This window comes from Terrapene carolina, unplaced genomic scaffold (assembly GCF_002925995.2).
Source record: "Terrapene carolina triunguis isolate 2854851 unplaced genomic scaffold, T_m_triunguis-2.0 Scaffold130, whole genome shotgun sequence".
Classification (NCBI taxonomy): domain Eukaryota; kingdom Metazoa; phylum Chordata; order Testudines; family Emydidae; genus Terrapene; species Terrapene triunguis.
Window position 1 is genome coordinate 14,923,441 of NW_020664481.1, and position 144,179 is coordinate 15,067,619.

Here is a 144,179-nt window from a genome sequence, read left to right on the forward strand (position 1 = left end):
GGGGTGCAGTGTCAGTAGATAGGATAGGGGTGCAGTGTTGAGCGGCTGGCGTGCAGGGGTGCAGTGCCAGTAGATGGGATGGGGTGCAGTGTCGAGCGGCTGGCGTGCAGGGGTGCAGTGTTGAGCGGCTGGCGTGCAGGGGTGCAGCGCTAGTAGCTCAGCTGGAGGAGGTGCAGACGGGGTGCAGCGCCCAGCGGAGGGGGCCTGAGCCCGGCTGGTGTGAGTGGCAGGCGGCGAGCCGGCACGTTACCTGCGTGCTGGAAGCCCGGCCCAGCCCCCCACCCGACGCTGTCAGACCGCGGAGAGGCCGAGCCGAGGCGCTGCTGGGAAGCCGATCCCACTCCGCTCCTCCCCGGCTGCGCCCAGCCGCCGCGGCCATGACCGATAACATCCCCCTGCAGCCAGTCAGGCAGAAGAAGCGGATGGACAGCAAGCACCGGAGCGGGTGAGCGCGGGGTCCGCAGCGGGCGCTCCCCTCCGGTCCCGCGGCTGCCGCCCTTCCCCAAACCCCCTCCCCATGCCCGGCTTCGCGTTCCCCGGTGCCCGGCTGGCTGGGCTGCTGCCCCGCGGCTGCAGGGGGCTGCGCCCCTCTTGGGCCCTGCCCTGTGCCTGGGGGCTGATGTGTCCGGCTGGGCTCCGGCTGATGCTGGGCAGCCAGCCCCGCCCTGGAACCGGTTCCCTGGTCCGCTCTCGGGGGAAGGGAGGGAGCGATCGGTGGGGATTGCTCTTCTCCTTCTCCTCCCTGGGCTGGGGAGAGGAGCCCGGCTGAGGAGTCCCGGCAGCGCAGGGGACCCCGGCTCTCTCGCCATGTGGCTGGCTGGGGCGCAGGGGGCCCGGCTCGCCTTTGTTTGTTCCAGCAGGGCCCTGCCCCCGCTCAGCAGCACAACCCGCCCAGGAAAGGAGACACAGCGGGTCTGGCGTTAGGGGATCCCCTCTCCTTTGGGAAGGGGAGGTCGTACTGGGGAAAGCGCCCTTCTCGGGAGGGGACCTAGGAGGGTCGCTGGTCTTGCAGGAGCCCCCGGGGAGGCTGAGAGCTGGTGTTGGAAGGGTGGCATTACTAAGGGACAAATCTAGGTCTCCTCTCTCGCCCGGGGCTGCCTGGCCACGGTCCTGTAAGGCGGCGGCCGCCGCAGCAGCCTTCCGGCAGGTTGTTCCTGACGCCATTGTCGGTGGCACACCCAGCGCTGCGATCCCAGCCCTGCAAAACTGCAAGAAAAGGCAGGATCCTGCCACGGCAACATTTTGTTACGCTAAAATCATAGGCCCTCGTGCAGGCGGAGAGCCCTGCTGGCTTCAAAACCCCCTGCCATCTCTCCCTGTGACAGCAGGACCTGTGGCGAAATAAAACAATAGAGACCTCTTGGAGGCTCCTATATTGACAAGCTTGAGGAATGAGCCTCAGATGAAGTCACTCGGCACTCCTATTACTGCTGTTATGAAGAGATCAACACACCCAGTTTTTCTTTCTTAAACAAATTTCAACAAAGAAATAGCCTGACAGCTCTAAGCCTTAGTGATCAGGAACAAACTGGCAATGGCCAGATTTTCAGATGTATTGACTCCCTCAATGGGAGTTCAGTTCCTCTGAAAATCAGCCCATATGTTTCAATGGCACTCAGGCACCATGGTGATTGGGATGGCTATGAAAACCTTGGCTGGATGGCTTGTCAATAGATTATCCTGTGGCGGGGGCATGCGTGTGGCAAGCCATTTGAATACAGATTTTCATTTAATGTATTTATCATTTAACATTAACATTTGATCAGGATCGTTGTGTTGCTTAGCTCAGTGTTGGCAGATTGCAGGTTGTTGCTTCGCTGAGTGGGGTTTTATGAATGACAATACGCTTGTTTTCAGGAACAGAAATATATTTATAACTATAACAAAGGATTATATCTCCTCACAAATGTTACCATTTTAATTATATTGGTATAGCTAAAGCAGTACAATCCCTGATGATGTATTGATTATATTGATATAAAGGTGGTTTATACTGGTATAGTTATTCCCATGCAGGTAAGGGAATAAGCTGTACCAGTGCTTTATACCAATGTAACTGTGCCCACACTAGGGGTTGTACTGGTATAACTATTTCAGTTAAAAAAATCACAGCCCTAACTGACAACAATATACCAGTACAAAATGTGTGTCTAGATTAGGAATCCAAGCTTGCTGACTGGAAAGTAATGTTGTATTATGATGACAAATTGTGATCCAATGACAAATTAATCTTTTTTAAAAAAAAATATGGTATACAATTGTAGCAAATAGACCAAAATCTCAAAAGAAATAATGATTGTGTTGGAACAAATAAGGAAGAGTACATGTCAATTACCATCTTGTTATATTTTTGGTTAGTAATTGTGATTTGGATTCTTTGTAGGTTGCTCAACAACTTCAGCTAAAATGTTCTGTTGATGGATAAGGTTTCTGTTGTGTAGCTGATAGTATGTTGATGTAATAATGTGAAGTTGGCCTGGACACTGAGGACTAGACTGTGGAACATGTAGTAATCTGTTATGACAGTTCCTGGGTTGGCCACTGCTTAAAGTTCAGTTATGAGATAAAGGATCAGCTATATGAGGGGCTTAAGATATTCCTCAATGCTCCTTAGCTGATTTGCTTTCTTAGAGGTCTCCATGATCTCCATAGGTCTCTCTTGGGCATTCTGTTGTGGTGTGCCTTGTTAGCAGACGCTGACAGCAATTACCCTGATGTAACCTAAGCACTAGCCCTCTGTCACTGGCTAGGGAGCTCTAACTTGGAGGCAATATTGTCTGTGCTAGCAAGAACTGTTGACAGCTTGCAATCTTATGATGCTGCATTGATTGTAGTGGTTTGAGATTCTGTGACTTTTGTTTTTCTTTATACAAGTCCTGATCTCTCTTTTTTTAAAGACAGTCATACTCCAGAGAAGTGACTTATTTACAATGATTTTCAGTCTTGTCTTTTGTCAAACAGCCTGTGACATAAATCAGTTATTTAATCAATATACTGGGTGCATTGTCAAAGTACCTAAGCAAAGCAAAGAGGCCTCCTTCCCCCCTCCCCAAAAATATTATAAGTCTAAAGAGAGACTAACCAGTCAGACAGTATCAGTCATCCATCTCAAGCCCCTGGCACAAAAGGATCCATTTCCAACTAGTTAGAGGGGAACAGGGAGAAAATGGTAGCAGGTGCAGAATGGAGTCCTGGCCCATGACTGGGTGTTCTATGTAGTACTGCAGTACAAATAATAATTAATAATAATATACAGCCCCCCAAAAAAGATATCCAGGGTTTTAATTGCTGCTTAGATTGTAAGAGACTCTTTGCAGCATTCATTATCTGTGTGTATAGTGCCTAGCACAATGAGGTCCACGTCTCTGATTGGAGTCTCTATGTGCTACTGTAATATAAATAAATAATAATAATTGACCAAAGGTCCCTTCTGACCTTAAAGTTTCTGACCCTAATTTAACAGTAGACCTCTCAAACTGAATGTAACTGCTGGGATGGCACATAAGGCCAGAGGAGATTGTTCATATACTCAGAGACCTAAATGAATGACTTCATATACTAATACAAAGAGCTAGAACTGTTTGAAATACTTGCAGCCAGTGTAGGGCAAGTCCATGTTACTGATCTTCCTCCTCCTAACAAGGCAACAGCCATGGTCCATTTCAGTTTCAGCCTCCAGATTCATTTCAAGGGGGAAAGAATGAGGAACTCATTACAGTACCGTTACTGAGATGGGACAAAGGAAAGGATGGTTCTGGTCCATGTCAAGAAGAAACAGGTGTTTTAATAAGTTGGTAATGGTACCGGTAGTAGCCATTCTTGGCCATAGCCATAACATTGACCCCCATGTGTGCAGTCAAGGGTGACTTCTGAATTCTGCAGTTGTATTGCTTGAATAATGGATATGTTTTTCACAATTTTCTTGTCACTGTGGTCTGGTCTTGACTGAGTTATACAGTTATCTCACCCAAATAAAAATGCCAATTTAGCCATGACATCCTGATAACCACTCTCTGTAGTCTATAATCCGTCAGTTCTAAAAGAGACATGGTATTGAGTAATCTCAAAATGTTGATGGTGTCACAGCCCATACTTTTGTAGGGACTTCTGGGGGTTATGTATCCTGAGACAAAAAGCTGTGGTTTGCTTTCTTGTTATGGACAGTACCCAAATGTGCCAAGCATATCAAAGAACATATGCAAAGACCTGATCTGTACCCTGAGCACCTTCTAATCTAAAGTCCCGTTCCTACTATGTAGATCATGCAGGAAGACTGCTGTGCCTACGTAGAGACTATGTAGAGGCAGAGACTGTTTTTTTGTTCTGCATTTGTACAGCACCTAGCACAGTGGGATCCTGCTCCATGACTCTGGCTCCTAGGTGATGTGGTAATGAAAGTAATAAATAATAATCGATGTGATGCAGCAAGTGAGGAAAACCAAAGAATAATTGGAAATGGGATGAGGAAGGACAAGGATTCCAGTAATAAGTCACCTGGTTTCTCTGTTATGATATTGAGCTACATCTTAATGGTTCCATTAAAGTGGTAAATTAGCTCACTTGTAATCAACAGGGAGGGATTGGAGTGAATAGATGAACAAATGATTTTTGGCCCCTATCCTGCATCTGACGGTGTGGGCAAACCTCTGCATCTGTGTAGAGCTGCGTTGATTTCAAAGGGGCTACAAACATGTACGGTGTTTCTCTCATGCGAAGTCAAGTGTAGGATCGGCGCCTTTATTTAACTAGTGCCTGCCTTCTCTGAGGCACTTGGCCTGCCGCACAGCCAATTACAATGCAATAGACTTTAAAACAATAAAAACATTCTAAATAATGTGGATCAGTTTAAAAAGTCAGGAGAATCTAATGGCAAAGTGGTGGTATCCTCTGAAAAGTGCTCCCCAAAATGTTTCCATGGGTATCTCTCAATGACCTCTGTATAAATTTTAATCAGTTGACAATGGATTTTTTTTGTATGGCTATTACTGCAAACTTAGCCTGATTATCTGCAAATCAAGATGTTGTCTTTCTGCCTCTTGCCACCAGTAATAAAGTTTTGGTAACCAGAATTTAGGCCCCTGACAGACCCTCCCAAGCACAGAGGTCCACTTGTGTGGAGCCTCTCTTACTTCATCAGTGCTTTGTGGGTCTGAACTGCATATTTCTAACTGCAGGATCCAGGGCCGGCTCCAGGCACCAGCACAGCAAGCAGGTGCTTGGGGTGGCCAACGCAAAGGGGCGGCACGTACGGGTCTTCGGCGGCGGGTCCCTCGGTCCCTCTCGGAGGGAAGGACTTGCCACTGAAGAATGAAGAGCTGGTAGAGAAGGTAGAGCTGCTGCTGAAGTGCCGCCGATTGCGGCTTTTTTATTTTTACTTTTTTTTCCGCCGCTTGGGGTGGCAAAAACACTGGAGCCGGCCCTGGCAGGATCCGAACTATAGATAACAGTTCTGCTGATTGTGCATGTGGCAGGGTAGAACCCAGCTCACTGTTCTATAGCTGTACTGACTCTGCGATCCTAAAAAACACTTAGTCCAGGGCCCAGTTCTGCTATTGGGTATGCATGAATTGGATGCCTGTACTGACAGAGCCTATCTGAAATTGGATCCACATGGATCCTTTTGCAGGATAAAAGGGCCTCAGTCAACAGAGACAGTAGATACAACTCAAAGTTGCAAATGATATCAACAAGTTGAATGAGATTTTTACATAACTTTTCTGACCCTTTGAAATCATAACTGTTGTGATAAAGTATGGATGTTGTAGAAACCTATAACTTGGGTTAATGCTGTTAGTAAGTTTTTCACCCAAACAGTAAGTGCTTGATTTGAATATAGAACAACTTGTTTTCATACTCTGTGAAAGTTTTCGTTTTAATGTTTTTGTATCTTATTTAAAAAAGGAAGTAATTGAAAAATTCAGTAAAAATTTTATTTTAGAGTAAAGTGCTTTTAGCTAAAGGACTATATACGTCAGTGACTGCTACTCTGATACTGCAGGTGTTTATCAGGATTAGTAGTAGAATAGAGTATAAAGTAGAAAATATAATATAATTTAAATAACAGTAGTAGCTAATGGCAATATTTTTAGTTCCATTTGAAAAAAGTAGAAATATCTTGAGTGTTTCTAACTTTAGCCGTTGATGATTCATTTATGTAGAAAGACTCTTCAAATGTTGATTGTGTTACTCTTACGTAGAATAATACTTAGATTATTGAGTTTTGAAATGTGTTAACTAATCCTAACTACATCTCCACATGATAGGGGTAGTGTAATAGGTCGGTACCCATTCAAAAAGTGTCCGGTCTTTTCTTGGTTTTAAAAAAGCAATTTGAATGTATTAATGGTTTCATAGGAATAGTAAAATATTTTCCAACATCCTCGTCCACTATTGCCATTCCCTTTCCTCCCCCAGAAAACAACAACAACAACAAAAAAACATCTAAACCAAACAAAAACCTGTCCCAAGGAAAAGAAATCCGTTGGTCTTCCAGGTAAACTTGCATCTCCCTCCTACACAATCAAGTTCTTAAAGCTTTATTTCCCTAACACGAATCCTGTTTTAAAAAAATGAACATGCATTGGTTGATTAAGCAAGCAATTTGAGGTTTGGCATTTAGGGTCTGTGTACAGTTCTTTAAGGAAAACAAATGACTTATGCTGGAAAAAGTTGAAAACTTCACCTTTAAGGGGTGACTTATTGATTGACTTCTCAATAACCTACAAGGAAAAGTCAAGAGCAAACTTTCAATAATATGACAGATTGTTCCTGGTTCCAATTGATCAGCGTCATCAAATGCATTTTTGAGAGGTTAAGATCCTTCCGTTTCCAAAGGGGAAGAAAGAAAACACTAAAGAGGCTTCCTGTAGTTTTTCTATGTTGATCTCCTCGCTAACAGCTTTCCACACTTTCTTTCACTTAAGCAGTTATCCTGTGATTTGTCTAAATTTTATTGTTAACTCTTGAAGACGCGGACCTAGCCTTGATCTGCTAAAACACCAACTGCTGTTACAACAATTCATTAATAATTATTGTGCCTAGCAAAAGACTAGCCCGTATATGCGAGTGCAGGATGTTAAAGCAGAAATCATGAGCTTTAGAATTCTATCTTCAGTGAACAAAATATAAGATTTCAGTGAGGACTTGAAAGAATGTTAAATGTAGTTGGATATCTTCCTAAGAAGTTAAATATTTGCCTCTAGGAATGGCCACACAAGTCTATACCACAGAAATATCTGCTTTCCTACTATAAGTTCCATTACAAATTTATCAAATGGGTGGACATACTGCACCTGCATAAGTGATGTGTGGAGATGAACTGTTGCCATTCAGCATTCCTGGAGACATTTAGTTTGGTTTGTAGGTTTCTGCTCTCTGCCCAGTCAACAAAATTGTCCAGATTGCTTTGTTGTTTTGTGGGACAACAGGAAAAAACAAGGTCAGGGAAGTGGATAGGTGTTAAATTCCAGCTGTGGTGGTTTGACTATAAGCTTTCATAACAAAAAGCTCTTTAAGGGATCGTCTTGAACATACAAGTGATAAAGGTCAAAGTTTGTATTCCTGGCATCGTTAGCTATATTTTAAAACCTATCTGTGGAAATACACTGGCACATGCTTTCTTTGTTTAGCTTTACATTTTCTGGAGAAGGCTGGATGTAATGTGATTCTGAAACTTGCTGACTGACTTTTCCGGTTAGTCCATTAAACCATCAACTGCAACCTGTGGATTTGTATTATTGCCAACTGGAGGTAACATGTCTGTTTTTTGTTTTGTTTTTTTTACTGCATTCTTTAAATTGGATAAAAAGTCTTTGTTACAGAACTGCATAGGTCAGATTCTGCCTTTTTTATTATAAGGTTCTATAGATAGTATGAAAGTACAAACAACATATAAATAGATATCCAGGACTATGTGTGATCACTTAAAAATGCCCTCAAATAGAAAAGAAAACATAATAGGGAATCTCTTGTAAATTCCCAGCAAATGTGTTGGAAATCAAATGTGTTGTAAGTAGCGATAGTTCTTCTTTACTTGGACAATATTATATGTATCACTTTCAGAATCCAGATAAGCAAGAAGTCTTTCTTCTAGAGTTTAAATACATGTTGAACTTTCTTTCCCCCATATCTAACGAAGTTGTGGGATCTTTGGTTGGCTAGGAGTTGCAGAAATTGCAAATGAATTATTAAAAGTTAACATAATTAACTGTTATTCAATACTTGTATTTGTAGTGAAGTACTGTTCTAATAGCAACACTCCTGTTTGTGGTGGGGATATTATGTGAGATGATAGACTTGTTTACAAAAGGTGCTCTCACTTTCAGTTTAGCACCTATAGTGAAATCATGGTCCATTACCCTCTTTTCCTTTGGTAGTGCTGACAGTGGTCTGCTTCTTAAGTTTTAGTCTGGCCCTGATCCAGCAAAGCACTCAAGCCCGAGCTTAACTTTAAGCACTTGAGTTGCCATATTGAAATATATGAGAGAATTCACATGCTTAAATGATTTGCTGGATCAGGATCTTGAGCTTTAACTATGGTCAAATCTGTCTTGTTACTAAAATCTTGTTAGGTGTTCTATATACTCAGTAATTTATAAGTTCATAGAAATTTGAAGAACCTAAGCGCTGTTTAAAATGTGTATATTTATCTCAACACAGAGCACTTCCTTTTATAAAAACATTCAAGCCACTGTTTTATATTAGCGTCATTCATGTGTTATTTTCTGTTCTATTTCTGAAGAAATGTATCAGTGATTCTGTTTATACTTTTAAAGTTTTAGAAGTTAGTTTTGGATCATTTAAAATAATCTTTGGAACATATTGGTGGATTATAGTAACCCAAGAACATTAGAAGATCCATGTTAAAATATTTGGTCCCCCTTTTAGCCCTATCTCCTCATGTAACTATAAAGATATGTAGCTCTTTATTTCTTTCAGTAGAATCACCAAAAGAGGCTCAATCTGAAAGATAAGCAAAAGTAACTTTGGTTTCAAATATATGATAAGCGGGAATCTATCTGTAATTGTGAAGCAGGTTGTGGAGATAAACTGAGCATTGTAAATGCATGTTCCTTTTGGTAAAGCCTCTATTTTAGAACTTCACACTGAAGGTCATTTGAAATACAGCAGTTAAAATGAGTAAATCTGGCTAACTTTGAGTCTCTTTCCTCTCTCATTGAGATTTGAGAAAACAATCCTCCCATTCCTAAGAATGAACAAATATATTTCCCTTTTGACACCTCTCTGAGCACCAACATTTCATTAATTTATTTCTTAAATAGCACTAGTATAGTTTAAAGGAAAAACATTGACTTAAATCACAGCACTGTCTGAATTTTTTTTCTAAGTCTACAAGCAACACCTATAATCATGATTGAAAGGAATTAGATTTAAAAACATCTATTTTTTTAAATTTAATTTGTAAACTTGACTACACTTTTTGTGAGGTCAGTTTAATTGTTTGCCTTGTATAGTCAATTTCCCATAGTTTTTTGTCTGTCTGTCTGTCTTCAGTCAGTGGGGAGAGAAAAAGGAGGAGTGGAAGACAGAGTAATCTTTAAAAAAACAAGAAACTGTGGGCTGGTCTACACCCAGCCGCTAGTTCGGCGGCTGGGGATCGAAGTTCTGGGTTCGTCTTATCGCGTCTGGTCTGGATGCGATAAGTCGAACCAGGAAGTGCTCGCCGTCGACTGCGGTACTCCAGCTCGGCGAGAGGAGTACCGCGGAGTCGACGGGGAGCCTGCCTGCCGCTTGTGGACTGCGTCTGAACCGCGGTAAGTTCGAACTAAGGTATGTCGACTTCAGCTACGTTATTCACGTAGCTGAAGTTGCGTACCTTAGTTCGAATTAGGGGGTTAGTGTAGACCAAGCCTGTGATTGTAAAACTGCAAAAATTGGCAGGGAGATTCAGATGCAAGAGTTGTACCGGAAACTACTTTTAACTCTCTTTAGAAATTGGATAGATTTTGAATTATTATGAATCACGTTTATTATGGTGATACCTAAAGACCAGTCAAAAATGTGCTAGGCATTGTACAAACACAGAGTAACACACAGTGTCACTTTCTAAAAGTAATCAAATGTAAATGACCTGGGTGAAAGCCCATATTAAAAATCAGAGACTGTCATAGATACTTGAAGGGTAAAAGATGTTCTAGATTATTTTATTTCAATAAGTTGAGATATCTGTTCATTGCTTTAATCATTCAAGTTACTAACATTTCCAGCTGTATTTATTTCTATTAAATTTTCCAGAATTCTCATACATTTTCCTCTAGTAAATGAACAAATAGTTTGCAGTGAGCAGCAGATGCTAACTGGTGAGGCTGTGATAAAGCTGACCTGTGTATTGTTATAGGCTGAAAAACGTGATGAACCCATAATTTAGACGCAATGTGTTTTTTACAGAAATGTGACAAAGCTGTAGGGAATCAGTGCTGGGATCCAGTGTTTTAGCTGATGGCATTTCACTCTTCTTCTCTACCAAAACTACTATTCTGTAATCATAACTACCAGTAATTCTGTAGAGAGAAGCCATAGGTCTTTCACCTTTAGGAGCAGTAGTAGTGTACTCTGCAGTACTGTGTAGTATGAGACAAGATTTTTGTTTGATTCCATGCTTTCTCAGTATGGAGGTTTTTGCAAAACTTAATAGATAGAGAGATCATTTTTATTATATATTTTTCTTTTGAGATTGTAAGCTCTTTGGGGTAGGGACTACCACTTACTGTACGTTTGTACAGCACCTAGCACAATGGGGCTGTGATCTAATTGATGCCCGTAGGCTATACCACAACACACACAAATTATCTTTCCGATGCTTCACTTACTGCTTTTTAGCGAAATGTAATCACATCAGAATAGTGATCTGATTATGTGGGAAATAGTTTTGCACTGGTCTAAAAAGAGTGAGAAAATGCCTCTTATAAAAGTTTAATCCATTTAGATGTCCATGAAATACTTTGAGTTAGACTACCTTTTCCTTGCTAACTTCTGTAAACCAACTGGATTTTCAAGCTTTTTGGATTCTGAAGGAGTTTTCTTAACAGATAAGATTTTTTTTTCTGTGTTTATTTGCAGATGGGGGTGGAATGCATGAAAGGTGATACTTTTGTATAAAACCACCTTTGTAGCAGTGAATGGTGTGCTCTATTCACCATGCTGTTTCCTGTTCTGCAATACGTATAGAGAGAGTTTACCTGCGGAAAGCATTGAATACTTCCTTAAATGGAAATTTACTTGCTTTATTTCTGATCAGAGATACAGTTACCCAAATTGTTTGAGCAGATGACTGTTATAATTTAAGGCAGACATCTTGACATTGTTATCTAATGTAGTGAGTCGGATATGCATTTCTATCTGATCTCCAAGGCTTTCTGTTGTAAGCTTGCATCTGATATGAGGCTGTATTTCAAATGTCAATGAAATCTAATACAGATCCTTTTGCCATAAAAAGGGGGGAAAAGATTAGCTCTTATTTCAAGCAGTGACAGGAGGAAACTTGAGGAAAAACAACCTTTGCTGACTTGGAAGGCTACAGCATTGCCATTTTGAAAAAGACAGACTGTTTCTGAGTATGTCCTTTTGTAAGGACAAAGGAGAGTGGGAAATTTCTGTATCTTCAAGCAGATACAGAAATACACACGTGAGGAGAGATTAAAAAGACTGGGACTGCTCAGTTTAGAAAAGAGACGAGTAAGGTGGGTATGATAGAAGTCTGTAAAATTATGAATGTTGTGGTGAAGGTGAATAGGGAAGTGTTGTTTACCCCTTCACATAACACATGAACCAGGGGTCACCCAATGAAATGAATATGCAGTAGCTTTAAAACAAACATAAGGAAGTATTTCTTCACACAGCGCACAGTCAACCTGTGGAACTCATTGCTGTGGAATGTCGTGAAGGCCAAAAGTATAACTGGGCTTCAAAAAAGAATTCGATAAGTTCATAGTGGATAGGTCCTTCAATGACTATTAGCCAATATGGTCAGGGACGCAACCCCATGCTTTGGGTGTCTCTAAACTTCCAACTGCCAGAAGCTGGGACTGAACGACAGGGGATGGACCACTCAATTATTGCCCTCTTTTGTTAATTCCCTCTGAAGCATCTGGTGCTGGCCACAGTTGAAAGACAGGATACTGGGATCGATGGACCATTGGTCTGACCCAGTAAGGCCGTTTTTATGTTCATCTGTTTGTTCTCCTATTCCTCCATTTCTCCTGTGTATTAGGGGCTTTTGTATTTCTTTCTGATACATTTGGGACCAGATTTTTTGCTAGCTATAATAACTGGGATCAAAGCAGTATAATGCACATCAAGTTGTGTCAGGAGAAGTGCCAAATGGTTGTAACTGACTTGTGGATAATAGAATGAGGATTGCTGTGTTGCATTGGATGTTTTAATGACACTGCTGATCCAAACTGAGCTGGCCTTGGGATAGGGTGCAGCCTGCCTTGTACTGATGGGACATGCAATGGATCATTCCTATTATAGGTTTAAAAAGATGTAATAATTATTTGCAGGGGAGGAGATTGGGAGAGCAAATTCTTCAGGATGAGTATGGAATTCCAAATGACCACCAAATCAGCAGGAGAGCGACAGAATTGTTCTGTGTTCATTATGGAGCTGGAGACAGAAGGAACTGTACAAGTTTAGAGCCTGGTCAGGAACCATATGCAAAAGGTGCATAGATTTAATTGAACATAAACACTGCAGGCTCCGGTGTTTAAGCCATTGCTTTTTCTTAGCAGAATGTGGGTAACCCTCCCATTATGGATGGGATTCACTTTAGTAATTCAGCAAATATGTGTCCTAGGGTGTGGCAATAGAAAGATTGGTGCATGCTGCTCAATGATGTCACACCTATTGATTGTGACACAGTGACAAAGTACAAACTGATATTGTTCACATTCTTTGGGAGTGAGGTGGAGTTTTATACAAATATGGATGTCAACTGCCTGAAACCATTTTTGGGCAATAGATAGTGAAATTTGTTTTCTGAAATGACAGCTGCAATAGCAGACATTGACCTGTGCTGCCGGCACCGTGCCTGTACAGGAGCTTTTTGTGAGGATTGTAAACAGGACAGAGAGGCCGAATTCCACCTCCTGTGTAAACTGTAGGGTGTGGCAGCTACCAGTTGTTCAGAATAACAAGTCCAGTCTACAAATAGCCATGAAAGAGGGAGGTCCTGAGCAGTTTCAGCTATCCATGTGGAAGAAAACTCACTCAATTCTGCCAACTCTAAAGATTTAAATATCATGTTAGGCTCCCAGAATCATGAGTGCCTGAAAATCAGGAGGGTTTTAGAAGGAATGATTTGGGGGTTCTTTTTATTTGCCTTCAGGTTTCTGAGTCTTCATTTTCTGTCTTTAGTCTGCCACCAGCAGGGCTAAAAGAAAGAAAAAAAAAGAAAGCTGAGATTCTCATGTAATCTGACCTCTTGGGAATCTTTGTGGCTTTAAGAAAAACATCAAATATCAGGAGAGTTGGTGACACTGATTTCTTTCAAAAGCCAAGAATATAGATTTCTGGGAGTTGATGTCCTAACATACTTTGGAGGAAATTTAACTTGTGTACAATATAAATCTGAAAGATGACATGCATTCCCTTTTCTGATTCTGGCAAATGTATCTCTTTAGAATTCGTTGATTTCAGCTACAGCAAGATCAAGCCTTGGTCTTTTTATTATTCATGATAGGGCCAAAATTGCAGATACTCATGTTTTGCAAGTAGGTGATATAGAAACATCCCCATATACTGTAGCATGGCTAGTATTTTATAGTCCATACTTCAAATACATCTACATTACAGTAGGGGGTATCCTATAGTCACAGTGTCAGTTTTACCCACGTTACGCTGAAATTTGTGGCTTTCAGGATTTCCCTCTGTGGCTTCTACTGAAGGACAGGGGAGATGTCACATAGCCTTAATGTTAGCCCCAGAAAAGGGAGAAGAGTAGATTAATGGACTACAGCTGGAAATGTTTATTTCTTGTTTATTTTAGCTAAAATTTAAAGTTGGTGATGGGAGGAGCATAGATGCGGACTCTTTGAGTGTTCCAGGGCTGGAGCACCCACAGGGCAAAAATGGTGGGTGCTGAGCACCCACCGTCAGCCCCCTTCCCTCCCCTCCCCTCCCAGCGCCTCACGCCCACTGTGATCAGCTGTTCCGTGGTGTGCAGGAGGCACTGGGGGGGGGGGGGGGGGAGAGGAGAAGAGCGAGGCCGGGGGCACTCAGGGGAGGGGGTAGGAAGAGGCAGGGCAGATGTGGAAAGAAGCAGGTGGGGGCTTGGGGGAAGGGGTGGAGTGGGGACCAGGTCTGGGACAGAGCCGTGGGTTGAGCACACACACCCCTCCCCCAGGGCAAATTAGAAAGTCGGTGCCACTGAGGAGGAGAGTGTCTTCCATGGCACAAAGAATGCCATCTGGGTAGAAAATCAAAACATGACGGGCTTCCAATTTTGATGGTTTTTTTGTGACTGTTTTGGAGGAAATAAAAATATGAATATGCCATGCATTTGTTTTTTGCCAAATACTGTGTTGTGACAGACATTAAAGGGACAAATAGAATTCATATTTGTTTGAATATTTTGTACCTTCTATTGTTAAAAGTATCAGCTAAGGTTCCTATCACTTAAAGAGGTTGCAGGGAAGTGAAAAAGTCTGCATCTTTTTTCAGTTTGCTTTGGGCATTTAACAACATCTTGGGTATTTACCTTTCTACTGCTTCCCAGCCATAGTCAGTTCACTTCCCCTTTTGTTCATGTGGATCTTCACACAGCACCCGTGAAGTTAAACAATGAAAAGCAACAACTCTTTTAGCAAAATACAGTCAGGGCAGTTTTGTGCCACTCAGGCCTAGATCCTGCAATTGGAGCAATGCAGAGAGAGTTCCTGCTACCGCATGTTTCCTTAGTTCCAGAAACTTGTTTTGACAGAAGAGGACAAAACCAAACCAGAATCCTTCTTTGCTATGCGAGTTCCTTATATCTAAGGCTGCACCAGCCTGTGATCTTTTCATGGTAATATGAGACTCCAGTCAGGGAATGATAGCAGAAAATGAATCTCAAATTAGAATTTCTCAGATGTTTCCAATCTAATCTTGGAAAAGATGAGCTAACTCAATGTGTGGACTTGGGCGAGTCAAGTTATCTCTCAATGTTTGTTTCCTCACGTCTAAAAAGGGAATAATAACGCATTACCCACCTACCCTTCAGGAATGTCAATGAGGGTTAACTAGTTAATGTCTATGCAGTGCTTTAAACATATAAAACACCATACAAATGCTGCATATCATTAACAGTAATATGATTTATATAGGGCCTTATCCATAGCCCAGGGAAATCTTTTCATTAATGGGCTTTGGCTCAGGCCTATAGTGCCTCAAGTCTGTTAGTCTATAAGGTGCCACAGGACTCTTTGTTGCTTTTTACAGACCCAGACTAACACGGCTACCCCTCTGATACTCAAGTGTGCTAAATACTTTGCAGACCAATAAAGAGTCCAGGGCTCAGCCCCAAGGAGCTTACAATCTAAATTGACAGTGAACAGATAGAAGATGGCAAGTGATTTGAACAAGCAGCGATGCTCAGTATGCATCTGTAGTTTTTATATGGGTTTATTTAGCACTTTGCTGGGGGATGATATGGGGGAGAGTCTGTGTTTAATAAGCTTTGTGGAAGAAATGGGAGTTGTTTTGTTAAGTGAGGGCAGGGGACGTAGGCTGGATCACGGAGGGGGATAAAATGGAGACTTCTTCTTAACTTAAATATGTCCTTCCAATAGGTGTTGTGAGTGTATGAGATGCTGCGGAAGAAGAGACCCAAGGCCTCGTACGGTTTGGCTTGGCCATCCAGAAAAAAGAGACCAGAGATACCCTCGCAATGTGATCAACAATCAGAAATACAACTTTTTTACATTTCTTCCTGGGGTATGTATGCCCATTAAACTTCACGTCTTTGTACCCCTAACACCTTCCTCATTTTCAGTGATTTTTACAACATAGTGAATGCTGAACCTTAAGTCAGAGGAAAGAGCTAATATTCTGATCCTATAAAGTGGTTAGGAATATGCTTCATACACCTTGCCTAAACTCAGGGCTGTAACCAGAGCAGGGCAGCAGCCCAGGGTGCAAAGCTGTCAGGGCAGAAAAATGGGGTGGGGGGAGAGAGGGAAATGATAGGGGACACAAATATGCTTGCTCACCCCTGGCACTAAAATACCTAGTCACAGCACTGCCTAAACGTCACTTTTTGTTGAACATAAAATTAACTAATAGTTTGTATGGTTGTAGAATAGATGCCGTACAAATCTCACATTGCTGTCTCTATGGGTGAAATTCACTCTTCCCAAAGCTTATGGGATTTAAGGGAGGGGATGAATGGAATCTACCCCTGTCATGTGGATGGATTTCATTGCAGCCCTTATGTTAATGCTTTTGAAGCTCATGGGCTGGAATGGCAGTCAGAACACCTCTATACTGTTACATGGGGTTCTTGGTCCACTGAATCACGCAGGCCCACCTAGTCAGTCAGTTCTATGACAGCCTATTCAGGGTTTCTTTCCAAAATTCACAGGCAGAGAAGACATGCTCTGGTGACGGTCAGCAACCTTTCAGAAGTGGCGTGCCGAGTCTTCATTTATTCATTTTAATTTAAAGTTTTGCGTGCCAGTAATACATTTTAACGTTTTTAGAAGGTCTCTTTCTATAAGTCTATAATATATAACTAAACTATTGTTGTATGTAAAGTAAATAAGGTTCTTAAAATGTTTAAGAAGCTTCATTTAAAATTAAATTAAAATGCAGAGCCCTCCAGACCGGTGGCCAGGACCCGGGCAGTGTGAGTGCTACTGAAAATCAGCTCATGTGCTGCCTTTGTGCTTGGGCATATGGATTTTGGCAAACGGCTCATAGCAAGTGCTCCTTTGAATATTCGATACTGGTTTGCGTGATTAGGCACCTAAGTCACCTGGTATGTTTTCTGTTCTCTGATTGGATGATCTCACCTCTATAAATAAGAGGATTACCTGACAAAATCACTGAGGCGCTGACTCTATTGAGGCTATTCTGCAGAGGGAGCACTTTATTTAGGGAGAGACACATGGCAGGTGAGAAGCTGATTGGGGCAATTTTTGGACATCCCCTTGTTGCCCACCTGTTGGCTGTAGTTTGCTGTGGTACATTCTTCCTTGTTGGCTGGCACTGCTTCTTGCTGGCTCCAATTTCTCCCTGACAATGGCAACAGGGCAGATGGCCCTCCTGCTTATCAGCATCTCTTTTGTGTTGCATCCACAGGTTGCCCTCTGGCCACAGAGCCATCATGATGCATGGCCAGACCACGTATGCCCTTTGCTTTCAGCTCACATTGTCATAGTCTGTCATCAGTTTAAAAGCAAAACCACTCCTTAATGAAAGAGAGTTCTGACTGGTGGTGGTTCAGTATGCAAGGGACAGTGGAGCTATTCTCACAACCAGTTCAAGTTGAAACTGCATTTGTTTTAAATATATATTTAGAATATTTTTTATGGCAAAACATAATGTTGGTTAGACATCCCCTATTTACAGTTGCTGTCACTTTTCTGAGTGGTATTTGTCAAAAGTTTAAAGGTAAAATCATATGTATGTATTAAAGACTAACTACTGCAGAATCTGTTCTATAGCACAGCTACATTTGTGTGCATGTTGTTATATTCACTAAGATGACCTCTTGGAAATTATTTCCAGCACTACTTTGCTATCATTATTTAGGATTTAGACATTACAGGAGCTAGCAGAAATGAATGTCTCTTATCAGTAGTTCAATATGCATAACTCTGAGATGGCCATTAACCTCTCCCCTTCTCCCTTTTTTTGTAGGTGCTGTTTAACCAGTTCAAATACTTTTTTAATCTTTACTTCTTACTTCTGGCCTGCTCTCAATTTGTCCCTGAAATGAGGCTTGGTGCACTTTACACGTATTGGGTTCCCTTGGTAGGTAATCTACGGTTTGTTTATTCAAGAAAGTTTCAGTGTTTGAATACAAAATGTCCTTTGTTGTCTTATCTCTCCGATCTAAGTAATTCTGTGTCTCACATGATTTTTTGGCAGCTTATTTTTAGGAAGTCTGCTCTCTAAATGTTCTGAGTGTAGATGCTTGTTCTCATTTTTAAATTAATTTCATAAAGGTTGGACATTAAGGCATGATAGCATCCGCTACCTATACCCTCTTCATCTGAGTTAATAGGGGCATAATTCTTTGCCTCTTACACAACTGCCACTAGGCATACCCACCACTGGGGCAACTGGCCCACTTCTACACTCAGAAAAAGTGAGAGAATAAATGGCGAGCAAAGTAAACATCTTCCTGGCTCCTGAGAGTATTGATCACAGTTGCTAAGTTATTAGAAAGTTAAAGGTGAAGATGGAGGGTCTGCGTCAGAGCATTTTGCTTTGGCAAAGCATTCCAGAAGAGGGCTGCAAATCAGCAGGATTTCAGAAAAGCTTGTCAGGTGAAGCAAAGGACCAAAGGGCAGTTTTCAAAAGTGACCTTAATGAATGACCGTATGTGCAATGAAGGCAAATCATGCAGTCCCGCCAAACAGTTTGACTTAGAGCCTTTGGATGGGTCAACAGGCTGATTTTAAAATAACATGTTTTAGTTTCTTAAAATATATATTTTTACATTTTATTTATTCATATTTGCTCAGAGCATAGATACTTCTCCTGAAACCTCTGCACCCCCGATACACACACATACTGATTTGTTGTTTTCCAACCATATATTTCCCCTGAGGTTGGAAGAAGTCAGAAAGCCAAGTTCACTACAGTCTTTGGGAAGAGATGCTAGCTACCTATTTGAGATGGGTTCTCCCGTCTCTCGTTAAAGTTCTTAGGCAGATCTCTAGAGTAAATTGGTGCATCCACAAGGGCGCCATGTGGCTTTATTTCAATCTCAAATCTGCAGGAAGAGTTGAATAACTTCCTTATTACAAAAACAACAAGGAGTCTGGTGGCACCTTAAAAACTAACAGATTTATTTGGGCATAAGCTTTCGTGGGTTAAAAAAAAAAAAAAAGTGAGGTTTTTACCCACGAAAGCTTATGCCCAAATAAATCTGTTAGTCTTTAAGGTGCCATCAGACTCCTTGTTGTTTTTGTAGATACAGACTAACACGGCTATCCCCTGTTCCTTATTACAGAGTTCTCAAATGTTTTCTATCTAGCTCTTTTCTGCCTGCCCCTTACCTCTTGCTGTGCATGTGAGCCAAGCTCCCTTTCTGTGGCAGCTGCTCAAAGAAACCTTGCCATGCTTCTTTTTCCAGTGGAAGTCAGGGTTGTAAGGTGTCAGGAGATGACTTTTTTAACATTTAGGTCCCTGTTTTCAGAAACATGTGCATTTGCTTGTATATGTACATATGCATGCCTGGGTAGTCATCACAGATATGCATATCAGATCTCCAGTAAGATGTGCATGTAATTCTAAAACTCTGGACGTTGGGTTTTATAGCTGACTTCCTTGACGCCATTGACTGTAGAAAGAACGAGGAGTACTTGTAGCACCTTAGAGACTAACAAATTTATTTAAGCATAAGCTTTCGTGGGCTAAAACCCACTTCATCAGATGCATGCAGTGGAAAATATAGTAGGAAGATATATATATACACAGAGAACATGAAAAAATGGGTGTTGCCATACCAACTATAACGAGAGTAATCAATTAAGGTGGGCTATTATCAGCAGGAGAAAAAAAAACCTTTTGTAGTGATAATCAGGATGGCTCATTTCCAACAGTTGACAAGAAGGTGTGAGTAACAGTAGGGGGAAAAATTTAGCATGGGGAAATAGTTTTTACTTTGTGTAATGACTCATCAACTCCCAGTCTTTATTCAAGCCTAATTTAATGGTGTCCAGTTTGCAAATTAATTCCAATTCTGCAGTTTCTCATTGGAGTCTGTTTCTGAAGTTTTTTTGTTGGAGTATTGTGACTTTGAGGTCTGTAATTGAGTGACCAGGGAGGTTGAAGTGTTCTCTGACTGGTTTTTGAATTATAATTCTTGACATCTGGGGCAATAGAAATAAGTGTTTAGGAGCAGACCAGATAAAAGGGGATGGTGATTTAAAAAAAATAAGGACACAACACTGATTTTTTGGGAGGGCGGGGGGTATGGGGGAAGAGTTAAAAAGGCACAATAAGGAGTGATTGAATGGGATGATAAGATAATTTAAACTACGTGGCCAATGCACTTAGGAATGCACTGCACAAGCCAATTGAAGCTACAACAACCACTTAAAAATCTATGCACCTCTATACTTTTTTCCCTTCCACTTCCAGTAAGCAGCCTCCTAGGGGTTTACATCCCTCTCTTGCACATGAGGTCAGCTGGAAGTTAATCACCAAGAAATATCGTATGTTTTCTGCATAGTATTTAAGTACGTTAACAGTTCAGCTTTGATAAACAAATGGCAGAAAACACTTGCATCAAACCTGTGCTGCCATCTGTCTTCACTCAGCAGGGCTGCAAATGAACTGTAGTTATCTGGATCTTCCAACAGGTTTTAGAAATCCTTGGGTATAACTTGTTGCTTTCAATATAGGAAGCAAAAAGATATTTAAAATAATCACAGATCCACAATGATTTTAAAGATGACACTTTTAGGCTGCTCTTTGGAAATCAGTGGTGGTAAAATTCCTGCGGTATTGATGGTAAAACATTCTCCCCATTTTCAACTGAATTGGGAAAAATGATTTCCATTAAATTTACCTCAATCTGATCATCCTGTTTGCAAAAGCAAACTGATACCCCAGAAGTAAAGAATATCATGAAGTTGCTACTAAAACTCTGCTGGTAGTCAGCCCTTTGTCTGGTTGAATTCGTGTTTTGGCATATGCTTCTGACAAAGTTATTGTATTTGTCCTGTTTAGGAAAAGTGAGTGTGTCACAAACTAATTTGAACAAGCCCCACATTACCCCCCCATCCCCCAACAGTGTGCTTTTTTTTTTTTTTTTTTTTTTTTTTTTTTTTTTTTTTTTTTTTTTTGTAGAATCCTATAAGCAATTGTGATTTGTCTAGGCCAGATGAGCAATTAGGATTCAGCATATGAGCTGCCAGAGAGTAGTATAAGAAAGGTCTTTGTTCATTACTGACTGCTGATACAAGTGTTCGGTATAGAATGACACACATGATGGCATAGTGAGGCAGCACATGTGGGAATATTTTTGGATGATTATTTGAAATTCAGATACCCAAACTCTTTAGATTACGGATCCGCAAAGCAAGCTAAAAATAATCAACACAGATTGTTTCTTTCCTTTTTATCTGAAAGCACCTAGGAGTTTCTGAAATCATTAAGTGACAGAGAAGCCTTCAGTCTTTTTTTTGCTTGTCAGTTACCCAACTGACAAATCTTTGAGTGGCCCAAAGTGAAATGCACTGACCCTAGCCCTTTTGGAATGAATTGCTTCTATCAAAAGATCATCTTGTATATTATTGACTTCCTGGCTTCTGTAATATGAATCTGTTCTATGCCATGTTTACATTATTAAAGCAATTCCAAGCCTTAAGGACATATTCTCTCTTGATGTAAGAATATAATTTCTGTTAATGTTAATGGGCATTATGTATGGAAGGTAACGAGACTCTATCTCAGTAGTTTGTATATTTGACCAACTCTCTTCTCTCCACAGCAAAGCTGGTAGGATTATTTTTTTTGTCAAAACGTTTGTGTTTTTTTTGTGAAAAATGGCTTTTATTTTCATGATGGCCAAAAATATATTGGGAACATTTCAATGGTGGTCACACAATGGAGACTCAAATTTTTCAGTATATTGGGGTTTTGTCAAAGAAAAGTAGAAGTTTATGCAGGAAATTTTGAAAACTTAAAAAAAAATTCTTATAAAAATTAGCATTTTTTGACCAGTTCTTCTCTATTGTACAGGCAGAAAGTTGTCATTAACATTAATTGGCACTGCGTACAATTTGTGGAATTATTAGGATTATTATTATCTATTATTAGAATAGGTACCAAAGTGTATTCTTTGCTAAATACTCAAGTGTCCTTGAAAAGAGGGCGGCGGGCTTGATATTTTAAATCATGTTTATCTTAATTAAGCCTCCTGCAGTCTAATAAACAGGAACGTTTTCAGGCTGAAACTTTCAAAGGAGCTTGAGTTAGGTCCTTTTGAAAATGCCCCCTTTCAATAATGCAAATACATGCAATACCTTCTGCATTTCAAAGCTAATGTCAAATTTTTCCTCCTAATGTATCCTGTGGTTGTGCACTGATACATATGAACTGTAGTTAAGACACTGCATAATTTTATTACAGTGTTGTATGTTTTAGGTGAGACTGTGTGCACAAAAACCAAACCTATAAGAATATCTGAGTTTAATTGTAGAAAATGCTCTCCTTCAGTTTCAGTAAACCAAAGACAGTTTCTTGTTGGGGGGGGAGGAGCGGGGGGAAGTACACGTGAAAAGGTTAATTATTGTCAGTGTCAGGTAGTAATATTGGCAGCACTGTATGCCCAAGGTTTTCCAAAGTGATCAGTAATTTTTGGGTGCCTGACTTGAGGTGTCTTAAAGAGGCCTGATTTTCAAAGGGTGGGTGCTCAGCATTTTCTGAAAATCAAGTCCCTTGAAAGGTATCTTAAGTTAGGCACCCAAAAATTCATTAACCACATTGGAAATTCTTATCCCATTTGTTTCTTTTCTCATCAGACCCTTTCCTGCATTATTTATAAATCTGTCTTTGGTTTTGTCTTTTATTGCATGTTTCAACTGTCATGCTTTTAAACAATTAAAAAAAAAATGGAATTTGATTGGATACCTAACAGATGCATTTGTTGACAAGATCCCTGCTGCCTGATTACAAGATTCTGTAATATGAATTTTCACATGGAGTGTAAAGCGCTCGCAGCTCTGTTAATTGACATGCCAGTTTTAGCAGTGTAGTGAATCAGAGCTGAATAATGTCTAGTATAAAATGAGTTTGTGATACTAGCCCAGAGAGGGAGTTGCTTTGTCTGAGCGCTGCTTATTTTTGGAGTTTGGTAATACTAAAAGTATGATGTGCATGTTCTCCATGCTGTAAGAAACTGAAATTGTTCCTCACGTCTACAGAAGAGAATGATCTAGGCCCCAATCTTGCCAGTGCTTTAATACTGTGAATAGTCACATTAATTTTGAGGCACTACTCAGGGTAATAAAGTTAGGCACGTGTATGTTTGTAGGATCAAATTAGATGAACTATCTTGGATGGTCTTGTGCTTAAGGCACAAGACAAGGTCTCGGGAGATCTGGCAATGCAGTGGGTTTCCTGTGTGATCTGGGGCAAGCCACAGCGGCCCAGACCCTTCAACGTATTTAGGCATCTAACTCCCTTTGATTTCATTGGGGGTTAGCCCATATTTACGCTACAGTGGCATGACTACAGCACTGCAGCTGTTCCTCTGTAGAGCCGTAGTATAGATGCTTCCTACATCAACAGAAAGGGTTTTTCCATCAATGTAGGTAATCCATCTCTCCAAAAGGCAGTAACTAGATCAATGGAAGGATTCTTCCATCAATCTGGCTGTGTCTGCAGTGGGGGTTAGGTCAACCTAACTACGTCATGCAGGGTGAGAAATTTTTCAAAGCCCTGAGTGACGTAACTAGGTTGACCTAAGTTAGATGTAGACCAGGTTATGCACCTGAATACCTGCCGGGAGCCGGGCTTAAGTTCTCTCTGCCTCAGTTCCCATCTGTAAAATGGAAATAAAACTTCCCTACCTTACAAGGGCATTGCGAGGGTAAATTGTTTGTGATGTGCCTGGCAAGCAGCACAGAAAGCCTGTATATAAAACGATATTTAAAAAATATGAGTCTATTGTTATTTTGCTATCAGGGTTCTGTATAACACTCATCGTAATAATTAAGCAATAAGAAGTCAGGAAAACAAGATGAAAACATTGAATATAGGCATGGGCATTGGTCAGTATCGTGCATTACACAGATCTGAGACAGATGATGTTTTCTGGCCTCTTATCCATTTAGTTTTTTTCTCCCCCCTTTAGGGTTTTGTGCTTGCAGTTACCATCATTCGCGAGGCAGTGGAGGAGATCAGATGTTACACACGCGACAAGGAAGTAAACTCCCAGATCTACAGCAAGCTCACAGCAAGAGGTCAGCTCTTTGGCTCCAGCTCTCTGCCTCTGCCCCACTGTATCCTGTAGCAGACTGCTGGAATAGCAGGAGTTGCAACTCAGTCAAACGTTGCTGACAGTCAGAGAAGCAGAGTTCAAGCAGGGCGGGAGGGTTACAGGCATGCAGGCACGTGGCTTAATGTCCACTTTGTTGCTTTTAGCACTAGAGAGTCATCTGCAGGTCTCGGTAGACTTGCAGATACTTTCTTGCATAACTACAATTGAAGCTGCCAGTTATTGAACGTTCCCCTAGGAAATAAATCTAGAGCAAATGTGAATGGGCAAGTTATTTCAAGTAACTCCGGGACACGTTGTATGCAGAGTGGTCAGAATCTCAGTATTCTATTTATAGGGTGTGTGAGGCTGTGTTTGGTGCTGTGCAGGCTGAATGGAAAGATGTAGTTTCTTTCCATAAATTTAAAATTTAAATTACACACAGACACACCAGTCCAGGCAAACATTGGATGTAGGTTGAACTTTCGCAGATCAGGCTCTTGAAAACTGATAGGCCTAAATCACAGCCCGTTGTAAAACCTGTGCCCTGACCTTCTTTGTGGTACCATGGCATGTTGGAGAAAATGGAACCTGGAACTGAATCACCTTGGAGTTTGCTTTTGCAAAATGAAAGCAAAGTATCCTTGTCCCTCCTCTACTATAGATCCTTTAGTTGCCTGATTATCAGTGAATGGCCTCATAGGAGCAGTGTTCTTTAAAGGAAGGGAAGTCCCTCAGTGGCCAAGGAGAGGAAGGGAGATCCAAGTGCAGGAAGTAGATTGTAGATGGAATGAAGGCAAAACTAGGCCTTTGGTAGCTATCATGTGGGGGTTCAAAATTGTATTGTATTCACATGAGTAGTCATGCATGAGTCTTTCAATAATACTTTTGCTTTCCAGGTACACTTCCTTGCTGGTCACTTGTGTGGAAGGAAATAATGTGCTCTGCTGTGTGCAGTGAAAGATTTTCACAAACCAATATCTAATACGGTTGCTGAAGTAAATATAACCCAGATACAAAATACACAACTAGCGCATAACCATTAATAACTAAAGAAAGAAAGAAAACTGGAGATTATTGGTGGCAGTTATTTACTTAAACGTTCTAATAACCTTGTCTTGGCTTAAAAAACTTTCCAGACACCAGCTAGTCAAAGGTAGATGCAACAGATGAGGGTGGGAGGGGCTTGGTTCAGCATGGTCCAGGGGCAGTTAGAAGGACACAGTGTAACTAGTTAAGATAATTTACATACACATCCATTATTACCCCAATGCTTTATGCATGCACTTGACTATGACATGAAAATTCACCTTACGTGTTACCTTAGCTGTGACTCTACTATACATACTTAGGAACTCTTTCAACATATGCATCACTAATTATATTCTTCTTCTAACTATGTCAAGTATATAATTAGTGACCTAAGTGCTGAAGGAGTTCATAAGTGTATATGTCAGCGTTAAGGTGACTAACACATAAGGTGACTTTTCAGATGTTAATATTATCTTTAAACCAGATGGGTGAGAAGGGGTAATAAAATGTATGTAAGCTATTTCATTATTTCCAGTTGGGTTTTTTTTTTTATGCTTACATTTTTTTAATGGCAATAATGTCATTACTTATTTTGCGGAAGAGTTAAGCAGCCTGAACTCTAATTTTTGTGTGTGTGTTTGTGATCATATGAAAGAAATGGAGCCCTGAAAGCATAACGCAGGCTGGGGTAGAAAATACTTGGCACCAAGCTCCTTGGAGATTGTGTAGAGAAAAGTATGGTGTCATGCTCTCCTCTCTGAAGTGTGTAGGAGGAGTAGAAGAACTCTGCTCTTGCCTATCTTAGGATATGTCATCTGGGTATGTGCCAAATTCCAGTTTCTACCTGGCTCTACTGGGCACGCACTTCCATAATCCTGCTGCCACCACCTGCCCCTCTTTGCCAAAAAGCTCACATCTTAGTGTGTTACACGCCAGTGCTTTGTTGTGCAAAATATTACATGTTGACATTCAACTAATATTTTTCATGTGGTTTTCACGACAGCAACAGAAATATTAAGCAGGGATATTGCTAATAACTTTTTGTGTGTTTTTAATATATTTTGTTTAGCTGCCCCTCCCTTGAACTCTGAGTAGTTCAGACTCTTAAGTCATTTATAAGCCAAAAATAAAATAGACACTAGATCAAAACTGTTAATAGGGTCATTTCCAGACAGTTAAACTATAGGATAGATTCACTTCAGACTTGCTCAAAAATTTATTCTGTACCCTAAGTATTAGTGGTGTGATTTTTGATTCAGATCATTATATATATTATGCCTAACAAAGAAGTGCAAATCCCACTTCAACTGAAGAATAATAGTTTTAACCATGGCATAGCTAGCAGTGCTGCCCAATGATGACAGGAGCATTTTTTTTTTTTTTTTAATGAGAGTAGCTTTAAGTAGCTTCTTTTCTGGGGCTCAGTCCTCTTCGATATAAAATATGCAGCCTCTCAATTTTAAGGTGCAGTGATCTGAGCATGTATGTAAAACAAGCTGCATGTGTGATTCATGCTATGAACATTTTGCAATTTTGAGAACAAGCCTTCTTTTGCATGTAATTGCTTAAGATTATGCATACTTCACAAGCCAGGAACTGTGAGGCTGCTGTGGAATAAGCCATTGCAGTTGCTGAATATTAAATCCCCTTTTAATAACATGTTCTCACTACAACATTTAAAATGCTTGGCAACCAGCAAAAGTCCCATCAAAGAGCGGTTTACTACATCTATTTAAAGGTATAAAAGAGTTGCCTTCTGTGTTCTATTCATTGATCTATAAGGGGCCTGACCTTTTCTTAGTTCTTTTCATATTGCAATTACGTTTCCCATGAATGATTTTCCCTCCCTTCCTCCTTAACTTCGCTAATTCTTGAAAGAAACTGAGTGGGATGGGCAGCTGGACACTAGCATATAATACAAGCCATTTCATTAATTTTTTAAAATATATTTGGTAAGGTAACAATAATACAGTAGCCCAGGCAGTTTCATGATGCTCTCTTTCAATATTCTGTTCTATTTATTGTAAGGCTCAAATGTTCAGTGGGCACATTAGTAGTGATTATCTCAACTTTAAAATAAGTATTTGCATGACAATTTTTGGGAAAGAGTTAAACCATTTCACACAGTAGGAATGGAAGCGAGCAACTTTCAGGGGCTTAATTGTCAGCCACCAGTGACCTCAGACGATCAGGCCCCAGGTGTATGAAAGTCACCAGTAGCATAGTAATAGAGTCTTATTACCATTAATTTTAATTAATTAATTTTGGGTTAATTTACCAAAACTCCAGATACTTAGATTGTAAGCTGTTTGGTGCAAGGATTGTTTTTTGGATATGTTTCTACAGCAGCTAGCACGATAGGGCGTGGCCAATGACTGGGACTTCAAGGTACATACAAATAACAAGAGGGTAACACATTGACAAGGGCAGTCGAGGAGACAGTACCAGTGACTTAAAGGCTTTTAAAAGGTTGGCGTGTGTTTTTTTTTTAATTCAGGACAATTTCACCCCTATAGATGGCCATCAGCATGAGAGAGGGAGAATAAGGAGTGAAACTCAACACAGCTATACTTGAGGAATAACTGTGGCAGAACTAATTTCTCATGATAATTTCCTGATGAATATTCTTATCTCTGCTGTTGAATGTCTCTACATTGCTACAAAATCTAGAACTCGTGTAGTTTTTCTCTCTTCTCCCCGCTGCCCCGTGGGCACAAATCTAGACAGCTTAGTCAGAGTTAAGCATGAACATTAACACGTGAGACATTAAAGCGGCAGAGCTGTACCGATGCCGCTGCACCGTTGTAAGATCTCTCGTGTAGCTGCTCTCTGCTGATGGGAGAGAGCTCTCCTGTCGATGTAATTGAACCAATGAGCAATGGTAGCTATGTCAGCGACAGAATCTCTTCTCCCTGACTTAGCGCTGTGCACAATATCACTTATGCAGGCGAAACTTGTGTTGCTCAGGGGTGTGTTTTGTTTTTGTTTTTGTTTTTTTTCCCCTTCAGACCCACTGAGCGACATAAGTGGTAGTGGAGACATGTCCTTCGTCAGTGAGACTTAAGCACATGCTTATGTGCTTTCCTGAATAGGGATGGATTTGAAAAGAGGCTTAGGTGCTTCCCTGAATTAGCATCATCTTGTCGTCTTCTGTGCATCTTTCTCCTGCTTTGAATTCTGCCAGTTCCTTCTCTGCAGAGATCTGGGTTTTCTGTTCACTTGAACAGTCTCTTTTTCGTGCACTTCCAAACACAACTTATTTCACCGATCAAATATAAAGAGCTCACCAGCAAGCCCTACTGCAACACCTTTGGCAGTTTGCAATTATTTGCAGTTTTGCTCCGGTTCACCAATTTTCTAATGCATCCTTTTGGATAACCTCTTTAAGATTCAATAAGCTGCTTTCTTGAGAGCGAAAAAGGGAGAATCCTCTTTGGATCACTTCTTATTTGGAATATAGTAGCCACACTCCAGTACGGGTATAATAATAATAAATTAATAATTTCCTTACTCTAGAGGGCTGTATCCTTTATTCTGCATAAGAGAGCAATTATTACTGAGCCTATTTTGCCTTTTTTTAATGGGTTGCTGTTGTTACCTCTTTGATCCCTTCAATATTTTAGTTAAAAATCAGCAAACTTCTAGAAAGTTTAAGCGTCAGTAGTGTTTTACAGGACAGTTGTTTGGGTTGTAATGGACAACAATCACATTTCAATCCCTTATTACAAACCTACAGGACCACTTTTGTTATCAAATCTGCAGGCAGGGTTTTTGCTTGATAGAGAGCTAGGTCTTTGCTTACAATTACAGGATTGTTCTGGTTTCCTCTCACTTTTTTCCCTTCCCTTCCCTGGGCAACAGAGCATAATAGAGGAACTACACAAATAGTAAGAAATGTGAAAAGAACTCCTACCGAGGGGGTGCTCCTTAAGATACAGATCACTGGCATTTACCAGCCATATAAAAACAATATTTTCCCAACCCCTCTCTGCCATGCTCCACAGTTTATATAGTGTTAGGCTGTAGAAGCCAAAAGCTTAATGGAATGGATAAAAGAAAAAAGCTATTTCTGATTCTAGGGTGCATTTGACTTGTTTTCATGAACATTTGGCTTCAACTTTTAATTCCGAATGAAGAGTGTTTTGCTCTCTGCTGTGATAAAGGCTGTGGAAATCCCACATGAAATCTCCATAGAGGCCCTTATATGGTAGTAAGAGACATTTCCTCTTGCTGGTATGTTTGACGCTTTAAATAATCTGTATAATGGTGCGTTTATCACACAGCAGATCTGGTGGAAATTCAAAAGCCCATAGCTGTGTGGTGGAGTGAAATATTTCCACACTAGCATGCATATTTTCTGTCTTTTGTCAGACACAAATACCATGTTTCAGGGCACATCAAAAGCTAATACCAAGAAACTTGAGGGAATGATATTTGTTTTTGTATACAAGAAGGGACATACACATTCCTTTGTTTCAGGAAAACGGAACAACACCTGTCTCACATTTTAAGAATGAAACAAATACCATTTTAAAAAAAACAAACCCTCATGTAACTTAATGGAGCAGAATTTTGTGATCTGAATTTTGTGTTAAGCATTCTAATGAACTTCAGAAAATGGAGGCCTTAAAACATAACATTTAAAGTATTTTTAATTTAATCCTTGTTAAATCTGGATTGTTTTAAAAATCCATGTACATTGCTGCTTGTCAAAGAACAGTACTGTTTCATGCATTTATAAAAGCATCCATATTTTATATAAAAGTATCTTATTTTTTACAATAGTAGAAAAATACTAAGAATGATATTGAAGCATTTGTGTTATTGGGTATCTCAAATGTGCATAAGCAAATTCCCGTATTCAGTAGCTGATTTAAAAACAAACAGAATTCCCAAGATTAAAATAAAACTAATTTTAGTAAATTGCTTTATGGGAGTCCTGAGTCAAAGGAAACATCTGGTCCTGTCTTCTTAGTGTGACATATGGTGTTTGCCATAAGATGTCATCCATGAGGGGCCATGAATTTGGTTGGTAAAGAAAATTAGCTTTGCTAGTTAAAAGGGAGAGGGTGTATCTCATGCAACAGGCTTCTTTAGAGAGTGCAGATTAGTTAGAAAGATATTTCTGTCGTCTGTCCCTTTTTCCTTAAAAGTGCCAACATTGAGATGCTTATGGGACGAGACCATGAATAATGACCAAGGTGTATTTACTTGTAGTAGATTGTATTGCCATTTCCCAGACGCTGATGTATGAGGGTCCATAAAGCTTTTTATGAATGTGATGGAAGTTACAAGGGGGTGATGTCCAGGGGTTTTCAAACTTTTTCCTAGCGTGAACCGTGTTTTAATTCAGCTTGTCTCATTAACACTTCCTCTCCATTTGCAATGCCACAGACCATTTCCCCTCCTACTCATGATTGCCTAACATCCCTGTGGCTCACATGGAAAAGTGATGCTAGGAGAGTATGTCAAGTATTTTAAATGACTTGCAGTTAAATTTAGAAGCTGGAAATGAGGGGCCAGCACACTGTGACCACCCAGTTCTTCACATACCCCCCACTCAGTGCTCTGTGCACCATGGTTTGGGAACCTCTGTGGCTACGAGGAAGAAGTGCCTAGGGTGTCCTTCCCCGTACAGTAGAGTATTCACCAGTGTGTTCTATTATTCCATGAATGACAATATGAGGAGGAAAGAGATGTTACCTGCCAGACCATTTTAGTGTCCTAATGTATCGTGTTGTATAGGACATACAGAAGGGGGCTAGAAGTGATATTTTTGAAGTGCTGCATTCCCTTTAAACCTCTCCATGGAAGGTAATGGACTCTAATCCCTGAGTATGCTGCCTGCCCTACTAGCTATCGATTTCAGTAGCCCAATATTCATTTTGTTTACCGTAGTTAATTAAATTCTCATGAGCCAAAGCTCAAGATCTGTGAAGACCTACAAGATATTTGTAAATGGACCTTGACTGCTTATAATTTGTAGCAATAATTAAAGCAGGTAAGGAAGTCTGCGTTTATGAGCAGCAGTGATGAGGCATGTTGTTCGGGACACAGTGTGTCACCAAAGCAGCAGGTTGCCCAGCAGCTTAGAATGGCTTTCATTGTTAATTTGGAGCAGAAACACTGAAGCATATCCTGAGAGGGATGCTAATGAAGGGACTGCCAGTAGTAAAATCCCAGTGACCTTTGTGCTTTGTGCTAATTTCCTTTTTTTTTTTTCCCCCCCCCTTTTTTTTTCACCCCCTTTCTGAGCTGGTAGCTGGCCAGTTAGCCAATGAATTGCAAATTACAGTAGGAGTGTTGTCCATGCTGGGGTTCTGCCTGGCATGAACTCCCACAGAGTCTCCCCCCCCTTCTACCCAAACCACAACAGATTAAAGAGGCTTTTGTTGAGTATAGCAGGCAGCCACATAAAGCAGAGTTCAAATTAACTGATAATAAATCACTAGTCACCATGAGAAGCCAAATCTAGAACTGGCTAATGATTTAAAATTACTAGCCAATTGTTAAATTAATTCTCTGGTTTAAAACAACTGGTAAAAATGCTTGACAACTGCAGGGCAATAAATGTTTATATGTTCTTGTGAGGGGGCATATCTTATAGTGTTTATTCAGACAAAGCTCTCGTTGTCACAAAGGAATGACTGCAGAATTTGGCCTGCTATAAGGTTGCAGTACAAAAAGGAAATTAACCGTGAGTTAAGGTTGACGTGTCTGTTTTAATTATTGTGGTCAGGTATTATTTTGAAGATGTAAGCCTCAATTTTCCACTTACCTCGCTGAAAAGAAACACCAGAAATTCATAGCTCCCTGTTACATTTTCATTGCACCACAGTCTGCCTAACAAGTTTTGAAGGCATTTTTAAATTCATGGATGCTAAGCACAAAAAAATAATGGAATGACTTCACCCTGCTGGGTCATTACTGGGGATTGAACCTCAGATCTCCAGCACCAAAGCATAGGCCTCTACCACTTTAACTAAAGCATCAGGTAGAAGTAGTATAGACCAGCTCTGTGTGTTATAGAATTGTTACTGGCCACCTCCAAAATAACAAATTTAAAGTATTCCCAAGCAGTTTCCAGTATAGCTTTGATGGACCTTTTGCTAAAGATGCTGCTCAGCTGTGTATTTATACTGTATCTTTTGCTGAAAAGGTTGTAATTTACTGAAGTTTGTTTCACTTCTGCAGGAACTGTGAAGGTGAAGAGTTCTAGTATCCAAGTAGGGGACCTTCTCATCGTTGAAAAGGTTTGTGTGGATTTGTATTAATTGTGTGTATGTGGGGGCGGGGGGATTAGTTTGTAAAATACTTTTTCTCACACAATCAATATGAACATTTCACTAAAATCTGTCATGTCACTGGTTTTTTTACAATGGCTAAAATCGAGTTCTGGATTTTAGTGATGATCTTTAATCATCTCTCCTAGTAATATTCCCTTTTCCGTAATTTTATACTGTATTAAATAATTCTCAATAAAGTTTCTAGAAATTGGAACAAATTTCTCTTTGAAACCCTATGGTCTGAGGTTCCCACTTACCTCTGCATGACAAGATAAAAACCCCACATGGTCCTACATCTGTAGTAGACCAAATTCTTGATCCAAGTGCATCAACAAAATGTGCACATGCACACGCAAATGCTTGTAACTGAGTGCTTGGATGCACCAGAACCCACTTGCCCTGAACAGGTACCTACATTGCATGTGCAAATACATTATCCACGTATGAAGCTTGATGGATGTCCCTTGCATAATATTGTAAGTATCTGTAGTTGACTGGAAATTGAAAACCTAGAAAACTATGTACTTTATATGACCTCAGATGACCCTGTATCAAGTTACCCCTTTGTTCAGAGGGTGATTTTCACGGACTTCCACTTTCTGTTTCTGCAGATGTCTATCAGCAGTAATATAACAAACATCTTGTACAGATGAGGGCTAAACAGAACCTGTAGAGAAGAAAGCACATGCCTGTGTCTTTTTACTAGCATAGGGCTTCTTGGAAGGAAACCAGTCCAGGCTTTAAGCTCCTAATGCTGGATTGTTTGAGAAGCTTCAGAGCTAATGGATGAGTTCTTTGAAAACCTAGAGCCTGAGCCAGCTCCCAGTGAAATCGATGGGAGCTGGCTCCTAATTCCTTTTGTCTTTGGATTTCTGCAGTGAACTAGCACATGTGGAGGGAAGAGATCCTGTTTTAGGATTCAAAATAAAATAAATCCTGAACCCCAACTGGACAAAGAATTAAATATTCTTTTTAAAAAAAACCTTTGTTTTATGCCATGGGGGTAGGGGTACACAAATGTGCATACACCTATGCACAATAACAGCCTTTCTTTTTGTAACAGAACCAGCGGGTCCCTGCTGACATGATCTTCCTGAGGACGTCAGAAAAGAATGGTAAACATCTGGAACTAATTGTGAAAATAACCATTAACCTTTCACTGGTTATTTGGAAAAAATCATCATTTGAAAATGTAACAGAAATGATACAGTTTTAGAGTTAGGGAAGCAGACGACCGCAAACGCTTGATGGACTGGCTATTTTGTGTTGTTTTTGTTTGTTATATTCTGATAGTTTTTGAAAATTAAAGGATATAGACAGTTGACCTTTAGGTTGAGTCATAGTTAGTGAAATCACACAATTGCTTTCATTACATGGAGAATTAGCTATATGGTTAGAATTGCCATACAGCTTTGTCCTGCTGAGACGCAGGATAGTTTGGGTAAATGTTTAATCAGAGGGCTTAGAAAAGAGGTTGAATATGTCTTACAGATCGAGTACATTGATTTACTATATTCTGTAGTATAAAAGGAAAGGAGTGCTTGACTCTTCACGATAACATGGCTTCCATGCCTTAGGGACCCCCATTGTGCATATGTAATACGGTTTATTAAATGAACAGTTGCCAGGAGCACTATTCTTTTAAAACAGTCATACTCATTTCTTTTTGTGTCCATTGAAATTGTTGCCAGACCCATAGCATTTGTAACTCAAAACAGCCTTAACATACGTAAGGTTGTATACGCCTTACCTGTCATCCAGCACTGTATCCAAATGTCTCTGACTAGCTATTATATATGTTTTAGCCTCCTAAAATTATATTTATTTTTTTACTTTGATTTGTTCCCTTTATATAACTTAATTGAAAGTTTGATTTGTTTGTTTGTTTCCTTAGTCTTGGCTTACTTAAATAGCTGGGGTCTCAAGAAACTTTTCATCTAAATTCCTCGGAAAGGTTACTCTTAATCAGCTGGTGTTTTCATAGAAAGAAATGTGTCCTATCTCAGGAACTAATTCCATGAACTGTATATGTACTTATGATAGAATTAAAAAGACCATTAACAAATGTTGAACATCCACAGGATCTTGCTTCCTCCGGACTGATCAGCTAGATGGTGAAACAGACTGGAAGCTGCGACTGCCAGTTGCCTGCACTCAGAGATTACCCACCGCTTCTGTAAGTAGTTTCCTAGTAAAAGACTTTTTTTTTTTTTTTTGAATTAACTGTTTCTCAGTGTGTCATGAACAATTGAAAGTGTATGTAATCTGCCAAAAGGGGAAAAATGTGTGTTCTGTCTGGCTTTCACAGAAGGCAAAATAATTGCCATTTTGGAATCAATGGAAGACTTAGAAAATTATTTGCACACTTGATCCTCCTGCCAATATTTGCACTATGATGTGGGGGAGGGGAAAATCCATTCTTCCACAAGATCATGGTTGCTTGATTTTTTGTTTGTTTGTTTGTTTGTTTGTTTGTTTGTTTGTTTGTTTGTTTGTTTGTTTGTTTGTTTGTTTGTTTGTTTGTTTGTTTGTTTGTTTGTTTGTTTGTTTTGTTTGTTTTGAGGGGGGGAGATGGAGGGGGAAGGATTGAATGTAATTTTTATTATTCCAGTTCTCACTTCACAGCTGGTTAGAGCTCTGGGATTTTGAAAAATGGAGGAAACTGACAAATTAAAGCACAAGTAGTGGTATATAGACTGTGTTATGTTCAAGAGACCATAAAGTGGTATTGGAAGAGAGAGATTTGGGTACGAATGGCATTCACCTAACTTCTATTTGAAATGTACTCCTAGTAATCCATTGATCTATGGTTAAAATACACCCCATAAGGTGTACAGTGACCACTTGTGCAGCATGAAGTAGTGCTCTCAACATGCCTTATGCAGTTTTGAGGCAAGTTTGGCAGCTGAAGAGGAATGACAATTAGAACTTCCTTTTGCCAGGGAAGAGAGAATAGCAGAAGACTTCATGAATTCAACTGGGTACTTCAACAGACAGGTTAATATTGTTTAGATACTATATTGATGGATCCCTATGGAAAACTTAAATAGAATTACTGAGCTAGCATCCAAAGTACTGCCTTGAAATAGGAGCCAATCAAATGGGGCATGGTGTATATGAAAGTCACCTACCAGTAATTTATTATAGAAAGGTTCATTTCCTTGATGACAGTGCACTTCCTGCTTTCTCAGATACTCCCCTTTCTGTTCATTGAACTCTACTGTACTACAAGAGAACAAATCATGTGACCTTAGAATGGAACTTTTCCTGCCACTTAAGCCATTGCTTACCTTCATAAAAAGAGAGTTTAGATCATGGTTATTCCTCTTTGCCATCTGAACTAAGTATATAACCATTGAATGCTATGTGTCTTCCCAAATTCTCTCGCTGCAGAACTGTGTGTGTTTGTGTGTGTGTGTGTGTGTGTGTGTGTGTGTGTGTGTGTATGTGTGTTATAAGAAACAAAACAAGTCAGCTGAGTGTGCCTCTGTTTTGCCAATGTGCCAGCTGTAATAAATATTTTTTTGTTCCAAAAACCCTAGAATCAGGAAAATTCTTCAGCAAAGATCTAAGACTCCATATACTTATATAAGTTAGTAGTCAAAATGACTTGCAGTATTGGCACATCTATCTCCCTCCCACTGTGGAACTGTTTCCTATTATACATGTTAGTGTCTTGAACTCAGGATATGTCTACACAGCAGATGGGAGGGTGCTTCCCAGTACTGGTGGACAAACATACGCTAGTTCCACTCCAGCTAGCACCCTAATAATTGCAGTGTGGCTGTGGTGGCATGGCCGGTGACTTGGGCTAGCCACTTGAGTACAAACTTGCCCAACTCCCTTTATTTGGATAGCTAGCCCCAGCTGCTGCCCACGTTGCCGCATCCCGGCTGTTATTTTTAGCATGCTAGCTTGAGCCAAGCAAGAGCATGTCTGTCTACCCGCCCTGAGAAGAGCCCTCTCATCTGCTGTGTAGACATAATCTAAATGTCCAAAGCTCTGAAAGATTTTCACTGTTTCCCTTGGCCGGCTATTCCACAACCTGGTAGATGTATCATACGTTAACCTGATTATTCAGCCTGAAATGTCCTTTATAATGCACCAACTGTCAAATAACTCCCAGCAGTCTCTGCACATTTCCATTTGAGGAACTCTAACTGTGGCAACACCATTCTGCTGAAGCTATTGTAATGATTCTACTCTGTCTTCATCAGCTGAGAGATTTTCCGTATGAGTACACTGAGTGTCTTTTTTTGATTTGCTTAAAGAAATGTTATTCATAAAATAATTGGAGGCTTAAAGGCTTTGTATATTGTGGGATAATCATGTTTTAACTGCTGCCATAACATGTCTATTCTTTAGGACCTTCTTCAAATCCGATCCTATGTGTATGCAGAAGAGCCCAATATTGACATACATAATTTTGTGGGGACCTTCACCAGAGTAAGTCTACTGATATGTTTTAAGCCTTGTATATAAGTGTTTGCCACATAGACCTTTTGAATAGTGTTTTGGATCTTGGAAGTGACTTTCAGATTGCTTCAGGAGAAATGCTAAAATGTTGCTCGGCCCTGTACAAATATACTAAAGTCAAATAGGTTAATAGGGATCCTTCTCTCTTCTAAATAATATGCACCCATGTTTTAAATAAAATCTAAAGCTTTATAGTTCATTAAGAGTTTTCCTTAGAAACAAAAGACAACAGGCCACTCAGCATTAAGGGTCTTATCCAGATGGAATTAGTTGTGGCCATTTGGGTCCAACATGGTGCTGTAAAATAAGCTCACCTGTTCAGAAGGGAGTAGGGTGACCAGATGTCCCGATTTTATAGGGAGAGTCCCGATTTTTGGGTCTTTTTCTTAAAGAGGCTCCTATTATCCCCCACCCCCTTCCCAATTTTTCACGTTTGCTGTCTGGTCACCCTAGAAGGGAGGCTGGCCCACCACACAAGCGGTCAAAGAATGAAAAAGTCTCTGCCATTCGGAGCTGTATGGGGACAGAAGACTTTAGGTACATAAGCCAATGGCCATCAACTCCTATTCTGGGTTGGTTGGTTCTCCCTTCTCAGGGACAGACAGTCGGTGGGAGTTAATGTGACCTAATAGATGTGCACCTCCAATACTCTGTTCTGGCCCAAGGTCCCTGAGAATGTAACATTAAAAAAAAATTAAACTGTCTATTACTATGGGGGGTGGGGGAAATGAGAAGAGATGCAATGGGTGTTTGGGCCCAAAGGCTTCTTCCCCTGCTCCCTGGAGAAAGGGGATTGTGAAGAATGCATGTTATATATGGGTTCCTTACTTTTAAGATCCTCTTCCCTTCCTGCTTGAAGGAGCATGGACAGCTTGGTACAAGACCTGAGACTTTTTAGGTCATTTTCTGAATTGCTTGCCAACGTTTGTTTATTTTAAAGTGATAGACTGTGATCTCGTCATCCCATAGCTGCTGAGGAGATCCCTTGATTGGCTTTACAGGAGGTAGTATTTTCATGGGATAGGGAGCAGCTTGGGCAGCTACAGAGCTTGGGAGGTTTGTAGATCCCCTTGGACTATCCAAATAGAGAAGCAATTTTATGTTAGCCCTAAAAAGGCCTTAATTCACGCAACACACTGTAATGCAAAGATAAAGCATGCTAGAGTTCATATCCTGATCCCTGAAAAAAGGACACTGAATCTAGCATACTGATCGCTCTGTGTCGTTTACTGGCATGGTTCAGATTATTTATTTAGCTTTCCAGGCATTTCTGAGAGGCTTAAACTGCGAAAGGAGAAATTTCACTGATACCTTGCAATAAAAGACCGAAAAAGGTCAGTTATTTGCACAAGTGAGTGGATCGCGTTGGTGAAAAACATACCCAATGTCATGGTCCGTGAATCTGCCTATCATCATAGTCCAGTTGAAGATTTCAAATCACTTTCAAATAGTCAAACGAAACAAGCCGCCCTTCTTCTAACGTGGAGAGGGGCTGCCTGTGCAGGAAAAAGCACAACAGTAGACTTCCCCTGCCCCAACCCTTTCATCCCAGTGTGAAATGCCTGTGTTTCTAGCCCAACCAGGAGGATCTGATGGCAAGGTTAAGATTTTAGGATTTTCATAAGCTTAGGAAGTTTTCCCTCCTTTGCCTCTCTGTGTGTCACGAATGCACCTAGTAAGCTGTTTGAATGCTGTTTGTGTATCCCTTCTAGGAAGACAGTGACCCTCCAGTGAATGAAAGCCTAAGCATAGAAAACACCCTCTGGGCCAGCACAGTGATTGCATCTGGTAAGATGGAAGCACGTGTAATTTTTTTGAGGAGTATGTTAGCAATTTTTTTTAAAATCCTTTTGTAATTTGGAATAATCATCTCTGTCAGTTGGAGAATTTAGCAGTTGGAATGAAGTTTACCACTTGTTCTAACATCTCTGGGGAGCTGAGCTGACATCTAATTACCTCTTGGACATTTATAGATGAGAAGGAACTGGAATTCCAGGGGCCTTTGGGCGCTTCTTGTCTGCTACCAGAATAGCACTTAATTGCTACATTGACATTCTAATCTGTAACAGAAATGGTGTCAAATAGAGTCTAGTAATAGAAGCGAACATAAAAGATCTCCAGGTAAATGCTTCCACTAGGTTGTGGTTCTATAAATAAAAAGCATTCTGTGATAAATTTTGGGTTGTTCCATACACACACTAAAGTTGCAAGGAATGAGAGGAATCAATGTTCTCTTCTAAATGCTTGTCAGGAGAAAAGGCTCATTCTTTCACTAGCTAAGGTGCCTTTAGGTTACAAGAGAGTGTCAGAAGAAGAGTGAAATTCTGCAGTGCAGTTTGAGGATTGACATTTTTGAGTTTTTAGAGGTTTCACTGTATGGTGTTTAGCCATGTATTGAGACACTTCACAAAGTGACTGATGGGAAGGAATATGAGCTTCAGAAAGTTCCTCTTTGTAATGGAACAGTGGACACCCCCCAGTTTTTTAAACAGAGAAAGGTAAGTGTGTTTCATTTCTGCAATGTTTCCATCCAGTTCTCCTGCTCCTTCTCTTTAAAATATGCTAAAATATAATAAATGTTGTCACAGTGATATGTCGAAAGGTAATTAAATATAGCTGTCCAAATATAGTAGAGTAAATCTTATTTATAGTTCAGTAATTGTCAACTGATTGGCAGCTAACCTCCCCCCCTGAATGCAAACACACAAGTACTAGTGCAGGCAGCTTCAAATACCAAATAGGCCGTTCAGAGCAAGTTTTCAATTCAGTCCATCTCCTAAACCAAATAAGAAGACAAAGAGGCAGGAAAGCCATTGTTCTAGTAACTCTTGCCTCTTCAGATATGTTTTTCTATTTCTAGCTTACTTATCTTGTGTGCTAGATAATTTAAACTGTAACTCTTAACCAATTCATGTAGTCTTCTGAGGTCTTTCCTGAGCTGTTAATATTGGTATGACATGACCAGACTCGGAGTGAAGTTATGTCCCCATGGAAATCAATGGCAGAAGTCCTTTTGACTTCAGTGGGGCCAGATTTCCCCCTCAGTGTGTCTAGAGAATATTATCCTCCTTCCCATTCTGTGCCATCAGATGAGCTCATATGCACATGGGCTGTCATGTTTAGGCACTTGTACTACGGTGGGAGAAACTGCATGCAGATCTACCTGATGAGCTTATTATTTATAGTAGCTCCCAGAAGCCCCTATCAGGATTGGAGCTCCATTGTTCTACCTGCTGTACAAAAAGCTACAAAGACAAGAGTCCAGTCTGTCACTTATGCCTGTGAGCAAAGTTACTCGTGTACATACATGTTTGTGGGATCAGCCCAGAAGAATGGCATTTTAAAATATTGTAATCACTTTTTCAATAGTTTATACAATGTGGTCTATTTCAAATATCCATACAACAATTAGGAGCAAGTACCCAGTGAAAATTGCCCTTCAAACTTTGTTCTGCTCAGAAAAATTAATAGGCCTTTTCCATCCCCTAATAGGCTTTCCCCCATTTTAACTTTTGTGACTCTACACTGAACAAAGTTTCCTTGTCTCTTTAGTAGAATAAATAATACACATGGCACTGGGTGCAGCACACACTTCTGAGTTAAAGCAGAGCTTTGCAGCATGTCCGTCTGCTGCTGCAGTAGGAGTGAGTCTGACTCCACTTGCTGCTGGCTGTCAGATTTGGAGTAGCCTGCCATCTGCTGATTTGAATTAGTGTGCTTGCCACCTTCTGCCATCTGGCTCCAGAGACTTATTTTTAAAGAATGCTTCCCAGGATATTTTTAGTTTGAATTAGTTTTACATCTTAAGTTATTTCGAAATAATATGTTTGCAGCCCTCTGAAACCTTGGTTAGTAATGGGCATGGGAGGAATTAAAGCAAGGTGTTAAAACTGCAGTGGGTTTAGAGCAACTAGAATAATCTGGTTTCTAAGAGGTAGGGCATACACTCACTGTTAGCCCTTTTGAAATGGTTCAGTGTATTACTTATTTCAGCATTAAAATATATTTGCCACCTCCCAGCAGCTCCATCTGTTCCTGCATAGTAGGAATTAGTATGATTCTGTCTCTTCCTGGGAATAGGCAGGCATATGTCTGGTTTAACATTCACAATGTAGTTTTAAAGTTACGTAATACATTTATTTAGTTCCTGTGATTATGCCTAGCTCTGACTGGTCCCAATGACTGTAACAGCCTTTCTCCCACCCTGTGCCTCTCTGTTAATATTGTAAACTGTTCAGGCCAGCGATTGTTTCTTAACATGTGTCTGCACAATGCCTAGCACTATGGGGCCTCTAGAATGCTACCATAATACAGTATTACCAGAATTTTTGCATTGACTTGAATGGAGCAGGATCAAGTCCTATGTCTAGAAGTGGATTCTCCTGTTTGGATGAAACTTCACTGCTCTGCTTATAGCAACTTCATGCAGTTTTGTTTCTCAGAAATACAATTCTGATAAAAGAACTTACAAACGACAGCACTGTCTACAAATTTAATTTTCCAAGGGTTTGATAAAACTTGGTTCTTCTGCCTGTCCAAATCTAGTAAAGACTTTTCAAATGGGTTTTTTTTTTTAAATCAAACCCAATGAATTCAATTTATTGAGCTCTTAATTTAAGAAAGTTATTAGTCCTCCTGACTCTGCTGCTAGCCTTAATTGTCTTCCAGATGTCAGTTATTTTACGAAGAAGAAAAAAAACCCCCCTGATTCACACGCATTCTGGATCTGTCAGTGTGCAAATGGAAAGCTAATTCTTAAAAGATGAGCTGGGGTAGTAGAAAGGAAATGTACCTGGCATCTTTTCCACAGTTGCACAGAAGAAAGATCAAACTTAGCTGTGGAGTTAATCAGGAATATTTATCACTGCAAATATACTGATTCATGACGTGGGTAATTCATCCATGACACTGTAGTAGGAAGGCCATCGAAAGAATATTGGGCTAACTATTGCAGATCAGCTTAGCCTTCTTTATTAGGATGCTCCTGTTATTGAAGTTGCAAAGTTGTGTGTGGTGAATGTCTTATTGCATGCCCTATATATGGAACATGGTGTTGTGATAATCATTCTGTCATCCTTAGTCTGTTACCTTCCACATAGCCCTTAGCACAATGCTCCCCAAACTTTTTACCTTGCACCCCCCCCTTAACCTTTTCCCCCCTTCCCTCCTCCGGAGCCGGCACTGGGAGGGGGGCCAGAGCTCTGGGAGGGGCGGACACCGACAGAGGTAAGGGGGCTGAGGCTGGAGCTATAGCTGCGGGCGGGGCTAGGGATCGAGGCCGGCAGCTGGGGTCCTGGGTGCGAGGCCGGCAGCAAGGGCTGGCAGCTGGGGTCCCAGCCCAGCAGCCAGAGCCAAGGCCAGGAGCGGAGTTGGGTAATGCTCCCGCCCTCCCCCTCCCCGGGGGGGCTGGCCCGGGCCCCAGCTGCGTCCCCCCGAATGTTTTTCTGTGCCCCACAGTTTGGAGACCTCTGCCTTAGCACCACAAAGTAAGTCTTGGACAAGCAGCACATTGAGGGAGACAGCCATATTGGAGTCATGGATTTGCATGAATGTCATCTATGCATCTAACCTGTACAAAATATCTTTAAAAATATAGGCCCTAGCAGCTGTTTATATGCCCTGCACAACTTGTATGTGCAGGTATATGAACGTATGAGAAGATTATCAAGGTGAATATATGTCAATAGGTGCATAACCTTATCATTAAATCATTATTACTTGCCCTGTGAGAGAGGCATAATTCCGCAACCTTTACGAGACAGAAAGAGGAAGCCACCAGGGCTCATGGTCATGTGTCGAACACATTGGATTGCACAGTCCTGTTTCACTGAAATTGCCATCAGGGCTACAGTGACTTCAGACTTGTGAAGTGCACCAGCTAAAGATGCTTGAGGGCTTCCAGGGCCAGAATTAAAACGTAACTGGATACACTTGATCAACATTCTCCCAAAATTATGGAAGCACTAACTGGATATGAGTCCTTGGGGTGTCTGTCCTACTAAGTATTCCATCACCCACAGGAGGTTAGTGCTGGGGCAGGAATGAGCAATGTTGACATGTTGCAAAATGTACTTGCAACACTGACATTCTACAACTAGATAACCACATTGCTGTTTAAATGTTGTATTATATTTCCATTAGCTAGCAGGGTTGGCCACTAGAATGAAGTGGCTGTTTTATGCTTTTTGAGGACAACAGTAAGGCATAAACAGTTTGTGGCCTCCAGAGCCAGCAACCCAAGCAACAGTACAACTATGTGGTGGCGGTGAACTGAAACCCCTGCTTTTCAACTCCTTTGATTGCAACAGGGTGGGAATTCACACCAAGAATTTAAGGGAGGAAAATAGGGAAGGGGCATCTTATCCTTTTAGGCACTATAGTAGAATAATTTATGTTGCGTTACCTAAAGGTTAATTGCACAGATGATGATAATTAGGAGTGCCGTGTCCAGCTTCAGGCATTGGCATTTGTAGGAGGGAGATGGGCTGATTTTTATATGCAGAATCAGTTTTCTCCACCCCTCCAATTTATATCTCAGGTACTTGAATCAGTTGATTTTTTTTTTTTTTTGTGGGTGCTCTCCATGCTTTCTAAAATTAATCTACTAAAAATGTGCCTGCACATTGAGTCTGTGGATAAAATAAACCTTTTAAGAACAAGCATCATCCCAACCATTAAAAAAAAAAAGCACCATTATTTTAACCTGTTCATCCCAGAATAATATACATCATGTTTTTTATTTCATTTAGGCACAGTTGTGGGAGTTGTTCTTTACACAGGGAGGGAACTGCGCAGTGTCATGAACACTTCAAATCCACGAAGTAAGGTACGGCGTTTCGTTGTTGGTGTACAATAGGAGACAGTTGGGCCACTATAGTACAATGGATCTCAACCTGTGGGTTGTGAATTCATTCCCTCTCCTGATGTTTGAGTAAACTGATTTTCTTGCTTCTTAGTAATCAGTCCTCCTCAGACACGAGAAATACTGTAAAATCATTACCCCAGTTCCTGTGGCACCTCCTTTGCAGCACCCATGGACTCCTTATTTCTTCTAAAGCACCATGTGAACCAAGATTATTTATGGAGTGCATCTGACGATAACTAGTTGAGAGAGAGGGTTAGCGTACAATCACAGCATTAAAGAGACTGAGACTCTCTGATCTAGCCCAGTATTCTATTTCTTGCAGATACATACACCCATGGGTGTAGTTTGTGAGGGGGTGGGGGCAGAGGGGTCATTGCTCCCCCTCAAACTGCAAGTCTTGGGCAGGCGGGCAATTGCCCCTCCCCACCACGCTCAGCCCCGTTGGCCTGACTGGAGCTGCCCCTGCAAACTATGCCTATGCGTACACCAGCTGTTTCAGAGAAAAATGAAACATCAATGGGGGCAGCCATGTAAAGGTTCATCATGGAGATTATGTTGAGTTTCTGTCTCTTAGGGCTGGTCTACACTGGGGGGGGGGGGATCGATCCAAGATACGCAACTTCAGCTACGCGAATAGCGTAGCTGAAGTTGAAGTATCTTGGATCGAATTACCTGAGGTCCACATGGCGCGGGATCGACGGCCGCGGCTCCCCCGTCGACTGCGCTACCGCCGCTCGCTCTGGTGGAGTTCCGGAGTCGACGGTGAGCACGTTCAGGGATCGATATATCGCGTCTTAACGAGACGCGATATATCGATCCCGGATAAATCGATTGCTACCCGCCGATACGGCGGGTAGTGAAGACGTACCTTTAAACAGAAAACATCTAACCACGATGTAAACTGGGCAGCATCAGCTGAATTGTGATTGACTTCCAGTGTGCAATTTAGAATACTCCTCATAGGTGGTCTCTTCCTGCCTTACTTTCTCAGCCTGGTCTACGAGTGTTTTTTGTACCAGAATAGCGATGTATGTTAGGGGAATGACTCTTTGTTTATATTGGTACAACCCTAGCGTTCACTCAGTTATAGTGGCTTGGCTTATTGTGCAGCCTTAAGCTCTACCGGTATAAATACATTTATACCAGTGTGACTGCATCCACAGTAGCTTTAACTATAAAGATACAATTGAAATTGTCCACACACAATGTTGTATCGTGTCCCTTAGGTAAGTTTAGTTCTGTGGATGTTAGTGACCAGTTGCTGACAATATGAGGCATCTCAGATCTCTTCACCGAAGTGTTAACAGAGTTGATCACTTCTAAATACCGTTTTTTGAAAAGGCAGTTTACATTCGAACAGGGGTCGGCAACCTTTCAGAAGTGGTGTGCTGAGTCTTCATTTATTCACTCTAATTTAAGGTTTCGCGTGCCAGTAATACATTTTAACGTTTTTAGACGGTCTCTTTCTATAAGTCTATAATATATAACTAAACTATTGTTGTATGTAAAATAAATAAGGTTTTTAAAATGTTTAAGACGCTTCATTTAAAATTAAATTAAAATGCAGAGCTCCCCGGACCGGTGGCGAGGACCCGGGCAGTGTGAGTGCCACTGAAAATCAGCTTGCGTGCCGCCTTTGGCACGAGTGCCATAGGTTGCCTACCCCTGCATTAGAAAGTGGCAGCAGCAGGTGTGTAGCACTCCAGTGCTTGTGATATTGTACCTCCAAAGGCTTGGAAGCATGAAGGTTGAGTTGGGGCAAGTGTTGCTTTGAAATGCAAAACCGTACAGAGATTTAAATGAAGAGAAGAAAATGTGTCTGGTGATGAACAACATCTTGGAACTGTCAGTTGATTTGAAACTAATGCTTAATCTTGCTGTTGCTGTTTTTAGTTTTCTGCGGGTCCCCACCCCCATAGTCTCGAGAGCTCTGTTTCATTTATTGCATTCATTTCTGCACTGGAAATGTATGCATGAATCCCATTAGCTCTTTGGGTGCATGCACACTTCAAGGCATGATGGCAGCTCATGCCAAATATGAGAACACTACATGGATTAATCTCTCGATTTACACTGTAGAAAATATTTTATTTTATTTGCTTAGATTGGACTATTTGACTTGGAAGTGAACTGCCTCACCAAAATCTTGTTCGGAGCCCTTGTGGTGGTCTCGCTTGTCATGGTGGCCCTCCAGCATTTCGCAGGCCGCTGGTATCTTCAGATCATACGATTCCTCCTCCTGTTTTCAAACATCATTCCTATTAGGTAAGCTAATCAATTAACACTTCCCAGCAAAATGTATAGCCTTCTACTCTACCACACTTTAACATACACATCTAGAATTTTACAATATTGGACTTTTTTGTGAGTTCTCCAGAAATGAGGGATTAGAAATGCCTATTGCAGGGACAGCCTTTCTTGCTCTACAGGCTTCCTTGTTTCCCTGAAGAGAGGTGAGCAAAAATGAAGGGGGTGAGAGGAAGAAAGCAAGCCACCACCATTTTTTTTTTTTTAAACCTCTGGTTTTTTTGTTGTTGATCATTTTATCCCTACTTAGATGGTGTGTCCATCTTCCATTCACGGTATATCTTCTTTCCTTAGCAACTTTGAACTTCTCACTGCTGTCACAGGAGCTAATACGTGGTTCTCCCTCAACACCTTTTTGTGCTGCTCAATTCTAATATGGAAGTACCATCCTTTTTATTATAGCACTTTCCTGTGGTAGCTCATGATGTTGTCCAAAAGTTTTATAGCAAATTTATTATCCCATTTCTTTGGGGATATTCTCAGATGATTTTTTTTTTTTTAGCCCTTTTGTTCTTTTTTCCCCAACATAGCTTACGTGTGAACCTGGATATGGGGAAAATAGTCTACAGCTGGATGATCCGTAGGGATTCCAAAATTCCTGGGACAGTGGTTCGATCCAGCACTATTCCAGAGCAGCTCGGAAGGATATCCTATTTACTTACAGACAAAACAGGTATGCAGGTAAATGAGTTATCAGGAGTTTTGATATAGGCAAAAGCGTGAAGAATGTTTTTGGGTAACATTTTCTTTGAATAGTCAAATAAGTTAATATACATTCTCCTTTGATGGGGTAGGAAAATATAACGCGGTGGTCTCCAACCTTTTTACGGGCAAGATCACTTTTTGAATGTAAGTGCAACCCAGGATCTACCCGACCCCTTCCCTGAGGCCCTGCCCCTTCTGCAAAGCCCCACCCACACCTCTCTCCATTGCTCGCTCGCTCGCTCTCCCACACTCTCACTCACTTTCACTGGGCTGGGGCAGGAGGTTGGGGTTCGGGAGGGGGTGCGGGCTCTGGGCTGGGGCTGAGGGGTTTGGAGTGTGGGAGGGAACTCTGGGCTGGGGCAGAGTGTTGGGGTGCAGGAGCGGGTACGGGATGTTGGCTCTGGGAGGGGGCTCTGGGAGGGGGCAGGGGTTTAGGATGCAGGAGGGGGTATGGAGTGCTGGCTCCAGGAGGAGGCTCAGGGTTGGGGTGCAGGCTCCCACCGGGGGGCACTTACCTTGGGCAGCTCCCGGTCAGCGGTGCAGCAGGGCTAAGGCCAACGCTGTTCCCAGAAGGGGCCAATGCGCTCCTCAAGCCCCTGGGGGAGGGCATGTGGCACCACAGACACTGCCCCTCTCCACAGGCACCGCTCCCGCAGCTCCTATTGACCACAGCTCCCCGTTCCTGGCCAATGGGAGCTGCGGGGCCGGTGCCTGCAGAGAGGGGCATCGTGCGGAGACCCCTGCCACCGACCCAGGCCGCAGGGGCATGCTGGCCACTTCCAGGAGCAGCCTGGGGCTGGCGCAGGCAGGGAGCCTGCCTTAGCGGCTGTGTAGCCAGAGATCGCAATCGACTTGGAGAGTCTCCAGGATCGACCAGCTGATCTCAATCGACTGGTTGGTGACCACTGATATAATGTATCTTCTTTTCTAACAGGGATTTTCTTTTAGAAAATGTGATTCAGTACCTTGATTATAAACTATGTTTTGAATCTCCATGTTGTTCTTTCATATAATGGAGCCCTTTCTTAATGAGGGGGTGTGCACATAAGTAGGCAAGAGACAGGGATGATTTTTCACCCCTTATGGTTTATTGTGTGTGTTCCTCACCATCACTCACTTCTGTCAGTCTTCAGCCCCTGTTCTGTGAGCGAGAGGGAATGGAATAACTTACTACTTTTTCTTTTTTTTTAAATACACTTGTTTTCATTTCAGAGGTTGAACAGAAATATACAAAATAAAATTCTGTTAGTTTTCTTTTTCCAGGTTTTCTCCCCAGAATGAAAAAACAAAAAACTTTTTTTTGGCTTGAAACACAATGTTTTGATTTGTGAAATCAAATAGACCTTTTCAAGATGAAACTTTAAATCAACATTTCCAGGTTTTGTGGCCTGTATTTATTTATTTATTTCGGTGAAGAGTTTTGGTGCCTGGAAAATGCATTGTGTGGCGAGCAATAAATTTGCCAAATACATTTTACCCAGCTCCACAGACAACCCTTCTTTAGGAACAGAAACCAGTCACCTGCCATCATTCCAGCTTTTAATGTCACAGAACCTTCATGACTCTGGTCTAGGACAACAAAAGAACTAAGTTAATAGTCAAGGGCCAGGTTCTGGGATGACATCCCAGACCCATTTAAGTCAATGGGTAAACTGAAATTGACTTCAGTGGGGTCAGGATTTCACACCGATACCCTTATCTCATTAAGCAGTAAGTTACTTGGTGAGTAATCTCATTTTAATGGAGCTCCTAGCCAAGTACTCTACCACTCCCTGCAATAATCTACCCACAAGTTACTAAAATTGTTTTTCACTCGCTTGAAGCTGCACTAGTAGCTCATTATAGTAACTAGGTAAACATCTGTGCTCCCATCTCATCCTTTCGCTCTTTGTTGGGAAAAGCAGGGAACAGGGCTTGAATGGAAAATAAGTGTCTGCCAGGGCTTGGACGTCGCCTATAATGCTGCTTCTGTTACAGGAACTCTCACACAGAATGAGATGGTTTTTAAAAGGCTTCACCTTGGGACAGTAGCCTATGGACTGGACTCCATGGATGAAGTGCAGAGCCATATATTTAGTATATATACGCAGGTAAAGTAAAGTCTGATTAATTTAACTCTTTGTTCTCAAAGCAGTGAACAGTTTGACAGGTCATTGGGCTGTTCATAAAGGGATCCTGACTACATAGCTCAAATTTTCAGTAAAACATATAGGCAGCTGCATGATTAATATGTACACCTCTACCTCGATATAATGCTGTCCTCGGGAACCAAAAAATCTTACTGCGTTATAGGTGAAACCGCGTTATATCGAACTTGCTTTGATCCACCGGAGTGCGCACCCCCCCCCCCCGAACACTACTTTACCGCGTTATATCAGAATTCGTGTTATATCGGGTCAGAGGTGTATATATGTATAATTACCAGCCGTGGCTGAAAAAAAATAAGCCTGATATTTCCGAGTTCTATCCAGAGATCACAAGTGAGGCTTAATTTTACTTAGAAATTGCTATCAGCCCCTGGTGGCCAGGGCTCCCCACTGTCAGCCCCGCAGCCAGGGTTCCCCTGCCAACCTGGGAAGTGGGAGGGGGACCCCTCTGCAGCTCACCCCCACCCAACGCAGCCTGGTGAGGGGGAAGAACCTTAAGAGGAGCATAGGTGAGGCTGGAAGGGCTGAACTATGGTCTGGGGCCTGCAGTGGGGCTGAAGTGAGGAGGGAGGGAGGGGGCTGGTGGGATGGGAGGGCTGTATTGATGGTTGGTTCTGAGCAGATGGGGTGAGTGCTGGGAGGTGAACTGAGGACAGTGGGAGTTGATGGGGGCTGTGGGACTGAACTGAGCGGGAGTTGAATTGAGGGGGTTGGGTTGGGACAGAACTGATGAGGGACTGGAGGACAGGATTAATTGCTGAGCAGGAGAGGGGCAGATATGGGGATGAGAGCTCCTGCAGCAGGGGCCAAAATCACCTTGTCCAGTACATGTGGGAGTAGACAACACTAATTGTCACATACACACCCTGGGGATGGGCAGGGCAAGTTCAAAAATCAAGAGACTGACCTAAAAAGCACAATACAATCTCTTTAAAAGAGCTCATGAATTTTGGGCCAAGCTCATGATTTTGGGGGGCCTGACTCATGCTTTTTGATCTCTTGACGTTGGTAATACTGCATACAGTACAGTATTAGACGTTTCCTGGGAATGTTTATGGTCCAAACCAAATATCCACTTTTCAAAACTGGCTACAACTTGGAAAGTTCTTCCACAGCATTCGGTATCTTTTCAAAATTGTCTAAAATCATAGTTCAGGCTGATATAATATTAATTTGTACTTTTGAAACTTGGCCAGTTGGTCTCAACTTTAAATACCAAAAATCTCCATGTAAATCACATGAGTAAGTACAGTATTTAACTTACAAAGCAAGGCCATTCTACATAAACACCTGTCAGGGATGGTCTGATAATACTTTGTCCTGCCATGAGTGTAGGGGACTGGACTAGATGACCTCTCGAGGTCCCTTCAGTCCTATGATTCCATGATAATGGGAGATTTTCCCTTAGCATTCCTTTTCTATGGTAGTGAACAATCTGGATCTTCTTTGTTTATATGCTTGCACTCTTTTGGTTCAATTTTGTATAACAAATAGACATCTTATGAACTATCAGGGTGAGAAAACTACATTTCCTGACTCGTGCTATGGCTTGTAATTTCCTTTGTCATTCTCATAAATTGGGTAAACCTATCAAAGAACCCTAGCAGTCACTCTGCAACTTCCTGTGAAGTAAAAGTAATGACCACAGCTGTGCCTACATATATCATGAAGGGCACATCCAAAAATATCAGCACCAATCCATGAAGTATGAACACGTATCCTGTTGTCCTAGATTTGGGATTCATAATTCATTACAATCCTTTACAAATAAAAACAAATCCTCTTTGCAATAGAATGCTTTGAGCCTTCAATTATTATTTGAAATTTGTTTCCATTTTAGTTTTTCTTGTCTCCTTTAAAGGGAAATGGTCCAGTAAAAATCAGACTTAAAAAGAGCTTCCTTACCTAAGACAAGTGAAAGAACTTTTTTTTTTTTTTAATTAAGAACAAATTTTTTTTTTTAAATCCAATCTTAGTGAAATGCAAAAGGTCGGTCGCTTTAACTTTTTGGTACATGTCTAAGTGTTATGCTCCTGTGACTGCATTGCACATATTGCAGTAGAGTGTTTAAATTAAATGAAAACACTATTCAATAAGAATTAAAATATTTAACAGGTTTCAGAGTGGTAGCCATGTTAGTCTGTATCAGCAAAAACAATGAGGCGTCCCTGTGGCACCTTAGAGACTATCAAATTTATTGGGGCATAAGCTTTCGTGGGCTAAAACCCATTTGATGAAGTGGGTTTTAGCCCACAAAAGCTTATGCCCAAATAAATTTGTTAGTCTCTAAGGTGCCACAAGGACTCATTAAAATAACTAACTTCACTCTTTATGCTAATGAGGGGCTTGATAATTTTAAAAAATCCATCTGGAAGTCAAGAGAATTTCTCATATGAAACGTGTCTTACCTCTTTCCTGAAAACAAGATGAATTTCTGCTGCACTAGCCTGGCAGGTTATTACACTTGAAAAAATGGTTAACCCTTAGGAAGTCATCAGTAGTTAATGTTTTAGGTTGCCTTTTAACACTGTTTAAATTAATAATAATTTAGTTATCAGTAAACCATTTTTCTGATTTTTAAAATTTGCTCTTTACAAGCAGCTTTCTCTCCAACCATTAGATGCTCCTACAGCTAGAAATTGTTTTGCAGTGGCTTATTAATTATCAGAAGTCTCTGTCTTTAGTTACTGCTCTTTTCCTCATTTGTAAAATGTGACCCTGCAGATTCAGTCAATAGAATTTGGCAACAGATAGGTGGGTCATTGTACAATGATGTCTTGCACACCTGGCATTCTCAGACACCTCAGAAACTTTGTGTGCATATTAGTAGATGTGGCTTTCAACTCCTGGCTGCCTTAGCCACCTACCTGTCTTTTGTTCTTTGGCTTTCAGAGCCATTTTGGCATCTGATCTCTGTCAGAAATTGAGAGCTGCTAGTCAGTCTGAACTGCCAGATACTTCCTGTCTATAAACATTTCTCTGTGATCAGGCTACACCTGTTCAGGCACCATCTCAGTCTGAGAGGTGAAGAAACTCGACTAGGGGTAAATTACTTCCTAAAGTATCCAGTATTAGTCAAGACAGGATACTAGAGTTAACGGATGAATGGTTGGGTACAGTATGTGACTCTAAATGTGGTTGAACCAAGGACTTCACTATTCCTATTGATTTTATGTGGAAGGCACACTAATATCAGGGTGATGGATAGCAGTTTAAAACCCACAGATAGATTTTAAATTTATTAGAGACTCAAATTTTGAAGAGAGCATTTAATTGTACAAAATTTGTGTGCTAAACTTGTGTGCTGAACTTCCCATAAATCTTATAATATATATGTTCTTATAGTTTAAAAATTGAGATACTTTATAATTAGAAGCATTTGCTAGTAATGATTCATTTAAATTGTAGTTCTTTATTGCTCTTATTTTTACCATGCTATGCCCTTTGACCTGGAAGTGAAACTTTTGTCCTCTTGACATTAAAGGTTAACAGAACAGGAAACTGGATCACTATGTCTCCCCTCTGTGACCAGCATAATTTAGTAATTGTATAATTACCTGAGGAGTCTGATTCTGATACTAAAAATAGTATTAAAAATTAAATGAACTTAATTTAAGTTTCTCATTCCATGTGAGCCCATCTGTTTTCTGTTTTCAGCAATCATGTGTTCATGCATATGAAAGCCAATTCATTCTCAAGCATAAAAGCCACTAGCCTTTTGTTGAGCAAAATGTGGTTTCAATGGAACACACAATCTGGTGATTTTGGGGGAACATTTTCATCCACTAAGCTTGTGTAGTGATTTGGTGGATCTGCAACAAATTACCCTTTTCATCCAAGCTGTGCTGAAAACTCTTGGACAAATATCTTAGGGAGTTATTTTTTCATTTCACCTATAGTTAAGTAAATCTAACTTCATTTAGCTGCACATAACTGGGAAGTGGTCTCAGTTATTCCCATGATAGCACATACAAAGAAGATGCCCCAGTCAAAAACATATCCCAAGTTACTGGAAGCATGAGTCCATGCAAATAGTATGTGTATGGTTATAACAGAAGTAAGATCCTTAATGATATTCGATTATTCCTGCTTTTCAAAACTGTCTACACTTTCTTTTCTCCTTTCTCGTTAGCAGTCACAAGACCCACCTGCTTTAAAAGGCCCCACCCTTGCCACCAAAGTACGTAAAACCATGAGTAGCCGTGTTCACGAGGCTGTGAAAGCGATTGCCCTCTGCCACAACGTGACACCAGTGTATGAATCTAATGGCGTGACAGATCAGGCTGAAGCTGAGAGACATTATGAAGACTCCTGCAGGGTGTACCAGGCTTCCAGTCCTGACGAGGTGAGATTTCCTTTTTTCTCCACCCTCTTCTCCCTCACCTCCATGTTTTTAAAGGCTTGAAATAGACAATTTCTGAAGAAAAAGCATAATCAAATCTCTTTTCTGTAGGAATGAATAGGGAAATAATGAAAGTGCTACATGTCAAACAATAAATATTTTACAAGTGGAACAAACCCTCCCTCTTTGCATATATGTTAAACCAATTTTATGTATATTTAGCAAGGAGAACCACAGCTCATCTTTAATTTAAGGCAAGGCTATTCTAGTCAAGTCAAGGGGTCAGATTGTCTATGCAGTTATGGGACAAAGGGAGCATAAACTGACCACAAATGCCCAACAGAGAATTCTTTTGTCACAGGGGAACTCGCTGCTGGTGCAAAGGGCCAGATCTGGCAAGGATGCCTGCAGTCCCCCACCTCTATGGGTATGTCTAAACTGCAGTAAAAGACCCAAAGCTGGCCCAGGTCAACTGACTCAAGCTCGAGTTATGGAGCTATAGAAGTAGAGTGTAGACATTTGGGCATGGACTGGAGCCCAGGCTCTGAGACCCAGAAAGTGGGGGAAGGTCTCGGAGGCCATGCTCCAGTCTGAGCCTGAACTTTACACTGCTATTTTCAGCCCCACAGCCCAATCCCCCCCGAGCCCAAATCAGCTGACATGGATTCTGAGACTTGGTGCTGCAGGTTTTTTATCGCAGTGTATCTTATGTGACAGAAGCAGGGAGGGGACTGTGTCAGAACAGAGCTCTGCTGTGCTAATCCTCCACTGGCGTATGGTCCAGTAAGGGCCTGTGACGGGATCCACTCACTACTCCAGCATCTCTTCATGGCCAATATGGGAATTAGCTCTGGTAGCCAGTGTGCCTTGCTCTAGAAGTGCTCAGCCCATCATCTCTTTTGCTTTTGGACCCATGTCCCTCCAAGGACCGCAATGTCCTCTTCAGTGACAAAGGCCTCTGGCCATGCCACACTTGATGCTTCCCCCTTCCCGGGGACGTCTCTGTAGTCCCTGTCCAGCCACTTCTCTCAGTGGTGACCACAGTCTACTGTTTAGTCACTTCCTCAGTGGCAAGTCGGGGGCACCTGGGCCCTCCCACTACCCTTAAATATTTATATTTTGTGTATGAGTAATACTTATTGGATATATATTTTACTGCAACTAAACTAAAACAGTATTGTACAAATTCTAAATTATTCAGTGCTAATTATGGTTTCTTAACAGTTTGTTTGAATAATTACACTTGCCCATATCTGCTAAAAGACTGAAAAATTGAAATTTTTTTTAGAAATTCCATTGATGATGTGTAGATCTTTGGCAGTATTTGAAGGGGATTTTTTCTTATTGCTTTATATAAACAGTTTTTCACTTTTAACATTATAAGACTAGCTAGGTTTCCTAAAGGTGGTGTTAAAGGTGAGGAGCTGTTCATATAAGAAATTGTTTTAAATCCTTCAAATAGCCAGAGTTCTAAGATTATTCTAGTAAGGTACAACCTCAAAAGCTTGTGGTGATGACTTGCCCTACATTGCACATACTTTTAAAATATTTCCTATGATTACTCACTCAAATAGACCATGATCTCCTTTCAAGAGGACAAAAGGTTTCCTAGCCCCCAGTATAGGATCATTTTAAGCACATTCTTTTGTAAACAAAATTCTTGTGCTCATGGTGACAAAAGGGTATTTCTGTCTTCATGGTGCTTGGTGTGAACAGGCACTGTGCAAATGCTGCTTCCAAACCATACTTTTGTTCTGTATTTTGCTTACCTGGGTTTCTCCTTAAAGTGTTGCTCCCGCCAATAAAGCAGTTTTACAGAAGTAGGTGCCTTTGCATTGAAATGGGATCTGAACAATTTCCAGATGTTAATTTTTGTGGTCAGTATTTGAGGCTGTTTCTTAGTGAATTTATTGGCTATTTACATTCATAGCCTCTGTTGCTTTACCTACATGCCCGTAAAGTCTCAGTGAAGTTTGACATATTTCCAATTGTAATTGTAACTCCTGCTTTAAATTTTTTTTGCAACTAATATGGCTGTAATACATAGTATTTTTATATTGTAACTTTATAACTAATCTCTCTGAAATTATACTTTGTCTACATTGTTTTCCTTGCAATGTTTTGAACAGTGAATTGCAAGTGGTTTCAGAAATTAAATATGCTTTACCACACTGAAGACGTCTTGTCTGTAGGTCTCAAGAGTACAAATATCAGTCAAACATCTACTGTGTGTCTCACAATAGGTGGTACTAAATGTGAAACCAGTGCTAGTTAAACCGTTCAGGAAAGTGTGATCCTGTTAAATAGCATTCATGGATTCCTAGAGGGAAAGTCTTTAACAGGCATCTATAGCCTACCTTTGAAATTCTATATCAATAAAATATTAGCATGTCAGGAGAGGTCAGTTTATGAAATGAGTACAAAAACTTGTATTCTTCTTACTTTTGAACAGTGAGGGTAATTTCTACCAGTTGGAATAGGATTAATTTCCTGTAACAGAAAGCAGGATTTCCTAAATTTGTTTCCTGTGCATATTCCCAGTTAGAAGTCTTGAAGTATCTTTATTCAGATATCAGTTACAGCCTTGGGGCTCTTTGATTGTGTCAGTTGTAGCCATACAGTAACTAACAGGGGAAATGAAATAGATATAATCTGATCAGAGATAAGCGTGCTTGGGATTCTTGGGCAAACAATCTTTAACCCTGACAGCACTCCACAGCTTCCAGGACATGAAAGAGTGGGCTCCAATTGATTACTGCCATTGTCTGTGTTCCTAGGCAATCTAGTTGGGGACATTTGAAGAGCAACTAATAACAAGGATCAATTTGTCTCTCTTTAAAATGAAATTTGTTAATCAATATCCATTTCAGAGATGGCTTGAGTAATTTAATGACTAGCCAGAGGGCGAAGTTTAGGGAGATGGTATATAGAGTTGCATTAGCAATTTTGACTCTCAGTGCAGAGAAATATATCTAACCTAGTATAGGCACACAGAGCCAATATCCAGAGATTCCTAGAATGTAGTAATGAAGGTTTATTGCTATTTTGGTTGCTGTTCAGCACTGAGCGTGGAGGACTCTCTTGCTATGTTTCTCTCAGTGGTCTGAGGGTTCTCTGAAATCGGTTTTACTTTTGCTTGCTTTATATATAAATCCTCTCCTCCCCCCCCCCCCCCCCACACACACTTAATTTCCCACCCACACTTATTTTCCAACTCAGGTGCTTCTCTCAGACAGAATGACTGTGACTTGGAACACACATAACTGTCAGTTTAAATAGCACAGTGTATGACCGCTTCCCATCTTTGATTACTCTAAAAATGCACCCCTATATCCAGTAAAACTGGGTGCCCAAAATCTGCATCAGTGAAGGCCATGTTGATGTTGACACTATTATTTATTTGCTAGTTGCTGTGTAAGCCTATTAATTTTAATATTTTCAATTACAGCTAGTCAGCAAACTTCAAAAGTTTCAGTGAAAAACGGTTTTTGCGCAGAGGCAGGAATTCTGCAGCTTTTGGAGGTTGGAAAGTGTTGGTTTAAAAGCCAGTGCCATTTCCCTTCCCCTGGAGTTGAGTACTGAAGGCCCAAGGTAGAGTTAAGGAGGGACAGAGGAGTTGATCTGGGACCTGAAGGTGGGCGGAGACAGCAGCAGGAGGGAGGATCTGCTTCTTTCTTGTGCAGGCTTCTTCTGGGTCTTAGTGTCCCCAGGATTGTGTTGCACTCTGCACCACCTCGTGAGGCTTGTAAGGTCTGCACTCAGCTAATTTTTCATTTACCTTATATTCAGTTTTACATATTAACCTAAGTGTTAACTTTTTTGGAAATTTAAATGCTTGTTGTTCTGAGATCTACCTTAAATGGCAGACCAAGAAAGAAAGGGGCTATTTGGAGGCAGAAAAAAAAAGTTAGCATACCTCAATAGTGGTACAACATATGGAAAATCGATACCTACTTCTCTGTAGTTTTTTAGTTTCCAGGAGATGCTGATATTAAATATGTGTAACTGAATTAGTGTGTTAAGTGCAGGAGTAAAAGGATTCCTCCGTCTCTACTGGAGGTGCTGCAGAATTAAACCATCTGCAAAGCTCATAGGGAAATGATTCATGAATTGACTAAGGATTTTTTCCTTGCAGTTGCAGATATTATTAGATTTTTAAGGTCAGAAGACCACCATGATCATCTAGTCTGACCTCCTTATAACACAGATTATAGAAACCCACCCAGTAATTTCTGCATTAAGTCCATAACTTTGTTTTGAGCTATAGCATATCTTTCATAAAGATATCAGTTTTGATTTAAAGACTTCATTTGATGGAGAATTCACCATGTCCTGAGGTATGTCCTAGTGGTTAACTACTTGCTCTGTTTCAAGTGGTTTGTTTTAACTGCATTTTTTCTAGACTGAATTTGTCTAGCTTCAGTTTCTAACCATTGGATTGCTTTATGCCTTTTTTCTGCTAGAGATATGTATTTGTTAAATGGGTACAACTTGGCTTTTGAGCAGATAGAACAGTGGAAGCATTTAGTTCCTTTTCCTGATAGTGAAAATTACTACTGGAGAAAATGTTCTGCCCCATTCCTAGAGGAATAGTTTGCAATGTATGGGGAATCCTAGCAATCAGGAAATTTCTGGCCATGAAGTACACTTAAGTTGATTTATCACTGGGGATATTTATTTTAGCCTATATTGAGGGAGCCAAATAGATATTTCTCCATTCCTTCCATAAGAGACTTACAATATTCTGAAGGTGTATCTTGTTGTATTGGCAACCCAGCCATTGGTTTATTTAATTTTAATGGTGGAGTCCAAGATAACCTTGTTTATTATATCAGTTCTTTTTATGGAATCAGTTATTGTAAATGTCCTGGTAAATCACATATGGATTTTGTATGTTGTGGGGTTTGTAACTCTCTTTATTTATTACTCATGGTAATTACTTTTCATTTTATGTAACATATGAAAACTTCAGTGATATTATATTAGGGCGTGGGTGGAAGTGAAGGGTTTAAAAAACAAACCAAGGCCTCTAAGGTACAAAATCTATTATTCTCTTCTGATCAATAAGACACAAGCAAATTAATGGGTTTCAATACTTCTGACTAGCTGATTCCCTGTCATTCTGGTCCTCTTCTTCTTAACCCATCTGCTTGTTGCACTCTTTCCTTAGCAGCCCCGACGAAGCTTTTGTCCCCTATGAAAATTTTTTTAGAAAGCATTTTTTTACCTCACTGCATGATGTTGACAGTCTAGAGTGAGTGGCGGAGACAGACCACCTCTTTCCTTTTTTCACAGTCCAACTACTGTGCTGTAACATTTTTCATCTAGTCCCAGTCTCCTGCATGAGAAAATCCAGGTATTTTAATAATTATTTTTCCATAAGACTCTTACTTGGCTGTGAAGGGAACAAGGAGGTTTGTGCCTTCAGACAACTGCAGATTTCAAACATGTGGACAAATAAGCATGAAGTGTTCTTTTCGGTCTGTGAGATTTCAGAGAGTGATACTAGTGTAACATCTCCCTGTGGAGGCTGGATAGAGAGACATCAGGTCAGGGAACGGAGGTTAGAAACTTTTAATAAATAACATAAATTGAACATTTATATATTTCTGTATTAACCAGAGCAATAGAAGCCTGAGATCAAGTTCTGATCCAGAGAACTGTTAAGAATGAGGACAATAGAAGAGCTTCTAACTAGCTTCCTTAATGCTTTAAGGATGTTTTCAAGACTAGATGGGGAACAGAGAAGCATGAAACCCAGGCCCAGATCTTCAGAAGTATGTAGGCACCTAACTCCCATTGACTTCACTAAGAGTTAGGCACCTAAATTCCTTTCGAGAATCTGGGCCTCAGTTTCCATTCAATGGCAATTGGGTGCCTATCTTTTGAAAATCTCCCCATAAAAATATTTTCATCATTGTTGTACAGAAGTTTTCGGGCAAACCAGTTCTTAGTCTTGGGAGACTCTCCTGCTTCCCTTTTCCCCCCAAAAGAAAACCATATAATTTAGTAGAAGCAAACCTAGCAGGATTAGTTTCATTAATTAAAAAGCTGGGGGATTAGTAGGAGGGGCAGAGAATTCTGTAGGGAACTAGCAGGAAAGCAAAATAAAGCATGTTGTCTTCTCTGTCTTGACTTCCATAATAATGCAATAAAAACTGGCCTTCTGTATATTCAAGTACCCTAAAACAAGAGATTACGTTAAAAAAAGCCATCTATAAAGGTGTGTTCTACTGGCCTTTTCTCCCATAAGAAAAAATGCGTTTAAGCCTCCAGCCAGCTGGGTATTAGGATGCTGATTAGTCTAGATATTCTGAGGACAATATAATTTGGCGGTTGCTGATGTTGAACCACGCTAGCACCAACTTATCAGAAACTAATACAAGAGCCATGTTGGTTGGTTGTTTTTCATGTGAATTTTCTTGCTATCTTCTGAGCAGCATTTTTCTTTCTTTCTTTTTTTTTTTACAAATAGTTTGAAGGAACAGGGGAACTGAAACTACCATGTTCTAAGGGTCGATTCTCCCATTAATTGATGTTGGTTTGTGTTTCTAGAAGATAAATGAATTCCTAGGTGTTCTGATGGAGGTGCTCTGGCTTATCCTAGCCTCACTCAATATATGAATGGAGAATTCTAAGGGAAATTCTGTTCTCGAGGTGCTTTAATTGTTAGAAATGTTTGTATTGGAAGCTTACAGGTGTGAAAGTAGGAGAGATCAGATCTCTTTCTAGCTGTTGCAGAATTGGATTTCAAAGGAGTTTTATAATGGCTCCTGGAAATGCCCAGAAGAAATGGGCATTCATACTAGGTTGAACATTTTCAAAGATTAAATAAATGCTGAGATTTTTTTTTAACAGTTAAATAATTTTCCTCTCCAAATACCACATTGTGGTTCCAAATCCATTGAAAGAATTCTGTTCAGTAAAAAAAAGCAATCTAACTAATGATGTATGGCCTAATTCTGCCATACATCCTCATGCTGTGTGTAGAACCGTAGTCTGTGAGCAGTCCCTACTGAAATATCTATGCAGGGTACTGCCCAGCAGGAATTAAGGTGACCCTTTTAATAAGCTCTCATTTCAGCTGCAGTGTTAGTGATTTAAATCTGAACCAGTATTGGGTTTTGTGCATTTAGTTGGACTATGCTTTTTGTCTGAAAAATAGAAAATGATGGTGACACAGAGTAAAGAAGTGAGATAGAGCAAAAACTGGAAGGTGTCTTAATGCAAATATTCTGTATGGATAAACTCTGAATTAGCCCTCCAAGGTTTCAATTATTGCAGTCCTGAGGGGGAGCAGTTCCTTTAATTTGAATCCCGTAAACAGTAGTATATGAAATGTCGAACACAAGAAGCAGTATTTTAAGCATGTTATTTCCCTCAAGTCTGCAGGCCTGGGTTTTAGGGTAAATGAAGGTTTAGTCACCCACTTTGCAGTAAGTTGTTTTTGTTGTTGTTGTTGTTTTCTTTCTTCAGTACATTGTAATCACATGAGGAAGATGAGTAAGCTACTACACAGATTCTAAAGAGGCTTTTAGCAACATGGAGTCTGTATGAGAGACCTAGAGCCAGGCTGTCTAAATCCTAAAAATAGTCAAAAAGCTTTAGATTGAGGGAGAACCTGCCACGGAGAGTCACACCAATAGTTCTGGGCTTGAAATACCTTATTAGATTGAGGTCCTAATGGCCTATTGAAGTCAGTTGAATCTTTGGATGAGGCCCTATGTGCTGTAGCATGTTAGGAACACTAGGTTTAAATGAGGGTGCTGTCTCTTCCTCTTAATGTGTGCCCACAGCTTCCAGTGCGGGTTAAATAAGTTACTTCCAGTTGAGAGGCTAGCTCCATGGCTTAAGTATTTGATGTGTGGTAGGTATTTTTTCATGAACTTCCTTGGAAGACATAACTCCTTTTGTAGTGAACGGAATACTTTGTCCTAGCGCTTGCATTCACTAAATAGACTTGTGACGAAAGAGATGAAATGTCAGGAATAATTATGGTTATAGAAGTGATTTCTCTAATGAAGGGAAAAGATTATTAGTAAATAAGTCTCCACAAAACTGATCTTAATTCCACTCAGCTTCTCAACAAGATAATGGCTATAAGACAAGACAGGTAAAGGCTTTTTATGTGCATTTCTTTAGACATGTCACTCTTAATGGATGTCTATAAAAATAGATGAGAATCCACTGACACTTGGGTTTTGTTTTTATTTACTTAGGAGCCAGTGTAGAGTGACTGGATACAGCAAGCTTTCTTCTCAGAGATTTATATACACTGTTGAGTCTAAATCTTTCCTTGCTGAAAAAACCTGGGATGTGCAGTGAATATAAGTGCCCAGATTGCAAGCATTAAAATGAATTAGTCAGATTCTCTGCTGATGTAACTACCTTGTAGTAAACGGAGTTACACAAGCAGAGAACTTGGCCTGATATTTGCATCAGAGGTAGGGTTGCCAACTCTGACTGAAGCTATTCCGGGAGATTTCCCCCCTCCCCCCACCCCCAACATGACGTAATGTAATTTTGTTAAAATATCCTATTAAAATCTCCCGGATTGCTTTCAGTAGTCACCAGGAGATCAATGCCGATTCCGGGGGACTCCAGGCCCATCCTGGAGGGTTGGCAACTTTAGTCAGAGGTGGGACTGAGTTTTAGAGTTGGATACAGATTTAGCCCAACATTTGTCTGGGGGAGCTGGAGGTGTTTTCACTGGGGATGGGGAGGGAAGGGCAGTTCCTAGTGTGTGCAGTGTTTCCATTTGAAACTTATCCTGATCAGATTTAAATAACCTATTACTAGCTGTGCTGACTCGGTGCAGTTGTCTCAAGAGAATGTCACGCTGCAAGAGACTGAAACTCTCCTTTGTCCTTGGATCTTTAGAACTCTCCTCTGCTCAGGTTTGTTTACAACAGTAGTCACGTCCCTTGACGTTGTAGCCGAATGCCCAGTGCACAATAAAGCCACATAAACGCACTGACTGGATCTGTTTCATTGACTTCCTTTTACTTTCCAGTTTTCAGTGGCTTTCATTATGGGCTCAATTCTGCTCCCACTAACCCCAGTGGTGCAGGATCACGTCCTGTTTCATCACTTTGGGTTAGTGGCATATTGACAACTTAGACCTTCATTGCTTTAATATCCTCTGCTTGTCTTAAACCCACATTTGAATGGGGGCAGTCATGTACTGTGTGTTTCCACCGCCAACTTTTTTTTTTTTTTTTTTTTTTAAACATCATCTGGCTGGCTCAGAACAGAGTGTAGTACATGTCATGTATTATTGGACATTAGTAAGTCCTTCCAGGGACTGAGTAATTAATATTGTCAATGGGCAGGAATGGCCGCAGGAAATAACACTAAAGGGCCATTTGTTCACATTACATGGCCAAGGTAGAAAAACTGATCCATTTTACAGTGACGTTAATGACTGAGTAACTTTTTCTTCAGTTAACCCACTGTCCCTTCCCCTCTGGTGTTCATTTACATGACCTCTGAACCACAAAGCTCAGCAGTCTATCTGACCTGTGACCTTTCTTGTATTTAGGTGGCCCTGGTACAGTGGACTGAAAGTGTAGGCTTAACACTGGTTGGCAGAGATCAATCCTCCATGCAGCTGAGGACACCTGGTGGTCAGATACTAAACTTCACCATCCTCCAGATCTTTCCATTTACTTATGAAAGTAAACGTATGGGAATCATCGTTAGGGTAAGTTGCTTTTCATGTTTCTTTTCATCTTCATGTAACTCTTGCAAAACACTGACTGAATAAGCAAGTACAGTCTGTTTGATATCAGCAACATTGTTCTTCGTGGGAGAGTGTTACATTATCTCAGATACCAGAAACTGAAATATTTTTATACGTTGAAGTACTGTCCTTCCATCCCCCAGAACTGATAAGTAAAGTGTATTTTCTTTCAACACAAACTCCAAAGGCCTGTGACAGTCCTTAGCCCATAGACAGTAGGAAAATAATGGTAGCCACTGTTGAAAGTAACAGCAAAAAAGCATAAACCCCAATTCAGGAATCACCAGTAAATAGATGCAGATTTACCCCTCAACTACAGCTAAATCAGGAGTTCTAATGACTCATAACAGATCAACTACAATATAGTAGAGGTGCTACTGAAAGTCAAATATATACTTTAAGAAGGTACTTTCTAGTTTGCTTCTCATTAAGAAGTAAACTGTCAAATAATCATGCTGGGATTATATTGTTTATACAATGTATATTAAACTGTAAAATAAACCAAGAAATGGGGCAATAATTAACAAATTACTGTGTGATTTCCTTTCTTTGTTCTGTGCCCTGCTGGCTATTATGATAAGCATTTTTTCTGGAACAGAGGTTTCCTTGAAGTACTTGGTGCATGGGGTTTCCCAGAGGAATTAGGGTAACCAGGTGCACTTGTGCATGCAATTCTCTTATGTCTTCAATGACAGTAACTGCATATGCTAATTAGATGTGCAATTACATATGCATTTGCACACCTAATTCTTTATTTTGGTCCTATGCACTAATACAGTGGAGACCCAGATTTTCAAAAACCTGATTCAACTAAAAAGGAGCTGTTAGAAACAGTGGAAAATATGCAAAAAGAACAAGGAGTACTTGTGGCACCTTAGAGACTAACATTTATTTGAGCATGAGCTTTCGTGGGCTAAAGCCCACTTCATCAGATGCATGTAATGGAAAATACAGTAGGAAGATATAGATAGATAGATAGATATATACACACAGAGAACATGAAAAAATGGGGGTTCCCATACCAACTCTAATGAGACTAATCGATTAAGGGGGGCTATTATCAGCAGGAGAAAAAAACCTTTTGTAGTGATAATCAGGATGGCCCATTTCAAACAGTTGACAAGAAGGTGTGAGTAACAGTAGGGGGGAAATTAGCATGGGGAAATAGTTTTTACTTTGTGTAATGACTCATCCACTCCCAGTCTTTATTCAACCCTAATTTAATGGTGTCCAGTTTGCAAATTAATTCCAGTTCTGCAGTTTCTCGTTGGAGTCTGTTTTTAAAGTTTTTGTTGTTGAATAATTGCGACTTTTAGGTCTGTAATTGAGTGACCAGGGAGGTTGAAGTGTTCTCCAACTGGTTTTTTGAGTGTTATAATTCTTGACATCTGATTTGTGTCCATTTATTCTTTTGCGTAGAGACTGTCCAGTTTGGCCAATGTACATAGCAGAGGGGCATTGCTGGCACATGATGGCATATATCACATTGGTAGATGTGCAGGTGAACGAGCCTCTGATAGTGTGGCTGATGTGATTAGGTCCTATGATGGTGTCCCCTGAATAGATACATGGACAGAGTTGGCAACGGGCTTTGTTGCAAGGATAGGTTCCTGGGTTAGTGTGATTATGAAGGTTTTTTCTGTTTCTTTCCCCTCTTAGTCTGTTAACTGTAATATTTTTCTTGATGCTTGTTACCTACTCACAAACTGGTGAACCCATATTTAAACCTTTTCAAAACATTCTTAGCTCTCTTATCAAAGTGCAGCATTATTTATTTATTTATTTTTGTTTTGGTAGTGCCTGAAGACCAACCAAGATGGGCCCCACAGTTAATCCTCAATAGCCTTGAAAGGAAAACTATCCCTCCCCATTTCACAGATGAGAAAGCTGATGCAGAGTTGAAGGGACTTCCCCAAGCTTTCAGCGAGAGTAGTTTTACAGCCGGGGCTAGAATTCAAATAATTTTGGCTCTCATGACTATGTTCAGCCTAGTGGACCTCCCCACTCTTTAAATGAATAGTGACTGAGGTGTCTGCACTGCTAAAAAGATATATTTTTTACTAACGCACATGAACTATCTTGAGGTTAAAAACACACTGAGGACAATGCTCTTCTGTTTTACCTCCAGATAGCTCATGCATGTTAGGTGTATTTGTTTTTTGTTTTTTTACCGCTGGGTGCATGTGAGCTATCTGGAGGTTTAAAAAAAAACAAACCCCAAACCCATGCCCCAAGCGGTAGTATAGTGCTGACCTCATCTAGTTTACATTGTGGTAAAACTAACATGCATTGTCTTCACTGTGTTTTTACCCTAAGATAGTTCATGTGAACTTAGTTATCCTGTAATTAAAAGTGTCTCTTTTTAGCAGCAAAGACATGGCCTAGGAAGGGCCTTGTACCTCTCTAGTATTATTACAGGTTAGAATGGTAAGACAAATCTTACTTTGTAGGCGAGTATTTTAGGTTAGCATCTTCCATATGAGATTCTGCTATACAGTCACATTAATTAAGTTTATTCCATTGTCTCATGCTTTATAGTTTTTTATAGCACCACAAGAGTGAGATGCTTTTGCAGACATGCAGGGGCAAGAAGAAATTACAGTCTAAACAGATAATGTGAAGTTGAACGATGGTGGGGATGGTATACAACAAAAAGCTAAGTAATTCATTGGAGAAGCTTAGCATGCATCTGATTCCCTAATTTTTGTTGACATACAGATTAAGATATAATGTGAACATATGACAGTGTCAATAAGCTAAGCTGTGAGTAAGGAGCTAGGCAGTGTTGATAAAAGATTTATACAGCACCATCAATATATTAATATCACGTCCCATCTCATAGGTGGCATTTCAGACCTTGAATCTGCCATTGGTTCAGGACTCAGTGCTTTCCATTCTGGGGCCTGGGCCCTGGCACCTTTTGGGGGGTGGGAGTGAGGGGAAACAAGAGAATTTTATTGGCAGGCTAGCTTTAAAAAAACAAAACCCTGTATTTGGAATTGCTCCATGTTTTGGAACAATAGAATAAGTCCTAGGGGGAATGGACTAGTGGTCAGAGTGCAAGTGAGGTAATCAGAAGTACATGATAAATACAGGAATCTAGAAAACAACTGGATATCCTCGAGGATACAGTTCATAACTTTGTTCCAACAAGTGTCTGATATTAGACCTAGTTGGGACAATGCAGTCACCAAATGCTCATAGAAACAGAGCGAGTGCTGTGTTCCTTTTCATCAGCTGGATTATTTCTGTAGTGGAAAACAGTATAGACTAAACAGGTGGGTTGGCACCATCCAAATGGTCTATATGAGACCTAGATAGAAACAAAGAAATTTGACAAAACTTGTGGAAAATTTTCAACAAAATCTCCTCCCTCTCCCCAATTTTTTACTAGTTTTGTTCCATTGCAGTAACAGCAAGTGGTTAAGTCACCGACTTGAATTTCATCAAGGTTTTCACTTTCCATCCCCGCAGAGAGATGGGTGTCCCTGAAACATTCTGAACTTTTTCTTTATCTTCACTGAAAAGGAGAGCTTTAGTGAGCTTCCTTTTTTTCCTTCCTCTCTGACAATCTATCACTTAGAGTGGCATTGGACCTCCCAGGCCAGGATTCTGAATTCCATCCTAGTTTTTAAGGTAACTATAAGCCACAACTCTCCCTCTCTAATTAAAAATATTTCTAATATACAGTGCATATTAGGTATGATCTCTCTGAAGACCATGGCAAAACTCTCGTTCGCTGCATTTGGGAACATCGTCAGGCCTCAAATCTTGAGTGTCTACGTATATTATGCTGTTGTGGTGTCAGGGTCGAAGCCTTGGCCCCTATCCGATGGGCTTGTGAACCCTGTTCCTTCAATGTTGTGTGGCTGAACAACCAAATGAGCTCTGTCTTCTGTTTTGAACTGAAGCAGATTTTAATTAGCGGGTGCTAACTAGATGGGTATCACCACATACTGTGTTTCTGCATGCTCTGAACTCCTGTCTTCAAACAAAATTTTCATTCCTGTTTATGAAAAAAAATTTTTTGCTTAACAATTACTAGTTGTCAAGTAAAATTTTATATATTTATACCAGTGCACGTACCAAATATTATTTTTTACCTACAAGCCACCAAATATATTGGGTGCAATTGAACCAGTTATTTCATCAATATTAATTCTAAAAATAGTGTTTTAACTGTTGGGAAGGGGTGGGGGGGGGGGGAAATAGCTTATTGAGTAGCTAAGTATATAAAATAAATTCACAGTTGGAAAAACAATTCTAAAATCTCTTCCTTGAAGCTGTAAACTTCTGTCAGACTTCAGAAAAATATCTGAATAAGATATACAGCTAATTTCCTCTTGTCCTTATAGACGCACACAGATTTTAGCACCAGAAGGGACCAGTATGACCATCTAGTCTGACCTCCTGTATAATACAGGCCATAGAATTTCATCCAAGGATTCTTACTCAGAGCCAAAAAAATGTGTGGTTGAACTTCTTCTCAGAGATTCCTGCTTCCCCTTGTGGTCCTGCCTGCTGTCTCTTGTAAAGGGTCTCTTTGTATTATTACTATGATAACTTTTAAACTTCTTTAGCAGATGAGGACTAAGGTGGCAACGTATGTTCACAAGTAGCAGATGTTGCCTCATTTAAGACAGTTTGGCAATATTTGCTTGTTACACATGATCAACTGTCATTGTCTGGTGGTTTATTATTCCAGTTCTAAGAAGTCTTGTTATAACAAAGCAGCTACCCTCTTTACAGCATTGTTTACTTGCTTATCTTCATGTTAAGAAAAGGATTGCATTAAAAAGATATTTGTTTGTTGATCACAAAATTTTCCACTCTGCGTTTTTTTTTTTTCCACACATGTGGAATGATGATGTTTGTTTTGCAACAAAGATAGCACTATTGTCATATCTGGAACTGAAAGAGGCCTTTGAACCATGGCCAGAATCAGACCACGATGGAAAAAGATGTAGCTCTAAAACAATACAACTGGCAAATCTCTCTGTAGATTTATAGTGTGATCTTACCATAATATGAGAACGTGCTAACCTCCTGTTGAACTCTGCAAGAGGAAATGACTAATGCAAGGAGATAGTTGATACAATATTTATATTGGACAAAATTTATAAACTATCTTAAGCCAATTCTATAGCACAGGAAGTGGAGTCTTTATTCAGTTTCCTACAGAGATGTCGTTAAACACTTTTTCTTTAATCAAATAATTTAATACATAAATCTTTTGCCAATGCCAGAAAGCTTAATTTTTTTAAAACTAAGCGTGTTCTGGGTTTTCTTGGTGACCTGTAAAACTTGAACTCTGAGATGTACGAACTGTGCATATTGACACACAGGCAGTCAACACCATCGATCAGAAATAGTTTGTAATGCACCTGTAAGAACCACCACATGTTCCTGGTAAAGGTCTCAAAAATACTTAAGCAACAGCGTTCAAACGCAAGCAGCTAAAGCTAAGCACCTTATTCCCAGTGTAGGGACCTGAATAAAAAAATGTCTTGATAATCAGAGATATACTGAGTGTCCACAGCTCCTGTGAAGTTTCCTCAGCAAAGGAATCTATTTCCTCCTTCCACTCCCATTTTAATTATTTTTCTTCCATGCTGCCCCCTGTGTGTGGAAAGCACCCTCTCCAACACCAGCATGCCAGGCCCTCGCCCATTTCTCAGTCCAGTCCCTATTCCACAAGGCCCATCCTCACTAACCCCCATCAGTAAAATGTCTTTTCTGCCCTAGTGAATTGTCAGATGAGAAATGGGGGGGCGGGGGAGAGATTAAAAAACAAAACTAAACCCCTAGTTCCCCATTTCCTCTGGGTCTCCTAGTGCATCCTTGAGGCAGGGTTTTTTATTTTTATATAGTGTCAGCCATATCACCATTTAACTGGCTTCTGTAGTGGTTAGAAGACAAGGTAATTTTGCATCATCTAATATAAACTGGAGAGAGTACATTGCATTTTTTCCCTATTCCCTGTCTTCTTTGGAAAGTATTTTGGTTTTCTTCATTCACTGGTGTTTCTCTCCAAAGCTTCATCTTTTTGTTCTGTACATATTTTTTCCCCCCTCCATCCGCAGATGCTATCTTGGTTTACGATGCAAGTTCTCCTTGCACATTGTTTGACCTCCTTTGCAGAGTTTGCCAGTGTTTCCATTAGCCCACCATACTAATAACTGTGACCTCCTTAGACATTTGCCTGCTCAGAAAGGATTATGAATTTGTAACAGTGTAAATATGCATTGTTTACAATCTACAAATTAGTCACATCAGGTGAGGAAGGCAGTAGCCTAATCCCTCTGTGGCAGGCCTGAGTTTTAATTGTACTTATATATACAGCATAATTATAATACAGGGAGCCGTTAAGATTGGAATTTAATAGAGTAAAATCATTTATTTGTTACTTAATTTCCCCCTGTTACGTGTAAACATCAAAGTTGATTTCCAGGATGAAAACAAAATGCACCAGTGTCATGGTTACTCTAGACCATTAATGATTAGAGTTAGGAAGGGGATGACTATTTTCCATATAGAATAGTGTGAATACAACCCAGCCAGTATCACCTGTTATTGACCAAGAGGTTGATGATCCTTGCATGAAGTATCTTGCTGCCTGCTGTAGATAATTGAACCCATAATCTTTCACCATTTTCTTTCTCTCTCAGGATGAGTCAACGGGAGAAATCACTTTCTACATGAAGGGAGCCGACGTTGTCATGGCTGGCATCGTGCAGTACAATGACTGGCTAGAGGAAGAGGTACAAAGTAGTCTCACTTTCTTAGACGTAGAATATTTACTTCTTCAGGCAGGTGCTGCTTGTTCCATGGTGACACATGACTAAGCCTCCGACATTACTTTGGTGGAGCAGGCTGAGGTAGCTGTTAAAATGTATGCAGGAAAAAGATTGTTTGGTTTGGCATTTTGGTTGGTTTAACTTGTCGCAAGAGATACAGACACAGTATTAGTCAATTTTAAAAGGAAGCCAGGTGGCGAATTCAACCCATTTAGTCCAGGACAACTCTGGTAAACAAAATGGACGTTGTCCAAGCTTAGGGTAGTCACTGGTCCAGGTTTCTTGTTCTTTGTCTGGTAGTTCCTCTTTCTCACAAGATTTATCTTGGGTAACTGAGCCTGATTCTGCACTTGGCTTTATTTTAAACTGCTGGAAAACCAAGAATTGCATTTTGATTTTAAGTCTTTCTGAACCTCCTGCTTAAACCCATTCCATCGTATTGCTGGCAATGGTGAACAGTCTTCACAATAGCAGATATAAATGGTTCCTTTTCTATTTGACTACATAGGAATATTGTAGTATCTCTTTAAATAGTTTGTGAACAAAAGATACAGTGCTTATTGAAACCATGGGCTTGCATCCCTTCTTACTTTGGTATATATTCAAAGGAACTGAGATCAGTGGAGTAACTGAAGCCAGTGGAGTTACTTATGCCAGTTTGACACTGCTGTGAGAGGAGCATCGTTCCTGATCAGTGGTACAGCCTACAAATAGATTTTGAGATCTCCTCTTCCCTGGTTAATTTATCATGCTGTTTATCTGATGCTATGTATTCAGCTGGGTTGTTTGACTGGAACAATTATTTTGTTAGCATCATATCTACTGTTACAATCTCTGAATCAGTTAAGTTGTGATGCAGGTGATCGTTTACAATATGACACTTCTTTCCAGTGTGGTAACATGGCTAGGGAAGGCCTGAGGGTTCTTGTTGTAGCGAAGAAGTCCCTGACTGAGGAGCAGTATCAAGACTTTGAAGTAAGTTTGTATTTTTATAATCATGTAAGTGATGCCCACAGAGTTCTGATTACAGCACCTGCTTTCATCTCCCCACTCTTTATGTCATAATCACCATCATGCTGCTCTTTTAATCAGCTGGAGGTGTCTACTGAGTCGTGTGTAAGCAGTGCTACTCCCTAGGCCATTGCTTCTGCCATTTCCACAAGTTCCCATTCTAGAGATTGATTCCACAGGAGTTGCAGCCCAGGAATCCTGCCCCGTAGACTTCTGTCGTTACCATTTTACTTCTGCCAACATTCAGTGCTGCTTAGCCATGTTTAAAGTTACTGAAAAAGCTTGCATTGACATTTTGAATCTTCAAGTTTGTATCCTGACATTTGCAAAACAAGAGAGAGTCAAAGGAATCCTGTGTACTTTCAGGTGTTTTGGAAATGGGGGCTTCAGTTGCTTGTGTATGGAACTCTGGCAGATTGATTTGTCTATTTACCGCAATCTGGTCTAGATGAGCCAAATTTCAAGATCCATCTCTGAAATAGCACTTGCAAATTTTGTGTATACAGAAGAATTATTTGTGAGCACAGATCAGGTAACTGTGCATCTAACTGGCAGATTTGCATAATAAGTGTACAGAATTATAGGATCTCCTAGGAAAGACTTGTTTAGTCTCATTTGTCTTTGCACTGTAGGGTTAACGTTAACCAGTCATTACAGAGGACACCCTTGAGGTGGACTTAGCCTATGGCCTTGAGAGGCCTGAGTTGTGTCGTGTTGTTTAATCCTGTATTCCACAGACACACAAACACTCTTAGTTTGAATTACAGTGACTGGGTTTTGTCTTGTGCTATTCTCAGGCACGCTATGTTCAGGCGAAGCTAAGTGTGCACGATCGCTCACTGAAGGTAGCCACTGTGATTGAGAGCCTGGAAATGGAGATGGAGCTGCTGTGTCTGACTGGAGTGGAGGATCAGCTGCAGACGGATGTCAGACCCACTCTGGAGACCCTGAGAAATGCTGGCATTAAGGTTTGGCTAACCTAGAAATGGAATGCAGAACCTCAGTCTGACAGTGCAATTGAGGATAATGGCCAGAGAGTTGGCGGGAGAGTCTCTGGAATGTAACATTTGGAGTGAATGAGTCTGTCTGATAATAAACCCCCATAAAATTCTGATCTCCATTGAGTGTGACTATTGCAATAGGTGAGCAGCAGCGATAAGTGAAATCTTGTTGGTGTAAAATTCTTTTTCCACTGGCTGTAGAATAAGACACTAGCAACAAAGAAACTCTATTCTCTCTCTATATATATATATATTGTTCAGTCCAGAAACGACCTTATTATCTAATGTTGCTCTGCTCTGTTGGTTAATGGAAGTGCAACAGGACATGCAAATGATGACCCCATGTGCTCTGATTCAATGATTATATCATGTTATCATCTAATAGCTAATATTTTTGTACAGCGCTTTGACTATATAAAGCACTGTAAGTGCTGAGTACTAGCTGAGCACCTTAAAATGTGTCACCCTCGCCCAAAACTTTTTAATATACGAAGAAACCAAATATGCAGACGGAATGGTATCTATGTAAGATAAGTATAAAGAGTCAGCCAAGCTAGTCTTGTAAGTGGCTGCATGAAACACAAAGTTAGTTAGCACGGCTTGATTTCCTTTCTCTTCTGGCACCCAAATTATAATGTGCACGTTTTTGAGCACTGAGGTTGAAGCGCACGCATATGAATGTTTATGCTGTGCTATATAGCCACCAGAGGGAGTCTGAACCAAAAACAATAATGCACGAGGATTTTTTTTATGCCTTCTGGCTTTATGCCTTCTGGCTTTTTTATGCCTTCCATAACTTCTGCACCTACAGAATTAGCCATACATAGATGGTCAAAGCCAGGAATGATTACGGTTTGACTCTGCCTTTCCCCAAAATCTTGTCAGTCAGGTTCTAGGTTTACAAAATCAAGGGTGGTCTGGAACTAGCACTCAGAGTTGGGGGTGAAGAGTTGAATAAAAGGTTACCATTCTGGTTGCCTATTTCAAACAGAAAATAGACAAAACCTCACGTTGTATTGTAGAATCAAACCAGGCTGTTTCAGATACAGTACCCAGTTTACCTGAACTCCCAAAGTGTTTTTATTTTTGGGGGGAGGGTGGTGAAGAGGGTCTCAATAAACAGTTTTAGCTTTGATGCCATCTCTAATATTAACGTAACTTTGCACGTCAGTGAGTAGGTCAAACAAACAGAATACAGTTCACGTAGTTTCCATAGCAATATTTTCATTTTTATTAGTTAAATCTTGACGGTTTGGTCCAAAAATGTTTGTTTTTGTTTTTAACTTGGCTAAAGTCACTGCCTTGATGCTGAATGGATAGCCCTGTTAATGACTGCATACGTAGTGTTGCAATTTACAGTAGATGTTCTGCGGCTCATGTTCTTTGGGATTCTGCATGTCAGGAGAGAATCAAGACTGAAGGGAGTTTTGTAATTCATTCTGGAGCTATCTGTTTTCTTTATTTCTTTATTATACTATCTTGTTAATTACAATAAGTGTCCTACCTGGCTTTTAGCTTATTAAACGCCTTTTAGTGAATGAAACAAACAAGTGGATCCTTATTTGATCTGCTCCAACAGGGGAAGGCCTGGAGGGAATTAAAAGCACCAGGTAAAGAATAGCCAAAACCCCAAATATTTATACTGTTGAAGAAATTCCCTTCCAGATTATAGCAAATATTGGTCAGCACTGCTGGTCACACTGCTTTCTAGTGTCCTTGTTTAATGACTGAATTGTTTTCATATACGCCGTCTTCATTTTCATTTAATTAGGGCAATGGAACAGCTTCCATACAAGGAGAGATTAAAAAGACTGGTTCTGTTAAGCCTAGAAAAGAGACAACTAAGGGGGGGAATGATAGAGGCATATAAAGTCATGGTGTAGAGACAGGGAAATGTTGTTTACTCCTTCACACTATGCAAGAACCATGGGTCACACAATGAAATTAATGGGCAGCAAGTTTCAAACAAATGTAAGGAAGCACTTCTTCACACAACTCATGGTCAGCCTATGAAACCCATTGCCAGTGGCTGTTGTGATGGGTTCAAAAAAGAACTGGATAAGTTCATGGAGGATAGGTCTATCAATGGCTATTAGCCAAGAGAGTCAAGGACACAACCTCATGCTGGGGGAGTCCCTAAACCTCTGCCTGCCAGAAGCTGGGACTGGACAGCAGAGGACGAATCACTGAATAAATTGCCCTATTTTGTTCATTCCCTCTGAAGCAGCTGGCACTGGCCGCTGTTGGAAGACAGGATAGTGGGGTAGATGGGCCATAGGAATGACCCTGTATGGCCATTCTTATGTTTAGTTTGTTCCATACACGCGGGTGGTGAGCTAACTGCAGTTGCATCATCTATATTTCAGGCAAGGCCATGCAGGAGCTATTTGCAGCTGGGGCTAAAGATTTCTGAATAAAACTTGCAGAGGATGGGGATACATTCAAAGGGTCTGCCTCTTCCATTTATGTTTTGTGTTTTATCAGTGAAGTCTTGAAATGGCAGGTGGGAAAATGTGCAGATTTCATAACCCACTGTATGCTGCAGCATTTTTCAAACCCCTTAATTCCTCTGTGAGTAGGGGAATTCCCTGCCCTTTTTAAATGGGATTCTGTTGTAGAGGAATTTGTTGAACACCACATGTTTTCTGTTGTAAATATGGTCTATTTACATGCATGCATAAAGGCCCAGAGCTCCTAGAAGTTCCCTGCAAACATAGTGTTTGTTAGGTTTTGTGTTAATTTGGGGATATAAAAATATTTTTAATTTCAGGTGTGGATGCTGACAGGGGATAAGCTAGAAACAGCTACTTGTACAGCGAAGAATGCTCATTTGGTAACCAGAACCCAGGACATTCATATATTCAGATTGGTGAGTAAAGTACACTTATTCCTTGTGGGTGAAATTCACCCTTCTCTGGACTTGTTCAAGAAACTAAGTTGGGGATCAGAAGGGACAGAATACCCCAATCTGCAAGCAAGCTATAGTGCATTACTTCCATGGTGCTTCCTCCAGCCTGTGGCCTGGAATAATGGCTACTGATCTGCACCCCCTACAAGGGTGGTTCCTGGCCAGTGATTTACCGTAAGCAGAATACAGACCTACCCCAGTTCTCCCCTTGAGTCTGATCCTGCACCTACTGAAGTCAGTGGCAAAGCTCCCATTGACTTCAGTAGTGCTGGGTTGACCCTCTGTGCTGATCTGTTTGGAGCTAGCATGGAGCCCACCCCTGCAGCATACAAGAGTAAAATGTCTTCCTCCCTTCCCCACAAGGCTGTTCTGCCACACTGCTATGGTGGTTTGGCATCATGGAGGGCCTTGAGTGGGCACTATGCCAATAGATAACTTCAATCCCGTGAGCAGAGATAATAGTGAAGTTGGGCAGGTCACTGATGATACTCGAGATGTACAGTTTTTGAGGTTCCAGGAGGACAGTGTAATAACTATGTAATTTCTCCTCATGGTTCCAAAAATACCCAGAGTTAATGGCATCCCTTAGTCAGTCCCCAGACTGTTGCCTCACCACATGACCACTGCAGCAGTCATGTAACCCTAAAACCAGCACACACCTTGGACCATTTATTTCAGCCCCCGTGAGCAAAGGCCCTTGTGTAACTATGCTGCTAATTTCTGCAGACACTAATAAGAAACCTAGGGTTTGTTTTCCAAAGGCTCAGCAAAAAATGATATGATGCATATTTCATAAGATGATTGGTGAATTTCTGTTCTTTCAAATGCAGTTTTGGGCCCAAATCTTCAAAATTCTTGTGCATATTCAAACCCCACTCCCTGACAAGGGCATGAGAGTTGAGGTTTGCACACACAAAGAGGGCAATGGGATGGGGATGTAAACCCCAATTCACACACACAAATGAAACTTGAAAATGTGGACATGGCCGGCTTTAGGCCGATTCGCCCGATTCCCCCGAATCGGGCCCCACGCCAGCACCTAAGAGGGCCCTGCACTGGCGCCTTTTTAATTTTTACTCACCCGGCAGTGCTCCGGGTCTTCAGCGGCATTTCGGCGGCGGGTCCTTGAGTGCCACCGAAGACCCGGAGCGAGTGAAGGACCCACTGCTGAAGTGCCGCTGAAGACCCGGAGCGCCGCCGGGTGAGTACGAATGGGGCCCCGCACTTGCTAAAGCTGGCCCTGAATGTGGACCTTAATTTCACCCTGTTTTTGGTTCTGTTTTTAGTCAGAAGTATGTCTGATAACCTGATTGATTTGCCAATGTCCGGGAGTATGTGATCAGGATTGTATTAATTTATTTTGTTCTCGCCAATCACATACTCTCTCAGCTGCTGTGCTCATTTCCAGGTGACTAACCGTGGAGAAGCTCATTTGGAGCTGAATGCGTTCCGTCGGAAACATGACTGTGCGCTTGTGATTTCTGGTGACTCGCTAGAGGTAAACTTCGAATTCTTATGACAGCTGTATAGGAGTCCCAAGGGTATTATGTGTGTGATTTGGTTTAGGGAAATATATGCAATATAATCATCTTTTAAACTTCCCTCTCCTGTAAAACAGGTGTGTCTGAAATATTATGAGTACGAGTTTATGGAGTTAGCTTGCCAGTGTCCTGCCGTGATATGCTGCCGATGTGCCCCCACACAGAAGGCCCAGATTGTGCGCTTGCTCCAGGAAAGAACTGGCAAACTGACCTGCGCTGTAGGTAAGGAACGCATCAGCTATCCATCTCAGTCTCATTTTTATATTCACTTTTCTTTTAATTAATTTTTGACACGTTGAAGAGAAACGGATTCAACTCTTCTCAAACAGGAGGGAAAAACATACAAGTCTTCTTTCCTTTAGTTAAAAGTTAATGGATCATTTTTAGTATTAATTTTTTTCGGAATATACAGTACACTATTTTCTTTTCCTGATTTAAGTGCTCAGCAAAGAAAAAACAAGGGCCTTTGTCCTCTTGCTCTTTATTGCATAAAGAAGCCTGAAAGATTATTTTTATTGTTATTTAATTCTGCTTTTTTTATATGTACTAGACATTAAGGTCAAACATATAAAATTTTTCACTTAAGAAACATGGCTGAAAAATAATGAGTGGAACAGATACGCAGATATTCAAATGAGTTAAAGTAGGATTTTTTTGTTTTTTTGCTTTTAAGATAATACAAAATTGTTACTCTTTGGGATTTCTCTTAGGCACTACATAGAGTGCTGGTCTTATAAACAGAACAAAGCAAATAGTGAAAGTTTTTTGTGACCTATTCAGCAAAATAAATAACAAATTTTAAATCACTGTATTCACAAACCCATTATCCATTTTGTTTGTGAACATTCGTGCAAATGTAAGTCTGTATGTGCAAATGTTCAGAAATATAAATATTATCCAAATCTGAAATAATTTGTTTACACAATGCATAATTTAACTTGTAGAGCTCATTAACACAATATATTATTGGGGCCAAGAACTAAACAGGATTCAGGAAAGGATCAGAGGTTAATATGGATGAGACAGTCCAGTTACATTAGATATGAATTAAAAAAAATTAGGCCCTCCCATTAAACCAAGCACTTTAAGTACATAAGTATTATGAAGTCAGTTGGTCTGCTCATGTGCTTAAAACTAAGCATATACTTAAAATGCTATGCTGAAGTACAGTCATATAGAGAATATAAACCCATATGCTTTAGGGCATAAACCAGCCACTAACTGCTGAAGTTAGGAAGAAATTTCCTTTATTATTATGCAAGACTAGTGTGACCTGGTATGGCAACTCTTCCGTTTTCAAACTAAGCAGTCTTCTTTCATTCATGGTGGAAGTGGAAATATTTTGTGACACCTCGTGACATCAGTGGTAACAAGAAATAACAAATAAAATGAAAGTGTTTTGTGGAATAACCTATAAACTGAAACTGGGCATATTCATTTGGTGGGGGGGAGGGCAGAAAAACTTCACAAATATTGAGATTGGGTTTTGCAAAAAGAAGAGTTCACATTTCATCTGGAAAAATTGTTCATTGTGAAGCTAGAGAGACAAGGTGTGTGAGGTAATATCTTTTTCTGGACCAATAAAAGATATTACTTCAGTGACCTTTCTCTCTCTCTCTCATATCCTGGGACGAACACGGCTGCAACAACACTCATTCTGAAGCTCTAATTCTGAGCCAAGCTGCTAACTTTTCTTCAATATTCTGGATGAAATTTCATGGCCTATGTTATACAGGAGGTCAGATTAAATGATCTAGTGGTCCATTCTGGCCTTAAGATCCTACGAATTGATGAAAAATTGTGCAAGACATTTGAACACCCAATTCCTATTTAAAATTTAGGGCATCCACTCCTCCTAGCTTGCTTTGAACATGTCAGCCCTAATGATTTTATTCTAATTCCCCATGGGCTAACGTCCTTTCTGACTTTAAAGTTTATGAATTTATTAATTCAGCTACATTCAGTAGCTATAATAAGTGACTCTCTTACTGTATTCCCTGCCCTTTCTCTGTGCTCTAACGTGCAGGTGATGGAGGGAATGATGTCAGCATGATTCAGGAGGCTGACTGCGGTGTTGGGGTTGAAGGAAAGGTGAGATTATGAAGCACACGTCATATTTGATACAACTTGTCATATAAATGCAGAGGCTGGTTTCCAAGTGCCCCTTTTATTGAATCCTTATTGATTCATGTCATAGAAAGAGCAGTTGCCTTGAGAAGAAAAGATATCGGGCCAAAAACACTGGCCCTTTTCAGGCTAGGATGAAAAATAGTTTGGTAAACTGGGCAATCATTTAGCAAAACTCATGCTGATATTTACTAGAGCAGGGGTTGGCAACCTTTCAGAAGTGGTGTGCCGAGTCTTCATTTATTCACTCTAATTTAAGGTTTTCACGTGCCAGACATTTTTAGAAGGTCTCTTTCTATAAGTCTATGATATATAACTAAACTATTGTTGTATGTAAAGTAAAAAACATTTTAAAAACCTTAAAGAAGCTTCATTTAAAATTAACTTAAAATGCAGAGCCCCCCGGACCGGTGGCCAGGACCCAGGCAGTGTGAGTGCCACTGAAAATCAGCTTGCGTGCCGCCTTTGGCATGCCGCCTTTGGCATGCGTGCCATAGGTTGCCTACTCCATACTAGAGGATTCTACGTAGTCAGACCAGGCTACTTCATTCTTGCTTCATCGCTATGCATAGATGCTCAAAACACCTGAGTTGTAGCTGATCCTATAATATATTCATTAGAACTGTTTTGTATTAATATGGAAAATGGTGACATTGGATCAGGAGTCCCACCACTTATTGTACAGAACTCCTACGTATCTTGGAAGGAGAGGAATGCATTTGCAAACAGCATAAAGGCTGTGCATGAAATGGGCCAAAAAATAAAATCAAAGCTGTTTGAAAGCAACCTTGTGAGCCTAAAAGGTTGTGTTATAACTCATTTGCTGGCCCAGTAAACGGCGGTATCCTATTATCTCTCATAGCCACTGCAGTACACTTCTCATCCAGACATTTTCATTCGAGTACTTGTGGTACTGACAGTGGGTATGTTCCCAATATAGCATCTGGTAATGTATGTGATGTTAGTGCCACGCTAACATGCATGCTGTGAACCCTAATTCACACACCTTCCTTCTGGGTTTGAACCATGAAACCAAATAGGTATTGTCCTTGAATGGTCTTTTCATTTTTCATTTCTTTTCATGCTTGAATGTTGGGGGCAGGAGGTAGAGGGAATGGGGGAGGCAGCTGGGGGCTGAGGGAGGAAATAGAGATGCTAAGATAATGGTTTTTCCTCATCCAGTGCTGTTAAAATATATATATATATATGAGGGGGGGCAGAGTTGGTATTTTTACTGTCAATACTGTTTAGGCATGTATTAACATGAATGGTGTTTCTTAATCTTATGTAATCTTGTGACCTCATGGTCTTTGATTTATTGACCTACATAGGAAGGAAAACAAGCATCCCTTGCAGCAGATTTCTCTATCACTCAGTTTAAACATCTGGGCCGGTTACTGATGGTGCATGGAAGGAACAGCTACAAAAGATCTGCAGCTCTCAGCCAGTTTGTGATCCACAGAAGCTTGTGTATCAGCACGATGCAGGTAAATGGAGTGAATGGACTGTTCCATCTTGGCTTTTAGTGTGTGTGTGTTTGTGAGTGTGAGTGAGACTGGGGGGGAGGAATGTGAAAAGTTCAAAATTCAAGCTTTTCATTTCACATTTGGCACAGCCCCTGGCTTTCTTTGGAACTTTAGTGGGTTTGATCTTGAAAAGAAGGTAACTTTTTTGCATGAGAAGAGGCTCGCCTCCATGTAAAGATGTTTCCATTTTTGAACAGTCAGCAATTTTCCCCCAAAAAATATTATTTTAAATTTTCTTTTGGGCACAAAACAGTTTGCATCAAAAACATTTGAGCTTTGAGATTTCACATATATGTGAATGTGACAACAGCCATTCCATGGAAATATTATAAAATATTGTATTTCTTCTGTATGAAATGGCTCCTAAAGCCTCTCTTCAGCAAGTTACTTAAGAGTGTATAACTTTAAGCACTGAGGAGCCCCACTGAACTTGATGGAACATCTCATGTGCCTAAAGTTAGGTACCTTGCTGAATCAGGGCCTACTAAAAGTTCAGTCCTGTAGGGTGCTGAGCACTTTAGGGAGGTGCTGACCTCATTAGAAGTTGAGGCATGTATTACCCACATTAAGTGCTCAGCATCTTGCTAGATTGAGCCGAAAGGGCTTGACTTCCATTGACTTCAGTGGGAAAAAGAACTGGGTCCTCAATGACAAAATATGTTTTCTGTTCACAGAATTTCAGGTATTTTTCATTATGTTTGCACAACTTCAGTATTGAGCAAGCAAGGTTGATGGGTATTTGTCAATTGATTAAAAACAATAGGTTGTGTTAGACTGAGAGAATTTAAAGAAATGTATGAGTTCATGAGCAGGATTCTGTCTTCAACTATGAGTGCTTGGATGCTTGGACATATTTGGTGACAGCAGTTACTGTTTGGAAGTTTTTCTTTCAAGCCATAATATTGCTGACAAACATATCTCTTTTAAACAAACGTTTTTCAGTAAAATACGGGATCATTCCTGTTTTTGAGAATGCAGGTACCATCTCCATTCTGAGATCAAAAGTCCATGCTGGAGTTTGCCTCTATCCTTTGTCTCCATCACTAAGTGCTAATACATTTTACATTGTGTAGCTAACCCTCCAGAGGGTTAGCTACACATATCTAAACACCCGTCCTTTCGGACATCTGGATGAAAACAGCAGGCTTTTGATGAAACACTCCAACCTCTCTTTTTGTGGGATTATGTAAAGAGAAGTTTACCAAAGGGGTTCAGTTCTCCACAGTTTGCTGTTAAACATTCTCCTTTATCCCAGTTTTGTGCAGGAGTCAAGGGAACGGATATTACAGTCTCCTGTCTTCGTCTCAAGAATTTTGAGTCTACTGCAAATACTTTTCAGTTTGGATAAAGTAGGATTTATCAAATATAACTTACACTGCAGCTTTTGAAGCCTGACAGTCCTTTTCTTTTCTTTGCTAGGCTGTCTTCTCATCGGTGTTTTACTTTGCATCAGTTCCTCTCTACCAGGGTTTCCTCATTATTGGGTAAGAGCAAAACTGTTCAGAAAAAAATGTGAAAACCCTGTGCAAAGTGAATAGATTCCTGTCTGAAAAGTGATACATGTGAAAGTTTATCAGAGGTATGCAAGTCTCCTTAGTACGTGTACTGGTAAGTACTCAGTAATGCTCTGTATTGATGCCTACTGCAAATGCCACTTCAGAAATTGGAGAGAGAATCTCATCCCTGTTCCAGCCCCTGTATGCTATGGTAAAAGTCCGGGTAGTGTAAAGGGGCTCTAAAAGCCCTGGAGCTGGCCAAGGAAGAATTCCCCTGGTTCAGGAACTGAGGAGCAGGCTGTCTTCTAGTGATGTCTTTGTGAGCTGTGACACAGGGGTGTGGCAAGGGTGAGGCTGCAGCACGTAGTGCTGTGGAGATTCTGGGCCGCAGTACTACCTATAGGAAGCTAGGCACAGGCTCTGTCACAGACATAGCCTGCTGGGGGACCCTTTTATCCCCCTCTGAGCATAAAGGTGGCTTAAAATCACCTTAATTCTCCTCCTCCCTCTGGGCTTTGAGAGGCACAGCCCCAAATCTCACCCGTACTACCTAAGTTGCTATGCCCATGTCATTGTGCTTGCATAATATTCATTTGCTCATGCTGTCAGATACGTGTTTAAAAAAAAACAGCCCAACCCTCTGAACTGAATTACATAGTCAAATCCAGCACTGAAATAGTTCCATCTCTAAAAGGAAAATGTGTAACATCGGTTACAATACCTGCAGCTTCCGTTTAGGAATGGTTCTATTCATAAATTTAAAGTAGTAAATATTGCAATAATTTTTCTGTACATACAGTATTGTGTTCCATTTGTGAGTTTATTATGTGACTATTATTGAGATGCAGGGAGCAGCACGTATTTCCTTTTTGAAGACTTGTGTATTCATTTTTATGGCTTAAACAATGTGTGCTCTATTGATGTCTCCTATCTTGTTCTGCTCAGGTATTCCACAATCTATACAATGTTTCCAGTCTTCTCTCTGGTCTTAGACAAGGATGTCAAATCTGAGGTTGCTATGTTGTATCCAGAGCTCTACAAAGATCTTCTTAAGGTCCAGTAGATCTTATTCTGTTTCTCTTCCATCTGCTCCATATATAATCTTTGGCTTGATTTGGAACTGGCTTTCAGAGAGACAAACCAAACACAATATCCATAGACATGGTACTTTATCGTATGACTCTAAAAGTACAGTTGTCAAGAGGCAAAATTCTATTTACAATTTTAACTTATTTTTATTTTCTCACAGCTCGTTGTGTTTGTTAACAGTTAGCTGCTTATTAGAACAGGCCAGAAAATAGAATTTCCATCCTGTGGGAAATTCTGAATGTTTGAAATTTTGTTTCCTTTCAAATCGGAATGAAATATCAGACCTCAGAATTTCCCACAAAAAAGGAATATTCTGATTTTGGAACATGACACCTCCACCACTTGTCCTCAGTCTCTGTGTCCCCCCAGCTCTCATCGTGGCTTCTCACTTCCACTGGTGTTGGTCCCTGATGACATGAAGATGGGATGGAGCAGGCACTGACCCACCACCAGGCTGAAGCTGTGGGAAGGGGGGAAAGTGACAGGGACCCAGCATCGTGCTGTGGGTACAGAATGACAGGAACTTTAGGAGGAAAACCCACCATCCCCTCCTTTCATAGAATATCAGGGTTGGAAGGGACCTCAGGAGGTCATCTAGTCTAACCCCCTGCTCAAAGCAGGACCAATCCCCAGATAGATTTTTGCCCCAGATCCCTAAATGGCTCCCTCAAGAATTGAACTCAGAACCCTGGGTTTAGCAGGCCAATGCTCAAACCACTGAGCTATCCCTCTCCCCCATTCTGTTGAAAATGTTGTTGAAATTGATGTGTTCCCATTAAATGGGTTGATTTTGTCAAATCAGTATTTTCCAATTGAAATCTGTTCTATCGGAAAATTCTGGACGAGCTCTACTGCTTAAGATCTATTCAAAAACAGTAGTTCAGATGGTTTCTTGCATGGAGATTTGCCTTACAGGTGACCTAAAAAGAGAACAAAAGATTGATTTTGTGCTGTTTTTGCTGCTTTATGATATGTACGGGAGGCCTGAAAGAGTTTTCTTTGTTTAAAAAAAAAAAAAAAAAAAGAGAGAGAAGTCCACTTGATTTGATTTTTACCTTAAAAATGTGAGGAATGCCAAGTCTTGCCACTCTTTTATTTTTCTGGAGAACTCTTTGAATGATTTGGGTATGTGGACTAGGAACATCCTTAATTGAAGGGAAGGGTGAGCTGATTCTTCAACAAAGACATCCTTTCCCCCAAGAATTTCCATTAAACAGAGTCCAACAGAAGCAAAGTGAGTGTTTTCCAACAGTCTGAATAAGTCACCTCCCATCTCCATCTGGTTTCACTCTGATGTGGTCTCTGAGGTCATAAACCACTAATTCTCCAACCATCCTTAGGCCTGGTCTACACACAGTGTTTTGTACTGCTTTGTCAGTTAGAAGAGTGATTTTTATTTTTTTTTACATTTTTACTTATACCCAGAATTCCCCTAGTGTGGATGCAGTTATACTGGTAACCCTATACCAAAACATAGTTTATTCCCATTCCCGTACAGGAATAGCTATACTGATACGAAGCACTGTTTATACCAAAATAATTGTGACAGTATAGTCAAATGCCTATTATGCACCATGAAGAAGCACAAAAAAGACATCAATTTTCTTCCCTTTGCAGGTCACCTCTAAACCACCTATTTTAGATTTATGTCAGAGTTGCTTGATAATCTATAAATTAGTTTTCAAAAGTCATATTTGCTGTCTTTCTTTTTCTTTATAGGGGCGACCGTTGTCATATAAAACATTTTTAATATGGGTTTTGATAAGTATCTATCAAGGTAAGAAACTGCACCTTTTTTTTCTCCTAGTGTTCCCGTACCTGTCAGGAATTATATAGCCGTCCTGCTGTATTATCAAAAGTAGAGTATTGCTGGAATAACGACCCTTTAGGATAGGGTGAAAATAGCCATTCCTTGCATCAGAACAATGACCGCAACCATCTTAGTAATGCAAAAAAAATAAAAAAAAATCACTTAAAACTAAACATTTGTAGCAAGTGGCTTACCAACATTTTAAAGTACTGGGTCATGATAGGAGACAGCAGGTGAGTCAGGAGATTTGGGGTCTGTTCCCACTGTGGCCATTGATCTGCTTTTTGACATTGGGCAAGTCTCTTCACCTTACCCCACTTCAGGTATCCCACCTGTAAAATGAAGTTAATGACACTTGCCTTTGTTTTTAAATCTATGAAGGGAAACCACTATATAAACACATTATTATCTATTAGTCATAATAGTCCCAGTTCTGGTGACTACCTAGCTGAGATGATTGGCTTATTCCCAGCCAAGGAAATGACCCTTTCTGGTAGTGAAGGACCTGAAGAAACTTCTAGTTCTTGAGATCAAATAACTTGCACTTTATCTGGGCTTTTATCTTCAAGTTGCTAGAAGCTATTCACAAAACTACTTTGGTTACCCTGTATTTGTTTCAAGTGTGGATGCACCCCTTGGTTTAGCTCCTAGAAAGTCAGCCTGTTGGTTTAAAAAAGAAAGAGAGAACCTCAAGCACAAGTGATTTCTGTTGCTATTAGCTAAGGAAGCATGCACCACATGTACATCTAGTGTTGAGGTTGCCTAGTTAAAATGGCCATACGATCCTGTGACAAAATGATATTTTCCCAAACTCCTTTATCGACAGAAGCGGAAAGAAATGTGCCCAAATCAGCAGTTTTAAATGACATTGCCATCCTTAAATGGGGAGCGGGGCCAGCAATAGAAAATCTCTGTTAGATTTCAGGGGATGAGTCTAATGCAGTAGAATGCTATGGCAGGACTAATGGTCTCCAGTTGCTATATAAATACTATGGCAAAGCCAAGACATTTATAGAAAGTTCACAAGTGGTGGAAAGTCAAAGCCAGAGGATGATGCATTGGGGAAAAGTTCTTTCTCAGATGAAGCCACTATCCTGTTGCAGTATTTGGTTAAAGTGACTTCATATCTACTGTGCTAAATGACTAGAAAGCAGCAGGCTAAACAATTAGACTAGTTGCTAGCAGTGGTGGGCCTGACCCAAACGGAACCAGCCCAAACGCTGGAGAGTTCAGAGCTGGATCTGAACTTTGTGGCTCAGGCTCTAGTCCCTTATAGGGTTTCTCCTCAGAAACTAGCATGTGATAGATGTTGGTGCCAATTACTCATGCTGCTGACATGAATTATTTGTGCAGGTGGCTGGGCAGGGAGTTGTGTGAGCTTTCCAGCCCAGCCAGAATAGGGGCCCAAAATAATGCTTCCTTAATGCCACTTTAATTTGTGCTTGTTTAGGGTGGAGGACTTGGCCCAAGGAGGGCACAGAAAACCTAATTATATATGCACTCAGCATCCCTACACCTTGTGCTTCCATCTGGGCTTCAGGGCAGCACAGGAGAAGTTACAAGTGTTTGATATTTGTCTTCTCTTTTGAGTAGTGACTGTGCTTCTTTTTCTGGAAGGACAAATAGATCGCCCTAATCTTCAAGTGATCTATGACCGTAGCTAAAATCATATACTTCATATTTCCACATCTGTAAATCTGACATGCCCCTATGAAACATTGACCACCTGTGTAGTGTCTCTTACTCATTGCACAGAAGTTCTTTTATCTTCTTAATGCCATGTCATAAATAACTGATTTACTGTCCAACATGCATTATCAAAAGCCATTGCAAACTGTCTTAAGAGGTGACCTTATGTTTCTGCACTTTCAGGACTGAGACTGATGTTTAGAACTTAGATTGATGTTTAGCAGTAAGATATCCAGCCTCTCTCCTTCTTTTTTCCTCACAGGTAGTATCATCATGTATGGAGCTCTTCTGCTGTTTGAGTCTGAATTTGTCCACATTGTGGCCATTTCCTTCACATCCCTGATTCTTACTGAGTTACTGATGGTGGCATTAACAATCCAGACATGGCACTGGCTCATGATAGTGGCAGAGTTGCTCAGCCTCTCCTGCTACATAGCCTCTCTGGTCTTCTTACATGAGTTTATTGGTAAGGTTAAATATCTTCTATTTCTTCAGGTCTTTCCACTCAAATGTTTACATGCTTAACAAGAGGGTAAGGGCATAAATTGGGCTCACAACTGCCGATGAACTAACCTACTGTAAGTTATCCCAGGGACCAGATCTATTAGCTTGAAGGCAGTAGCAGACTCTCAGATCCCATTACACAGTCCAGCCACTAGAGAGGGACAAAGACACACTTGGCCAATATGTTACACATTGGCCCAGGAGTCTCATCCTGGCCTTCAGGGTTTCGCAGCAGTTCAGATCCCCACACAAGGCACCACTTGATTGGGTCATCTATGGGGCTTGAACCTGAGACCTCTGAATGTAAAAGCATCACCCTCTGTTGCTGGAGTGAAAGACCATGTCCATTAGCTGGATGTAGTAGTGGACTCACTAAAACTTGGCTCAATTTCTTTATTTCATCTGGACTTTTGTTTTATATTTTCATTTGTCTAAATGGAAGACGCATCTCACATGCTAGAAGAAAACAGATAATGAATTCCACATTTCCCTGGGCAGTCAGGCTGTTAAATATCAGATCCCTGCAACGTGTTTCAGTGTACTATCAGGGACCACAAGATGTCACTACTTCCCCCAGAAAGCCTTGCAAACTCCTAGGATGATATCCTGCTGCAGAATAAAACAGCCCTCTCATTTCCTCGGTTCAAAGCCTCCATGTGCAATAAGGCTATCTCTTACACAAGAGTATTGTGGCTCATCTTTGAATGCACTTCAAATATATCCATAGTGCTTCTGTGATTATACAATGTAAAAAGAGGTGCTACATGGTATCTGAATGAACGGAGATAATTCATATTCAGCACTACTAGCGAGTTAAAGAAAAAAAACTCCCAGAGCTAAAATCCATCTAGAGACCCTTTAAAGAAAGCTAATGTAGTTCATTTTGCCACGGGGGTGAAGGATTTCAATATTTCATATCGGGTTTATGTCCATAATTGTCTGTCTAGACAAAACGCCTTATTGAAATGAGATGAGCAGTGTGTTAGGGAGAAAGCTATATCCTTCATGAATGAGAAAGGAAGAGAGCAAGAGGTGGTTGGGGAACAGAAATTGCATTGGTTTAAAAAAAAAAAAAAAAAAAAAAGATAGGGAGCAAAAATGCTGTTTTGTGTGTGTGAGAGGAGGAGGCTGTTCCGAAGCTTTACTGGGCTGCATTTTTTTCCCCCTGAAGCTTTCACTTTGACCTTTGATCCTCCCCATGCAGTGCAATTCTGACTTCAGTCTACAGCCCATCTCCATTGCTTCTGTGCTCTTTCCTTGCAGATGTTTACTTCATTGCAACCTTGTCGTTCTTGTGGAAGGTCACAGTCATCACTCTGGTGAGCTGCCTTCCTCTCTACGTCCTGAAGTACCTGAGGCGAAGATTCTCTCCCCCAAGCTACTCGAAGCTCACGTCATAGAGCTGCTCGGTCTACAGAGCAGAGACTAATTTTGCACACCACGGAGAGACAAAAATCATGTATTTGTCATTGTAAGATGACCTATGTCCGATAGGATTATGCAGTAATCAATATTATGTGCTGCTTTAATGAAAAAGACTAAGAACTGCAGTAAACTGAAACCTAACAGTAAATAGAGTCTTTTGGGGAGGTGTAGGGCACTTGATAGTTTGTTCAGTCTTTGTCACTTGGTTTTACTTAATTGGGGTCAAATGCATGTAACTGCAATGATAATTGGTTTCTCATGTGAGATCAGAGTACCTGAAAGCTGCTAAATGACCTTGAAGTTTATACGTGACAGATGTTTTGTTTTGTTTTTTTAGTTTAAGTGTCTGTGATGTTCCTTGCATTGTGTTATATTTTTATATTATTATTTATCTTTTCAATTCGGGTAGAGAGAGTTTTTGTGTGTCTTGGGGAGTCCCTTAAAATAGGTAATGTACTGTATTACCAACAGCTGACTACTGGGTGGTGTCATGCTGTTTTGATTGTAGGGTTCCAGTGTTAAAACAGATCTATACATAATTGAAAACCTGACTGACTGAGTTTTTCCTTCAATCAAAATGAAAGATCTGAACGTAGAAAATCTAGTGTGTTTTGATGATTTCCAGCAGTTAGTGCACATTGAGAAATATCATCCAAAAAAGGGAAAATTCCATTTTGTTTAGCTTTTGTGCTTCTTGTTAAAAGGAGCTGATGATATACAAATAACTACACTATATAGTTATGTTATAGGAGCAAATTACCTAAATTCAAGCAAAGCCTTTTGGAAGGAAACTTGCAGCTGATCAGCTTTTGAACGTGTTGACAGCATAAGAGACTCATCCTATTCTGCAGACAATGTGGCAGACGTGTCTTGAATCCTTGGAGACTGAAAGGAAAGGTCACAGGGCTGCTACTCTTCACAGTTACATAAAATCTGTTTCCTGTTAGGATGAATTAATGAAGATGAGCTGCAAATAAGCCTAGGCAGTCATCTACACGCGCCATTCATGACACAGTCTACGAAGAGAGGCAATTTGAGATAACTATGGAATTTGCATTGTTTAAAACTGGAACTTGCCTCAATAGACGTACGTTTGAGAGCAGTCAGAAACTGAGCCCAGGCACAAGATGGTAGTTTATTTAATGTGAAGCACAGATAAAAAGATTTCCATTTATTTTAAACAGCAAAATTCCCAGAGGGGGTGTGTTTGGTTTTCTGTTTGTTTGTTTTTTGTTATTTTAAAAAAGCATTGACCCACATAATTTATAAAGTATTCCTTGCGGATACTGGAAAGCTTAGGAGTATGGCAATGAGCTAATAGAGGCTTCCACCACTGGGTCACATGTGGCATAGTTTTAATCAGGGCCAGCTCTAGGCACCAGCAAAACAAGCTGGTGCTTGGGGCGGCACATTTTTAGGGGCGGCATGGCCGGCGCCAGAATGCCACCCCTAAAAATGTGGCCCGGAGGGGGAGGAGCGGCGCCCACGCCGCGGCCGCTCGGAGTCTCGCCCTCCCTCCCAGGCTCTCAAACCTGGGAGGGAGGGGGAGATCCCGAGCGGCCGCGGCTGTTTCGCGCGCCGCTGCTCTCCCTCCCAGGCTTGAGAGCCTGGGGGGAGGAGGTAGGGCTGGGGATTTGGGGAAGGGGTGGAGTTGAGGCGGGGCCGGGGGTGGGGGTAATTAAAAAACGGGGAGTGGGGAGAGCGGCCAAAATTGTTCTTGCCTTGGGTGGCAAAAATCCTAGAGCCGGCCCTGCTTTTAATGACAGTCACATTTATCTAATAACTTTAGTCTGTGATAAATGAGTTGTGTGGTCTCTGTCCATCCAGCTCTAGTGAAGCAGAATCCACATAATAAAAACCACCATCATAACTGGAACTAAGCACCCTTATTGGCAGGGTCAGCAGGGAGGCAAGCAATGACTGATCCAAATACCCTGAACTCCCCTTGCGGTGTTTTGAAATTGTGCTTAGGTGGGGAGCAGCAGGGCAAGCCCTCTCTGCCATAGTGTATCTCTTTGATGGGTTGCCAACTTTTGTTTCCATTGCTGCACATCTGGGACTTTCGCAAGCATTCAAATGATAAATAACATTTTCTGGCTTACAAACTTAAATGCAGAATTGGAGCAGCGTTTAAAATGAGATCTGTAGTGGGCAGTGACTTGCACCTCTGTGTTTTGGATTATCAGCTCCAGAAAACCCTAGCATTACTTAGTTGTCTCACTTGCACTAGGAAATCTAATCTCTCGGAAGAACATGCTGCATGACATGGCTACCCTGGATACATGTGGGTCCAACAAAGACCACGTAATGCAAGTTCCAAACACTTTAGCAATCTTGAAAGGAGTGGGTGTCTGTTATTCATTTCATCACATAAATGGCTGAGAAGCAGGAGGAGATGCGTGCACATGCTCTGCAAAAGCCCTTATGACCTGTCATTGTTTCTCAAAGAACAACCCCCTGGAGAAACCAGGAGCATGAATTGAAGCAGTATCTAGGATGTTCCCAGAGTGGGTGAGTCAAAACCTGCTGCTTTTCCTTTCTGCAGAACAAAGGATCAGTTGAAGTATATTGATTTCTGCCCTGTAGATTCTGGGTTATCTACATAAGTGGAAATCTTCCTGGATCTCCCCCTCTTCCTGACAGCTTGTTCCTCTTTGGAGCCATGTTGCCAATGGCCCTGTTCCTCCAATAGGGCTCAAAGGGCATGAAGTTCATACTGGATTTCCTGATGGGAAACCTACTGGGCTCAGAAGAGGGCATGCCATGCTCTCTACCTTCACATTCTCTGAATTGACAGTGCTGTCACCACACTGAATTGACCTGAAGGGGGCTGCCATGAACCTGGGGGAAAAGGGAGCCTGCACTGTTGGCTTTTTTCACCCCTACTGTGTGTTCTAGAGCCCTTTTGTACCCTCCTCCTTGCTCCTTTGTTCCTTCTCATGCCATCGCGGGAAATACCAGGTCCTTACCATTCAGTAGTTCTATGTATGACCATTTTGATAGTGGATGAATAAATGTTTTAGACTGCAGTGCAAGATGGGAAATGTAGCCTCCAGCACTGCTGGCTACAATGGTCTCCTTTCTGCATACTTGATTTAGAGTCTTATGTTTCAAGGTCTATTAGCTCTTTTAGAGGAATAAGAAGAGCAAGCGCTTGTTAAGATAAAACAGTGGCTTTTCTTTTGTGCTACATGGCTTTGATTTGTCTTTTCTCTGGTACCTCATAAAAGCAGAATACTCAATGGCATCCTCTATATAAACAACCCAACAAGAAAGAAAAATTAGCTAGCTGTTGTATTTTTGTTTACGGTATTTTTTAAAAATTCACTTTCCCACATCCCCTCACAAACTTTTTCCAGCAAAATATTTCCACTCTCATTTTTTAAATACAGGTTTTTATCAGGGGAGGTTCAATTCCGTATTTTTCTATGATTTGCTTCAGAGAAGAAAAGCCGTGTCTGAAAAGCTTTGTTGTAGAAGAATTGGGTTGTCAGCTTTTTGTAAATTACATCTGTTCCCCAAAAAGATCCTTCATGTTCTCCTAGCGATTTGCTACAGTTACAGGATAGGGTGAGTCATGCATTTGTTGCTGGCTTCCCAGATCAAAATTTTGATTTAGTGATTTAAATGTAATAATCAAGAATGGTTCTGGCAACTTGTTGTGACTGACAAGTTAAGTCTCTTGTCCTTTTGAAAATACATGACAGTAGATATCTTTGTAATGACTCCTGCCCCAATAGCTGTGTATTAGTAGTTAAATGTCCAGTAAGAATAACAGTGCCATGCTACTGTATGTAAATATTTGGAAAGTACAAGTTAGAATTCACTGTCTCCTGGAGTCAATGCAGTTTACACTAAATGGACCATATTGGCAAAATCATAACTTATACCAAGAATGGGAGTGAATTGCAATTTCAGTAATATTTAATGGCTTCATAACCTTAATAAGGAACTCATATTACCAATGGTGGGATTATCATCTTTAGCATTATTTGAGAGGGGTGTAGCCTTGTTCCTTTACAGCTAGTTTCTTGCACAAGGTTGTAAATCTAGGAAGTATTTCTCTCTGGGTATAAATTTTATTTTTTTTAAAAAGCAATAAAAAAAAAAAGTAAAACTGCCACTTACAAACACTAGGGACGGGGGAGGTATGATTGTTCTATTTTTTTAAGTTTAGCACTTTGTCTGTAAACTATTTCCCCATATGTTTTCCAAAAAAAAGTTTTTAAAAGCAAATTTTCATTCAGATGTTTGTATTTACAGCACATAGTAAATAGATGCCATACTGGAAGATTAGGTTACAGTACATCTTTTCCTCTGTTATACTTGAATTTTGTGCTTATTTGGAATAACTGACTTTTTTTTTTTTTTTTAAACCAGTATGTATGTTTTGTTTAGCAACTTCTTCATATTTGTGAATTGTAGCAGTTTATGTAACTTCCATGTTCTGGGGCTGTTCTACGAGTAGTATTATAGGAGACAGCAGTATGTGCTTCATCATTTGCTCTTGCTTCCCATGCTTTAGAAAGATCTCTGATCAGTGCTCTATTTCCCTTTCCAGTTGTACCACAATAGCCTATATTTCATAAGCAGTTCATTTTTGAATCACTGATGTAACTAACTAAAGGTGTGCTGTCATGCTTTTTTTTAAAATAGGAGGTAGATTTTATGTTTCTTGCATTTCATTACTTATAGCCATATGCATATATATATATATATATATATATATATATATGCGCACACACACACATATCCCATACTTCTCCCCCCCCCCAAAAAAATCTTGTCCTATTTCTCTTAACAGCCATCTCTTTTCCTTTGTTTAGAATGGAGCTGAAATTTAACATGCTGTTTGTTCAACAGTAACAGCTTGAACCTATATAGTATCTTATCTCACCAAAATTGTATTAGCTGTAAGCAGTGACATCATTAGTGTCATCACAGCTGTGGGAACACTATGTTTAAGTGCTACAGCTGCTGCAGAGCCAGAAGGAGCAGCACTAAACCCTCTACTTTTCTATAGTCTGCTGAACTAATATAACCATAAAATCTCATTGCAAACTCATTTAAACCTGTTTGTGACTCCAGTGGGAAATTATTGCTGTTTTAGGAGGTTAGACTGGGGTTTTCAAAGGCACCTAAAAGAGTAAGGTGCCTGAACCCCTTTGGCTTCTTTAAAATTCAAGACTTAAGGTTTGGGGGCGTCTTTTTGTTTTTGTAATGGCTGCTGCAGAGTTGGGTGCAAAATACACACCTAATTCTCACATGCAGTTGTCACAGCCATGTGTGAAAACAAGCTAACTGCACAAATCACCATCATGAGCCATTTATCCACTCAGAATTTCAGAGGGAGTTCTACTTGCCCACCCAGCTGCACATCTAGGGCCCAACCAGTGCTCACTGAAGTCTTTCCGTTGACTTCAGTGTTGATGGACCAGATCCTTAACTCTTATTAAGAATTCAAGCCTTTAACCTGCATGAAATCCTGGGTTCTTCACCTTTGCCAAGATGGCCCATTATTGTTGCCTAATAAATCTCATGTGCTTCTATGCCTTTAAAAACCTTTTCAATTGTATGGGGAAATGGATTCTGGTGTCAAAATGATATTTATTGAGATGCCGATGTTTTGTACCTGTCATTTAGTTAAAAAAGATGTAAATACCTTTGATTCAAGAGAAAAATGAATGCAAATTATTTATTGTTCTGTGGAATTATATGTTGCCGACATGTAAGAATTTAAAGGGAATGATGTACAAACAGGTGAAAAAATAAATTTTATGCAACTTCATGCTTTTATGTATATACAGTTTGCATGGTGGGCTTGAGTTGATCTAGTCCTGATCAGTCCATGGTGTTTATACTGGGGTACAGTATATAGGTTTAGATGTATTACAACCTTTGTAATTTGGATGCAGGGGAAATATGAAACTGAGGTAAGATATATTTTTACTAATTTGTGTGCAATTGTTTCATCATATCTTTATTATATACAATAAGTTTTCTAGCTGGTTATTTCAGCTCATAAACTAGAAAAATATTCTCATTGGAAGCATGTGGTTTTGCCATCCTCCACTCCTTTAAGGTTATGATTTGCTGGAAACAGCAATGTAAAGAATTTAGCCACTTGTGATCTTATCCTAATTTAAATCTTCCAGAAGAATAATGCTAAATATCTTTATGAAGAGCATGGATTGGTGTTAAGAAAGCTATTCATCAGGATAGTTACTCATTATAAATGTATCTTCTTTGTGGTATTTTTCTCCCACTCTTTGTATTGGTGTAACTGCAAGCAAACTGCTATAGATTGTCACAAACGAAAACCCTTGCAATTTTGTCCACTAGGTGGAACTTAAGTATTAAAATAGCCTACCTCAGTTTTGTGTTTTCTAGAACCAGTTAGTCCCAGAGTACCCAACTGTCCCAAGTCTTTCTACATTCAGTCTAATTGGAAATTCATTGTCATAAACCCTAGCTCATTTAGAAAAATGCTCGGTCTAATTCTGCTCTCATTTTAAACTAATGTAATTCCATGGAAGTCAGTGGTGTTAATCCTGATATTCACCAATGTAAATGAAGAGAATGAGGCCCTTGTTTTGGAAAATAGATGATTGAATAATGTTACTTAAGGATGACTCTTCTTCAGAAGTTCTCCTATCTTGAATGTTTGATTATTTAGCTGCTAAACGGCAACTCCAAAAGCACCAAATTGAAAAAAAATTGCCTGTTTTTTATATGGAAAATTTCTGGGAACAAAAACAAAATTGAAGCTACATTTAGATTCTTCCTGTGGAAGATTCTGATAGAATGAAATAAGAATGAAATCAATAGGGTTCTTTGGAAATGTTATATAGATTTGTTAAAAATACACTGAAGAACACAATAAAAATTAATTTTTGAGCCATTCTAAAATAATTCTGTAGTGGGGATAAAATTCTCTAAAGGACGGCTTTAAAAAAGTATGCAGAAAAAAAACCATGGTTTTCTATTAGATTCAATGAGACTCAGGGTCCAAAGTCATAACCTGTTTCATAATTAAAACATTTTCAGTGATACATAAAGTTAAAGCAAATGTTGAATAAACAAATTTTGTGATGTTTGCACACATCAAATGAAAGCTATAGGCTCTAGAAGTTAGAGTAACAGATTTCACTCCCAACTGTTACCAATTTCTCATTTTAAAGCTGGCCATAAATTAGTGGAGAAGTATGTAATTAAAAAAAGCTAGAAATAGTTTTGCTAAACTCACTCTGGGAAGGGAATGAGAATTTCTGCAATTTTTTTTTTCACCCAAACATTGCATAATACTACAAATGTCAAAGATTTCCATGGGGGTTTAATTTCATTCTTTATGAGGCTGTGGTCATACAAGAAGTTTGAACACTGCAGGGGTTGGCAGATTTTTGGAAGATCACGCATCCTGGGATAAGTTTTCAGACCAAGCTTCACCAAAGAATGCCAGCCCCATCCCCCCCAGCTGTGGTTGTATTCTACACTATAGTCTCTTCTGTAGAAAAATAAAAAATGGGTTTGCTGTTGGCTGGTAATTCTGGGTCTTATGAGGCTCCTGCCACTTTGTGTTGCCTAAAAATATGTACTGGTTTCTCTTAAAAAAAAAAAAAAAAAAAAAAATATTGGGGAAGGAGCTAACTGTGATCATGGATTCTGGCTTTTACTTTCTTTCTAAATTAAGTACTTGTGTGGCCCCCTTACTAGAATATCTATCTCACAATGTGCTCTTAAAGTATTCATCCTAACGTCAGCCCTGGGAGGTAGGGAAGCTCTCTTATTCCCATTTTACAGCTAGAGAACTGAGTCCCAGAGAAACTGATTTGCAGAGAAGTCTGTGCCAGAGCAGGGAATGGAGCCCCAGGGTCACCCGAGTCCCAGGCCAGTGCTTTAACCACTGGAGCATCCTTCCCCCCCACCTGAATCAACAAAGTCAATACAGTGGGAAAGGCGTTGAGATCATAGAATACTCACATCTGCCTTTAGATTCTAGGTGTGATCTCAGGCCTCCAAAATTGTCTTTGTTGTCCCCGCAGAGTTTCCATAAGCCCCAAACCAAAAATCTTGGCTCTTTTCCCATTTCAGATTTAGAGAACCATTGCAGCTCAAAAGTAACTTTTCACTAAATATTTTGCGACTCAATGCTGAAGCCATGAGTGTCAGAACAAAGTGAGAAGCAGATAACAGCACTAGCTTTATCACAAATACACTTACCTATGGCAACAGAATATGAGTAAAAACTACTGAGAGCACTGATGCTGCTCGGTAACACTAAATCCCAGTCCTGCGCCCATTGACTTGAGTGGTAAAATTCAATCAAGGGCACACCATTTGATGCTTCTCATGTGGTCCATGAGCCAATCAGCTATATAACCTTGCACATAATTGGCCCTTTGATTTTTGTGTGCTCTGACGCTACATCTCTTGACAAGTTTCAGAGGGGTAGCCGTGTTAGTCTGTATCAGTAAAAACAACGAGGAGTCCTTGTGGCACCTTAGAGACTAACACATTTATTTGGGCATACATGCATCTGATGAAGTGGGTTATATCCCATGAAAGCTTATGCCTAAATAAATGTGTTAGTCTCTAAAGTGCTACAAGGACTCCTCGTTGTTTTTACATCTCTTGAGTTCAGTTGCTGTCTCTAGATGACATGGTGAATCCTCCAGAGTCCTGAGCATTGACTGTGACTGGAGATGGAGGCATTCCGCAGTTGATAGGATCTGGCCTGTATAAGGCTGTGCTTTTATTTTTTTTCTCCCACCCTGCCACTTAGACCCATCCGTTGGTAGATATATATTGGGCAAACATGTTACAGAAAAAGTGATTTTAAAAATATGGCACCATTAAAACAACAGTGTTCCCATTTTTTACGTTTCCTTAACTTGGCTTGTTGCAGTCATGCACGTAGGAAGGAATATTGTGTGCTGCTCAGATTGTTTCAAATAAAGAAGTAGTAACAAGAACAATCTGTGCAAAAGAATTTAGTGCATTAAAGATGGGGGTAATAGTCATTCTCATTTGTCCCTTTATGTGAAACAGATTTTATTTTAAATGCACTCTGAGTTGCTTAACTATATCCAGAAACTTGTTTACCAGGGGAAAAGTATAATTGCCCACAATATAAATTAGAGCATGAACAAAGGTGAGCTGATTACACTACCACATTCTGTTCAATTATTTCAGAAATGTTGAAATAATTAGATTGCACACACACCCCCTACACACACAAGGTGTTTTCTATGCTCACAATTTCATGATGCAATTCATCTACTCCAAAAAAAATATTCTAACTACACTGTTGGCACTACACTTCTCTGCATATAAAATGTAACTATGTAAGAGCCTGAATTCTAGCACAAGAAATACTTAAGGCCTGTTGTATCTGGTAACATTGACAAACATCTGTCACTTTACAAAAATTGTGTGTGGAAAAATGTTATGAACGGTAGTAAGAGACCTGGGTAAGTAACATCAACATTATGTTGAGACAAACTGTCATTCATTTTTAAGATTTTTAACAGAAAGTTGTTGGTGCCATGTGTTGGCATTTGTGAAGTGTATCACCTATCTCAAAATTAGTGAGGTAACCTTTCTGAAAACAAATGTCATCCATTGCTGAGTCTACCTTGAAATCAAAGCACATTGGTCACAGCAACAGAATTCCTTTGCATCATTTGTAAATCTGAAGTTAAGTTTCTGAATAAAAGGCACATTTATAAGGGTCTCCATTATTTCTGTCAAACAACGCCTTCTTTCTGACACATTTGGTTTCTAATGAATTGCTGTATTCTGCATCTTCCGTTGCTATGACTGCATTCTTGTATCTCATTGCAAGCAGGGCCATCTTTGGAATTCTTGACAGTGTAGAAGGCTTTGAATGGGGATCAGCTGTATTTAGGGTAGATCAGGGCTCTGAAGTGCAGCTGAAACCCTAACAAGTAACTATGAGTATGCCTTTGGCTTTGATCTTGTTAGGTTGCTAAAGTGAAGACTTTCTTGGGTCAGAGACTTCTAAGATGCTACAGAAAGTGATTGATTTAATAGGGAGCTTTCTGAACCAGTGCCCCAGCATGGTACAAGTGGGCACTGTGCTGCTAGAGATTAATCTCTTGGCCATTACCACTTGGGGTCACAAAGTTAACTTTGATGTCCCAGTCAAATTCCAACTTGGAAAATTATTTCTCCCTCCTTAAATTCTACCTGAAAGTTGAACCCGAGAAACTTATCAAAACTGCACCTATACTAGACTTTTTTTTTTCCTTAAGATTTCCCAGCATTTACCATGGGTACAACTCCTTGGGTAGGAGCAAGGTTGGAAACCCTAGCGTAGACTGGCCCCTGACCCTTTACCACTGTGTTACCTAACCTTCCTCAGAGCAAGTCTAGATTACATGTTGGTTTTACATAATAGGGTTCAAAAAAGAACTAGATAAGTTTGTGTCAAAGCAATTTTCACTGATGCATAATGGCTTAGTTCCTCCACCATTACAGCTGGGCTATAAGCTGAAGAGGCTTCATAAAAGAACTAGATAAGTTCATGGAGGACAGGTCCATCAATGGCTATTGGCCAGGATGGGCAGAGATGGTGTCCCTAGCCTCTATCTGCCAGAAGCTGGGAATGGGCGACGGGATGGATCACTTGATGATTACCTATTCTGTTCATTCCCTCTGGGGCACCTGGCATTGGCCACTGTCGGAAGACAGGATACTGGGCTAGATGGACCTTTGGTCTGATCCATTATGGCCGTTCTTATGGTTAAAATGCCAATGACTGTCTACACTAGAGCTCCGACTGCAGGAGTTGTGCTGGTGGTAACAACCCTGGTAAAATTGGAGCAAAAGCCTAGCATTGGCAGGGATAAACTCTCCTAAATCCCATTGTGCAGTGGTCGTGGTGTCCATTTTCTCAATGGCCCTGTTTGATTTCCATTGGTTCTTACATAGCTATTGCCTGCACACATACATGCATTTACACCAGGATCTGCTCTTTAATTGCATTTAAAAAATGTGACTGGAGCAGATACATCTTGAAGTTATTAATACAACTTTAAATGCCATTTTGCTTTAGTTCCAGCCAGAGCAAATTACTTGGAAGCCTGACAGCAAGGGGAGGGAGCTGAACATTTGAGCTGAATAGCTCCCTGAGAGTTAATACTTTGGAAACAAGTAGATCTTTTTCCAAAAACGTTAGCTGCAAACATTGGTCCTCCCTTCATTTGTAATGTGGTTGTCTCCAAGGTCAGGTAAAGCCTGAATGAGAAGATGGGTTCAGTTATCAAATACTTATGCAATCATCCTCATCTCTCATTGACCAGTGTCAAAGCAGTTTTCGCTGATGCACAGTAGCTTAGTTTCTCCACCATTACAGTTGGGCTATAAGTTGAAGAGGCTTCAAAAAAGAACTAGATAAGTTCATGGAGGACAGGTCCATCAATGGCTATATCCCTAGCCTCTATCTGCCAGAAGCTGGGAATGGGCGACAGGGGATGGATCACTTGATGATTACCTGTTCTGTTCATTCCCTCTGGGGCACCTGGCATTGGCCACTGTCAGAGGACAGGATACTGGGCTAGATGGACCTTTGGTCTTACTCAGTATGGCCGTTCTTATTCAAACTGAGATACACATTACCAGCCCTTCATCTGCTTGCCTTCTCAAGATACAAGCCTAAGCATCTGGTTTTTTTGGTGGGTTTTTTGTTTACTGTGCCATATTGTTGCCTTTTAGCTAGCTCCCAATCAATGAGAGTTTACATTTCAAAAACTAGTGCCAAAACATTCCAGGCAACTTACTCAAGCTATAGACAAAAGAGCTGCTGAGTTCTTCAAGGCAATCTCAAACCTCCTGTTTGGTGCGTGTACTAATTTGGTTTCATTTTTTAATTGTGTTAAAGTCTAACTTCCCCGTAAGTTGTAGGGGATACATATTTGCCCAGCCTCCAGGACACAATATTGTCACATGAAGTTGTCATTTACTCCATTAATCTTTAGAAAAGTACCCTCCCATAAGTATCGTGGTGAGAAATGTATTATGTAGACTTCTAGGGCCAGATCCCCAGCTGCTGTAAATTGGCATAGGAACCACGCTGGTTTATACCAGCTAAGGATCTGGCCCTTATTTGTTCAAGCCAAACATGAGTCCCAAAAGACTTTGCCATTGAAGTGAGAAACTAATTTTTACAGGTCTAGCATTCACAATAAATAGCCTTCAATTGAGAGAAACATCTTGTATTTCATGTTTGAATGACAGCTCTTGCCTTTAGCAGGCTATGTTTCTTTTTGTTATTTCACCATTAGGATACCATGCAGTGATGTGATTTATAACCATTCCCACTCTTCTCTCTTTCGGGGCAGCTCCTGTTGCCATTCCAGCTTCAAAGAACATAATCCAACAAAGCATTCAGTAAAACCAGAGCCTGAAGGAAATATCAGGTGTTAACATCCAATAAAAATCTGACACTCCTGAATAAAATAGAATTGCAAGGTACCTCTTGTATGGCCCAGACAAGAACTAACCTAATACAGAGTTTTTATTATGATGGCAGGTAAGTACTAATTATAGAACCTGGACTTCATCATGAACTGACTTGTCAGGTTAAATTACTGTTTGAAGTATCTACAATTACATTGTGAAGGCTTTCTCCATTCTTATGTAACTGAACACATTTGCTTTCAAAAAAAACATAGCAACTAAATTTGAGGTGCTGAAAGAAATACTGCACTAGAAATAACGCTTTAGGGAACATTTTATATGTTTTTGGGTAAATTAATGACTAGTTTTGAGGGGTTTTTTTTTAAAACGCTGTAAATACATACCTTTAAACATTTTCTTTCAAACACCAAGTATTTTAACAACAGTGTAAGTCAGATTTTACAGACCATGTATTTCAAGTATGGAGTTCATTAAATGTGTGACATTCTATATTAGCTCCAGGGTGTGGCCAGTGTCTGCAGTAATGAATTGTAAATTGTGTTTAGACATTAAGATCAGGTTCCCTCATCCGGTGCTGTGATTTTAAAGGGATAGCATCATCTTTTGAAACACTGATTAATAACTAAATATCTTTCATCATCATCATCATGGTTTAGTTTAATTGTCATAAGATGCATCTAATAATTGCATCCTTGTTCCTCCCCGCCATCCCCATACACCTACAGTACAGGTGTTTAATTGCTTCATTCATTGTAATTATTAATAATGAACAAAATTCAACCCTGCTGTAATTGAAACTGATATCAGTCACTTATATGCAGTGTTGTTGTAGCCATGCCATCCATTTATAAACACCACTCCTATCATAGGATCGAATCTGACCTTACATGCAAGAATCACTTCAGAGCTGGGGTAGAACAGAACCTTTAGAAGTGCACAGTTTAGGACAGGAAGTAAAGGACAGCTTCCAGTTGAAATTGCGGCAAAATGAAGTGCTATCATCATAGTGAATGTCAATGTCTTTAGAACTCGATAGTCTTACAGTACCACTTCAAGCCATCTTTTTGTCACCTTATTTTCTAAATAAAAGGATGCCATGTATTGTTATGTTTCTGTCTTGCCTAGACTAGTTTTCTGTGAAGCATTTGCCCTTTTCAAGCACTCCTTACAACCATTCTGCCAACACCCATCAGTTGTGATTGGCCCCAACCTTGCTAGACCTAGTTCTCAGCCTTTCTTGAGGTGATGCCTAGCAAGTAGGTCTAACTGTGTGGTAGTTTTGGGAAAGGTGTGCGAACACAACGATAAAATCATCCCATTAATTTCCATTTGTACACTACGTAGAATTTGTACATATCTACATATCTCATAAAACAAAAGCTAGTAAAACAATTCACGATCACCTCCAATCAGTTGAGTCCCTTCAAATCACTCAATTATACAACTCTTTACATTTTCACTGAATTAATAAATAAAGATTTATCGGGGAGATCACCCACTATTTTAGATTTATAACCGTGCATGCACAATGTACAACTAATGTGTGTATAACTACTGTGTTTTAATCTGCAGATTGGGTAACCGTATGTGCAAATGTGACTAACTATCCCAGTAATTGCAATCACAAATATGGGGCAGATTTCCTTCTACATCCAATGTCCGCTGAATGCAGCAGGGCAAGAGTGGTTCTCAAGAAACCGGTTATGGCTCCCTGATTCTCTGCTGAGCCCCCACCCTCGGTGCAGATTAGAGCAGGTCAGGGGCTGCTCTAAACTGAGCCAGCTGGTTGTGGTTATCTAGGAGCTATACATCAGCTGGAGATAGCCAAAGCACATAGGTCTCCAGCCACTCCCAGTTGCTCCCCGTCCCCTATGCTAGGGACTGCAGAGAAAGAGGTGTATGAGCCAGCTCTATCTACTAGGGAATCCAGGGAATGCCTAGCTGGGGATGTGAGGGAGCAGAGTGGGGCCAAGAAGCTAACTTTAATGCAATTGTGTATGTACGTTGCACAGTTGTACACCTACAATCTCAAAATCTGACCCCGTGACTGTAGTTAAAATGATTTAAGCACTAAGATACATTTAGTTAGTTTAGTAGTAAAACATAGTTTTTGTTTGTTTTCTCTGCCTCTGTGAATCTGATTAATGTCCAGCCAAATTATTCCAACAGGGCAATTGCTTGATTTGGCTGTCTTGGTTCTCTGAACCATAGTTTAGACCAGTGGTTTTCAATCTGTGGTCCGCAGAGGGGTCCACAGACTATGTGTAAGATTTCTAAAGGAGTCCATACCTGCATTCGAAAATTTGTAGGAGTCCACAAATGAAAAAAGGTTGAAAAACCACTAGTTTAGACCAATGTTTTATAATCTTCAAGATAAAATACCTTTGGCAAGAAGCAAGCATCTTAATTCATGGCTTTGTTCTTAGCTCTTATTTTTTAATTAGTTTAGCTTTTAAAAAGTTTAGAGTTCAATTTTATACTGCATGCATGTCTGCAAACTAAGTTAGAGCCACTAAAAAGAATCATTGCTATTAATTTGTAACACACTGCCAATCTGAAGGGTTTAAGTGTCCCCTGAAAACAATGTTTGATATTTAGCTAAAAACCATAAATCATTCAGTGTAAACATCCTCCTTTTAGCAAGTTTACTGAATCGTACTGTACAAAACAAGTGTCAGATTTCAACTAGCTTTTGTATGGATTCAATACCGAAATCCTCAGTGCTTCCTCAGGCAAAACTCCCATGAACTTCAAGTATATACATTGTGATGATATAGTACAGTACTTATTAATTCCTGACTAATGATAGTGAATAAAATTAATTTCTCCTATTGTCATTTTATTATGTTCACATCCCAGTTGATCATATTATACCATATCCCTCTATCAGTTGCCCTCCTAATCAGTTATGATCAGTCAAGTAGATTATACTTTTTAGTCTATTGTGTTTTAATTTTATTCACTAAATTCATCTTCCACTTGGACCTTTCAAAAACTATGTTTTCCTCGTAATGATTTTCCTCAGTATGACAGGCTCATTCTCTTACAAGCAAAAGGTCTCCTCAAAATGCCTATATTCACTCCAGTGCTGTGCCACATATACTCTTGTAGGTCTTGTGAAAGCGACAATTCCTTTTTCTCGATTGTTATCCTGTGTAGCACTTTCTCTGGACTTTTCCATCTCTAATTTCTCAGGTTTTGTTGAGTAATCTGGTTTGTCCTTCTGTTCGTGAAGGATTGTTCCCTACACCATTATTTCTAGTGGTTGGTCCAGTTTAGTTTTGAATGTCTCAGTTAAATAGAGGCTCCCATGACTTCCCATGGGAGATTGTGGAATAATCTAGTATATTACACTGAAAGGAAGAATTTCCTTGTTTCAAAAGCCTCTATTTCAGGGTCAATGTGGCATCTTTCACAACTGATCTGTAAGATGTTGATGTAGTTCTAGATTGTGATTTTGGTGATAGATATTCTGGTGTAATCAACAGTAACAAGCATTCAGTACAGTGGCAGGGATGGCTGCCAAAATACATGCTCTGTGTCTGTGTCTCTCATATTAAAATGATTCAGGTACTTGTGGGTGCCTCTGAAACATCTGATTCTCTCACACAAACAGTTAGCCATTGATCTAATTAATGAAGTGCATTTGCACTTTCTGACATCCGGTAGCCTTAACTGTTGTGGGTTGCAGTTTTTGCAACCTGTTTATTTTGGCTTTTGCTTCTAAATATGGGGGCAGATTTTCAAAAAGTTGAGATACAATTATGTGCCTAATTTTCATGAGCTGTTCCTGCAGCTGCACGGGCAAATCTGGTAATTGCATGCACAAATGAGAAGACATTAAACAATAAAGGTAACTGTGTGTGCAGATTGTATGCACGGTCATGAGGCTGTTCTGACATAGCTGTGACAGCAGAAGTTCCTAGTGTGAAAGCAGCTATACTGGCAAAACTACTCTTGTACCGATCTACAGTAGCTTGTTTCATTCATGGCAGGTGGTTTTACTATACAGGTACAAATCAACTTTGCCAGTATAGCTGCTTTCATAGGAAGAGCGCGGCCTTCATGTACAAATCAGTGCTTAGACACTACTAGGTACTTTAGAAATGCCTTAACCAATTTCAATTTACTATCTGTGCTGCATTGCATGTGATGGCAGGTTCAGTGAGGATTATTTACTTTGGAAGGATGATGATCTTTTGTCAGAAATACCTATTGTTACTGTGAGCCTGAAATACTTTTACAAATGGAAAACAGAGACGTCTCCATGAAGACTATTATGATAAACCCAGAGCAGTTGCCGCAGTGGCTTGAGAGCACATCCTCAGGAAGCCATGATGTCTTGGAGAGCATGAGAAAAAAATGGCCTTTCGTTTGTATTGCAAATGTAATGATGCAGATCTCACTGGGTTCTACTGTGGAGGCTTTCCCATTGAGCAGTTTTGTAAATTCAACCCTGTTTACTCAGCACATTCATTGGTGGGGGGAAAAAGGGGGAAGAACAGGACAGGGTATAACAAACCTTAGTCACAAATCTCCCTGTCCTCATTGCAAGAGCCAGGCAGGTTCCTTTCACTTTGCCTTCTCTAGCACAAATACACAGTAACATGTATATTTAAAACAAACAAAAAACCCCTACAACCTTACCAGAACAGACACTCCTCTACAGGCTTCTCTGCCAGGGGGAGGACGAGAGAACAAACAGCAGCTGACAGGTATTAGTCACATTGCGGAACGCACTACTGGAAGGCCCTCAGACCCTAGGTGGATGAGTGTGGTATAAGAACCTATAGAAAACAGAAAAGAAAATTCCTTACCCAGAAAATAACTGCAAGCAACAATGATCTATACACACAAAGCCTCTAGAGAATAAGATCAACACATAAATAGATCATGCAGAATAACATGTACAGTGGAACCTTCTTACAGGGACATAAATTTCACACTCTAGGGGTACATCTACACATGCTCATGTACTCCTGGCACATAGCTCAAGGGAATGGACTTTGTGTGGGGAACCAATGTCAGGCTTGTGGGCTGGAATCTTCACCCACTCCCCAGGCATTGAGCAAGGCAGCCCCACAGCCTCTTCATAGCTGTTATTCCAGTCTCTGGAGTCACTCGGGCTAAGACTCACTTGGACAACAAGTGCAACATTTATGGCACTGGATCTACCTAAATACAGTCCTAATGGTCAAACCCATCCTTCCCACAGTCTTTCTATGTGCTGAGCTGTACAGAACTTGTGTTAAGCCAAGCTCTGTAGGACGCAGAGTCCCCTTGTGTACCTGCTCCACAATCATCCATCGACAGCTTCCTTAGTTGCTTCTCAGAGGGCTGAATTTTGCCCTGTAACCACAGTTGCAAGCTGTTTATCACTGCACATTGAAATTATTAGTCTCTTCTGTTTTATGTAGGTCCGTATCCCCTGGTATCTAAGTGCCTTTCATTCTACTTTACATGTTGTTTCACTGTGTCTGAAACATGCTCTGCTCTAACTGGTGTGGTGGCAGAGATGAGATGAGACTGTTGCTGTGAGAGCCGTCTCCTCTGCAGATCTCTAAAATATCCTTCTTGGACCCTTCTGCCTCTTTTCTGGCTTATTTCAGACTTTACCTGAAAGCTTCTTTCTCCCTTGCCTATGCTGTACCTTTTTCATTGTTCTCCTTCTCTGCTTAACTTTCCAACAGGAGTTTCAAGATACAACTTGTAGGGAAGATGTATAATGTTGTGTTGATTATGATATGGGCTATTACTTGTAAGGCAGGGTGATTTTACACAGCAGTTTATCCCTTAATAGCTAAGATTGATTTCAATGCAGTTATGAGAGGAGAGTTGCCCTGCTCTCCCAAGAGTGCCTTCTAGTTACATGTCATTGGCTGAAAATATTAATCCCAATTGAAATTAAGGAACAAATTCTGCTCAGGATAATTAGTGATAAATAATGTAGTAACACAGGCACAACTGAGCAGCTGCAGCCGAGGTTTTCACAAACATTGGTGATTGAGTGCTTCAGTTTAGGGAAGCCCAAATTCAGATGCTTCAAGGGTCTTGTCTTTAAAGCACTCTGCAAATCAGGCCACTCTAAGGTGTCCTCTACAATCACGAGTAACTTTGTAGAGTTTGCAGATCTCTGGGGATGAACCATGTTAAGATGGGAGAAGTGGTATTTTTGTGGAGGGGAAAGAATTTGGTCTTGAAGGTGCTGCTCAAAAGAAGAGGGAATATTCTAATGAAGAGGAATAAATAGATATTGTCTCCTTTCCTACAAAAATAGAATCCCTTAGTGATCCCAAAATTAGAAAGCAAAGGAAAGAGGGAGGTATTTGGCCTTCCTTTGAAAAGGAAGTTGAAAGTAACTATATATATAAAAATCTCTCGTTTCTAGGGAAAGTCTCTACCCCCACTTCGAGTTTGTACAGTTATATAACATCTGAACTATCCTCCCCTTCTCCACAGTCACTCACAAATCTCTAGTAGCAGAAGCCAGATGGAGAAAAGGTTCCATCAGGAAAGTTTAACTCAGCTGTGGAGTTGGAGCCAATGGAGGACACAATTCTCTCGCTGAACTCTCCAAAAGCCTTGGAAATCTTACAGTTGTGTCAGATGCTGGTGTGGGGAATGCTAGCATTACAGAGACCGCCCGCCAGGCCCACTCTTCTGCCTTTTTTTTTTTTTTTTCACTGAGTTTAATTTTGGTAGCAGGATTCAGCATTTTTAAGTTGGAAAAAACTGGTACAAGGAGATATTTTAGGAAAACTCCGTCTTGTGAACAAGCTGGAGCCCATCAAACTGAGCTATTAAAAGAAAGACAGTTGTATTTTTAGACCGTCCAGCCTGGGGAAGCCAACCTATGTGCCATAACCACTGAGCTGTGACTGCTCCCCAGATTATTATGCAGTGTGTGGTCAAGGATGAGGCGAAGCTTTCCACTGGGGCAGCAGCCCATTCTCCATTCACTCTGGGATACCCTCTGGCAGGCCTGCCCTCATACACCCCAGCTGTTCCTCTCTCTCTGGTCACATGTACTCCACTGCTCCCCTCTGATCCCCTTTTCACCCCCTCCTCCAGCTGGTCACTTTCATCAACCTCTTACCCTCACCTCAATACTAATGATAGACACTCACCTCCTCTCTGTTGAGATGTCTCATGGCTAGTAATGGTGGGATCCAGCCCGAAGTGCTATGAAGAGAGTTGGGGTCTGGGTTTAAGGCAATCACATTACCCTTCTTGGAAGACAGAGCACAGTTATTATCAGCTCGCATACAAAGAAATAAAAATCAACACACACAAACAAAAAGGGCCAACACACCAGCATTTAATTCAAGGGGCAATGAATGTGGTAAGTGGATCAAGCACTGACCTCACTTGGAAAACAAGAGATTGTCTTGAAGCTTCGTGTTAAGCATTCTAAGAAAAACACAATTAATTTTCTGCTCCTTTTGATGGATTTTTTTTATCTTAGGGCAAATGGGGTCAATAGGGAAGTATATGTGATTCTGAGTCAAGTATTTGTTACTAGGGGTACTTCGATGGTCGCATAGGCCCTGCCCAAATGAGGAAGTAGATACTAACATTTTTGAAAAGGATTTGTGTTCAAAAAATAGTTTTACTTCATTCTGTCTAGAATTATTGAGTTGGTGTGGGACAAGGGACCCACAACAAATGCCGTTTGTTGCCGGGATGGCGTTTTATTTCTTCCTGGCTTCCCTGAGAACAGTGTTTCCCCCCTTCTCTTTCAGTCCTTTATTAAAACAGTGACCGTGTCAGTGGCTCGGTTCATAGTTGCATTCAGGGCACTGAATAAGTGACTTGAAACTGAGCAAATGACAAGCTGAAAAAGCTAAATGAATGTGTGGAGAATTAAAGGAATCAATGGGAAGTCCCCAGGTGTTCGGTGTGGGGACACAGCCTTAATCCTCAAGCAGCTGCAGAACATCCAGTACTAACCTTCTGAATCTAAAAAGTTGGTGCACCTTAATTGAATGAAGTTAAGATGGATTCCCCGATGGTGGACCAGACTCTTATGCTCACTGCTAAGTGCTTTGAGAGTTCAGTGGAAGTCGTACGGTTACATAACAGACACTAATGGGGCTGAGGAAGGTACAATGTATTTCCGCCTGAGCGGGTCCAAAAATGACAAAGGCTAGGAAAGTGAGGTGCGCTTGTTTCCCTGGCCTGCCGGCAGTTGCTAGCCTGCAAGACAACAAACCAGAGCAGCAGAAAGTTTGATTGTGACACCTCCTTCGAGTCCATGTGGGACTGAGAGAGTGAAAAATGGAAATGTCCCGCTGGTGCCAGCCAGCCCTCCAGGCTAGTGAAGTCCAAGTCCATCTGCAAAGAAAGTGACTCACTCTCTATTGCTACCCACGATTCTATCTGACCTCGGCAGCAACTTGTATTGAATGTAAATTTCACTGCTTGATTGGATTAGGGACAAACACCGGGAGAGCAACGTGCAAATTAAGCACTTTTGATTTCTGAACTCTTGATCTCTTATGGAAAAAAATTCCCATCTGAGTGTAGGCTCTAATTCCCATTAAAGAACCAAGGGAAGCCTGTTAACACAACAGTGAAAACTATACATTGTAAGCCACCACCAAGGTCATGACATCTTGGGCTTTATTTTCCTGTTTTCTTTGACTTTATTTTCCTGTTTATACATAGTCCGTGTAAACACACAGGGGTTGTCTTGGTTTCAGAAGCTTCCTTGGCTATTTCATTCTTGCTAAGATCCACGTGTATCAATGGAAATCCTTGGGATTGCTCCCCCCTCCCGCCCACCCACCCACACAAACACACACACAGATCTAAAAATAGAGACAGAGAGAGATTTGTGAAATGACACTAGCCATATTTATTGACTGAAGGATCGAGTCAGTGCCAATGAGGCGCTAAAGCCTGTGCCAATAACAAGATGGATATTATTAGGGCGCTGGCACATTTCAAGGACTTTAAATCAGAGACGGGGATTTGAGTTTTCTGAATGTTTTTATGCAAAGGTAAAAAAGCAGCAGCTTCTCTGCTGGGACGAGAGAAAGCTGCACAGAAGCCCCGTTGCTTTGAAAGCTTTTGCAGTGCCTGCAAGTTTTGTTTAAAAACACACACACTGGGATTTGTAACATCATCCATATTTCTCTCGCGCTCGGTAACTTTCGGCTCAACAATTAAGTGCTTGTGCTGCAGACTGAGAAAAGCCACAGAGCTGCCTTGGCCCGGAGCTGGGAGACGTCATGGATTCCTGAGTGTGAAGTTTGCAGGAAAGCCCTCAGTTTGGGAGATGGAGGCGATCCAGGGGTTTCCATGGCACTGGGATAAACAGGAGGAAACAGTGAGGGAATCCCGTTATTTTACAGCATTCAAAGACTATAAACACTCGGAGCAGGGAAGGAAGTGGCCTTTCCCTCTCTAGTAACCCACATCTCAGAGCAGAGAACTGACTTCACTTCAGGAACACACTCAGCCCGGTTCGGATCCCTCTTTGCACCCCCAAAGCCACCAAGGAGAGGCGAGCAACGGGGGGTGCCTCTCTTCGGGCAGCCTGGGTTGAATATGGTTAAAGAAGATTTTTTTTTCCCCACTGCCACTGAGTAATTAAAAAAAAATCCTAATGCAGAGAGAAGCTGCCTGCAGGCTGGTACATTACCACCACATCATGAGGTCTATGGATCAAGGTAGAGTCCTCCCAATTCTATGCTCTCCCGCGCGCGTTCTCTATAGTCCTTCAAATATTTCTGTGTAGATCTTTCCTAAGGGCTAGCTGCAATGTTCAGTGTTTGTGTGTTTCTGCTTCAAGAAGCACAGCTAAAGGATCTCTAGGTAGGAAGTTTTCCACTGCTAGAACCTCGCCTGGGGAAGGTACAGAAACTTTCAGGCTTGGTTTGAAGCGCTCCGGACGGGCGATCAAAATTTGTCTGAACAAATCTCCTTTCAAACTCAGCCAGAGGGACTTTCATCATCAGGAGTCTTGCTTACTAACCCCTTGCGTGATTAACCCTTACTTTACCTCTGACAGGCTGGGGGTTCCATGGGTTACGTGCAATTTTTGAAAGAAACAAAATAGTACTTGGGCTGGCTCATGTTTGATGTTGCTTTAATAGCCAATGACCAAGCGGACAGGTTATCCTTCATTTGGATTTCCTTTCCCCTTCATTTTTCTATATTCCTCCTCTCGGTTTCCAGGGTGATGCGCACCGTGTTATCATTAGGTTTAAGTATCGTGTATGCCCGACCTAGAATGTACCTTAAAGCTGATTGAACGCACTTGGCTCCGCTTATGTCCCGTTGGTGCAGGAGCAGACTCTAGGCGATTGGGAGTTGTGATCGCCTCTGAGCTGCCCGGTCCCTGGGACCTTTTTGCTAACGAGCGGCGCGTGCTCCCGCAGGGTGGCTTTAAAAACCACAAGCCCACCTCGGAGCACGGGAAAGCGGCGCGGGGGAGGGTTCCCCGGGGGAGCGCAGGAAGGGTTAAGTGAGCCGCGTGGGGGAGGAGTCTGCTTGGTGTCATAAATCTGGGCTGAAGATGGGGTTTGCGCTCGGCCTGGCCGGGCTGTGGGAGAAGAAATTGCAATTTCACTGAGCCCAGCTGAGATTATTCCCTCGCTTCACAAAATAGCCCGGAGGTTTTGAACGTGCCAAGCTCCGCTGGGGCTCGGAGGCGTGTGACCGCCTGGCCGTGGCTGTGTAGACGGCAGAAGGGTTGAATCCGCGTCCCGAGGGGAACCGCAGGGCTAGGCTGTCATTATCCGTGCGGGATATAGGCGAGGGGGCGGGGACGGGTCGATAGGCACAGACGCTGGCGTGGCTTTAGCAGCTGTTTAGAAGCCACAGAGCTCTCTAGAAAAGATCATCCCTTCTTTTTGCAAGTACTAGCCACCTGATTCAATACAAAGCTCGGGCAGAGGCTGTTACAAGGGCTAGTCTCCATGGTGATCCTCCTGTGTACGTGTGTACGGGAGAGCGAAGGTGGGTGTGGTATCGGTGTGAGTAATGTAATCCGGATTAGACTAGCAACCCTTGCATGCGGAGCGGTAGCCGCTGAAGCTGCAAAGCGTTGGCAGACAACCAGCGGAGAGGAGCAGACCCTCTGTGAAGGGCTCGGGCTAGGAAAGTTATCTGCTGCCTCGCACAAGGAAGGACCCAGAGCTGGAAATGAAGCATGTTCGTTTCCCAGAGACTCTGGGCCCGATCGTGACTTGTCGCGATAACCGCGTTCGTGCGGGCCAAGGAACCAGCTGCTCAATAGAAACTCGCGCCAGGTGGTTTATCTAGTCTGAACGTCACAGTTTCCTGCTGTGGAAGTGCCTCAAAGCCCCTCTCAAGCCGTGGCCCGCTTGCTGCCAAATCTCTAGCGCTGGGCAGAGGCCGAACAGCGGCCACGGTTGTATTTGGGTGACTCCTTTCTGCGCTCGGCTGTGCAAAGCAGCCGCCGGCGCACACGGGCCGGGGGCGAGTCTCCGGAGGAGAGCCGAGCGTGGGCGCCCACCGCTGAAACCTGCGCCCCGGGGGCAGGAATCGGGCTCGAGCGCGGAGTTAGTGGCTCGGTTTAGATGGCCCCGTGTGCTGGTGACGAAACGAGCTCCTTGGGGGAGGGGGAGGGGGAGGGGGGGCTCTTTGCCATTGACTAGATCCACTCGCAAGTCCCGCCCTTCTGGGACGGTGCGGATCAGTCCTCCGGAGCCGCCTCGCTCCTCCTCCCGGAGAGGCGCTGGCGGCGGGGCGAGGGGGGTGTCTGCCCCAGCGGCCGGGGAGCGACGCTTGCTCAGCGCGTGCGGCGGCGAGGTGCAGGGCCGGGGAGCCTGAGCTCGGAGCGCGGCTCTGAAGTCACAGCAGAGGGGGGAGCCCCTCCCCCGCTGCCTTTCAAAGGCGGGGGTGGGGGTTGAGGCGCCAGAAGTAGACCTGCTAGATGCCAGGTTTCAGAGTAGCAGCCCTGTTAGTCTGTATCCGCAAAAAGAACAGGAGTACTTGTGGCACCTTAGAGACTAACACATTTATTTGAGCATAAGCTTTCGTGGGCTACAGCCCACTTCTTCGGATGCCAGCTGGAGGCCAGCAAACAGCTCTGGTGCCCCTTCTCAAAGGCAAACATGGTGCCGCTTAGATGCTCTGATGCCGATGTATTTTTTTACATGATCACTATTATGCTTTCGTCTGTTCCCAGCCTGAGAGCAGGAAGTACGGCCAACTCGAAGGACTGGTATGGGAACGCCAGCAGAAGCGGTGCCAGCTGGGGGCACGGCATCAAAGGGCTTTCTTTGGAGGCTTATTGGTGGCGCCTGGTTTTTGTTTTGTTTTCCTTCAGCAGATGTGATGGCCCAGCAGACACCTGCTAAAACACACTTGTTAACACATACACCCTAGGGCTCTGAGCCAAAATTCATTGGAGTCAGTGCAAAGACTCCTATTGACTTCACTGGGCTTTGGAGCAGGCCCTCACCGCCCCCTTTCCGACTGTACCCATAACCCACACTTTCTCCAGCCATAAGTACCTACAGGGCCCTTCCCCTTCTCCTATGCAGTCCTATTGCCCTTACTTCACCCCCAAATGTATCTTCCCCCTCTCCTTTTCTCCATTTGCTTTCCTAGCCTTTTCACCCCCAACATGCTAATATGTTGTAAATATAAAATAACAGGGGCAAATGGAAGGTTTCTTCTTGCTCCTTTGTCTGTTGGCCGGTCACATTGCCACCTGCTTTGGGAAATCAGCTCCTGTGCCCACGTATCAGCCATATGAAGCACTTGGATGGCCGCTAGCAACTTGCCTTGTATTTGTATGCATCTCTTGTAATTTCTCAAGGCTGTCAAAAATCCCAGAGGAAATTCTCTTCTCTCTTCCCATCAGCTTTGAGCTGGATGTTGTCCATGGAAAGCCAGCAATCCACTGAGGGGAAATAAAAACTTGGGGTTTTCAGATTAAACATGGGAAACTCAGTAAACAAAGCAGCAATATAGTGTATTTACACTTCTTACCCTCAGCTGCTCAAGGAGGGATAAATCTTGGGGCCAACCCCTGCACTCCTCATGCAGACAAAACTCTCACTGAAGCCACTCCCAGTACTGGGGCAGGAGTAGGTGGGAGGAGAGAAGAGGGGAGGCTGCTGTTTGGTTGATTCATCCCTGATGTCATAATTCTGCTCTCCATCAACTCCATAGAGTAGTAGCCCGAAGGGAGAAGAGCAGCACTAAGCCACAGTAATAACATGTTTCAGAGGGGTAGCCGTGTTAGCCTGTATCAGCAAAAACAACGAGGAGTCCTTGTGGCACCTTAGAGACTAACGCATTTATTTGGGCATAAGCGTTCATGGGCTAAAACCCACTTCATCAGATACATCTGATGAAGTGGGTTTTAGCCCACGAAAACTTATGCCCAAATAAATTTGTTAGTAATAACATGGTGCAAAGTATGAGGAATTTGTGGTGTATAAGTCTTTCTATCATGTTACCATAATGCCACAAAATAAGGGTTTGTAAAAGCTAGGTCTGGGTGCAGCCCCCTGTTTGTTCACAGAGCAGGTACAGCATGGGCAATGAAAGTTTTACCTCATTCTTGAACCAGCTCTGTGGGTGAGAAGATACTTAGGCATCCTTGCTCTTTTGATCCGTGCTTGGCTGGTGTTGTGAATGGCAACAAGGATGCCAATCATGGTAGTGGTTTTTCATGAGTAGCCATCAGTCCAGTAGGGGTTGGTCAGAGATCACCAAGCCTATTTCACAGACAGGGCCAAACAACCATAAAATGTTAAGGACTTTCAGTCACTGGGCTGAATTCAAGCCAGTGATCATTCCAAACTTCCCAAAAAACCATCCTTACAAAGCACTGGTTGGGAGTTTGAAATGGGATTCACCCTTCTTTCTGTGGTTATGCCCTGAGGAGAAGGGCTGCCAGGAGACTGACCTGGAGCTGAATGTCCTCAAATAGTCATTCATTTTCAAAGGCTTTCCTGTAGCAAAGAAATCCCATTCACAGATGTGGACGTGAAGCTGCCATAACCAGAAAGTTCTTTTTATAAGCTTCACTCTTGGGATAGGCCAGGGATAATAATGTCTTAGAGCTTCTTTTTCACTATTGGGTTTTTTTTTTACTATATGTACATTCCATTGGTTTGCAGAGCAGACTGTAGAACTTAATGGGAACACGGACATTATGAGCAATTTTTCCATTGACTTTTCTTGCCAAACCACTTTGAGTCTGAAATTGGGGGGTAATATCTGACTCAAGCTGACCCCAAAAATGAATGCTTGTGCTTGTTTTAATAGAACATACTAGGAATAACATTCTTTCCCCCTTTTCTTTACTTTACTGAAAAACAAACAAACCCCAAACTAGTCATTTGGAGTCAGGACCCAATGAGCTCACTTTTAAGAGCTTGGATAAAATCCACTTGTAACTTTTAGGCTCCTTATGCATGCCACAGACACCACTGGAACTACCAGTTTTGTTTTGTTTTTGTTTTTGTTTTAAGAGTAATAGTATTTCCTCCATTTTTAACTTTGATATGTAAGTGCCGTATCTTTTATATGGTCCTTCTCTACCTTTAATTTTGTTTGTTTGTTTGTTTTTAAAGAAAAAGGTTCATATGTATATTGCTGGTCCAGTATTTTTTTTCCTCCTCCAGTAAATATAAACTAAAGCTAACCTGTCCTACATAAAAAATAATATAGTCAAAACCTCTTTCAGAAAATTGTCTAAAATTTGCTCGAGCTTGGTATATATTTTGATCAGTTGCATTTTTCTGTGAAGACACATGCTTTCATACAACCCATGATAGTGTGTAAAGTTCTGGCCTAACACTGAGTAGGCCTGGCAGAATTCAATTTTTATTTTTTAAATAATTTTGATGGTTAATATCAGTGTTTATTTTTAAGCTTTTTATTTTTATCAATTTAAATTGTCATGGTTTGGGGAAATTATGGTGCAGGTCAAACACTAGGGAGGTCAGAGTGGGACGGGATCCTTGGGGTGCAGCCTGGGACTCTGGGACCACTGTGCCCCTTAACTCTCCAGCCTGGGCTGTCTCTCACAATGCTTTGCTGCTAGTGACAAGCAGCAAACCCCTCCAGGCACTGTTATCACTCAGAGCAACAGCATGTGGAACCCCATGCCCAGCTAGATTGCATGAATGCTCCCAGAGCCACTCATGAATCACACAGAGAAAGGCACCAGCCATATCCCCCCAGCTCCCAGCCTTGTACCTCAGGAATATACCATCTTGCACTGTTTAAGACCCCTTCTTGAGCAATGCAAGTTTCATCAATGGAAAGTGGACATACACTAGCCACAATTACCAACTTTCACGTGGTAAATAAGCACCCCGACTTTCACAATAAGCCAAAAATCAAGCTAATCCTATTTCAAAATAAGGCCAAAACAAGCCGGTCCCTAAGAACGCCAACACTCTATGTGACTAGATCCCTCCGGTGTGCAGTCTGGGACTGTGGCGGGCCTGCTGTACACCCCTGATTCTCTCCCCCATTTGCCCCTGCTTGCCGGGAGCTGATAAAAAAAAAGAAGCAACAAGCTACAAGCCAACCAAGCAACAAGCTACAAGCCAAAAACTAGCCAACAAGCAACTCACAAGCCAATTAAGCCAAAACCAAGTCCAATTTCTACATTTTTTCCACCGGTTTGGCATGTCTGATACCAGTCTTTGTGAACCCGAGCAGATTTACCAAGCACTTCAAGCAAACTCACTGGTAAAGATAAATAGTAAAACGAGTTTATTGATTACAAAAGATAGATTGTAAGTGATAAGCAAAAAGTCAGAATGGTTACCAAAAGAAAAGAAAATATAAGCACGCAGTCTCAACCTTAACGCCTATCACACTAGACAGATTTAGATTAAGCAATGTTCTCACCCCATTGGATCTTACAGTCCTTAATATACAGGTTTGTCTCTTAAACCCGAGCCAGTCTCCTCTGTAGAAATCATCAGTCTTCTCAGCGTCCTTGTTGCTTGCAGCCTAGGTGAGCGGAGGAGAAAAGGCCAAGCATGTGGCCACTGTGTTCTGTTTTATACCCTTAGTCCATGTGCTGGAGAATACAAGTCCAGGCAAGTCTGGTGGGCATTGCTGAGTCAGCAGGCAAGGTTGAGTGATTCCCCTGGTGTAGCCTTGTGGAAGTGAGTCATTGAATTGTAACTTCCTTGCTGGACAATGGCTGTTGATGGTTGTTTAACACCCGCCCAGGCATTGGTTATCCCCCTGGTTATTGTCTTTGGGGAGTTAGTATCTGGGCACTTCCCAAACCCACAGCATATTTTAGTGACAATCATACAACAAAATTCTCATAACTTCATATGCATTAATGAAATACATATTTAGATGCAATAGCGGGTTTCAGTGGATCATAACCTTTTCAACGATACTCCACATGGCATGCTTTATATGAAATATCACAATTATATACAAATGATTAATATGGAGGTTATGGGGTGCTCCCCTGAGGTATATTGTCACACAGACAATAATTATTTAATGACCACATAACGCTGCCTGCAGTGACTCAAGAGCATGAGAACCAACCTCAGGACAGACTGTTAGGAACAAGGGCACAAACCCAAAATTGGTTGTGAGGTCTATACTTAGATTTCACCAACCAATTGTCAAGTGTAAACTCCTCAAGCACTATAACAATCTGAACACGGGGTCATAGACAGTCCCCTTGGGTACTCTGAGTTATGTCACCATCCAGGTAAGCATACCTTTGTGATAGCTGGTCCCTTACACCAAGAATCACAGCAATATTCAGGTTACTCCCAGTCCCAAACGACCAGTCACTTACCACGTGTCAATTGCACTTTAGATCTCACTCCAAAGACAACATTTGTAGCCAATCCTATAATAAGCTCTCAAATAATTTAACTAAGAAAAGGAAATGAGAGTTATTTACATAGGTACACAAATGTGTTACAATCTTACATTTCAAAAGATAGTAGAAGCTGCTATAATCAGCAATCACTATATGTCCTTGAGGGCTAATCCAGGCTGAGCAGCTGGGGATCTCTTGCTTATGCCTAGGCACACCTTGCGCCCCAGAGTCCAAGCAGTATAGAGATAATCAATTCCTTCTTGTTAGGGGGTTTTATTCTCTTCATCCCACAAGCTTTCGGTTGCAAAGCTCAGCTGATGGGACAAGTCCCTTGCATGAGTCATCTTCACGGGGAGGAAGCAGAATAACACCAAAATTATTGTGTCCATTTATCAATGGCACATAGGAATATTCCAGTTGCAACATTCCACAATTGTCCATCTGGTATCAATGGACCTTTCTTTTTGGGAAGGGAGTAACACCGCCTATTGGAGATCAGCACTTCACACTAGTTAATATCTCTCTCGTGTCTGGTGATTTACACAGTCGGAGAGACTCCCAATACAACTGCTCAAATATTACCTTATAGTATGGGATACAGATGTTATGAGTGAGATTAATGTAGGCAGCAACTCACAAGCAGTCAATAAAGTCTAATGTCTAAACCCTAAACACATTCTTATAATTCTAATACCTATTTTAACAATACTAACACAGAGATGAGCCAAACTGATGCCAGGTGTGTATTTGTCAGTGTTCTGTTGAGACATGGGGATGTTGGCACAAGCTGGCACCTGGTCTAGCATCACAGATAGTAGATGCTGAGATTCAAAAAGTTAAAGCTTTATAACTGTTAAAATACAATTTGTCAACATCACATGTCAAAATATACAAAGTAAACATTCTTAAATCAAACTCTTATAAGTTCTCAGGTAGCATTTTTCTTATTTTGCGTACCGGAACATTTTGATTATTATCAATTATCAATATTTTTCATCAGTTTGTGTGTATGGTGAAATTGATGTTTGCTGACATTTACTGATTTAAAAAAACCCTAATCCTTCCAAGCCTAGATATGAGGTGAAAATTGAACACGATGCCACGGTGAATAATAAACTTAGATCTGCATAAGGATTTCAAATTGAAAAATATTTTCATTATCATTTTAATATCAGTTTGTATGACATTAGAAAATCTGTTTTACTGCTGTTTCTTCCCTTTATTTCTGGACTCCTGGTCCTGTTGTACACAGGTAGTTGAGTATCAAATACTGTTTCAAGTTTATTAGAGTAAAGCCCTTCCAAAGTCAAGCACTGATAGAGCTATGTGGAAAATTCACCAGTTCCCCAAAATGGCAGTATGCATCACAGTGTATTTCCAGTATTTCCTCCATGTAGAGGTTTCTATAGGTATAAATGGCTGCAATTTCTATTAACGCTGAAAGGACAGATCCTGCTTTAAGATCTTGATGCACCTCTCTGGCTCATGAAAATAGCTTTCACAAAAATATGAGGCAACTCTAAGTCACGGGTTCTCAGTCTGAGAGTTATGAACCCCAGTGGCATCATGATCAGGTGCCAGGGATCATGATCACCCCGCTCTTCCAATGCTGGTAAATGAGATTGAGTCCCAACTAAGGTAGTGGAAGATCCTCATATCGACGAGGTGGTCCTGATATGGAAAAGGTTGAGATCCACCACAGCAAACTAATCCATTTATGGTGTTTGGACATTGTGTTCTATAGTTTGGTCTTTGCCTTCATAAATCACTGCAGCTCTAGGTAGAAAATGAATATTGGGAAGTATTTGTCACATTGTATTAGAAGAAGAGGCTGGTTTAAAGTTATTCAAGGGCTGCTAGATGCTGTCTTGGAGTACGTATATTCAGCTGAAGATTCCACAGGCTACTCAAAGTATGGTAGTTTTATCCTGCATATGTTTAATAATTTGTTGGGTATCTTTCCAGGTATTGAGGTTAGGCTGGGTCCTCTTTGTTCCCCTTTTTTAAAGATAGGTACTATGGTTGCCCTTCTCCTGTCCTCTGAGAACTCACCATTCCTCCATGAGTTCTCTAAGATAATTGCTAACCATTCTAAGATTGCTGCAGCTAGGTCTTTAAGTATCCTAGAATGAATTTCACCAGGCCCTGCCTCAGAACAAATGTATATATTCTTGATGTATAATGCAACACTTCCTCCCTTTTTCCCCTTTTCCCCCTGCCTGCCCTTCATGAATAAGATGTACCCCTCTACTCCAATACTCCAGTTATGAGATTTATCCCACCAAGAGTCTGTGATGCCAGTTAAGCCATGATTTATCTTATGTATTAATACCTCCAGTTCTTCCTCTTTCTTCCCCATACTCATGCATTTGTGTACAGACATCTAGAATATTGAGCAGATTCCCCCACTGATTTTCCTCTTGTTGCTTCTGAGACCCTACTGTAATTTTCCATGTCCCACCCCTCCTCCACCCCCCAACATCTAGCCCTCTGTTATGGTCACATTTTTTAATGCTTACCTGTGGGCTTTCATCACCTGCCCACTTTGAACCTAGTTTAAAGCCCTCTTCACTAGGTTGGCAAATTGGTGCATGAAGATGCTCTTCCCCTTCTTGGCCAAGTAAACCCCCATCTCTTCCCACTAGCCCCCCTTCCTGGAACAGCATGCCATCAGATGCAGGTGCCAGACAGGCAATACATCTCCTGGGACATCCTGTCAGGTACCTCCGTCCCCCTCAGCAGGGAATCCCTGACCACCAGCATCCTACGCTGCCTCTTGGATGTGGCAGCTATAAGCCTTCCAGCCTTGGGGACAGGTGACTCCTCCTCCACAGCCACTGGGGTCTGCTTCTTACCTCCTGTTGCCAGTACAGTATATCAGTTCTTCATCTCAATGGATGGGGGACCTGGATGGTGTGTGGAGCACTGTCTACTGCCCAAGGTGGCCAGCAGGTTAGATTTTGTCTCATTACTCCCTCTAGACCCCACCCAGGTGTCTTCGTTTATGTTTAAATGGAACGTCCGTGGCCAAGGTTTAAAACAACATGGTTTTCTTGGAAGAAAAAAAGCTTCATTTTCTATTTCTCGACAAATGATTTGTTCTCAGAAACATTAAGGCTAAGTTTGACACTTAAATTTTTAATGTAGTCACAGGCCAGCTAGAAAGGGGCGGGGATTTAGAATTAGTAAAATTCACTGTTTGTGGTGGTTCAATCCATGCTCTTTCCTTTTTGGGGGGCAGACGGGCTAATAATGATGGTGGTGTCAACCACCACCATTGACATCTGTTTCTTGGGTACCCCGGAGTACTAATCTAAGACCACAAGTATTGTAGTTTGAGGTTCTAACTACATTTAAATAATGGTCCCAATGATGGAAGGCTGGTGCTTCCTCAAACACACACTTGACAGCCATTGCATACATTTTTTTAAAATTTCTTCAAATGGAAACTTTTCAGAATAGCTCAGGCTTTCCAAGGCAGCAGCAGCAGCTATCTTTTGAGATGGCAGCAATAGCAGATATAAGTGCTTCAGGATGCCTTCAGAGCCCAAACCCATTGGCAGCAATGCTTTCTGAGGTGGCCTCTTTTTCTAATCCCACTAGCCAAGACCACTAACCTCAGAAACAGGATAGACCCTAAAACTGTAGTACCTATTCTCAGCAGCAGCAGCAGGGCCCTGACTTCAGTAGTAACATAGATTCTATGAAACCACACCCAGAGACCCAGAGAGAGAGAGAGACGGTCCATAGAGATTTTGAAGAATTGTCTCAAGCTTGACTACAGAAGCAGTGCTGGATCTTTTTCAAGGTGACTCAGGGGCCCCAGCAGCCCCTGAGAGAGACAGGCAAGGAGGAAGCATCATATTCATAGAATCATAGAATATCAGGGTTGGAAGGGACCTCAGGAGGTCATCTAGTCCAACCCCCTGCTCAAAGCAGGGCCCCCCTGCATGAAAGGAGGCAAATAAGTGGCCTGTGAGCCTCTCTCTGTTTTCCTTACACACATGCACATACGTGCTGACAAAGTGGAAACCCAGTCAATTGTCTTTCCTGGCTGTTTTGGCAATATGTGCAGAAGAAAGCTCAAGTTGCTCACTCCAAGGAAGCTATTGTATTACTATGTACTTTTTGCATGAATTAAGTGTGGTATTGCCCTCTCAATCTCTGTTGGGTTAAAATATAGTATCAATGTCAGCATAATGTTCAGTCAATTAAGGACTAGACTATGATTCTTCTCCGTTTGTTTAAATTGTATCATGCAGTGTGTACTTGTGGAGAAAATACCACTAGACTTCATGGCATTCCTAACCATCTGCTTTTGTAAATATCACAGTTGTGTGTACAACTACAGCAGGGGTGGCCAACCTGTGGCTCCGGAGGCACATGCGGCTCTTCACAAGTTAATATGCGGCTCCTTGTATAGGCACCGACTCCGGGGCTGAAGCTACAGCCACCAACTTTCTAATGTGCTGGGGGGTGCTCACTGCTCAACCCCTGGCTCTGCCACAGGCCCTGTCCCCACTCCACCCCTTCCTGCCCCCTACCCTGAGCCTGCCATGCCCTCGCTCCTCCCACCTTCCCCCCAGAGCCTCCTGCATGCCACGAGACAGCTGATCGGGAGGTGCAGGGAGGGAGAGGGAGGCGATGATCGGCAGGGCTGCCAGTGGGCGGGAGGCGCTAGGAGCAGGGGGAGCTGATGGGGGGCTCCTGACGTATTACTGTGGCTCTTTGGCAATGTACATTTGAAAATTCTGGCTCCTTCTCAGGCACAGGTTGGCCACCCCTGAACTACAGTAATAGCACATGCAAACTAGGTACACAATAGCACCTGCCTTTTTGAAAATCTAGCTTTAAATATTTCATGACACTTTCTGTGATAGTGGGAGTGTTAGCATGTTATTCAAGTCATATTCCAGTGAGGGTAATTCTCTTTGCCTACCTGAAACTACAAGAGGAATGTTATTGCATTTATTATCGTCTTCATTTCATGTCAGGAAGTATTGAGCGCTACACCCCTCCAACGTTCCATCCCATTAGTAGCTTCACTCCAATGGTGGATGAAGATGCTATATATAAATGTAATATATTCAATATCAGCTTTCAAACTGTTATTATTTGTATCTGGTGGAGGCAGCAATATATGAGATGCTTTCCAAACACAGACGAAGGCACATTATCTGCCCCACAGAGCAAAAGTGATAAAACAAGAGAAGTTGGCCCAAAGATATTGTCACCCATCTTGTCTTTCAGAACTAAGAGACATGAAAATGAGAGGAAGGGAGAGCAACAAACAAGTAAAGTGCCAGCAAGTGTTGGCTACATTATGATAATAGTGAGCAGAAGGATGGTCCAGTGGTTAAGGCACTAACCTAGGACTTGGGAGACCAATTCACCACTGATTTCTTGTGTAACCGTCTGTAAGTCAGTTAGGCCCAGATCTTTAAAGATAGTGGGATACAGGCTCCCAAGTGCCTAAATCCCTTTTGAAAAATGAGGGTTAGGTGCCTAAATCAGTGAGACTGCAACTCTGAGCGCAGCAACACCTAAATATCTTTAAAAACCTGTGCCTAAGTGACATGCTGAAGGGTACAAAAGCCTCTTTGTGCCTCCTTCTTCATCTGTATAGTGGGAATAACAGCACTTTCCCCTACCTCACTGGACACATTAAAGGACTGTGAGTTGCTCAAATGCTATAGTAATGAGAGTCCTGTAGATACCTAGATAATACAACATATGCTTAAGAAATAAAACATATAGTACAGGTATACAGAACCCGCAATGACAGCCATGTCCCAGGCATCACGACAGAAGTGAGTTTTGAGGCAGGAGGGGGTAGCAGCTTTGTGGACTAGCTCGGGAAGGATGTCCTGTGAATTGAGGCAAATATGGAGCTGATTGGTGGAGAAGCTGATTAAGGGGGTCTGGAGGCTGGTTGCATTGGTAGTGTGGTCAGTGGGAAGTGCATAAAGGGAGTTGGATGGTTGGCTTTGTAAGATTTTTTTTCCCCCATGAGCAAGGGATGAGCAGAATAGAGGCCTTCTGAAGATGGACACAAAATTTCTCTTTCCTAAAGGTATCCTAGTCCAGAAAGGCCAGTCCTTGTTTGCTGGATACGTCCAATCCAAAACCTGTCCACTGTCGTACACTGGACTTAGTGAAAATCCACAGATGATTGAAGGAGTAAGAACTGCATGAAGCAGTGGCTGGGGGCAGAGCAGAGGATGGCTGGGATGCAACAGACCCTCCAGAGCACATAAAACAAGTGCAACCACATGAACAATCCCAGGAGTGGGGAGGGAGGATCCAAGAGGAAGAATTTTATTCACCATAGAAAAAAATGATAGCCAGGGGAAAGCGGTTGGCTGAACAAGGCTGCCCTAGGCAGTTTGCTGCTTTCAGCAAATTTCTGGCCATACCCCTATGGTCTGTACTATCCACCCCTTTAAAAATAACCACCTCCTGTTTGCCATTTAAGCTCTGTATTAAGCATAAGGCCCTTTAAAAACATTGTTTTGTATCCCTTGTGTTTGTTCTTTTCACTTTCACTTTTCATTTCCTCCCCTCTATTTTCCCCCTTCTGCTACATCTCTCCTTATCTCTTCCACCATGTTTGTAAAGTCTAGTTTGCTGTACTGTGCAAATACTCGGTCCCTTTCCTTCCTTCTCTTCTTTTCCGGTGTGTCTCCCCCCGGCCTTCTCTCTTTCCCTCCTCTGTTCCTCCTTTCTTCCCTCTGTGGATTCCCCATCCCCAGTCTCTCTGGACGGATTCATCTCCTTCCAGCCTCTCTCACATACTCTCCTACAGCCCTTCCCCAAACCACTTTTGCCCATGCACACGCCCGCTTGCTTCACCTCCCCCCCCCAAATCATCTCTCCCTCCTACACGCTCCCCACCCAGGCACATGCAAAATTCCTTATCAAAGGCTCCCACCCTGAACTAAAAACCCCCCATCGCAGCTAAAGGCTCTCTCCGCAACACATGCATCCTCCCCCCACCCCCGCTCGCATGCACATACATATAGGCTCCTCTCTGCACTCCCCAAAATATGTAGCCCCCACCCCGCTTTCAGATGCGGCCTCCCCTCTCTCCAGCTCCCCAGTGCCCAGGGTTCTCTCATCTCTTGCTCCTGACCGAGTTCCCTCTCTGTGCCCCCTCATCCTCCCCATCCCCCGGGTGGATCGTCCTGCGAATTACAGGGCAGTTCCCCCCCGTCCCCCTTCTGCTCGTTGCAGGAGGGGGCTCCTCCCTCAGGCAGGACCCGCCTCCTAGCTGCAGGTGGCTGGTGAGAACAGGAAGTTGCCACTGTTCATCTAGTTAATTTCACACTCTTGTCACTGAGCTGCTGTGTGACGGGGCTAGGAGCGGGGAAGCTCAGCCTGGGATCACTCACCCATCACACAGACAGCTGGGGACGCCTCACCTCACCATCCCATTCCGGATTATTTATACAGACCAGAGCGGACCTTGCTTTAAAAGTGCCGCTGGCTGAGCTGAGAGGTGATAACAGGAGCTCGGGAGATTTTCTTTTTCTTTTTCTTTTTAAACTCCCGGTTCCTCTTATACTTCGAAGGATCTTGTTTTTTGGTGGGCGTGAAATTTACAGCTTTTCAGCCAGGGAGGTGTCCATTTTTGCTCCCATCTCCTCTCCCTCTTAATAAAGCAGGACTTGGCCAGGCGACACAGATGAGTTCCACCCATAAGGATCCGGAGTTTGACTCACAGCAGGGGGACCATGACCCCAATCAAAACGTCAGCCCTCAAGAGGAATTCGACTTCTCGATATTATTCGATTATGATTATGATTACTTGAAGTGTACAGAAGGTTTGTGGCGACTATCCATTAAAAAAAAAAACAGCTTAAAACCCCCGTGCCCCTGGATATGTGAAATAATGGCTTCAAAGTACCGAGAGTGTCTGGAATATGTAGGGCTTTGTGCCAGGATGAGCTGCTGCCTGGTCCTTCTAGAACTTGGGCAGAAGTAACAGTATTTCTGGGGAGGGGTTGGCTGCGCTCTCGGGAGAGATCAAGTTGTTTTCTCCAGTTAACCCTAAGAGGGCGGTAGGGAAATGCTACAGTTTCTGGTGAGGTTACAATATCCCTTGTGGACAATCTATTTTGAGCTTCTTTGTATTAGCAAAAGGAAAGGAAGATAAAGACATTTCACCTGCTATTCATCGTGCAGTAGCAAGAGTATATCCCTTAGAACCATTTGCTTTGGTTGTAATGGGATGAATGACTAGAGAGCAGGCAGATGAATTTAATCACAATGGTAAAACACAACCAGTGAACACATATAATATACTGCCTTGTGTTTGCCTCTTGCTCAAAGTTGCATAACGTTTACATTTTGGTTTAAAAAAAACGGGGTAATGCAGAAGAGAGAGAAACATGATTTAAACTATGTCAGCTCGTTTGAATTTGTTGTTTTTAAACCTCACACTTCCTCACTGTGGCTCCCATCCTGCAAAGGCTGACCCATCTGCTGAACTTTACTTGCATGAGTTGTTCACAGTTGTAATGTTAAATGTGTGCATAAATCTTTGCGGGAGTGAGGCCTAATTTAATACTTTACTGGAGTGACTAATAGTGAGCGAAATGATTATTTTACAACTTAGTTTTAGGTGAAATGTGCGGTTGCTTTAAAATTATTCTAGTGTTCAGATTCTTTATAAAACGGTAGCAACCAATCGCTAAGGCAAGGTAGATTGGCTACATCTAGTGACTTGAATGACTGGAGACACTCTCCTGCCCTTTCTAAAATACTTTGCACATCAGTGTCAATAGTGCACATTTGTGCAATGGAATTGACTGTAGTTGAGGATGGCTTACTTTACTCCCTGTGACTAGCATCATCTTGGCAGAGGATATTTTGAAAGTTGAATTTAAAACGGGAGTCCTGTGTGCTACCTGACATAATAAATGATTGGGTTAAAGGACTATATGGATTTAAAATTTTGAGGAGAAAAAAATTGGATGGGCCTGAACCAAAACCCAAGATCATTCCTGAATTTTGAGGAATTTTCTAGTTCCAAACTTTACAATTTGCGTCCTTCCAGGAAAAGGGGGGGGGGTTATCCTGCTAAGCCCACATAAGACTGAATTACTGTAAAGGTTGATATGTGAATATATGCCTTCCCATTCCCCACCACCCAAAGTTACATGTTAAGCCAGTGGTTCTCAACACGTACCCCTGGGGGTACACAAAGGTCTTCCAGGGGGTACATCAATTCATCTAGATATTTGCCTAGTTTTACAACAGGCTACATAAAAAGCACTAGCGAAGTCAGTACAAACTAAAATTTCATACAGACAATGACTTGTTTATACTGCTCTATGTACTTACATTTCAGTGTATAGTATAATATTCATATTTCCATTGATTTATTTTATAATGATATGGTAGCAATGAGAAAATAAGCAAATTTTCAGTCATAGTGTGCTGTGACACTTTTATATTTTTATGTCTGATTTTGTAAGCAAGTAGTTTTTAAGTGAGGTGAAACTTGGGGGTACGCAGGACAAATCAGACTCCTGAAAGGGGTACAGTACTTTGGAAAGGTTGAGAGCCACTGTGTTAAGCTGTCCAGGCCTAACAAAATTAAGCATGCTTGATTTCTTACTATTTGTTAGCTAAGTGATATAAAATACACAGCGTTCCTGTCCCCTAAAATTTCCAGTCTAAACTATATAGCAACAGTTGATAGGACATAGAGAAGGGAATAACTAGGATTTAGTTTTTGAGACAGAATCACTTTTTGTGGACACTGCAAAAGAAGTCAATTTTCTAGGAAGGATTTGAATGAAGAGAATGTAATGGCTTGCCACACTGGAGTTGGAAGATTGTTCAGTACATAGGGGGCAGTGTGGCAGAAGGAGATAAAGTAGGTATCATGTATGGCACCATTAGCACAGTAGATTCTTTTTATTGCTACATTCCTAGGCACAAGCAATGTAATAGAAGCAGGATGGTTAATATAATCTAAAGTTTATGTTAATCCACATTATCTCTTAGGTTTAATACAATTTCAAAGTTGCTAAAGTAAACCAGTGACTGTTAAGGGCAATTATTTTAATGAAAAACATATTTCAGTGAAGTCTTCAGATGCGTTTTTCATTCATCTCTTTAGTGTAGAGGCTAGTGCTGAGTAGTCTATAGTAGGAAACTCCACAGGATATCGTAGTGTGTAGGAGGGTGCAGAAAGGTTCAGCTTCTCAACCACACGAATGGTGAGCAGTGTACACTTGTTGAGAGATGTAATTTCCTTCTAAAGCCTGCTTTCTCCATATTTGAATGGCTAGAAACCATAACTACTATTAATTTTGTTTGTTCCCAAGATGGAAATAATTAGCATAAGAAAGAGCACAAAAAAATACTAGCATTGTAATCTGGACAACATTCCCTGACTTTGAAAAGACACTATTCAGAATCTGTAAGCAATTTGTGTACATCAGTAACCTTCAATGTACTAATGTTTACAACAGAAAACAGAAAATTTAAAATTTAAAGAAAAAGCTTTAATCCATATGTCAAGCTGGTTGTAGTTGATGATTGGTTTTGAGAGATTTTGGCCACATCTCAGCAGGAACAAGGTAAACCGGTCCTTTTCAGTTTTAGATTCAAAACACAACCAAAGCCATAGGAGTGTCTTTGGATTCTAGGTTTTGAATCCAGTTCATACATTCAGAGACATTTGGCTATGAGATTCTGGTTTTGCCTTATGGACTAGGATGCTCAGCCCACCTCTCCTGGCCAGCCCTATCATAAGAAGTCACTGTAAACATAGCAAAGAGGATCCATTTTTGGCAAGGAAACAAATATCAATTTCAGGCTTCAGGATTGGAGCCTGGGGGAAATTTGTTTTAGACAAATGAAAAAAAAAATACTGTAACTTGACAGTGTCCTTTTAAGCTTATGTCTTAAAATTAGTATCTATATTACAATCTGTTGCCATGGAAAAGACAGCAATATCCTTACTGAAAGCAGCTGGCCATCTCCAGTGCTTATGTGTGCCTGAGACAACAGGAACATGGGCTGCTATAAAAACAACAGCGAGAAAAAAAGGGTAAATAAAAATCCAACAGTCAATATTATTAATATTGGATTTTCATCTCTAAGCCAAGCATTTACATAGGCAGGAGTGTAATAAAAAGGTGCCACTTTCCACTTTGCCTTTCACTTTTAACTTTGATCTCAAGGTTTTCATTAGTTATCTTCTTCTGAGGGTATTAAAACTAGAAATGCCAGCTAGTAACAGGCTGAACTGAGAGGTTTGCTTAGATAAACAGACTTCTGGAATTCTGAAAAGCGGGTGTGTTGTACTGTAGGGATGAACATTAAGTTTCTCCATGGTAACCAAAGGTGTGTGCAATATTTTTTTATTCTCTTGAAGATGCACCTGACCAGTGCTTTGAAAACTTCTTAGTGCTGCTGTCTTGATTGTATCTAATTTTAAACTTGAGAGAGACATCCTTTCCTGTTGCTCAGAGAATGTCTTCTTGGAAACCCATCTGCTGAATTTCTTCCAGTTGAAGATCACCATTCTCCATTTTTGGCTGAGAGGCTACAAATTCTCATAAGCCTCTGATGGTTGGGAGTCAGAAAAGAACTTTGTGTATGAGCAGGTTACACCAACCATTCTGTACAGTTTCGTACATCTTAATAGATGTTTCAGAGTACTGGCCACTGTGGGATATAAAATGCTGGACTAGATAGACCACTAATCTGATCCAGGATGGCAATTCCTATGTTTCTGTGTTCTGGAATGAGATTCTCTGATTGCTATCACACAATCTGTTGGTGACTAGTTAAGATCCATTAATACTGAGGATTCAGAATGGGGCACCATTCTTTGTAGAGTCATTTGAGACCCATAAAAATGTCTCTATAAAATAATTGAGGACTAATTTTGCCCTAAAATACAAGCAAGTGCCACTAACAACAATGAAAGGTGGTGTGCGAAGGCAGCAGTTGTCTCTGGGCACAACCTTTTGCTAATATCTTTAACCCAATGTAGTTGTAATCTTTTACACAGATTTAAAAGGACACTGCCAATGTTGATAAGTCAAATTTGGGACCTGGCTTCTTTTGTTTTCAATCTCCATGTAATTCCCTCATCTCCCTCTTCCCCTCCCCCTCCCCCCGCACTCCCCCTGCCACAAAACAAAGTCTTTTATACTGCTTTTATTAAAAGAAAAAATATCAGCACCCCAGTCCTGGTAAATAGCCCTACAATAAACAAACCAATATGCACAGCCCAGTGTTTATCAGCAGCCCTGCAATAAAGAATCCAACGTGCACATTAGAGAGAAGCATATTTCACTTATGAAACCAACTTTCACTCTACACTTCCAAGTAGTTAGTGTAAATAACAGAAGAAAGGGCTTTTTCAAATACATGAAAAATATCTTTACTGTGCCCTTTCAATTATGTAGTTTATGTAATTTAACATTCTATGGGCTGGATTCTCCTTTCACCCTGGTGCAAATAAGAAATAACTCCATTAAAATCAAGGGAGTTGCACTGTTGGAAAACTGGTGTGAGATCCAAATCAGGCCCATTACTTTGAATTCTCTTGATTCTTGCATCCTGGATGGTGTTATCTTTAGCTTTTCCTAGATGATTTTACACAAATCCAGCATGGTTATGCTGTTGTGCTGATGATCTATTACTCTAAATTCAGACTAATTGGCCAGATCACATTTGGCAGTCTAAGCAGCTTTGAAGTTGCAAGTAATACAAAATATGAGAAACTTTCATGCTGGGGAAATCTTGAATATATAGGAGCCTGAGGCAGCTTTCCTTCCTTATGCACTTCAACTGCCCGTCAAAGTCAGGAGAGTTTTGGAATACAGAGTTTGGTCCTTAAACTTAAATCCACTTACCTTACTTCTGTGTGGCTTAATTTTTTGTGTTCTTAAAAATAAACTCGACTGACAATTCTTCTTCATGTAAGCTAGGGTGTGTGTGTAGGGGGCAAGGAGTCTCCCACCACCAGGGGGTTGTATGAGCTTTCGGATGCATTTGGAAGTACGTTGAATATATCTATATCTTATTATTTTTATTATGGTAGCACCTAGGAACTCCAATCAGGACTCCATTGTGACAGGCACTGTAGAGCCAAGCACCAGAGAAGACAGCCCTTACGCAGACAGCTTACAGTCGAGGTTTTAGGGTGCCATACGTGGGTGAAACAGACAAAGCCTTAAAGCCGTGGGGTTTGGCTAGACAGACGGAAGTGTGGATGCCTATCTGAACCTAGGGAGGGCCCCACAAGGAGACTCAAAACCCTACCACCCAAAACATCCCCCCAAACCTTTCCCAACAGGCTCATTGGACGTGTCATTATCTGCTTGCAAGGAAGGAGACTCTGACCCCCTTTGCTGCTTTCAGGAGGAAAGCAGTAGGGCCATTCCCCCTAACATCTTCAATGGGGGAGCAGGACTATGAGGCTTCTCCCTGCCTCTTTCTCTCATCTCAAGGTGCTCCTGTTTTTCTCCGACCTGAGGTCCCCCCTGCTCCATTTCAGTTTATTTTTCTTGTCCACCCAGCACCATTGATGCATCTTTGTCCCCACAGCACAACTAATTACACCCCTCTCTCCACTGCACAAGCCCCTATAGTGAAGCTGTAAACAAGTGGATGGTCAGCCCCAGGGAGAATTTCTGCCCTCCGCCCCCTAGACTTGCTGACCCAGCTATGCATTTGCCATGGTTCTGTCATCACCTGGAGGGGAGGGGGCCAGGGTAGTGCAGCCACTGTTTGGGGCCATCTGGCTGAATCCTCCCCCAGGCACTCTCAGTGCCTGTGAATGCAAAGGGAAAGCAGCCAGGCAGAGCACTCAAGTGGCCTGCCCTGCATGTGGAGAAACAACCTTACTTCCCCTCTCAAAGGCAGGAGGCTGACATTGTTTACAAAAACAAACTCCTGTGGTGCTCAAGCGGGGGAGCTGGGATGTTGGCTGGGCTTATTCCTTCCTGGAACAGAGTCCAAAACCCAGCAACAGCGCTAGCCAGACAGGGACTATTGACAGCTATGTGTCTGCTAATTAAGGGCCCCATCCTGCTTCCACTGAAGTTAAAGGCAACACTCCCCCTGATTTCAATGGGAACCAAATTGGGCCCTAAATGAAAGAGTGGTTTAAATTTAAAGCAGGAATTGCTGCTTCACACCAACCTTCTCCTCTTCCTTCCTGCAGCAAAGTCACAATGCTGTATTTGTAACATCACAATCATTTCTATGGCGACAGACTGTGATGTCACAAACACATGGGTTATAGCCATACCACCTCAGACAGTGATTTCATTGCATCTCCTAAGCTCAGCAGAGTTGGGATTTGGATGGGAAAACTCCAAGAAAAACCTAGGTACTGCAGGAAGTTATGTTGATTCAGTGAGTGGCAGTCTTCCCTCTGAGGCAGAATTGAGCCAATAAACCAGGGTGGTTCTAGGGAGTTCACTGTGCTGCTGGAGGTGATCTCTTTTGCATGAGAGGTAATACTGAGGCCTTAGCCATTTTTTTTTGGTCAGTGAAGATCCTCGGGCATTTTTTTTTCAAGGTGACGTTCAGAGATGTTCTGCTTAGTGCCTTGATCAGATTCCAGTGATGCTGCCTGCTATATCGATAACTTATGCAGGTTAAATTACAGATGGTTTTAATTTTCATTGTGTGTAGTGTTGCTGGCACAGAATGCCTGCCACGTTTTCACGGTGGGTGCGCGAGCTCAGTATATACAGTCTGTAAAGATCTTTGGAATGTCTGAGGATGAAAAGTGCTATATGAATCTAGGTTCATGTTGTTGCTTGTTGCTGTGAATAATAGCAGGAATGTGAATTCCCCTGCTTGACCCTGTAGTAAAAGTGGCTGGTAAGGGTGAAAGTGGCTGTTGAAGTATTTTAATAATAAGCAAAGTGATCTTAGAATGATGCTCACCACAATAATTTTATTGTATTAATATTTCTTCAACATTTATTCATGTGTGAATTAAAATTAGTCTTTATTAGATCTCTGCAGCTCAGTTTAAAAACATGCGAAGGGGTGAGGTCTGTTAGCAGAAGCATCTTTGAAAATTCCATATATAGGACAATTTCTTTACTGCCCTCATGACACACACACACACACACTCTCTCTCTCTCTCTCCTGAAAAACTGCACCACTTAACAAATTTAGCTAAGGCTCTGGGGCCAGGAATTGTAACACTTCCATATTGTGCTATCTCATCATCTGTCTATGTGCCCATATCGTATTGCTATGTATGGTAGGGGCCATAGTTGATCTGGGAACTGAAACATGCAATCATTTTACTGTTCCTTGGTGTGAAATTGGTCAGCCTAGAGAACCATTCCATGATTACTGAGACAATGTAGAAGTTTAAGTTCCTATAGTGTTGAGATCAGGTCCTGCTCTAGTTGCGGGTAGGGTGACCAGACAGCAAGTGTGAAAAATCAGGACAGGCGGTGGGGAGTAATAGGAGCCTACATAAGAAAAAGACCCCAAAATCAGGACTGTCCCTATAAAATCGGGACATCTGGTCACTCTAGTTGTGGGGCTGATTTTGCTCCTACTTACACCAATGTAAATCAGGAGTAATTCCACTGAAATCAAAGAAAGGGACATTTTGTATGAATGAGAAGGGGCATGTTGCCTTGTACAGTAGTGGTGTGGGATGAGTTCCTCTTGTATGAAATGATGCGTAGGATCAGTCTCTGGGGTTAGGTGCCACAGAACTTGGGTGATCTGGATGACAGTCAGTTTTCATGGATACCAAAGATTTGAAATTTGAGATCAACAATGCCAAAATGTATCTGGCTCAAGATTTAGTTACTTCTAATTTGTTATCCCTATAATCATCCATTTACTGTGATGAAATAAGGCAACTGCTAACAGGAGCCTGAAGAAATCTGCAAGTGGGACACTGAGAGCCTTCTGTGGCTCTGTCAAATAAACATTTGGCAGGCATTTTTGAGGCATAAAAGATAAGGGGGAAAAAACCACACAGAATTTCGGTTTAAATGCAGCATCCCAGAGGCTGTGCAAAATGTGCAGAACAAAAAAGCAGAACTAGTCAAAATTAGCGGTTTTTGGTATTTTGGGGTTTTTTTGAGTGGGGGTCATGTTTTGTAGCAAACTAGAAAGAGTCATTTTACCAGGAACTCAGAGCATTTTATAATTTTTTTTTCACTTGGAAAGTGATCTGGGAAAGTGGAGGAATAATGAATTTGCCTTTATAAGTAAAGATTTGAAACAGGGAAGCCAACTTTTGAATTCCTGCATGCTTTCAATGCAAAACTGGCATTGTATCGGGAAAAAAGAAATACTAAAGGATGTGAAAAATTCCCTTGAAATAAAATGTAACTGTGTGTGTAAGAGGGTGAGCAAACATTTCATGGAAAAACATACACTACTTTTGTAAGATGCACAATTGGTGCCTCCCGCATTACATATGTAATACTGGTCTCTTGCGTGGAGTGCTGTTTGGGAATGACTAGGAGAATAAGGTGGAACAGTTAGTTAGATATTTTAATGATGGGCTGTTCGCCTGCAATACGTACAGCTGTATGCCCCAGGGTGAATTCAGAGAGCCAATTAATCCATAATTACAGTGTAATTCTGACCACTGAATGCCAAATTAATCAGAACCTTAAAAAATATTCCTCTTGTCCATGCCTCTTATCACTTAAAGACAAATGTAGAAATTATTATTATATTTTCTATCATTTTGTTCAGTGAATAAATGTCTTTCAGGTGTCACTTTGGTGAAACTATATCAGCACTGCAGCTAACATATGTGTGTTCATTAAGTCTGGGGGTCGGGTGCTGCTCTCATTGGGCATGACTCTGCTCTCACTAACAGATGCTATTCAGGAGTAATTCCACGGAAGCTGATGGCAGTGGACTGGTGAACCCCTGTGTGAAATCAGAATCAGGCCCATTGACATCAATGGGAGTTTTGCTATTGACTTCAAAGGCAGTAGAGCGGGGACTGTGGCTTGCAGCCCCTGAGCATCCCACTCAATCTAGATTCTTAGATAATGATAGGCTTTGGCCTGCAACCCTACTTGCATAAGCAAAGATTCTAGGATTGAGCCTTGACGTCTTCTGCCGAACCATGTACTCCTTATAAAGACCAAATGCTCTTTGACTTGAAATCAAGAAATAATTTGCCCGGATAAGAAATAGGTTGGCTTCCTTGTACATATTTAATTTTTAAATACCAACTGTACAGTATGTTTTCTGATTACTCGTGCTCACTTGTTTGAGACTTATTGCATGCTTTGTTGAGGAAATATGAAGCCAAATAAGCTGTCACACAGAATTATTGAGCGACACAAGCTATGTGAGGCAATATCTTTTAATGGACCTTCCACTGGTAGAAGGGACAAGCTTTTGAGCTCCACAGAGCTCTTCTTTTGGTAACCAGAGTGCAGGGGCGGCTCTAGCTTTTTTGCCGCTCCAAGCACGGTGGTCAGGCAGCCTTCGGCGGCATGCCTGCGGGAGGTCCCCGGTCCCGCGGATTTGGCGTACCCACCACCGAATTGCCGCCGAAGCCGCGGGACCGGCGGACCTCCCGCAGGCATGCCGCCGAAGGCTGCCTGACTGCCGCCCTCACAGGGACCGGCAGGGCGTCCCCTGCGGCTTGTCGCCCCAGGCACACGCTTGGAGCGCTGGTGCCTGGAGCCGCTGCTGCCAGAGTGTCACAGCTAAATACAAGGTTGGACAGATTGTTAAGCATATGGTTGCAATAAACCACTGAAAATGAAGTGGGCAATTAACACTTCTGCAGTCACAGGACAAAAGAGGCTTAGTAGGTTACAAATTGTTGTAATGAGCCATAAAGCCAGTGTCTCTGTTGAGACTATGATTTTTAGTGTCAGGTTAGATATGGATTGATAGCTCAGTCCTCGTTCTCAAAGGTACAGGTGTTGACACGGAAACATTCTGGTTACATTTTCCGGGCCTGAAGAAGAGCTCTGTGGAGCTCAAAAGCTTGTCTCTTCCACCAATAAGATATTAGCTCACCCACCTTGTCTCTCTCATGTCCTGGGACCTAGAAGGCTACAACCACACTGTGAAAACAGAATTAATTGGTAATTTATATATTTGTGTTGAATTTTGTTTTCATGAAGCATATTTGACCTAGACTTTGCTATATGAGAAAATGGAAAAACACTTTTTTGTCTTTTAGTTTTATTCAGTCCCTTTGGGATCTGGTTTTGTGACATGTTAAGTCTCAGTCCAGCTCCTGACAGATAAAAATATACAAAAATCACATCACCACAATTGGCATTAATTTGTACCCTGTTGGCAGTGTCAGCAGAGAGGCCAAAGATTAAACAGGCATGGAAACTGAACTACCGTCTCACCCCCACAGGTGACCCCACGTCAGGGTTCAGGTAGCAGTAGATTGGCAGGACAGTGTGGAGAAGTTTGCAGTGTCACTGTCCATCCTGTGCCTGTTCTGAGGATTTAAGCTTCCTGAGCTGTTAATCCAGTACCTTTCACATGCACTAACTGCAGTAAAAAATAGTAAAAAACAACAACTTACTATTCACCTAATACCAGATCACATCCATTTTATCAATATGCATTTTTTAATCCATGATTGCTCAGCTTCTGTAGTAATATCTATAGTCTTAAAGAGACCCTTCTTTTTCCAGAAGAATCGACTCCTTCACATAAAACCAACAGCCCACCCACTGGAGTTACATACCCTCATGATGATGTCTTGGACTATGGCCTCAAGCCATACAGCCCCCTGGCTTTTCCTAGTCTTTCTGCAGATCACATGGGCAGATATGGACAGCCAGATAGCATAGGGTCAAAATGCAACTTGGACCCTGTAAAGTCTGGGGCCTCTGCTTTGAGCCCTAGGATTGAAATCACTCCATCCCATGAACTGACTAATCCAAGGGTTCCCTTGCACATCAGAGACACAGATCTTTTGGTAGAACATCAGTCCAACTCAGCCACCGCTAGCCCAAGGTTTACACTGCCTGTCCCTGGCCATGAGGGCTACAGAGAACCGCTGTGTTTGAGCCCAGCTAGTAGCGGCTCATCTGCAAGTTTCATTTCAGAGACAAATTTCTCTCCTTACACATCACCATGTGTTTCACCAAATAATGGCCCTAGTGATGACCTTTGTCCACAGTTTCAAAACATCCATACTCATTATTCCCCTAGAACCTCGCCAATAATGTCACCACGAACAAGCATCACGGAGGATACCTGCTTGGGACCACATTCACCATCACCCCGTCCCAACTCAAGGTCTTCATCGCCAGGTGCAAAACGGAGGTACTCTTGCACTGAGCTCTACAACACTCAGCCGCCTTCCACTTCTCCACGACAGTCAAGGACCCCTTCTCCACAAGCCTCTCCTCACATCCCTTTGAGAGAAGACAGCTCTTTGCTCACTTACACCCAGTTGCCCAGCTCTTCTAGTCTCATGGATGCTATGAACAACCTTAGCACGGATCCTCCCTGTGGTGTTCCCATGAAAATTTGGAAAACCAGCCCTGATCCCCCATCAGTGCCTTCCCACAAAAACAGCATTCCAGCATTCTTTCAGACCGTTGATTACCTTGGGCCTTGTGATCAGGAAGACAGGAGAAACTCAGCACCTGAATCCATTTTGTTAGTACCTCCGTCTTGGCCAAAGCAGCTGGTGCCTGCAATACCCATCTGCAGGTATGTTGTACTTTTCACGTTTTTGTATTTTCACTTGCTAGGTTTATTCCTTGACTCTCATCAAATTCTTTACAGATACGCTGCATTGCTGTAAAGAGTCGTATAAACAGATCGACTTTACCAGTGGAAGCACTGTATGTAATTTATTCAGCGCCACTGGCACGCTTCAAAGACGAATACTGTTTCCCTCCCAAGAAGCTTAAAGTATAAGGCCATCAATCCTGCAGTATGATTCAACAGTGTTGGTCCTTGTGTGAAGTTACTTTGCCTCAGATCATGCTTTAGGATTGGTGCCTCAATATGCGGTGATGTATTTGGAAATTATGGATTCAATCCTTTGTGGTACTGAATGCTCTCAAGTCTCACTGATGTGATTCCAGTGGGAACTGAAGCTACTCAGCAGCCCACAGACTTGGACCCTGTGTGATTTAACACATTGTCCTCTAGTAACCACAAATCTAATGCAAAAATATATAGGACATTAAATTCTATGGGTTGTCTGATCAGAGGAGTCTTTGCTGAAGTTTATCTCAATGAGGTAATAGTTGGTTAAGATCCATTGCCAGCACTGAACATATTTTCTCTTACTGTAATTTTATAATATTAGATTTTCCTGTACTTTAATAACAGGGAAATGTAGTATCTGGTAAGAAACATTAGCATTTTATTAGTGTTTTTGTGCATTATTACCTTTGTTTTCATGTATATTATACATCACTTTGTTCTTTTTATATAAGCAAAAACAAAAAACACGGTTTACAGAACTAAGTAAATGGAGATTTATTATTTCACGGTAAATTATTAAAATCTAAGGTGCATGGCAAAGATCAGATATAAGTGCACACTCTCCATTAAACAATTTTATTAGGAATCTACCGTGTCTCTGCTTGGAGTGTGATTTGCAGAAAGATTTGCTAATCCTAGATTTTGGTGGCATTTGTAATTAAGGGTACAAGGTAATGTCCTGACACCATTGAAGTTAATGGCAAAATTCCCAGTGACTTCAGTTGGGCCAGGAGTTCACCCACAGCACCTTAGACCTAGGGAGAGGAAGTGTTTACAAGTACTTTTATGAGTACCTACTGTGACCAGTGCCTAAAGTGGATCACAACTGAAAGTGCAACACTCAGGGCAGACTGCAAGAAACAGGGGAGACACACCCCAAAAACTGGTGGTTTATTCTATGATTAGATTTACCAGACCAATAACAAAATGAGCTTCCGTTAACAACAAGCCAAAACACTGTCCCCATTAGGCATTTGAGCCCCTAGTTCACCATCCAGACAACTGTCTTTATGATGAGAGGTTACTGAAAACCCAATTCACCATACATGAGGTTCTACCATTCCCAAAGGATCAGACACTTAACCCCAGGTCAACAGATATTTCAGATCTAACCCAAATATCATGCTGTCAGCCAATCCTCAGTAAAGTAACTAAAGATTTATTAATAATAAAAAAGAAGAGAGTTATTAAATGGTGAAAAGGATCATATGCATTACAAGTGATTGCACAGTCCTTAGATCAGAGCTGTAGCTGCGATGGTGAATCTGCTGGCGTGCACACAAGTCTCTCAGGAATCAGCCCAAAAGGTTAGAACCCAAAGGGCAGCTTAGATGTAGAGTCTGTGAGAGCCTTTCCATGCATTTTCCAGGGCATTCCAAGTAACTACTTGGAGATCTCAGTGCCACGGCTTAAACTTTCCCTGTTAAAAGTTCAGCAGACCAGAGATAGCAGGATCGGGTCTGAGCTTTCTTTTATAACTGAAACAGACTGTCAAGTGTGATGAGTGCAGCATGTGACTGCGGATCCTTCTTTGTTGAATGCACACTGACCCATCACTTGGAAATTAACATTCTATTTCCTATGCATCCACAGGTAACCCAGGTAGCCTGATTTACATAAGGCAACTGCCTGTCATTCATTATTACAGGGATAGATAAGCTGAAAACAATATACGTAATATTATTCGTTTCATGCAGTGTCTCACATCTTTGATCTTAATGTTGACTGAACACACTTCATACATGATGTAAAGGCAATTAAGACATGAAAGGGACTTAGCATCTACACGCTAATTTGGTTACACTGGAAACTTCTCCAGGATATAGGTATACAGTCAAATACATTTAGCATCTCCCTTGATTCCTGTTACTAAAGATGAATGGGTTAGTGATTGCTGGTCTACTTACGTCTCTTTGATATTCACACACAAGTGAATTGTCATGATTACAATTGCAATGCCTCTTGTTAAGTTGTTATGGGTTTGTTGGTTAGCTGGTTTGCCAGCATCACACGTATATCTCATAGAGTTTTTCAAACTGCCTGATCTTTTCCTGTCCAGCGTACCTGTTGCATCCCTCCCACCTCTTGAGTGGCCACTCTCCAATCAGTCTGGCTCTTATGAATTGCGCATTGAAGTGCAGCCAAAACCTCACCATCGGGCACACTATGAAACAGAGGGGAGTCGAGGGGCAGTCAAAGCACCAACGGGGAGCCATCCTGTGGTCCAGGTAAGAGATTTTAGAATTAATGAAATGTGCAGATGGTTGGGGAGTAGGGGATAAGGAAGCGTGTTAGTTCATTTTGTAATGGAGATAACCCTATGGGGGGACATGTGTAAACATTAATACAAAGCAGCAACATGTTCGCACTCACCAACATGTGTGAGGTCTCTGAAGTTGAGCGATGGTGAACTTCAAAAAGTTTGGAGATTTGTTTGTGAAAACCTCAGAGGCCAAAGTTTACGCCAACTTTTCTGGATTAGAAATCACATTCAAACTCTCAAAGAGGCCTGTGGCACCTTATAGACTAACAGACTCTCCTTTTTCTCTGTCATGAGATGTCCAACAATTCCTACTTCCAACTGAGCCAGTTTAACTCTCAAAACAGCCTCTTTTTGTTTCATTTCAGGCCTTTTGTGATTATTATTATTTTGTGAAATAACTACCTACCCCATTTTTCAACCTCAGAAATCAGTTCAATGCTGGGTTCACGCTGGGGTTTCCAGTGAATGCTCACAGCAGATCTCACTGTCTCTGAACCACTTTGCCATTCTCTCTCACTGGATTACATGGGCTATGCAGATTACATTCCTGCCAACTAGAAGGTGCCAAGCATACTTCTGAATGCATCTAACCCGTAGAGTCTTTTTATTCCAGATAATAAATGCTAAGGGCTCATCCAGCTTCCAGTACAGTGAAAGAACAGACAGCGACCACTCCCTTTGACTTTAATGAGAGTTGGATTGGGGCAGTGTGTACATTCAGCTACAGTTTCCAAAGAGTTAATAATACGTTCCCCATAACTCATGTGAGTTAATTTAAGACAGAACTGGATGATCCTCTGGGGGTGAGGGTTGAGGTTTTGCAAACCTCTTAAAACTATTTTTTTAATTAATTTTCCAAACTAGTTGGCGTTCCCAAATCTTTTTTGCCCTCTAATGTAAATTCTTCCCTGCCCTGATCTGTAATTAAAAGACTTGTAAAACCTTATTGTCCTCTCGCTTACATCAGTATAACTCCTTGAGTCTCATCCATGCAAATGAGAGGAGAAGCTGGCCCCATATTTTTCCAACTAAAGAGAAGCCTGTGCTATATAGAGGGGTTGCAAGATCCCCCACCCCAGAAAGCTTGACTAACACAGGCGGGTGTCCTGTATATGGCACTATACAAACTAGGCTTCCCTTTTCCATTACTTCTTAGAGTTTCTCTCTCCCCATTGCTTGCTCATTTTTTTTCATAATCTCTCTGTTTGCTTTTCCCTTTGCTCCTCTCTCTTCTCAACTACTTCACCCTATTTTTTTTCCATTGAATTTCCTTCTGTCTCCGCCTCCTTTCTACAAAGTCTCTCCTAAGTGGATAGCAAACCCACCTATCAATTGAGCAGATTAATAGTAGGGTTTTAAGTGGGTTTGAAATTAGCCCAGACAAATTCACTTCTCCCTAGTTTAATCCCTCAGCATATGCATTTTAATGTTTTGCCTGGGATATATTTAATTCACTGAGCAGATGCTGAATCATGTCTTTATTTAATACTTTGCTTGCAGTTCCAGTAGTCATCTGTTGTAACAATTTCTTTTTTCCTTTTTCTGGATATACAACCCCAATAGGAAATACATACACCAGCAACAGTTGAGGTGTGATACAGGGACAGGAGGAGAATTTAAGTACACAGTGCTGGGACTGATTTCAAGGAGAAGTTTGATAGCCTGCTATGAAGTTGCAAATAGAGAGAAGACATGTTTATTGGGTGCATTAGTCTGTAGGGAAAGGGTAAGTGAGTTTAGGGCAGGACCTCACTTGTGAATTGGGATGATGTAATCACAGAAACAGTGGGAGTTTTTTAAACAACCTATGGTTCATGTGCATTGGAGTCTGACCAAAACATCAATGATCAGACTCAAATTCTGCTCTGAGTTACACTGGTGTAAATGCATTGAAATCAAAGGAAGAACTTCACATTTATACTGGTCTAAATGAGAGCAGAGTTTGGCCCCTTTGTGTAGCACAAAGACAGATGAGCTAAGACATCATTTTATGGAATTTAATATCATTGTAAGGTAGACCGTTGTCACTTTCACCATTAAAAGTCTTGGATAAAAGGATGGCTGAGTAACTGAGCAGTATTCCTGTGGGACATGGCAATCTTTTAAGTTATCACCTTTCTTAGTCCCCCCTGGTTTCAGCTAATATTGTTCAGGAAGTAAGGACAATTTTTGATTGGTGTTCCCAGAAGTTACAGTAGTATGTGGAAATGATACAAGTATATCAGTCACAGATACAAAAATTATCTTTGATTAGCCAAAGTCAGGGCCAGATCCTTCAAACTTTCCTCTTGCATTCAGGGCTTGAACTGTAAGGTACTAAATCTTCTAGCCTGATCCAGCAAAACACCTTAAGCACATGAACAATCCCACTGACTTTAGTGGGTCTAAGCATATGCTTGAATTTAAGCACATGTGTAAGTGTTTTCCTGGATCAGGCCAGAGTGCTCAGCATCTTGCAGGATCGAGACCTTGGCCCTTACGTGCGTGGTCCTTATTTATTTCATCTGGACTGTGCTTATGTGTAAGGAGTGTGGGCAAGGGGTTTAGGGCAATAAACAGCAATCCTGTATTTGGTGTACCTCAGTCTGTTGATTTAAACATTTGCAATCGCTTATTAGTTTATGGAGCTGACAAATTCATGACCCAGGACAGTATGTATTAAATCATCTGGCTCTATGACATAAATGACCAATCAGCACTTACTCATTCCTTATGTTGCTTACAAGTTGGTATCATTTACCTTCCCAAGATAATGCCCACCAGTGGGATGTTTATCACAGTGAAGGGGATTCTTATGACATGAAGGGACAGAGGTGGGGGGAAATAACAGTGCTTCACTTCTTTCCTTTAATCGATAGCAGTCAAAGAGGGATTTACATTTCCTGGTGGAGACAGGAACAGATATTTCTAGTTTTATCATAATTTTACAGTCAGACTTAAGGATACTGAACTGCAAATTCAAAAGATTAATGTTATACTCTCTCAAACAGATGTGCTTCCGAACAGATGTGCAGGTATATGGGGATAATATGGACAGTTTCTTTATGAGGATTTATTATAAACTTGGAAATATTCACTGGATTTCAGTTCAGTCTAACATAATAAGGTTCACATGGGTGCCGAGCAATCTGACAGCGTTACACCTGTATGGTTTATGACATCTGAAACCAGAGCAGGCTAGTAAAATCCAAAGCTTTTAGGTCATAAAATTTGCTTGGCGCTGATTTTTATTTCTTCCCCTCAGTACATTTCAACTTTTGCATTCACTCCTTTTTAGTTTAAATTGTACAGAAGTGAAAGAAATAAAGCAGGCGAGTGGTGGTGGTGGTTGTTATGATTATAACTAGTAGAGACTGTGTTGCTGAAAATGTACAGGAGCCTTTTAGCAACTGGCTGGGAATGGTCTATTAACTAATGAAAATTAATGTTCAGCAAGTTCTCTTCCTTTTAAGACTCAAAATAGGAAGCTGATGCTGCCTGCACAGTGTCGATGGGGCTGCAGTTGTCCAGCAGTCAGATAACTTGAAACTACAGACCCACAACCACCTATCTTTGACAGATCATAAAACATGGCATTGGGTTTCCTTGGAAGGTTTTCGCTAGCACCTCCCTGTACTGCCTTTTCTAAGTCTGATCCTGTATAGTTCTCTTTATTGCTGTCCACATGGTGCTTCTATCCGATGTGCCAAACTCACCCCACTTGTAGGAACTCCATTGTCTTCAGCAGAGTTACACGAGGGATGAATTTGTCCCATTCATCCTATTTGATTCCACCGTTAATGTCTGATTCCACCATTTCGACTACCCTCTCTCTGAAATAATCCCGCTTTTAAAAATCCTTCTAACATAGGTTGAGAGAGTTCGTGTGTGTGCCTGCATTATCCCACAAATTCTTTGTAAGGAGAAAATTTTCCCTCTATTATATTGATTAATTTTTACGGCATGGTGTTGGCCTGCATTTTTTTCCCTCTTAAATCTGTGTTTTGCATGCAAGCTGCTGTTTTTGGGTGCTCGGAAGCTATGAGCCGGCAGATCTCATATCCTTTCAGTTTTATCTTGTGGTTGATCATTCTGAGGCTGCTTCCTCTTCTTCATGTGTTCAGCGCAGAACATTTGGAGCTCTGCACGGGGAGCCTGCACCACTGCCGTGCTCCCAAGAACAATGATCTGCTTGTTAAAGCTAGAGCCACTGACTGGACAAGCCATATTGAACTAGGGCAATGGTTCTCAACCTTTTTTCATTTGCAGCCCCCTACAAAATTTCGAATGGAGGTGTGGACCCCTTTGGAAATCTTAGACATAGTCTGCAGACCCCCAGGGGGCTGCGGACCACAGGTTGAAAACCACTGATCTGGGACATTTGCTTTTGTATTTTACATTGTGTTAGATCTCTGAGAACAGCAACAGAAGCCTGTGTGTCAGGAACAAAGAATGGTGCTAGCATGATGCTATATTCTTACCGGTTTGGCATGGTCACTGATAATGCAAGGAGGAAGTTGCAGATACCTTCAGTTTCCTCCTTGTAAGCTCCCATCAGGCTTATTGGCATTGGACGGCCAAGAAATGGGGTGGGGGAGGATATTATTTTACATTACATAGCCCCAGTCTAGAGACCCCACCCAAGATCAAGCCTCTGGTTATGCTAGATGCCGTCCGGACACTAAGTAAGAGACAGTCCCTGCCATGAAGAGGTTATAGTATAAATAGACAAGATAGA

At 41.3% G+C, this 144,179-nt stretch overlaps 2 protein-coding genes across 6 annotated transcripts in view; both read left to right on the forward strand.

Moving 5' to 3' along the window:
• The first annotated feature begins 366 nt into the window (after positions 1-366).
• ATP9A (ATPase phospholipid transporting 9A (putative)) lies at positions 367-89,403 on the forward strand. Of its 3 annotated transcripts, none has more exons than XM_026652798.2 (28): positions 367-445; positions 15,786-15,930; positions 17,857-17,970; positions 24,032-24,140; positions 32,381-32,439; positions 33,536-33,587; positions 34,554-34,648; positions 36,838-36,918; positions 38,661-38,736; positions 43,698-43,774; positions 45,918-46,078; positions 46,651-46,793; positions 48,803-48,915; positions 53,105-53,317; positions 62,856-63,017; positions 69,725-69,817; positions 70,745-70,828; positions 71,662-71,832; positions 74,636-74,734; positions 76,182-76,271; positions 76,392-76,536; positions 78,341-78,405; positions 79,773-79,928; positions 81,387-81,451; positions 82,409-82,517; positions 84,272-84,329; positions 86,314-86,517; positions 87,819-89,403. In XM_026652798.2, the coding sequence occupies exons 1-28, from the start codon at positions 378-380 to the stop codon at positions 87,953-87,955; spliced, it is 3,144 nt and encodes a 1,047-aa protein (XP_026508583.1). In that variant the 5' UTR covers positions 367-377; the 3' UTR covers positions 87,956-89,403. The 3 variants fall into 3 exon arrangements, with proteins under 3 accessions (XP_026508583.1, XP_026508584.1, XP_026508585.1); XM_026652799.2 differs by having other exon boundaries at positions 53,108-53,317; XM_026652800.2 differs by lacking the exon at positions 367-445 and adding an exon at positions 12,524-12,681.
• A 20,302-nt stretch (positions 89,404-109,705) lies between these two features.
• NFATC2 (nuclear factor of activated T cells 2) overlaps positions 109,706-144,179 on the forward strand; it is a 125,427-nt gene continuing 90,953 nt past the window's right edge. For 2 of the 3 annotated variants that reach the window (XM_024205794.3, XM_029911800.1), the window contains exons 1-2: positions 136,330-136,914; positions 139,259-139,427. In XM_024205794.3, the coding sequence (XP_024061562.1) occupies positions 136,421-136,914; positions 139,259-139,427 (663 nt within the window). In that variant the 5' untranslated portion in view covers positions 136,330-136,420. Of the gene's footprint in view, positions 110,096-136,329; positions 136,915-139,258; positions 139,428-144,179 lie in introns of those variants that run through there. The other variant, XM_024205795.3, reaches the window with a different exon arrangement.

What these genes read in the sequence shown, in the direction of transcription:
- ATP9A (XM_026652798.2), top strand. Translation starts at nt 378, where the DNA reads ATGACCGATAACATCCCCCTGCAGCCAGTCAGGCAGAAGAAGCGGATG. An exon ending in TTTTTACATTTCTTCCTGGG is followed by an intron (nt 15,931 to 17,856) that starts GTATGTATGCCC and finishes CTTTTTTTGTAG; the next exon opens with GTGCTGTTTAACCAGTTCAA. An exon ending in CTTCAAATCCACGAAGTAAG is followed by an intron (nt 43,775 to 45,917) that starts GTACGGCGTTTC and finishes TTATTTGCTTAG; the next exon opens with ATTGGACTATTTGACTTGGA.